Source organism: Vicia villosa, unplaced genomic scaffold, assembly GCF_029867415.1.
Source record: "Vicia villosa cultivar HV-30 ecotype Madison, WI unplaced genomic scaffold, Vvil1.0 ctg.000364F_1_1, whole genome shotgun sequence".
NCBI lineage: Eukaryota > Viridiplantae > Streptophyta > Magnoliopsida > Fabales > Fabaceae > Vicia > Vicia villosa.
Window position 1 is genome coordinate 798,802 of NW_026705165.1, and position 144,179 is coordinate 942,980.

Sequence of the window (144,179 nt, forward strand, 5' to 3'; positions counted from 1 at the left end):
TTCAGATTTCAAGATGTGTTTGAAATCATGAATGATGGTGTACCAACATTGGGAGCAAATGTAGATGATGAATAGAAGGTTGTGCACAAGGATAAAAGGAAGAAACGTGGAAAAACTATGTTCTTGATTACAATGTGGAAAGGAAGAAGAAACGACTAAAGGAGTGTGGGACAAGTTAAAGAACTTGTACAGTGGAGATGAAAGAGTGAAAAAAAGGTGAATTTGTAGACGTTGAGAAATTAATTTGAGATGAGTCAGATGAAGGAAGATGATTAGTCTCAGAATAATTTTCACGTGTGGTGCTGTTGACAAACCAGATGAAGGCAAGTGGTGAATCAATCAACGATTTGCAGAAGATTGAGAAAGTCTTGAAATCTCTGACTCCAAATTTTGATTACATTGTCGTGTCCATTGAAGAGTCTAAGAACCTAACTAAGATGAATTTGGAAGAACTTCAAGCTTCACTAGAGACTCGTGAGATGAGCCTGAAGAAGAGAAAGTCTTAAAGGGAAAAGGTGGTTGAATAGACATTGCAAGCATGATTCACTAAAAAAATCTGGGAAAGAAAAGGCGGAGCAGAGAAAGAACCTTTGCTAATGATGACAAGTAAAGCAAGAATTCAAAGAATCACCCTAATTCATCCAAGAAAGGCATTGGCAACAAGTATTCTGGGAATAAAGTTGATGTAAAGGAGATGTAGTGTTACAATTTTCAAGGATTTGTCTATTATGCTCAAGACAGTCAAAGAAATAAGGAAGCACGAGTAAAAGGTAGTGATGAAGCACAACATGCACATGCTTGAGACAGTGATTCTGATGATGTGCTACTCATGGCCAACACTCAGTCAAACATTGAGCAAACCAATATGTGATACCTAGATCCATGATGCAGTAACCACATGACTGGTAATAAAAACTGGTTCACCAAGTTAGATGAATCAATTAAGAAGGTGAAAATGTTTGCAGATGGCATGCACGTCACATTTGGTGGAAAAGGAAACATATATGTAGGGAGAAAGGATGTCAAAGGGCCAGCATCACTAATGTGTTGTATGTACCTTCGATGACGAGTAACTTGATAAGCATATGTCAATTACATACCAAAGGGTACTACTTGAAGCTTAAAAAGTATCAGATGAAGGTGTATGATGGTGATGAGAGGTTGATTATGAAGGCATCATTGGCAGACAACAAAACCTTCAAGGTAGAGATCAACACGATTGATCACAAGTATCTTGCTTCAATTGCAGAAAAAGATAAGAATTGGCTATGGCATGACAGGTATGCACATTTAAACTTTAGAAGTTTAGGAATTATCAACTAGAAGAAGATGGTTTGTGGCTTACCTCAGGTGAAGGAACCAAGTCAGGCGTGTGAGAAATGTTGCAAAGCAAATAAGGCTAGGAAAACATTCAAGCAAGACTTGCCTATGAGGTTGAAGAAAAATCTGGAGCTAATTCACTATGACGTGTGTGGACCTTTTGAAGTAAGGTTAAATGGAGGTAACTGCTATTTCCTAACTTTCATATATGAATTCACTGGATATATGTGGATTTATCTTATTGAGGAAAAGTGAGGCATGTTCAAGAAGTTTAAATTTCATGTCGAGAAACAAAGTGGATACAAGTTGAAGAAACTGAGAACTAATGGTGGCGGTGGATACACTTCTCGAGAATTTGCTAGATTTTGCAATGAGGAAGGTACAAAGCATGAGGTTATTGCACCCTATACACCTCAACACAATGAAGTAGTTGAACGAAAGAACAAAACTATAATGAACATAACAAGGAGCATGTTGAAAGCTAAAGGTATACCAAAGAGATTTTAGGGTGAAGCAGCTTAGGCAATAGTATATGTTCTAAACATATGTCCAATGAAGAAGATGGTCGAGAACCTTAAGAGAAAAAGTCTAGATGATCGAAGTCAGACCATGGTGCTCATAACTTATCATTCAACTGGAGTATACAAGTTATATTAACCGAACAATAATAAGCTAGTGATTAGTAGACATGTTTTAGTGGGCGAAAGAAAAATTAGGGAATTGGACTTAGGAGTTGGGTCGACATATAAAAGATATAGCCTCAGCTAGGCTCTAGAAAGAAGGCTAAAAAACCGAAGTCAATACCAATCAAAGTGAAGAACCTGAGCAAAATGTCAAAAGGTCGGTTAGAATGAGATTTGAAACAAAAAGGTTAGCTGGATATGAGAGATTTCCAGATCGAGAATTTGATGCAGATGGGGACATAATAGAAGAAGAAATGATGAATTAATAAAAGAAGCAATGATAATTTGGATCAAGCCATGAATGATTCGAATTGATGTGAAGCCATGAAAGAAGAACTCAGGTAAATCGAGAAGAACAAGACATGGTAACTTGTTGAAAGAGCTAGCAAGAAGCCAATTGATGTGAAGTGGGTTTACAATTTGAAACGAAGGCCAAACAGTGAAATTTCCAAGCTTAATGCAAGACTAGTGGCGAAAGATTTTCTACAAAAACCTACTATTGATTTCGACGAAGTCTAAGCACCTGTTGCAAGGTTGGAGACAATCAGGATTGTTGTGTCGAAAAAATTATACATAAGGTGGAAGATACATCAGTTGGATGTTAAATCATCATTTATGAAGGGACCTTTGGAAAAAGAAGTCTATGTTAGTCAACCACTAGGATTCAAAATCAAAGGGTAGGAGTCGAAGGTGTGCGGATTGAGGAAGGATCTCTATGGCTTGAAGAAGTCCCCAGGGGGTTTGAATAAGAGAATAAATAACCTCTTGATCAAAGCGAATTTCACAAAGTGTATATGAATGTCGAGTGTACGTCACTCGGTGATGCTGACAGGGTCATTCGAATAATTTTATGCTTATATGTAGATGATTTGTTGATTACATGTGCATATGAAGCTGAGATAAGAAAATTCAAGTTGAAGCTGATGCAAGAATATTAAATGTCCGACCTAGGAAACTTGTCATATTTTCTAGGGATGGATTTCAAAGACACAAGTGAAGAAGTGTTCTTGCACCAAAATAAATATGCCCAAGTGTTGAAGCGGTAAAGAGGCAAGCAACAAAAATTTTGGAAGTATTACTCTGGGAAAAATTATCGTCTCCACAGGGACTAGTGCATTGAACTGCCGTTCAATAGTTTCTGCAGTTATGAATTTGGATTGAATTTGTTAAAGATAAAAACGGAAAATAAAATATCAACACAAAAAGAATTCATTTTCAGAGAGAAGAGACTTATCAGGCATTGCATATAATCTACTTCTCACAAACTTAAAATTATCGATCAGTTATACTCAACCTACAATACTCATCAATATCATCAAGCATCGCTCACACCCTAAGTCATTTCTAACCCAAAGTAGAGAGAACTACTATATCATCTCGGCAACGATCTCTCAGCCAACCTCAACAACACAGCAGACAACCGTATTGCTCGCATCGACGATCTCTCAACCAACACAAACAACACAGAGGCATTAAGCTTCGATACCCACGACGAATATTAGCTCCAAAATCTATCTCTAGAGTCTATAACTAATAGATATCCATCCCTAATCAAGATTTGTGAGGTATATGTCTATAACAACCCAAATCCAAACATAAAGCAAAAAGATTAAGGAAGACATCAATAATGATTTGTAAAGTAAGCTTTATACAACACCATGATCAACAAATATACACGAGTTCAAAGTAAAATCATATATAAAACCCAACCAAAGATAAAATACACAAAGAGGAAGAGAAATGAACCAAAAATCTCCCGGTTTGTCAGCTCCGATCGATGATCAATCCACCCCGGATCATCCGTATGCAAGCTCCGAAGTTATTTTCTAAGCTAATCTAACTAAAAAATGTTTGGTGATAGAGTGAGAGCAAAAAAATACCCAAACCATAACCTAAAAAATGTGTTTTTGGCCCTTAAAACGTGTTTCTCTCAGCACCACTTCACCCGACGGCAAAACGGCTTCGCCCGGCGGAACACACCAAAAACAGCAAAAATTTATGCACTGTTTCGGCCATAACTTGAGAACCGTAACTCCGATTTGCGCCCGGTTCAAAGCATTGGAAAGCTTATTCAATGCTCTATCTAACTATGAATAAATATCAATGCTTGAATACCTACCAAAATGAGATGAAAATAATTAAACTCAATGATATTTACACGATAACGCAATATATACACTATAACGTAAACTATACCAAATATTGGCTAAAGTTGAGGTTTATTGATGTAAAAGAAATGAATTAAGCCGATGAGTGCTAATTATTCACACTCGAATTTACAACAATTTAGCACTCATCACCAAGACATCTTGAAGAGGTTTAAGATGAGCAACTATAATGCAACTGCAATGCCATTGGAAACTGGAGCAAAGTTGAATAAGGTTACAAATGATGAGTTTGTAAGTGCAACACTGTAAAAAAAATCATTGGATCCTTGAAGTGTCTTTACAACACGAGGCCATATATTTTTCAAAGTGTCAGATTTTTAAGCAGATTCATGGAGAAACCCCAAGAATGCCACCTCATTGTCGTGAAGAGGGTATTGAGATACATAAAGGGTACAATTGATCACAGTGTGCTGATGCCAAGACAAAATAAGACCAGTACAAATACAGAGGTATATGGATACATTGATTGAGATTTCAATAGAGATCAAGATGAGAAAAAGAGTAATGCATGCTACATATTCATGATCGAAGGCGCTCCAATCTCTTGGATCTCAAGGAAGCAAATCATTGTGGCTTTGTCATCATGTGAAGCTGTGTATATGGCTGTATTATATGCATCATGTCAAGCAATATGGATAGATATATTGCTCGAAGCGCTCAAGATCATGGAACTTAAGAAAATGAAGTTGTTTGTAGATAACAAGTCAGTTATCAACCTAGCCAATCATCCTATGTATCATGGTCGAAGTAAACACATAGAGAGGAGGTATCATTTTCTTAGTGATCAAGTGAATAAAGGAAAGCTTGAACTTGAGCAATTCAAGTCAGAATTGTAGCTAGTTGATTACTCGCCAAACCTTTGAAGAAAGTCAGGTTCGACGAGTTGAAGAAAATCATTGGGATAAGAAGTCTCAAAAACTTGAATTTGGTGGTATGTTAGAAATTGTAATTTGATGTTTCGTATGCAAGTTAGTATCCGACAAACATTATGTCTGACTGTGTTGAAATAGTGTGTTGAAGTAAGAGTCAGATGTATTCAATAGAGTCGAATACAGTATATATCTATTATGTCGAAACCAAAATATAAATTTTTATACTTTGGGCTTGGGTTATAATTTGACTTGGGTTGTTAGTTTGGGCCTGGACATTGATAGCTTATAAATAGGTATGACTTGTATATAGTTTCAAAAACAACTACACACTTAACAATAATAACAAATTTTCAAATGCTACTTTCTCTCTTTTCTCTCTTCTTCTTCTTCTTCTTCCATCTTTCTTGAAAACTCTTTTGTCCCAACACTCTCGTCTTATGAAAATCGACTTGTAGGGTGAGGATTACCCCCACTTATAAGCACAAGTTCATACCAAATATTGTCTGATGTGAGACTTTTAACTCAAGTCACTTTTATGTAAATGTATTTAAATATAAATCACTTTAAATTCAATTTATTTTTAATCGAGATCAATTCACTAACAACTAATTTTTGTCAAATTATAGCCAATCTCACTATAAATTTTTATTTATTTTTTCATTTTTTTTGTTTTCACATTTCTTCCATATTTACAATTATTGTTAGTTAAAGTTCATGTTAGTAATAAATATTCTCCAAACCTATGATTTGATATTCATACATCTGATTTATTTGAACAATCATACCTTTAAGATCAATGATTTGGGTAAGCTAAAATAATTTTTAGGCATAAAAGTGGCACACTTAAAGGGTGATTACCATGCCAAAGAAAGTATTGTCTTGACCTATTGGTAGATTCAGGCTTCATTGGATTCAAGCTAGTTTCCACTCTATTTGACCCTGCAATCAAGCTTCACCAAGATTCAAATACTCCATACTCGTACATTCCTTCTTACAGAAGACTTGTGGGCAAATTACTATACCTGAATGCAACAAGACCTGATATTACATTTTGTACACAACAATAGAGTCAATTTTTATCCATTCCTATTGTAACTCAATTTAATGCAGCATGCATATTTCTCAAGTATCCCAATACATGTTAAGATCAAGGCATATTTTTTCCTAGAGATTCAGCTATGCAACTTAATGGCTACTAACATGCAGATTTGGTAGAATGCATGGACACTCGAAGGTCAATATCAGGTCAATGTTTCTTCCTTAGTAAGTCACTTATTTCGTGAAAAACCAAGAAACAATTAACAATTTAAAGGCCATCCTCAAAAGTAGAGTACATAGGTCTTGCAACAGCCACCTGTGAATTGCAATGTTTCTTATATATACCTCATGAATGATTTACAAATGAGATGTACAAGGACACTTGTGATTTATTGTGATCATCAAAGTGCTTTACACATTGCAGCCAAACTTTTTTTCATGAGAGGACAAAATACTTGGAAATTGATTGCCTTATTATGAAAGAGAAACAAAGCAAAGGCATTATGAAACTTTTTCCTGTCAAGTCCAAGGACCAGCTGGCCGTTTTCTTCACAAAAGCCTTGCACCCTCAACCATTCAATATACTTCTATCCAAGTTGAAGATGGCAGGTATATATCATCCTTCAATTTGTGGGGGAATGTTAAATCATGCAAGCGACAAGGCTTTATAATGCAGCAATGATAAAAAGGAGGTGAAGGTTATGAAACTGAATTAGTTACAATTTACTAACTAACTTTAATTCAGTTTAAAGTTAGTTATAGAGATAGTTAAAATAGTTACTTGCTGAATAAACAATAATTACATGTAAGTGATACAGTGTAACTTGTGACTAAAGTTATATGTTGTGTATAATGTATATAAATAACTCTTGTATTAGCTTTAAACTAATAAATTTAAGTGTTAGAATATATTAAAATTTTTTTATAAAAAAAATATAAAATCTTTATTTTAAATTAGAATCAATTATTTTATAAAAAAAATTTAATTATACATATCAAAATTAATTTCATATATTAAAAATATACTTCAAATATTCTAAAAATTTAATTGGAATACACCGACAATATAAAATATTTTTACACTAACAATAAATCGTAATCGTCAAATTTTAAATCACGTTTGACTTTTATCTTAATTACATATAAAGTAATAAATATGAATGGTTATGATAGAATGATAGTATAAAATATTTTATAATGACAATTAATAATGCATAACGATTAATTTTATACTCTAAAACATGGCCAAACAAATGTTTAATCATAAATGGCATTACTAGAAGTTAGGTAGTATAAAATACACAGTTTAGGAATATGGTGCTTATGAAATCCAAAAGTTTGTATGCGATAAAATCAAAACTTGATTAAAAATAAACAGATATAAATATGCAGTAACCTAATTAGTTATAAAATGTCAAATAAATTTAAATAAAATATTGTTGACTTTTAATTTAGAGATTAAAAAAAAGTTTTTAGAAGAACATCGTGGTCATATCAAATTAATAGCGATAGGTGATTAATGGATTCAGTGAACTTGTCCTTAAAAAGTATGATATTATGTTCTTATGTGAGTATGTCTATCTCTACAAAAAAATTAATAGAGATGGATGGTGGCAATGTGGCATGACATTATTTAATAATTTCTATCTTTTTTTTTGTCAGTATTAATAACCGCGTGAGGGTGCGTGTGGTATGGTCGTAGTGTGGCCCTGTTGTTCTTAGGTTTTGTCATTATTACAGTTTTACCCTTTGACTTTTTTATAATGTCAACTAAATATCAAAACTTGTTTCCACTGACTCTACTCAGTAGGGGTGGACATGAATTTGTGATAATAAATAAGAGAATATTGTTAGATAAGAGATGTTACATGAATACCAAAAAAAAAAAAAAAACTCTTACTCCACCCTTAGGGTTTTTAGATACCACGTGTCTTTCTAAAAATATCTCTGTTTTTGGAGGTGTATCTCTCGGACGCATTTTTTTTATTTCAAAGTTGATTTGTTCTGTAGGTGCATTTACGAAATATTATGCACATCCGAAACAATTTGATGTTAAACTCGCGCCAAACTCCTCTCCTCCCTCGTTTTCATAGTTTTTCACATTCTCTACTCTCTCAAACTCTCTCAACCTAATAAATCAATCTTCCACCAAACATCATTGTTTTCTCTCGAGTTTGGCAAGGAACATCAATATCAACGATCAACATATTCCAACTTGTTCAAGGCTTAATACAATCGATAAAATTTCGAGTTTTCGAGTATTTCCCGTGATAGAGTTAGAATACAATTTTATGTATAGAAATCATTAGATAGTTTTAGAAACATAGTTTAGAAATAATGTAGGTATTTTTTATGTGTAAAATAGACGACCACGCCACCAAAAATAGGGTTTTCAATGATTGGAACAATAACAGACACCATTGTTACGTTTTTGGAGCTTCAGAACGTTTTGGAGGTGCATTTTCGGAAACATAATACGTTAAGATAGTTTCGTAGATGCAACTCCGAAAAGCTGTATCTACGAAAGCTTTCCACATTTGCATATACGGAGTTAAAATTGTTTTTTGTTTTGTTTTTCCTTTTGTTTTTATGAGTTAATTTTATCTAACTCGACTTTATTTGTAATACAATACAATGCATACATTATGGCTGACGAGACAGACCGACTTATATCTGGGAGGGTTGCCCAACATGCCTTTGTGTGACGTGCACATAGCTAGATAATCTCACAAGTAGCTGACACATCTATTCCAGCAGAGGGGACACTTGAGGCCACACCTTCCACTTCTGCTTCTTCATCCCGGAGGCGTCGCGATGATGGTGAGGGTACTTCAAACAGGCGCCCTCTACCCACAAACATCGTCGGGCTATTTCTGCTCCTCCTCCTGTGCCACCTCCAACGAAATTGAATGATGTATTATTTAATGTACTATATACCATTGAGTTTACATTACACTAGTTTTTTACTTATTTTTTTTGTATTATTCTATCGTTGAACAAAAAAATTGGAGTTTTGAAGTGAAACATAGTTGATTTAAAATATAATCGTGTAGATACATCTACAAAACATTATGTTTTTAAAAATTCCTGGAGGTATATCTACGAAAGATTTCTTGAACTAAATTAATTTGAATTTTCCCAACCTTCATTATTTTAAACTGTTTCCGTAAATGTAGCTCCAAAAAAATTAAATTTTGACAAAAAAATACTTTCTAATGTGTATCTCTAAAACCAAAAAGACATAAATATAATTACACTAAATATCTAAATTATCAAGGGGTGGATTGAAATATTCTTTATACATTTTACATATGGTGGTGGCATATTAGTAATCTTTTGGGGCTTGTAAAAGTGCTTTTGGGGCTTGTAATATATTAGTAATCTTTATCTCTTTTTTTGTCGGTATTAATAACCGCGTAAGGGTGTATGTGGGTATGAACGTATGGTCATAGCGTGGGCCCTATTGTTCTTAGGATTTTCCATTATTACGGTATTACCCTTTGACATTTTTACAATGTCAACCAAATAATTAAAACTTGTTTCCATTATGATAGGTCAGAATCAAAATAGTACGGTAGACAATAGCTGTAGTATAGTACTCCCATACTATAGTATTATGGGTTTTAAAAAAGATATCTTGATTTAAAGAGAGAGTTTTAAAAATTATAAATAATTGATAATAAAAATTTAATAATTATGAAAAAACATCAGAAAGGACCACAGCTTTCTATTCTTCCTTATTATCACGAGTTATTCAACATGTTGATCTTAGATTAATAATCAGATATTCATTAAGAAAGTACTTTCCTCAAAGTCTTAAATTCGAATTCTATTTGATACAAATTATTTATTAAAGAAAAACATGTTGATCTTAGATCAAATAATCATATATTCATTGATATCATAAATTTTAAATGGAAGATATTACAGATATAAAAATAATTAAAAAGAAATGTTTTTTTAATATTATTTATGTGACACATTTAAAATAGAATAACATATTTAAACATATAAAATGATAATTATCTTAATACTTCATTTTATTTTAAAAATATTATACACCCTTTGTCTCATAATAATCACCAAATTTAACAATTTTACACATTTTTTTAAAAAGTTAAATGAAAGAGAATGCAGATTTTATTCAATTTATATTATTAAATATTGATGTTTTTCTTTTATCATAAATATAAAATAGAGATATTAATATTTATAATATTAATTAAATTATATAATTTCCAGAAGACTAAAAGTGGTATTTTTTAAGAATATACTTGATATTAAGTAATTTTACAATTTTATTTTTAAAAAAACTATTTAAACCTTGAATAGTGCATAATCTTAATATTCACCTTCAATATGTGTTGGGTGGTTCCTATTCCACCTAGTTAAGATATTTTCCCCAAAAAAATTACTATAATATTACTAGTTACTTAGAAACTTTGCACACTATTTTAAAACCAATAAAATAAAAAACATGTAGACAAAACACAATTCAAACTTCATAAACAAACAAAATTCCTTAAAAATATAAAATTTCTCTAAGTAGACTTTTTGAAAACTTCCACTTTCTTTGTTTATATATTCTTGTCTTTTCCCATTCCTTGCATCTTATCATCTCTTTCTCTCTCTCTAAAAAGTCAGCGCCTTCTCTCTCTCTCTTTCTCTCTCCTCAAAAAACATCATTGTACAAAAACAGACACTTTCAGACCTTGTCTCTAACGGTTATGGACTCAGATTGGGATCTATATGCTGTTGTCAGAGGCTGCACCACCTCAACCTCCACCACCACCTCCACCACCGCCACCGCCGCCGCAACAACAACAACAACCAGTACTACTACTACTATACCTTCTTCATCTTATTTCTCTATTTACCCTGCTGAACAATCAGGCCAAGTTTTATCAATTTCAAACCCTTATGAACAATCAACAAGTTCTGTAGAATTGCATGAACTTTGTAAACCTTTCTTCATCAAATCACAACCTCTCTCTTCAAATTCATTCTCTTATTCATCACCATCACCAAAATCAACAGGTCAAACAAAACAACAGCTGCTTAATAATAATAAGCAGCCTCATCATAGCGGTTCTGCTACAACACCAAGATCTAAAAGAAGGTAAAGTTAGCTTTTTTTTTTTATTGTTCATTCCATATTGATTCTTAAAAATCATTTTTTTTATTGATGATTTGTGTGTGAATGCATGTTTTTGTTAAATTATAGAAAGATTCAGCATAAGAAGGTTTGTGAAGTACAAGCTGAGAATCTTTCATCTGACATATGGGCATGGAGGAAATATGGTCAAAAACCCATCAAAGGTTCACCATATCCAAGGTTAGTCTTTTTAAAGACTATTTGAAAGATTTTCCAAAAATCACTTATAATTAAGCTGTTTTTATAGCTTATTTTCATAAGCTTTCTTTTTTCGGTCTAGTAGTTTAGTGGTTGAAATTTCAGTGAATAAGTTGAATTTCACAGATTCAAACTTGCGCTATTGCATCTGATGTCTCTGCGCTATTGCATCTGATGTCTCTGTACAGCTTTTAACTGAGCTGATTTAACGAGAGACAGTTTTGTAAACCTGCTTTCTAGAATATGGCTTAACTAAACTTTGTTTTTTGTTTGTGAATTTACAGAGGATATTATAGATGTAGCAGTTCAAAAGGGTGTTTAGCTAGAAAACAAGTTGAGAGGAACAAATCAGACCCAACAATGTTCATAGTAACATACACTGGCGAACATAGTCATCCTGCTCCAACTCATAGGAATTCTCTAGCCGGTTCGACGCGACAGAAGCCTTCGTCACCGCAAACTGTCACGGCTGAAGACTCTTCTCAGCCTTTTACAAAACAAGCTTCTCCGTTGACATCGGAAGCTGAAGAGGAAGAGGCTACTCCTTCGAAGTCGGAAAGTAGAGAGGATTTGGAAGATTTGATGAATGATGATGAGGAAAATGAATTTGAGGTATCTGATATGGTTGTAACAGATGATTTCTTTGAAGGTTTAGATGAATTGACAGGATTTGCTGGAAAAACAGTAGCTTCATCTGGTGGTGGTGACTGTTTTGGTGACCCTTTTGCAGCTAGTATTGCACTTCCTGCTTGTGGTGGCCAATAATACTCCCTAGTCCCACCACCTATCATGCACGAACATCAGATATGACACTGACATGTTGATATTCGTAAAATTTCACGTGTCAGTATTGTATCAGATATCAACGTGTGTTGGTCACCAGACATATATTCAATTTAAGTTAGAATATAATTTCTTGGTTTTGTTTTTGTTTTTGGAGGTTAGAGGAATTGGTACATTTTGGAGGAATATTAACCAACAATGCTTTGTGAAGGGGAAGAAAAGTTCTACCCAAAAGTATAGTGATAATGTTAAATTTAGATTAGGCATGTATATCTTTATGTCATAGTGATTGTTAGCCATACTTTTGGTAATGTACAAACAATTCATTTTTCAACATCTTTTGTTTGTCAATGTAATCTTTTATAGTTAGTTGAATTAATAATGGATTATGAAATTAATTTACCTAACACTTTTGCTTTGACTTTTTCTTGTCCATCTAAGTTGTTTATGTTTGTTGAGTTTATAAAGTTGGTTGGAGAGCACTTTTATGTTGACTTTTGGTAGCAATGATTAATATTGTTTGACTATGAGATAGAAAAGTCCATAATTGTTGGGTAATATTCCAATTTCAATAGTATTATGCTTAGCACTAAGACTTTGATTCCATCTTGACACCGAGGCTTGGATTAAAGGAAGTGATAGGGTGAGAATAAGCTTGATGGAGTTAGACTTTTCATAGATAAAGTATGGATAGTGTAAAATATGTAAAGTCCAAGTTAACTTGAATCACTTATCTATGTTACTTATTTTAAGTATGAATTTGACTTTTTCTTTATATTACCTGATAACATATTGAAAGACTCATTTTAAAAGTTAATAGAATCACCTTTCAAGTTAATGAGATATTTTATATTCAATTTCAAGAATCTAGAAAAGTTAACATTTTTAAAAGCGATATTTTTTGTTGTTGTCTGTGTGTTTTAAATAATAGGAACGAAGATTTAATTGACGTCAATGCAATAATCATTCAAGAATATGCATAAACCGATACAAAATAAACGCATTTCTGCATATTTGATACGTCTTCAACGCGTCTCTCGCATGATTGCATACCTGATATAGATAAAAATGGATTTCTGCATATATGACATGGCTTAAACGTATTTCTCGCATGACCGTGCTTCTGATACAGGATCAATACATTTATGTGTATCTAATACAGACTAAACACATTCATGTGTACCTGGTGCACCCCCTTTCGGTCTAGCTAGTCCAAGGGCGTAGGCGGTGGAGTCTGGAGACGTCCACCTTGATTCGAGCTAAGCCTCATGGGTAGGCACGGGGATCTAACCCTTGGCCGAGGAATGATCCTCTATGATGCGGAATGCAATACAAAGATACGGTTGCATCTCTCCGGTCTCGTAGACTATGAGACCACCGTGGGACACACAAGTAACACACTCAATACAATGCGCAAATTAATACACTACTGCAACAAATTCCAAATAAAGCAAACAAATATATCGGCTAAGTATGGTAGCTGACGATCTTCAATCTGCCAAGCCATAAAACACGAAGACCATTGTTAGGAAAACGCTAAGAGCACATCATGTACCTCTTCGCAACAAGACACATATTCCCCCCAAAAGGTAAGCAAGTTGGGCTCTTGCATCCTAATTAGACAACCCTTCCCAGATGTCGAAGCTGAGACTTGCAACTCACCGGCGAACACCAACAAAGTAGAGTGCTATGCAAATCTTGCATTGCAGGGACGCCAAGCAATCTCCGACCTTACAACAACTTACTAACAACCAAAGTTGCAACATGACTGCAACAGTAAAATAAAGACAACCTTATAAAAATTGGAAGGATTGATTTGTGAGTATAGGGGAAAAGAGAGTGTTCAATGGTTATTTTTGAAGATATCAGCGAGTATTAATTCCCACTGTACTAGGCAAATGACCTCATGCCAATGACAATTTAAACTGTGATAAGCTAATGGAGACAGAGAGAGTTCATCGAGTTCATGGAAGCGGTTTACATTATGAGAACGAGGTTGGTGATATATTATGTGGAAAATGGAAAAAAAACTTAACCGACTATTTGAGTAAGTGCCATTTTTCGAGTGTTTTGACTTGTGTTGTTATTTTTGCTAACTTTCTGCAGAGAGGATTGCCCCGTGTCGGCTGCTGAGAAGAAGGCCTTGCTAGAAAAGAGAAGGACCAACCGGGGTGAAGCGTTGTCCACCAACCCGAATAGTGATTGTAGTAACTTTTGAGATCCAAACACAGATCAATTTCAGAAGGTATAAAAGAATCTTTCAGACAATAACCTACTGATGACATTGCTGGCCTGTGAGGATAACCAGCAGATAGACAGTGAGTGCATGGTATCCATAGATACATGACAACTCAAAATTCCAGGAAGACTATAACCAATGATATGTCTCTACCATATAAGTTTTAAACACAATCATCGGGCTATTATTATTCTATCATGCCTTGATTCGCCAATGGAGCCAATAACTAACCAATATTTTGCCAAAAGCTTTCAGCATTTTGCACTCATTCCCATAGTTCTAGTCAAACAGTTTGACATGTTACTTTTACAAGCTTTCCTACTGATCCATAAACCACAACCTCAAGTCTTACTACTCAACATTCGCTACTGTTACTTCAATTGCAAGCAAAACAATAAAAACAAATAAACTATCCTCGAAACCGCAATGCATTTCATAATGTGGATAGAGTACAGTAAAATCAAGGTATGATAAGAAGATACGCACAGTCGCCACACCTTTGACGAGAGGAGGGCTTACTGTTCCCAAATCCAGGGATCCTCAGATCATCAAAATCATCCACGCCATTCTCATTCTTCATGGTTTTCTCGGAATTACCGAATCCGCCGAGAAGATTGTCAAACGCGGTGGTCCCTCTGCTGTGGTGCAAGAGCCTGTCATAATCGTAAACAGGTTTATCGTAGACAGGTGAGTTGACGGAATGTGAAGCAGAACCGGAGCTGGAGCTGGAGCTGCGAGAGATGGAATCGGCATTTAAGAGATCGGAGAAGAGAGCGGAATCTTGATTGGGAGAGCGAGAGGATCGGGAAGTTTACTAACAAAATACATAAGGCCTCAAAAGCTTTTGAATGCATCACCTGTATATAAAGAAGGTAAATAACATAGAGGCACGAAGAGTTTGCTTCACAATACAGACTAAATCAAAACATATCAGAAAATAAACATGATGTTAACTTGTTGTTTGTTTGCAATAGCAGATCATTATGCATTGCACAATTTGTGACAAATTCGGGACGGCTTAGATCATTCATCAAGCACCAAAATTTAAAAAGAACAAATCAAAATCGGTTTTCAACATTTTGGTTTGAATCTAATGCTTCAAAATAACATTTCTTTTTGTTACATGGGATGACAAAAATAAGTCTCCATACGTATCAAGAAAATTTCATGAATTTGAGCGATGGAATATAAATCTATCTATCAATCTATTTGTCTGTCCTGCTCAAATCATGTTCACTTAAGTTCTTCGATTTATTCTGTCATTGAAGACGACGAAGAACATCAATGAAAAATGGAGGATTTTGTAGCTTTACTATATTGTCACTTTGTTGATTTTGTAACCATCTTCTGGACTGCTTCAGACGCCGCGGATACTGCTTTGTCGAAACCTAACTTTTGCAGCTCATTTACGAAACCATTAGCATCAGCTTCACTGATTTTGTAGGGACTGTGTTTAGCATCAGGAAATGAACCATTCGTCACATCTTCCTTATACTCGAGTAACGCTTTATTGATGACATCTCCGACACGAGCGTACTGTTTAGAAAACTTTGGAGTAACCTGCAAAAAATAGGGTCATCTCAACTTCAGCATTGAATCATTGCATCCTATAAAATTTGAAAGAAAAACAAGATTATCATATACCTTTGCATGGTGAGGGTGTTGTAACATACCAAGAAGATCATGGTAAACAAGCACCTGCATGATGAATAATAAAACTAAATTAGAAATATCCGCGTCGCTATAGTGCCTCAATAGCGATTTCCATCTAAAACCATAAAGCTTTGAATGGACCGACCCAACACAGATTAAAGTGAAAATGATTTTAAGTGAGACTATGCCAACTGACCTGTCCACTGCAATAGGGTCCAGCCCCGATTCCAATCGTCGGAATTTGAAGCGCTGCTGTTGTTGCGGCAGCGACCGGTGCAGGAACACATTCAAGAACAACAGCAAAACACCCTGCTTCTTGCAAAGCCAAGGCTGTCTCGACAACCTACACAGATTCATTCCGTTTAGGGAAACAATTTTGTTTACAAATACAAAAATAGTTGCGCATCATGCATGAGAGAATAGAGATATCAACCTTGACGGCACTAGCAACATTTCGTCCCTGAGGCCTAAATCCACCTAAAACACTAATGGCTTGTGGTGTAAGACCAACATGTCCGATTACAGCTATTCCGGCTTCAACAATAGATTTTGCTGCAACGATTCTTGAAGGTGAACCTCCTTCCAATTTTATGGCATCCATTCGCCCTTCTTTCAAAATCCGAACTGCCGTATCGACCGCCTGCTTATAATCAAAACAACAACACTTAAAAACCACTTCATATAGTTAGAAAGTTAAAACAATTAAACAAATATACACCTCCCAAGTTATTAATTCCAATCATTTTCTTTCCACATTTCAATTCCAACTAACAACAATCAAAGGATGTTCCATTTTAAGTCCCAAAGAAACAAAGCTTAACAAGAAGAACGCAGCCACGTAATCCAGAAATCTCATTCGTTGGATCAATATCAGATAATTAGATTCAGAATTTGTATTTTCACAAGTTTCCCAACAACCCAAAACTCAAGAAAGATGAAAAATCAAATCTTTTAACAAAAAGAAAAACAGAACATACCTGTTTAGAGCTACACTCATACGTTCCAAACGGCAAATCCCCAACAAGAAGAGGAGTTTTGGCACCACGAGAAACAGCCCTACAATGAACAAGCATTTCATCCAACGTAATAGGCAGAGTAGTATCATGGCCATGAACAACCATGGAAGCAGAATCTCCCACAAGACAAATATCAATGTTTGCCATATCGACGTGAACAGCAGAAGGGTAATCATAAGCAGTGACCATTGTAATGGGTTGTGAGTTTTTATGTTTCTGTCGCAGTTGTGAGAGTGTGACCCTTTGGGTTTGTGGGGTTGGGCCTGAATAGACGGTGTTTTCTGGAAGGTTGCTCATGCGACGGAGGTGGGTTAGGAGAGAAGATGATTGAGGGAGGGTGGTTGTTCGGAGGATTGATCGTAACCAAGACATGGTGGGAGGGTGGGATTGTGAAGAGAGAGTGAGAAGAGTGATTTGAAATTCAACAAGTTGATGGTTTGGTGATTCCTAGGAATTTTGTGATTCATGCGAATTTGGTTTTGGCTTCCTAGGAATTTTGTTTGTTTCGGTGGTTTTGTCATTGTTTTGGGATGTTTCAAACAATATTTGTATGTTATTTTATAGTAATAGATATTGTATTATACATTTTTCTATGTTTTCTCCACTCTCTATATGATTTTAACTAATAAAAGGGAGTTTATTAAAATTTATGTGTCAAAGAGAATGTTCTCAATATTATTTAATTTATATTTTACTTTTTTAATTTTTACATTTTCACTTTTTTTTTTAGTAATTGCTCTCTTCTCTTTTTCAAATAGTAAACAGATATATACTTATTTATTGTTTATATTTATTTATTAATTAAAGTGACATTTGTAGTAATTTTATGATCATTATTGATAAATTTAAACTTTACATTTTAAAATTATAATATTAAACTCTTATTTTTTGAATTGAAAAATTTATTCTACTATTTTTCACCCCATTAAAAAAATTTTCTGGATCCGCCACTGTGTGAGAGATTATTGGTGTAAGAAAAATAGATAATATGGTAAAGTGGCGTAGAAGAGATGAATAGAAACCACAAAATAATAAAGTTTTTGGGAGGAAAAGGTTATGTTATTGAATTGCATAAAGTTGAAAAATACTAGTACAAAATATATAGAGTCAAACAATAAACTTGTTTGTTGGGGTGAAGATAAAATTCAAAGCAAACCTACTCTAAATAATAGACATTATTAGGTGTGGTCTACTTTTACTATCTTGACAAACAAGAATCTAATCATAATACTAAGAATAACACGTAAAGTAAAATAACAACAACACGCAAAGTAATTGATGTGTTAGAAAAATATCACGCAAAGTAAATGATATGTTAGAAAAATATCAATTTATAACACTCCTCCTTGATATTTTTCTTGAATACTCCAAGCATTGATCTCAACTCTTCAAACTTTCTTTTAGAAAGAGCTTTGGTCATTGTATTTGCAATCTGATTTTCTAAATTGCAATGCTCCAAACTGATTTCTTTTGACATTTCAGCTTCTCTAGTAGCATGATATTTAACCTTGATGTGCTTGGTTCTTCTATGCTGGACTGGATTCTTAGCTATGACTATAGTAGATTTGTTATCCACCCATATGACAGTAGTTTTGTTTTGAAATCCTTCCACATCTGTTAAAATCTTCCTTAGCCAAATAGTTTGATTTGCTGCAACAGCAGCAGAAAAAATATCCTCCACTTCAGCTGATGATTGGAAAAAAAATTATTGTTTCTTTGAATTCCATGAGAACACAACACTACCAAATGAGAAAACATAACCATAGGTACTTTTTGCATCATCTACACTTCCATCCCAGTTACTATCTGCATATCCTAGGAGGTCTTCACTCTTATTTTTCAAAAAACACAAACCATAATTCAGCTGTACCTTTTATGTACCTCAAAACTCTCTTAGCTGCACCAAGATGAACTTAACTTGGAGAATGCATGAACCTGGAAAGTAAGCTAGCAACAAACATTATATCAGGCCTGGCCGCTGAAAGATACAACAAACTTCCAATTTTACTTCTATAAATAGAATCATCTGCACTATTATCACCATCATCCTTTAATAATTTTTCATTCACAACCAGAGATGTGAAAACAGACTTGCATTTATCCATATGAAACTTCTTTAATACCTCTAAAGCATATATTTTTTTTTGAGAAATGAGGATTCCAGCACTTGACTGAAAGATCTCCATTCCAAAAAAATATTTCATTTCATCCAAATCTATCATCTCAAATTCATTCTCCATATCTTGCTTGAATTGACTTAGAGAATTGAATTTATTCCCTATAACCAACAGATCATCGACATACAATGATACTATTTGTTAAAGTTCATTCTTTAACCTCTTCACATACAAAGTAGCCTCATTTTCACTTCTTTTAAAACCTTTTTGCAAAAGATAACCATCAATTTTGCTATACCATGCTCTTGGTGCTTGTTTTAAGCCATAGACGACTTTGTGAAGCTTGTAAACTTTATTTTCACTTCCTGCAACCATAAAACCTTCAGGCTGGTCGACATAAATGTCTTCATCAAGCAATTTCATTTAAAAAAGCTGGTTTAACATCAAAATGATAAATTTTCCATCCCAATTTTGCTGCTAAGGCAACCAACAACCTAATTGTATCATGTCTTGCAACAGGTGCAAAAGTGTCTGAAAAATCAACACCGTGTTGCAGAAAATAGCCTTTTACCACCAATCTGGCCTTAAGCTTATTTATAGAACCATCGGGATTGAGTTTGGTTCTATAAATCCACTTAACACCAATAATCTTTTGATTCTTTGGTTTGTCTACAAGCTTCCATGTTTGATTTTTCTCTATCATCTTCATCTCCTCCTACATGGAAGCTTTCCATCCCTCAATATTAGCAGCTTCAGCATACCGTGTAGGTTCTAATGAAGTTATATTGCACCTGACATAAAAATCATTCAAGATTCTAGTACCTCGAGTTGGAAAATCAGCATCACTATCATAATTTTCTCCTTCATCTTCTGAATTTTGAACATCCAGAAGTGTATATTCGGAAGCACATTTTTTTCATTTAACGTTGAATTGTTCTGTAGATATATCTACGGAATCGTTTAAACAATGTTAATAAAAGGTTCCGTAACCGCATCTACGGAACAATTCAACTTTTAATAAAAAAAAATTATTTCGTAGATACACCTCTAAAAACAGAGTATTTATGGAAAGACACATAACATAATCTCGTTTATTTATGATTTGCTTAGTAAATATGACAAATATTATGAAATATATGATATAATTTTTATAGAAAAATTTAAATTATCTTTTAAAAATATTTGTATTGTTTATTTGTGGCTACCATTAATTAGAACCTTAGATATTTAACCAAACACAAACATGGCAAGTTCAAGTTTGTAAGATTCTCTGAGCACTCAAACGTTTGTTCTCTTGTCTTGTCTACTTTCATGGCAATGGCTGCTATTGCTTCCATTACCTCAATCAACACAACTCACAATCACAATCACCACACTTCTTTAATCTTTGCACCAAAACAACATCAAAATAAAACCAGAATCCATAGATTTAGATGCAATGGAACAAACCAAAAGCAAGAGTCTCAACCACAGAACAATGCTTTTCTTAAGGTAGCATGGTATAGTTCTGAGCTTCTAGGCATTGCTGCTTCTGCTTTCCGTTCTTCACCTGATGAAGAAGAAGCTTCTCCTCAGAGACTTCTTGAAACTGTTGATCGTGTCTCTGTTGTGGATACAATCAAACAAGACTTTCAAAGATCTTACTTTGTCACAGGTTTGATCATGCCCATTTTCTTATCTTATGTGGGTTGATGCCAATTTTTTCCCTTTCATTTTGGTGTTTGTATTTGGACCTGTGCGGTACCCCGCTTTGCACGCCCTGAAAGACTGTCCTCATGATTAGCTGCAAATGTTTGTTTCCTATGTAATGACTGACACAATGAAGCTGATACAATTGCCATTTCCTAGTTAATATTTTGATTATAATCAGATGATTCCATTACTGATATATTCTTCTCAATCCTCAGGAGATCTCACATTGAATGCATATGAAGACGACTGTGAATTTGCGGATCCAGCAGGATCTTTCAAAGGACTTGAGCGTTTCAAAAGGAACTGCACTAATTTTGGATCCCTTTTGGAGAAGTCAAATATGAATCTTATGAAATGGGAAGATTTTGAGGTGAGGATAGCCTTTAACACTTCTCTACTGCTTTTTCAAATATAGTTTTGCAACGGTTTTAAAAATTGTAGTCGCGGTTAAATTCGCGACTAGAATAAATTGATGTACATCCAATTTAGAATAAATTGCAACTATGGTATTGTTGCAACTGTGTAAATAACCTTAACTGCTTAGTTTACAGAGTTCAAATCTCTGCTATACAACCGATTCTAGAAACTCATACATTTTTTTCCATGACAGGATAAAGGAATCGGTCACTGGCGATTCAGTTGTGTCTTGTCCTTTCCTTGGAGGCCTATTCTTTCCGGTAAATTTCTAGCCCTATCCATAATTTCAAGCCCTATCTATGCATACTATTAGTTGCATGTTCAAGTTAACATGAGTCAGATTCTTGATAGAATATGTAGCAATCACACAATGCTTATTTAGCAGAAACAAGAAAACAGCTTAAATTATATTCATGTATGCTTTGTAACCATTTTAATATATGTTGCAGCAACTGGATACACAGAATATTATTTTGATGCAGAATCAGGAAAAGTATGCAGGTGAGAAAATGTTCAATTGTGGTGACTAATGCACGGTTAATTAGTGTCATCGTTTTGGAAATCCGTCTAAATTCATGAAAAAATTTCAGGCATGTGGAGCATTGGAATGTTCCGAAAATGGCTTTGTTTAAGCAAATTTTAAGGCCTAGCAAGGGATTTGGCTTAAAAGATTATGTGACTAAGTGGTTGAAATTTGTCCAGGTGAATCGTTAAATTACAACGATTTTTGTAACAATGTCGAACATTACGTTATACACGGCTAACTATGTGATATTGGTGTGAACTAGTTTAAGAAGTGTGTAGCAGGAACATCTTGTATATATGTAATGTAGTATAACAGATTAGTTAGGTCTGCAATGTAGTTTTGTTAACAGAGAAAGAAATAATGTTTTTTCTTCTTGTATATATGTTATGAATAATTTTATAACCTGTTTTCATACACTTAAACATTCATATATGACACGAAAAGCTGCAGAGATGTTCACTAAGGAAGTCGTGTGTCTACATGGAGTTCCCCAATCTATAGTAAGTGACGGCGATCCAATATTTATGAGTTTGTTTTGGAAGGAACTATTTTGATTGCAGGGGACAACCGTTCAAATGAGTTCATATATCATCCAGATACGAATGGGCAGACTAAGGTAGTCAATCGGTGTTTGGAATCCTATCTACGACCCTTTCCAATACTCGAAAGAGTGGGTGTTGTATCATATAAACTGAACTTGCCATATTCTGCTGCTCGTGTGCATGCTGTTTTTCATATGTCCAAGCTGTTAGCTTCATGAGAAATTGAGGAAAGGGGACAAGTTGTCCAACAATGGTTAGTGAAATGGAAAGGTAGAGTAGCTGAAGATACTACGTGGGAAGATGAAGACTTGCTGAAAAGTCAACTTCCTTGAGTCAACCTTGAAGACAAGGCTGCAGTTGTAAGGGGTGACAATAATGGAAATAGTGAGTTGCATGACAATGAGAATGCTGAAGTCAGACCTAAATCAATGACAATGGCTTTTGAAATGAAGAATTGTTAATTTATTTTGGTCAAGTAGCCAAATGGCTGGAATTCATTCTTTAAAGATGAACAAGTTAAATGTCGTAGGTTCAAACCCGCACCCCTAAATCTAATGTCCCTGCAAAACAATTGTGCCTTTTGTCCCATGATTTCTCCCCTAAATGTTCTTGTAAGTATTTTAAAATAATGTAACAATACAAATATAAAGAGTATATTTTAAGAGTATTTATATTATTTGTCTTGAAAAATAGGAGTTTGTCAAACCTTTAAATGATATAGTTAAGGGCAATTTTAAATCCTTTGTCGAACAAGGCAAGCCAGACCTCCCTGTCAGGTCTAGCAAAATTTCAGGTCATTTCTTGCAAGACAAGGGAATCTTTCCACTGCATCTCCTAACTCTGGTAAATGATCCTAGATTTTAGATTCAGAAGCTACTAATCATATATAATGTACTCTTAAATGACATTTATAATTGAACTAAAACTTGATATAAATGGACAAAATTAAGAAAAAACAAACAACCGATATTTCATACAGAAAAATATGTTCACGAGTTTGTATCTAAAAGATAACATACAAGAACACATATTTTCTTTTATGTTTAATAGTACATATATAAAACAATACCATCCTTGATATAGTTCTCTTTTGCTCTTCATGTACGCCAATAACTCACATAATCACACACACTGTCACATTAATATATAGAGCAATCAACAAATTGCATACTTATTTTTCTTAAACACAAAACAATAACACTGGAATATATCCAAATATAATAAAGTAAAATAGTATGACCACAAGACAACTTCGTTCCTCTTCATAAAACTGTCTTTACCATCAACCTCATTTTTCTGCAGCATCTGAGTTGGGCTTCACCTAGTCAAATTAAAAAGAATGTAATGTATTCTTTCAATCTCCAACCATTCAACAGTCTTTATCATCAATGTCCTATATCCTCTTACGGTCTTACTGAGTTTTTAGAGTTTGAGTCAGCCTAGATACAAAAACAGTTATGTTAGTTCAATAATATTGAAGGGAAAAAATCATCTTCAACTAAAACATGGTAATATTTTAATATCTCTCCTTGCTGGTTTGCCCTCAACTGGCAGTTACTCACTAGGCAAACTCATAATTAATTGAACTTCCCTTGTCAAAAAGTTAGTTATACATGTGATGGTTTCTTGCAACTACAATGCATTACCCCTCCAACAGATTGACTTGATTACTGACATGGTAAAAGACGGTATTCAACACATCAAAGTTTCTTTATTCTAAAAAACAGAAAGAAAAGTTAAAAATACCTGTGCCAGAAACTCCTTTTGTATGGTAGAGTTGAGATCAATGTCCAATAGGACAACATCGGACATATCCTGAAACTTAACTCCTAACAACTTGTCTGCATTAACGGTACCTGGAGAGAAATTTTCCATCTTGTGGCAGTTGATTACAAACACTTGCTCCAAGGATGGAAAACACACTGTAAAATTCCCAGAATAAAAGCATTTGAGCTCTTGTAAATCTTTAAGATACAAAGCCTGGAGTTCCTCAAATATTATTTTTTCATCCTCTTCTGATGCGCCACCCTCATGAGACACTATCTCTTGTATTGACTCACAACAAATTATCTTCATCGTTTTGAGTCGAACCAAACTTTTGGCTGTTGAGGGCGTGAACAAATTTACCAATCCGTGGCAGCCAGAAACAAATAAACGCATCAAATTGGAGAAGTATATAGTGGATGCTGCTATGTTCCTTAATCGAAAGCATCTAGCTATTTCCAATGTTTCTAGATTCCTGATCAAGGGTTCAACCCAAGAGTGCTCTAACCCAATGGAAACAAGCTCTGTAAGTAACTCCAATGTTATTCCTTTCAGATGGGATAGGAGTTCTGTATAGACCACATCAGATCCTTGAAAGCAGAAAATCTCCTTGAAGGAACTAGACAACACCGCAAGCTTTTCTATATTGGGCACCTGTTGTAAGAATGCATATGGAAATATATCTGATTCAACATTAAAGCAGGCCAAATGAAGAACTTTTAATTTGGGCAAGCGGTTTCTTTGCGAAATAGTCTTCAATTCTTTCTTTCCCAGTGACAAACACTGCAGGTTGGGTGTGAGCTACAAAGAGAAACCAATAATCAAGCAAAGGAAGGTTACGGAAGTTATAGATCCCGCTCTTGTACAGATAATGAACCTTTCTAGATAAAAGATGCTTGATATATAATTATTGATAGATTAATTATTTCAACAAAATATGTGCAAACAAGTTAGCTTGATAGAAAAAAGTCTAAGATTTTAAAAAGAAAATGATGATCTAGGCTATTAAAATGGTGGAAGGTTGGAGTGGAGATGTTCCTGTGAAAAAGATATGATTATGAAAAATCGTTTTAGATGATAAAGGCCTTTTATAAAGATGTAAGCACCATTGCTAATGGTCTAGTTAGTATACTATTTGACTTTATGTATGTTAGAATTAGAATTTGGCCTAACTCAACCCTACAAAACCGCCTTGTAGGGTGAGGATTACCCCCACTTAGAAAGACATGTTCAGGCCATATATTGGCCGATATGGGACTCTTAACAATGTAGATATGCAAGACATACAAAAGTTAACCGTTAACTCTTAACGAACATAGAATCCAGCAAGAGAATGGCAATATAAGTCAAATTCTTGCAATTCTTTGTCCACTAATCCAGTGGAATAACAGGGGTCTCGACCCACAGCTCATGCCCAAAAGGACTAGAAATCTGAAGTGTGGCCTAATAAAGGTCAAATAATAGATATATTGGCTCAATAGCATATCTAAGATAAGCTTTGATGCCATCATTAGCCAGCCACTTTTTTTTTGTCAACTTTGTCTAGCCCACTGCCATTTGATTTATGAATTGAATTTTGAATTATTGACATTCATATATGATATATGGGCTTATATTTGTATAATTTGTTTTTATTTTAAAATGTCATTTTTATTGATCATTTATCTTACAATTCATAGTAAAATGTCATTTTTATTGATCATTTATCTTACAATTCATAGTAAAATGTCATGTTTATAAATGGGGGCAATCCACTGTTATCAAATTGCGGCGCCATGGCGGCTACACGGTGGTATTTGGACTTGCCGCAATGGTAAATATTGGCCGCTATTGCGGGTTTTTCGGCCATAATCATCAATTACAACCACGAAGCGGCCAGTATGGCGAGATTTTGGCTCTCCGCCATGGACTGTCATCGACAACGTTGGGGCAATCCTCACCCTACAAGCCGGTTTAAAGTCGGTTTTGCAGGGATGAGTTAGGTCCAACCTGTTAAGAGTCCCACATCGGACAATATATGGCCTGAACATGTCCTTATAAGTGGGGGCAATCCTCACCCTACAAGCCGGTTTTGTAGGGTTGAGTTAGGCCCAACCACATTTCTTTAACATGGCATCAAGAGCCTCGTTTAAGATCCGGTGGGCCACCTTCTAGGGTTTCCGCTATCGGGCCACCCGTCACGCTCCAGTTGTCTAGTCTTGGGAATGAGGGGGTGTGTTAAGAGTCCCACATCAGACAATATATGGCCTGAACATGTCCTTATAAGTGGGGGCAATCCTCACCCTACAAGCCGGTTTTGTAGAGTTGAGTTAGGCCCAGCCACATTTTCTTAACACAACCCACATATTCTGAGATGGTATCAGAGTCTATCCTAGATCACTTGTTGGGTCTCCTGCATTGTCCACGCTTCGGCCACATTGAGGCCCTAGCGTGAGGGAGTGTGTGTGCCTTCATTGCGGTCCGCCTCTAGTCACCTAAATTGCGACATTTAGCTTGCCTTCATTGCAACCTCCAACACAATTCTGTTGGGTTTAAAGGGGTGGATTTAGTCCCATATTGCTTAGCGATATGGCATGTGTTGTGTTTATAAGTGGGGACAAACCTCACCTTACAAGTCAGTTTTAAAGCCGGTTTTGTAGGGATGAGTTAGGTCCAACCCAAATTCTGAGATGGTATCAGAGCCTATCATAGATCACTTGTTGGGCTTCCAACATCGTCCACACTCTGGGCTCATTGAGACCCGAGCGTGAGGGGGTGTGTTGGAATTTCCGCCTTCATTTTGGTCAGCCCCAAGTCGTCTTAATTGTGGCATTTGGCTTGCCTTCATTGCAGCCTCCAACACCTTCATTTTGTTGGGTTTGAAGGGGTGAATTTAGTCCCACATTGCTTAAGATATGCCTGTGTTGTGTTGATAAGTGGGGGCAATCCTCACCTTACAAGCCGGTTTTGCATGGATGAGTTAGGCTCAATCCAAATTCTGAGAAATTTTATTCACAACTCAAAAAAATAGAAATTGGTTTTCAATTCGCAAATGGACACTTGATTTTATAAGTATGCTTATATGCACTACCTAGGTCATATATCTAATCAATGTGGGACTATCAACTGATGACATTACTATTCACATTATAATAACAGGGAAATTAAGTTCGGTTTGCAGGAACCATAAAGGACCCTGCAGCAAGGAGAGTTGTAAAGCAACGTTACCTTTTCAATATCGATTACTTCATCTTCAGAATGTGACTCTTGATGTGCGGATATCTTCAACATGTCAAAATGCAGTGAGCAGTAAAAACACTTGAGCTTTGGCAATTCTAGTAGTGTCAATGAGATCACACAAGGGAAAGAAAGCTCCAAATTTGTTCCTTTGGGATCTGCATTATTCTCTGCAACAATAACAATCAGCTCTTCACAATGTTTCACATGTAGTTCTTCAAGTTTCACAAGATCTTTGGCTACTGATGCTGGAAACAAACTTGTAAGGCATTTACACTCGTCAACATATACTATTTTTAGAAGTTCAATTGTTAGAATTCCACAAGGATCTTCATTCCAAACACTCTCCAGATTTGGCAACTGCTCTAAAGTCAATTTCTTCAGGGAAAAAGGGAGGGGGATCAGGACTGGTCCCTTAACTGTCATTTTTCTGTCTTCTATTGTACATTTCACATCAAATATTGTTTTCACAAAATTGCAATTTCGAACTGCCAACTTTTCTATTTTTGTTAAGAAAGGAAGTAAATTGAATGGTAGTACTTCGAATAAAAATTGGCACCCATTCACAATCAATTCCTCCAAATTGTTGAAGCACATGTGAGGGACTGGCAGTGAGCCATGCCATATATCCTGTAGTATTGGCTGATCTATGAGACTCACAATAGTTCCTTTTGGTGCATAGTCAGAAATCTGCACATGAAAAAGAGTAGAAAAATTAATTACTATTTACCAAGGTCAATAAGAATTGAGATGTAGAATTGTAATTTTATTTCATTTTTCTTGAATTTAAAGTTGTTCAAAAGGTTACATTTTAAATCTGACTTTTTATAAGGTTGTAATTATACCAAGTTTCGGGATTCGAATTTTTGTATTGATCATAACAAATTAACACATGCAGTTTAAAGATAACTTTGCTGTATTGAAATAGTTCAGAATTATTTTCATCACACCCTTAGCTTTGGTAACTCACTTATTAATATCTTAATTAGGACTTTCATTTCAAGTGATGAGAATGCTTGATTTTATTGCTTGAATTAAACCTACTCGGTTATTACAAAGAATAAGGGTACAAAACTTGAAGTTTGATTGACTGTTGTTTTAACTCATCAATATATTTGTTCAAAATACTATAATACAATAGCATTTTGATGAGATTTTTTCTTTTTCAACCAATAATGCAGAAAACTTCTTTAGGACAATCTTTAAGTGAATTTTTCTTCTCAAAATAATATAAACTAATACTGTTTGAATATGACAATCTTGATGATTATGGGACTTTGAATAAACAATTCTTCTTTTTTCTTAATAATATGTTTTCTATCAAGAGATGCTTAAGTTATGCATGTGCGACAGCCATATTGATTCACCAAACAACTACCTAATTGGAAGACAAGTCATCAGTCCTTGCCAATGGACTGACATACATAGGCATGACAACTCTTACCAACAACATTAGGATGTCCGTCATTTACATTGTACTAACATTTAGTATTAACATATTATTAAAAAAAAAATTATTAAGTAATTATTTTAAATAGTAAATGCTATTATAATTCCTTAATATTAAGTCCAAAACACTTTAACTAGAATTTATAAAATAAATAATCAATATGACATATAGTTAAAAAAAACTTGTTTGAAAAAATGTGTTTCGTTAAGAATTGTTACATTTTGGGGAATTATTTGTAAGGATGGGCATATGGGTAGTTATCTAAAATTTCTTACGATATTCAAGAGAACCTTTTATTCCCATCCATTTTCTCGTGAATTAAATCAAGGATAAGTGTATTTTATAAACGTAGGAACAAATGCACCCGAGTACTTGTAAATCGTAAGAATATACTTTGATCAACAAACAAAAACAAAAGGGTGTATATGTTATTGGTTATGTACATACCTTTTCCTCAAACCTCTTGAGTATTGTAGAATTCAGATCACCTTCCCATTGTGGTGTTTCTTCTCTTTTGAATGTTACTCCAGAAGACAGTATGGTTGAATCTATTTTGTTGACTGGACTGAAGGTTTTCATCAAGCTGCAGTGAATCAATGACACTTTCTCCAAGGATGGAAAGCATAATGCAAATTTTCCAGGGTAAAAACACCTTAACTTTTCTAAATCTTTTAGAAGCAAAGTGTGGAGGTGCTCAAATATTATTTTCCCATCTGCATGTGACTCAACCCCCTCTGTGGACACTATCTCTTGCATTGATTCACACAATTCTATCTTCATCTCTTTGAGTTGGCACAAGCTTTTGGCTGTTGAGGAAGTGAACAGATATAGCATTCCTTTACACATGTATATATCCAAATATGTAAGGTTGGACAAAGATACCATGTGTGGTACCAAGTTTACTAAACGATTACACGAAGTTATTTTTAATGTTTGGAGATTTTCAGGAATGGGGTGTAGCCAAGAGTGCTCTAAACCAATGGAGTTGAGATTACCCACATTAAATAACATTATTTCTTTTAGGTTTAAGAGAATTCTTGTGTAATCAGCATTAGGTCTTTCAGCACAGAACATCTCTTCGAGTGAACCCTGGTACAATTCAAGCTTTCGTATAGCAGGTAACATGCCAAGGAACCCATATAGAACACTATCTGACTCTTCTTGAAAGCGTTGCAGACAGTGAAGTTGCAATTTCCAAGACCCCCGATCCCACATAACAATGGCGCCTCCAATACCAAATGATAACATCTCCATATTGGGAATCTGGATAGCCCAAGTGGAAAAACTAATAAGGAAATTACAGACAAATACAACTTTCATTAAAGGTACTCTTCTGTAAAAATAAAGATTCGAAGTCTTCTAAAATATAGAATTAAATATTTGAAATTCCATAACCATATAAACTTGTTATCTCATAATTATTATAAGATTATATATATTTTTATTATTAGTTCACCACTGGACAACAAAGTATGAGTCAAAGCATAGAAGAATTGGATAATGATAACTGATGCGCTTAAGGAATTGAATTTATTGTTTCAATATCATCAATTAAATAAAAAAGAAAAATAAGAATAGATTCCATTGATAGATACATGATCCAGTTACAGGTTTGTCAATGTGATGCTGCTAGGTTAGGTATACTTTGTATTAATATCATTTAGGGCAAGTTAAACTGTTCCGGCCTTATTGACCAAGTTGTAAGAAGTACCTTTTCAATTGGAATAAGGGGTTGCTCCTGATGATCTTCTTGAAATTTGAGCACCGGCAAGTTACAATGATAAACACTCAAATCTTTTAGCACAGGCCAGTCTAGCTTATGTAAACCCGGATAAAAGTCTTTGAGCCCTGGCAAATCTGTTAGGTGTAATGTGGTCAAACGAGGGAACTCTATTGTTGCTCCTTCTGGAGGTATTTCATCCTTTGAAAATATTTCTACCAACTCTTTACAGTAATTTACAATAAGCACCTCGAGTCTAGTAAGATCTTTAGCCACCGATGCAGGAAACAAGTATTTGAGGGTATAACAACTGTCAACACGCATTTCTTGTAGCAAGTGAAGGCCAAAATTTCCTTCAGGATCTTTGTCCCATATATGCTCCAGGATTGGTAGACCATCTAATGACAACTTTTTCAAGCGGAATTTACTCAAAGCTTTTGTGACCCTTGTGTCATTTAAATTAAATATGACATTCACTGCACTGCAATCCCATACTTTTAACTCTTCCAAATTCTCAAAGCAAGGAAGTAAATGAGATGGAATTACATGTACTAGATTATTACATTGTGATACTACCAAGGATGTCAAATTGCGAAACATGTAGTCCTGCACTAAATCACTGCAATCCCATACTTGTTCTAATAATTCAGGATAATCAATAAGGTTCATCTGCTCCGTGTATTCGAAAGAAATCTGTAAAATCAAATAATAAAATAAAAAATGTAAGAAACATTACTAGAAAAATGAAGGCGTTGTGAATTAAAACTCAAATATTTGATTGGCTAAATTATTTATAAATAAAAAAATATGACTAGTGTTTTGAGTATGATTATATAGAAATGGAATTGATATTATTTTGATTAAAGAGTAAACATTTAAGATGAGAGGGTTTATTTAATGAATAAGTACCTTGTCTTTGAAAATTTTCTGTATAGTGATATTCAAGTCACCTTCCCAATACCGTTTCTCTTCTTCTTCTCCTTCAATGGCAAGTATATTTTGAAGCTTTGATGCTGTTGTCTGACCCACAGTGAATGTCTCCATCTTGGGGCATTCTCTCACAATCAATCTTTCCAATGATGGGAACTTAAATTCACAGTTCTTGTAGCTGCAGAAACTTGTAAGGTCCTTTAATCTCACCAGCTCTAAACAAACCAATTTTCTAAATACAACTTCAATCACTTTGTCTTCTTCATTTCCTTCATTGGTTACTATTTCTTTTACTTTACAACGGATTATCTTCATTGTTGCAAGTTGAACCATGCTTTTAGCTGTTGAGACTGCCATTAAATTCACTAAACCAATACAAGAGTTTACTTCCAAATATGTTAAGTGAGACAGAGATAGCGAGGAAGGGGCTAAGTTGACCAAACTGTTGCAGGCACCTAAGAGCAAATGCTCCAGTCGTTGTAGAAGTGGGTCTCGGTCAAGTCCTAGATCATTTATCTCTGATGACCACAAAGTCAATGTCTTGAGCTGTAATACAGTTCCCAGTCTTTCTTGTGATACAACGTTTCCACTTGGAACTAACCCTTCAAGCTTATAGTGAGAGAAAAGCAAGTTAAACCTTTCCAGATTGGGCATTCTGTCCAGAAACCAGTAGAGAAGTTCAATACTCCGTAACGAGCGTAAGCTAAGCTCTTTTATACGGTCCATTCGGTACTTCCAATTGTTGCTCTTTAACCAAAGTGATTCCTTTAAGCCAGTTTCCATGAACTCCAAGTTGGAGATTACCTAGAGAAAGATGAAATAAAGGTGCTAAATAGGAGGAAAAAATACTATTATACAGTTATATATATTTAAGCTTATTCCACAGCTAAGAAGGGATATAAATTACCAATCCTTTTTATATGTTTCTTTCTCTATAATTTTGATTAAAAAAACTGTAAATGAATAGTATTATCACATAGGTCCCGCATCATTTAGTGAGATATGCATGAACCTATTTAATTTAGTGAGATCTACATGAATTTCATTAAATGATAGTGTATATATTAAAAGGAGTATGTTATAATTTTATAAGGCGTGTTGCTAGCATCGTTTTTAAGTGGATGCATTCTCTTTGCTAAACTGTTAGTTTTTTTGTTGATATGCCATTTTATTTTTCTTAGTATTGGATTGAGCTTAACTCAACTTGACAAAATGGTTACATGTCTCCATTTATAAATAATATTTCAGGCCATATACAATTCAATTGAGACTCTCACCGCACCCAACTCATTCCCATGATTGCACATGATATGGGCACGTTGAAAGTGTTGGAAGCTGCAATGAAGGAAACCCAAATGTCGCAATTGGGCAGCTAGGGGTGAACCGCAATAAAGGAGAAATTTCTAATAGAATACACAAAAATTACGTGATCAAATCAAAGTACATGGTATCATTGTATTAAATATGGTAGGGGAGACTTTCATGCATGAAATTTTCCAAGTTTAAGTTTTGTGTGAGTGCGTTAAATTAGCTATCAACTCTTAAAGTTTTGTTAGTATGTCAGTTGGCAAAAAAAGTTTAGCAGAGTTGCACTTTGGGATAAAATTTATTTACTTTCCCTATTTATTTGCATGTTAATTATTTTGCAAGACTGGGTATTTTGTTTTCTCTTGAAGTCAATTTCAAATATGTAATTCTTATGAGTTGGAACAAAGAGATAGCAGTTAATGGTTCCTTACCTTTTCAGCTAAGAAAACTGCTTGTCTTTCTTCATTTGTGGTTTCTGTTGTGAACAAGTCCAGCTTCTCACAAAAGTCCACAGCCAACTGCTTCAATTTTGGACATTCTATATGTCCCCCCTCATAGAAACGCTTCACATTTGGCAGGCCATACAGTTTCATGAAGGTTACTTCAGGAAACATTAATCGTGCTTGTGGTCCATCTTGCCAAGCAACAATTTCCTCCATTCCATCACAAAGATTTACTGATATGCCTGCAAGCCTTTTTAGATCTTTGGCCACAGAAGCTGGTAAGAGATAGCTTAGTTTATTACAGCGTGTAGCCTCTATAACCCGCAGATTTTTGAAGCAAAGAATTCCTTCTGGATCTCTGTCCCATACTTGCTTTAGATTTGGGAGTTGGTCTACCAAAATAAGCTGCAGGTTTGTCACCTTCATAGATGCATCTATTTGTTGAAAATCTTTAATTTCAAAAATCACTTCCACCGACATGCAATCAATAACCTTCAAGCTGTCTAAACTCCCAAACCATCCAGTCATGTGACTTGGAAAAATCTTGTTAAGTTGTTTACACCCTTCAATTTGCACAGAAATGAGACTAGAAAAGGAATCAGCACCAACTTCAACTCGCCATATGTCTGTCAACTTATTTAGTTTGGTTAGGTGGATTTCCTCCAACTTAGGAAAGATGCATACCTGCATTTTTATACATAAAAGCCATAACGTAATCAACTCAAGTACTCGACAAAAAAAAAAATGCACAACTGTATACATAACATTGAGTCAACTATAAAACTTTACACCTTCACATACCTTGTCCACACTGTCTCCTTCAGTGATAAAAATATTCTCCATCATCCAACAATCACTTATAAAAAGGCCTTTCAATTTCTTAAAATTGCCAGCCACTGACATTGAACATAAGTATTTTAAGTTATAGCATTCTTTCACAGTTAATTTTATTAAGTTTTGAAAGCAGAAATTTGAAAGAGGCTGGTCTCTCCATATCTTTTCGCTTTTGATTGAGGATAATTTCAAACTCTCCAGATTTGGAATTTCAATCTGCAAGACCACACACAATCACTATATTTGCAACTGAAACAAATGATCACAAATTAACGACAACTAGAGGAATATTGTGCAATATTATACCAGTTCATCAAAGAGACAAAGGGGATCCACGACACTGCAATCATCTTCTGCAACACTAATTTCTATGGGATCCCTTTTTGTTGTTTGCTCTTCTACAGAGAGCATCTCAACACCGGTGTAAAAGCTAGTAAATGATGGTAATGATTGTAGTGTCAAAGAGCGTAGCTTATGAAACTCAATCTTATTACAATTTGCTTGCCCCTCTTTGACAACAATCTCCTCCAAAGAATCACATTCAGAAACATCGATTGTTTCTAGACAAGCTAAAAAACCAACCATGTAAAAGGAGAAGAGAAATTTCAACTGGGTACACATCTTGACCTTGATGCTTTTTAATTTGGCGAATGAGGACTCTGTAACTGGAGTATAACACAACATCTTTATGTTCTTCAGTCTGTAGAGGCATAGAGATTCCAAATTGAGAAAAACATTCTGAGGATGGAATAGCTCCATTGAGTTAACGATATATTCAATGCCATCGTTATTTATGATGGATAAATGCTTAAGATCTGGAAATCCATCCAAATTCAACTCGTAAAAAGCATTTTGAACACCATTTAGCTCTCCCAACAACAAATTTTCAACTCTTTTGAACAACAACTTTATCCCTTTTTGGGAGTGAATATCAGCACCATCTGTCAGCTGCAATGCCAAAGATCTTAACGCTTCATACTTATTTGGCATCCTGAAATCTCCAGCTGAAAGCATCTTGAAGTCTCCAATCACAATTTTGTAATCTGTTAATCTGTCAAAGAACAAATCCCTGGGCAAAACTGTAGTACTCGGGATGGTCAAGTCTACAACTCTCAATTGGTGCAAATGTTTTAACTGAGAAAGAAATGAAATTTGACTTTGGTTTGGCTCTCCATCTATCTTCATTTTGATCAAGCTCTTTCTTATATACAACTCTTCTAAACAAGTCAACCTTGATATGAAATTAGGTTGAACCACTTTCATTATGGAACAGTCGCTGATGTCAAACAACTGTAGCTTATCTAAGCGTTCTAACTCAGTTGGCAAGCTTTCAATTTGAGATCCGGAAAAGCTGAGAATTCTTAACTTTTTCAGCTCTCCTACAAAGGATAAGTTGTTAACTAGAACACACCGCTCCATACAAAGCATTCTGAGGTTTAATAGGCATTTAATTGAAGATGGTAAGCATGGTAAATGAAAACCCATCAATATTAATACCCTGAGTTTTTCCATTCCTTCAAAAAAATTCTCAGGTATTTTCAAAGAAGGATCATCACTGTCAATTTGGAAGAATTTAAGTTGAGGATAATGCATGACTTTAGGAAGCTCATCAATGATATCACAGTTGCGTATAGATATAGCGGTGCACCTTTCGAGTTGATCCTTGTCTGGCCAGTCGTCTAATTTGCTATTTCTTAAAGCAAATACATTTTGCTCCTTGTGTGCTATAGACAACGCAGCATCTTTCACCATATCATGCATTTTGAAATGATCATTGGAACTACCATCCAACATCAAACTCGAGTCTTTTAGCTTCTGGATTGATGCATATACTCTATCACGTGCTTCCCTTAGCGTATAGACCCCTTCGAGTATACCCAAACCAAAGCAATACTTCACCAAGTCCATAATTAATTGTTGATGACCCATTTGAGCACAAAGTAAGAAAATGGACCGCATCTCCTCGCTTTCTAGATGATCATAACTCATCCTTACTGAAATCTCCATAGACTTCTGCACTCCACTCAGCTCCTCTTTTTTAAGTTTTTCTAGTGTGGCTTCCCATACTGACTCACTCTTATTTCTTAATGCCTTTCCAACAGTAACAATTGCCATGGGTAACCCTGCACAATACTTCTTAACAATCTCTTGCTTAAATGTGGACATTTCATCAAGTGTTCCAGCCACCTTCTTAAACAACATTAGAGATTCCTTATCATCTAATTCTCTCACACAGAAAACTGACTTGACGTCCATTTTATCAGACAATACTTTTCTATCTCTCGAAGTTAGCAAAATTTTGCACCCCTTATAATAACCAGGAGGTTTTCCTTTTTTTACAGTTGTGAAGTTAGGACCCTTCATATCTTCAATTGTCATATTACTTGAATCATCATCCATATCATCATCAAATGGAATCCCTATCTTATTCAAGTCTATTCTGTCCCAAAGGTCATCCATGACGACAAGGGTGTTTTCCTTCTCTGTCTTTAACCTCCTCCTTAGACGATCTGCTCTGACACTCTCACCTTCCCCTTCCAAACTCAATCCTAACACGTACGCAATTTCTTCCTGGATTTTTCGAAGATTGGGATTGTCAGTTATTTCGACTATAACTACCACACTGAACAACTTCTTGTCTTGAGCTTTCTTTACAATTTCTTTGATTAATGTGCTCTTACCCACACCACCTGGCCCATGCACTCCAATCAATCTCACTGTAGAATCTTCGAGTTTTTCTATTATCTTTTCAATAGTTTGTCTTCTGGAACTAATTTCAACATAGCCAGCATTAAGCAATGCAGCATGCATAGATGTTGGCTTTTGGTGATATGAAACTCCATCAAACTTTGACTCATCTATTAATGACTTGGCATCCACTAACATCTTCTTTGCTTTTCTCCCTAGTCTATGCCTGTTCCTGAAGTAATGAAATAAACCACTGGAAAACCTTGTCTTCATGTGGCCTTCATCATTTTGAAACTCCTCTGTTTCAGTTCTAGTTTTATCCACTTTCTGAAGCCAAGCTGTAACATCACTTTCAGTTATTCCCAGATTATCCTCAGCTTCATCTACTGCATGTTCCAGCCTCTTTCTTTGAAGACTTAGCTTTTCATCAAGACTGCGTAGCTCATTAACATTTTCCTTGTAATAGAAGATGTAACCCACATGCCGAATAGTCAGGTCCAACACAACATCGACAGCCCTTTCTACAATTTTAGATGCACACTCCATACTTTCTTCTTGATTTTCTTGAACCAAGTATGACTACATCTCTTTATTCCCAACAAAGAGTGGAAATATATCAGCCAAGAAATAATTAAGAAAATTAGATGGAATTAGATTAATCAACAATCAAAAGTAGATTAGTAAATTCAAGCATTGACGTTTTTGAATTACAAAAACAAACTGATGAATAATAGGCTTATTAATAAGAATTGATTTGTACAAAGTATAATCAACTCAAAAGATAAAATGGAATCAATATTGACTAGAATATGGGAGACGACCAAACCAACTATCAACCCATCCAAAGTCTCGTAGAACGCGTTAAAAATTAATACCCAAACTCACCTTATGTTCATTATTATGTCTAAGCATGAACATAAAAGCACCTGTGTTAGAAGCTTGAATACGGGAATTTTCAGGATTTAGACAACATTTCCATTAATGGGCTTTTTTCTCGAATTGATATGCTCTCAATCAGAATAATATCTGTAAACTCCAAGCTGTCGTCTTCTTTTCGTTCAAGATTATAATTACATACAGCTTGTAACTGCCTTGAACAGAGAGACAACTGTAACTAACTGATGAGCTGACATATCCCAGTTAGAACCCACTCATCGTCAAACAACTCTAAAGGATCCAAAATTGGTGGCAGCCATGACTGAAGAGTATAATGCTCTCTTAAGAAAATAACACTTGGACTCTCACCTCTCTTCCATCAAATTACATGCATGAAGACATATTAGTCGGTGGGTGATGTCAAGAATAGGAAAGTGAAATTGCTAGGAGTAGCAACCATCCAGTGACTTTTGGTAAGAAAAATGACAAGAGCAAGGCTTGAAGACATAGGAGAAGCAATTGATCTTGAAGTTTCCGGACTAAATATCCAGGATTCTCAATTCCTATAAAACGATCTGATTTTGTGAAAAATGACTAGGAACTTGAGGAGGAGCATAAAATCTGTTAAGAAATGTGGTAGGTATGCAGCGGAAGCGTGGTGGTCCCAAACCCACAGGTTCTTGGATCGGAGCCAGACTTTAATACCATGTTAAGAAATGTGATAGGGCCTAACTCACCTTCACAAAACCCGCTTATAGGGTGAGGATTGTCCCCACTTATAAGGACATGTTCAGGCCATATATTGTCCGATGAGGGACTCTTAACAAAATCAATGAAGCTTATGTGCGTGCAAAACTAGCTCAACTTATAAGGGCCATACTAAATCATATAATTTGGAATAATCCTAACTCAACCCTACAAAGCTAACTTGTAAGGTGATATCACATCCAATGTGAGACTTCGACACCATAATTGTCGTGATGGAGCTTTTTAGTGATTTGATATGAGTATGAAGAGAACTCGGAAAATGGTGGTGAGCCAAGCTAAGCACCGATGCCGGAGAATGATTTGGACGGAAGCTACGGTTGAAGTTGCAACGCTGAAGGCGTTAAAAGAGGATTGGAGGCCATGCAAATGGTTTTAAGAAGCTCAGTGATGCAATGTAGAATTTCAGAACACACACGAGAGAGAATCTCCAACTGAATTTGATGTATAGTGATTTTTTATTCTACCAACAAGAGAACTCAAACCTCAGTATTTATAAGGTATACCAATTACATGCAATTTGTAAATTCCTTGAACAAAAAGAGACAGCTATAACTAACTGATAAACTGGCAATGCACTGAACTAGAGTTGGCTACAATACAATATTAAAAAGTTTAATTACTCTATACACTACCAAAGCTTGAAGCATATTCCCTTCCAAGGAAACCCTGCTTGACTCATCCTCCTCGTCATCACTTTCTACCACGTTATAAACCTTATTCATGAAATCTTCCTTTGATATTGACTCTTAGAAACACAACCCTAACCTCTTAAAACTTAAAAACTCAGTATATTAATAGGACTGTTGAGAAATTGTCAATACCTCCATCAAAAAGACAAGCTTCAAAACCATGATTCAATTCAAGAGAACGAAAATGACTACCGTAACATATGCAGGTTTAAATAAAGGCGAGGACAACTAAGTAACTAATTTACCTAACAAAACTTTCTGGCAACTAACTCATAAAATTAACGCAGATTAGTTAATATACAGCTTTGTTGGTGGTATTCTAGAGGTGGTATGTTATAAATTATAGTGTTACAGAATTCTGCAGAGGAAAACTGGTTTTTTGACACTTTTTGCACTATACTTCCACTGGTGGAAGATATGCTTTAAAACTGCACTGAACACTTTTTTCACTATACTTCCACTGGTGGAAGATATGCTTTGAATATGCTATTTTACTGAATTCACCACCAACTGATATATATTTCTTAGCATTACAAAGCCTTTATATAGGCTTGACTCAAAACTGACATAGAAGACAATAAGATGATAATTAAGATGAGGACTCTTTGGTTCTCTCAATCTTAATGATACAATTCTAACATAACTCTAAATAAAGACAGTAATTATATTATGATGGTTACAACTCTTTTGCACTTCTTTCATAATGCTTACTCATAGTGGTGGTTACAACACATTAATTTTAACACTCCCCCTTAATGTGTTGCTCTTTAACTCCCATTGCTTCTCTAAGTTGCTGAAATCTCCCTCTTGGTAGTGCTTTAGTAAAAATGTCTGCAAGCTGCTCTTCTGAATTGCAGAACACTAACTGCACATCACCATCTTCGATCACACTTCGAATGAAGTGGTGCTTTATATTAATATGTCTTGTTCGACTGTGGAAAACAGGATTCTTCGCCATGGCTATTGCTGATTTATTGTCACAGTGAAGCAGCAGACTTTCTTCTTGCTTTTCTCCGATATCTTCTTTGATTGCTTCATCAAAATTTTTCAGGTTCCACAACACAATAGTTGCATCTTGCATAAATATCACTCAAATCCTTTAATTTTATTGGAGTTGAGCTGGGAGATGATGAACTTGAACTTGGTGAACTTGGAGAGGATGAGGAACTTGGTGTACAAGGAGCCGGTTGCTCATTCTCAGCTGCTGAATTTTGTTGTTGTAATATGATTGCAGGGACTGTTTTCTCCTTCATTCTGTCTTCTTCCCAATTCCAAGAAGCATTCTCATCAAATACAACATCCCGGCTAATGATCACCTTGTTTGTCTTCAAGTTGTAAAGTCTATAGCCCTTCGACATGGAACTATAGCCAATAAAGACACATCTTTCACTTGTTTCTTCCAGCTTTGTCCTCTTTTGTTTAGGAATTTGAGCATAGCAAACACATCCAAAAATTTTAAGATGGTTCACCGACGGTGTTCTTCCACTCCAAGCTTCAAATGGAGTCTTTTTCCACACTGCCTTTGTTGGACACCTGTTCATCAAATACACAGCAGTGTTAACGGCCTCGGGCCAAAAGGTTTTAGGTAAACCTTTCTCAAGTAGCATAGATTTCGCCATCTCCATCACAGTTTGGTTCTTTCTTTCAGATACACCATTTTGCTGAGGAGTATAGCCAACAGTGAGTTGTCTTTCAACACCTTCATCTTCACAAAATTTGTGAAATTCATTTGAGGTGTACTCCTTCCCTCGATCACTTCTCAGCATTTTTATAAATCGGCCACTTTGTTTTTCAACTAATGCTTTAAACTTCTTAAAGATTACAAACGCTTCAGATTTTTGTCTCATGAAATATACCCAAGTCATGCGGGTAAAGTCGTCAATAAACAAGATAAAGTACCTGTTTTTGCCATGAGACAAAGTATTCATAGGACCACACACATCTGTGTGTACAAGTTCCAACACTTGTTTGGCTCTCCATGCACTTTCTTTTGGGAATGGTTGACGGTGGTGTTTGCCTAGGACACATCCTTCACACACACCAGATTTTTCTTCGATTCTTGGTAGCCCATACACCATCTTCTTTTGATAGAGTAACTTGAGACTTTCGTAATTCAAATGCCCAAGTCTCCTGTGCCATAAACACGAGTCATTCTCTTCTCTGGCCATCAAGCTTACATTTTTCTCATAGTTGAAAGATAGTGGAAAGCTCCTGTTGCTAGTCATCTTCACAACGGCAACACTTCTTCTTTCTGAGTCAAAAATTCTGCACTCTCTATTCTCAAAGTTTAGAGAATAGCCGTGCTCCAAAAGTTGTCCAATGCTAAGCAAATTTTCGTCTAATTCTGGCACATAAAGCGTGTCATGCATGACTTTGCTTCCTTGCTTTGTGGTGACTCCAATGCTTCCTTTCCCTTTCACTTCGACATGTTCTCCATTGCCCAATTTAACTTTTGAGGCAAATGAAGAATCAATGTTTATAAATGCTTCCTTCTGTCCGGTCATATGGTTGCTACAGCCGCTGTCCAAATACCAAACATTTTTACCTTCTTCATGCAATGCTTTTTGACAAGCAAAAAACAAATTTCCTTCATCAGATTCTCCTTCTGCGTACGAAGCATGTTGCTGATTTGCAAGACGACAATCCTTTTGAAGGTGCCCGAATCTCTTGCAATTGTGACATTGCGGTTTGCCTTTGTTCCAACACTCCTTCTCGTCATGAGTGCCGCTGTTACAAATTCTGCACCATTTGTTTGATGCTTCATTCCATCTTCCGCCATTTGTGCCTCTTCCAGATCTGCCACGTTGGTTTCGACCTCTGCCTCTTCCAAATCTGCCACCTCTAGAAGACTCACCTCTAGTTTGTATTTGGGGCTTATTTTCACCATTGTTGGACTGAATGTTGAGTTTAGATTGAAAGGCACTCTCAATTGATTTTTCAGAATGTCGTAACATCCTTTGCTCGTAGGATCTCAAAGACCCCATCAACCCTTGAACAGTTAAGGTTGATAGATCCTTGGTTTCTTCTATCACACCCACCATTGGGTCAAATCTTGCTGTCAAACTAATCAGAATTTTGTCAACAATTCTGCGATCATCTATCATATCACCATGTGACTTCATCTGATTCACCAACTCCGAGATTCTGTTGAAGTACTCATTCAGGCTCTCGTTCTCCTTCATCCTTTCATTTTCGTAATCTCTCTTAAGAGATTGAAGCTTCACCGTTCGCACCTTTGAGTCTCCTTCGAACTCTTGTTGTAGGATACTCCAGGCTTCTTTCGATGTTTTAGCTCTCATAATCCTTGGGAAAATGGATAGAGAGACTCCTCTTTGAATCATTCCGAGAACTCCAGCATCTGTGATCTTCTTCTTCTTCAACTCTTCAAGCCGTTGGCTTGATTCTTCAGCTTTTTCTTTTGATTTTTCAGCCTCCGTTGGTGCCGGTTCTTCATATCCGGTTTTGACGTACTCTAGAACATCCAAAGATGTGAATAGAGTCTCCATTTTAACTGCCCAAAAATCATAGTTCTCTCCTTCAAATAGAGGAACTTTGACATTGCTGTAAGTTGCGGAAGGGTTGTTTGTAAAAGCCATAACTTTTGTTGTTTTTGTTGGGGCTGCAAGGATCTGCAGCTCTGATACCACTCTGTTGGTGGTATTCTAGAGGTGGTATGTTATAAATTATAGTGTTACAGAATTCTGCAGAGGAAAACTGACTTTTTGACACTTTTTGCACTATACTTCCACTGGTGGAAGATATGCTTTAAAACTGCACTGAACACTTTTTTCACTATACTTCCACTGGTGGAAGATATGCTTTGAATATGCTATTTTACTGAATTCACCACCAACTGATATATATTTCTTAGCATTACAAAGCCTTTATATAGGCTTGACTCAAAACTGACATAGAAGACAATAAGATGATAATTAAGATGAGGACTCTTTGGTTCTCTCAATCTTAATGATACAATTCTAACATAACTCTAAATAAAGACAGTAATTATATTATGATGGTTACAACTCTTTTGCACTTCTTTCATAATGCTTACTCATAGTGGTGGTTACAACACATTAATTTTAACAAGCTTACATAAGTTCTAGCATGCAAGGTTGTCAGAATCGAATTTTTACATTGACTCGTTTTACCTAGGTAAAATCGAAACGTAAAATCATAGACTTTACCTCATATTAAAATTATATTAAATTTATATATATGACATATGTATACTTATATAATATTATAAATGCATTAATTATTTAAAAATTTTACTTAATTATAAAGTAAAAATATACTATATAATCATAATAAAGTGTAATCTTCACAAACTTGTATCAAACTACATAAATTTTCCACCAAATCATAAAATGTAACATCTAAAAGATTATAAAAAAATAACAGTTTCATAAGTTTTTTGAGTTCAAAAAAACAAATCTTTTCATCTTCATCTTCAACTTAATCAAAAGTTCAATGCTTCTACAACATCGTCTTGATTGGAGCATTCATATTCGACTTGATTAAATCTATCTCCAAATGTTAAAGATTCTTCAATATGATAACCAAGATATGAATGTGAATAAAATTAAAAATCCATAGAGAAAATTTTATGGCCCAAAAATATAAAATTTGATTTATAAATTTTGACTAAAAAGTAATATCAAGTCAAAGAGTAAAATCCAATGATTTTACATGATTTTACACGATTTCACTGATTTCAGGACGATTTAAATCACGTAAAGTCGTTACGGGATACGATTTTACCTAAAAAGGTTTTTACCTGCGATTTAACACGAAATGCTAACCTAGAAACGTGAAATCTATAGAGTTTAGGTTTTAAATCGAGATTTTAACAACCATGCTAGCATGGTTAGCATCTAAACTAGCTCATAGTCTATATAGAACGTACACATCAGATAAAAGGTGAAAGGCGAGTCCAATGTTCGGCGGTGACAAACGTGATTATACAACAACATCCAAGACTTATCCCACTAAGTGAGGTCGTCTACATAGATCAACTTCCGACATAATGTTTTATCCAGAACCATGCTTCTATCCAAATCGTTAATCTCGAGATCTTTGTTAATACATACTCTTATATTCTAGGTCTTTCTCTTCTTCTAGTTGTTTGATTTCTCTCCATCTGATCTACTCTCCTTACCGCAGAATCTACCGGTCTTCTCTCTACATTCTCTATTTCCACCATCTATTACCCTAACACTATCTCTAAAATTTTCAGAACCCTAAAAACGAAAGACTACACAGAGTCTACAAAATAACTAACTACAAAGCCAATGACAAAATTGAAATTCAAGGAAATAGATTTGTATATCAGAAAGCACGATACTACTTATCTCCAAAATTTGTTGCGAAAAACCGAAAATCAGTTCTAGGCCCTTTGATTTGAATAACACACGAATCATGTGCCATAGTCGCCGGAACCGGAATCACACGCGCCGCTGCAAGTTCTGCCGCTATCAAATGACATTGCCACCCGCCATGGTAACGTTTCCCGCCACGCGAACCCACCCACCAAATTCATATTAACTTCGTATTTGAAAAAATGAGTTTTTTTTTTGTAAGAAAAAAAAAAGAGTATTGCAAATGATAAATTGAAAAATAAAATATATTAAAATCAAGTTATTGAAAATAAAATATTTATTAAAAAAAACCTTTATTAACATTTTTTTAAACAATTTATTTACATTACTGTTTGTTCATTTCGTGATAAAACTAGTAAATCACCCGTGCTGCCGCACGGGTATATTTATTTGATATTATATATATAATTTGTTTTGATATTTATTATATTAAATAATAAATACAATTGTATAAAGAATAATGATATTATGCATTTGCATAGGTTATAATAATTTTGTATGGTGGTTTTATACTCAAATGCATATTAAATATTTATAAAAAAAAGTTGCGTGAATTTAACTAATCGTGTCCCGTTACAAATTTATATGTTATAATATAGATTTTATTTAAATAAACATTTAGATATTTTATTGACAGTGCCCCGTGAAAAAATAAAAAATTTGACATTTGAAAATAAGAATTTTGTGTCTCAAATAAAAACAATTGCTAAATAAAATATGTATTTTGCTTATGGTTTTCAGTGAGAAAATAGAAATATTGATATTTGAAAATAATTTTTTAATAATTATGAATAATTTTGACATTTGAAAATAATATTTTTAATAATTATGTTAATTCAATTTAGTAATTAATTTATGTTTAAAAAATAAAAAAGAAAAGAGAAAATTTAGAGAGAGAAAATTAAATGATGGTGGACTTCTTTTTTAATAGCTTGATAGTTGATTTGTTTAGATATTTAGAATATTGAATGATAAATATAATTATATAAAAAATTAGATATTCATGAATTTGTACAGGTTAAAATAATTTTGTATAGTTAATTTGTATTCAAATGCATATTGAAAGCAATTTTTATCAAAAACAAATTTGCGTGAATGTAACTAATCGTATCCCGTTACAAATTTATTTAATACGATATAGATTAGATTTAAATATACATGTAAATTTGAAATAAGTTATTTAATTATAAAATGAATAATAATAATAATAATAATAATAATTTAATTTGAATATTTGAAAATAAGAATTTCGTATCTAAAATAAAGACAATTATTAATTAAAATAAAATGGTTATTTTATTGATAGTGCCCCGTGAGAAAAATAGAAAATTTTGACATTTGAAAATAAGAATTTTGTGTCTCAAATAAGTATAATCTTAATTAAAATAAAATAGGTATTTTGTTCATAGTGATCCGTGGGAAAAATAAAAATTTTAACATGTAAAAATATTTTTTTTTAAAATTATGAATAATTTTGACATTTGGAAATAATTTTTTTAATAATTATATTAATTCAATTTATTAAAATTTTGAGAGAAAAAATTAAAATGAAAGTGAAAATATTGGAGAGAAAATTGTAAGAGAGAGAGAAAAGTAAATAGAAATGAAATGAAAAATAAATGTGGAGAGAGAAGTGAGATAGAATAAAAGTAATATTATAAGAGGATGAAATTTGAAGGAGAGAGAATGAATGGAAGATAGGTGGCAAAAGTGGGTTGAGTGTGGGGTGAATAAAATGAGTTGATTATGAAATGACAAAAATAACCTTTTAGCTTTGAAAATTATTTTAAAGAAAAGGGCATAATTGGTAGTGTGGTGGACTTTAATTTTAATTGCTTGATAGTAGATTAACTTTAAAAAATGACATTTTTAAATATTTAAATATAATGTTAAATAATATTTTTTTTCTAGTCCTATTTATTAGAGAAAATTTACTTTTTAAATGTGTATTTGTTAAAAGTATAATATGTGATCGTGCAAGTTCACGCACGAAGATGGTTAGAAGCTTTGTCTATGGTGTTTTTCATAGATATTTGAATTTTTTTTCTCGAATAGGTTGTTCGAATCTTTTGTGTCTTCGTCCATAACGTTGATTGTGTAATATGTGTATCGAATGAACAAACAACATATAGGTAAAAATGAAAATTAATTGCGCTCACAATCAACTATCTATTTCCAGGTGGTTTCTATATTTCAAGAAGTCTTAGATTCAAACTTTGGGTGTCTATAAATTCTTCAATGTTATGATAGAGAAATGACCTAATTATAACACAAAAATACACACATACAATAGTTACTTATCCCTCGTGAGTTACCTCTCAACATCAGAATAAATCTTAAAGCCTCTCACGACCCTTAATCACTAGAGATTATCTTGTATTTGTATTTTTAACAAGCACAAAACTCTTTAATGGTTGTGAATGCTTTTGTTAATGCATCTTGTATTCCTTGTCGAATTAGAATTAGATGGTTAAACTTTTTTTTTTTAATATATGTGGTATCCAACCAGTTAGATCGACTAATCTACATAGAAATTTTTTATCCCGTGTAGTCTTGAAAGTTTAGGATTTTTTTTATAACACTTATTTTTAGAAAAGACGACTAGACATACTTGCTAGGCATGGTTTCACCATAAAAAGATTTACTAAGTCAAATCATGTTTATGATAGCATTTCTAGTGATTTTTTAGATGACAAGTTAGGTATGCCAAGACTTAGAATTTTCTCCTCTTAAGGCTTTGTTTTGGCCCCCCATGCTTATATTTGCTCTCTTTCTTTTGAGTTAAGGTGAATTCTTATTCATTTTAGTAAAATATTTTTAAAATATAATATATTATTTAATAAATAATAAAATGATAAAAATAAATATTACTAGGTAATTGGTTAAATATATAATACTTAACTTTTTAATGTTTGGTAGAGAAATTGTCACATTGATTAACTTTTGCAATATTCTTATTTAGTTTTCACTTTTTGTATTTTGATTATTTTTAAAACTTCACGCTAAGGTTTTGAAATAATTTAAAGTGGTTATTTTTAGATTAAATAATATTTTCACCTTTTATAGTTTTTTTAAATTTTCTTTTAGCGAGGTATAATTATTTTTAACGTGTTTATTTATTATAAAATAAAATTTAATATACTTTTAAAATTGATTTTATTTAAAATTAATATTTTGTAAGTTTTGTGTTTTAATATATATATATATATATATATATATATATATATATATATATATATATATATATATATATATATATATATATATATATATATATATATATATATATATATATATATATACTTTTAATTAATTTTAAAAAACAATTTGGACCAAAGATTACTTTTTTACAAAATCAATTTATAAGAGAAAAAGTAAAAAAATAATGATAAGTGACGGATAACAAAAACTTGATATCATATGACAAAACATATCTTAAATCATGTTGATATCTTAAATCATGTTGATACTATGTTAAGAAAAAAAATGATTTGGTCTAACTCAATTCTATAGAAATTTTGAGTGAATTCATATGTTTAACCCAAGAATTATATGTGACATTCTTAAATAAAATATCAATTTTATAAACATTTTAAGCAAAGATAAGGGAAAACATGTTAGTAATTACCATGAGACAGATTGTGACAAACTAGGAATGAGGAATCAGCTCTTCACTAGTCTCCACTCCAGCACCAACTCCATCGTTTCGTTTTGAAGCTTCTGCTTTTCAAAATTATTTAATTATTAGACAAATGGTTTAATTTATTAATTATTAAAGTACTACAAGTTGAAGGAAACATAAAAACAAATGAGTCATTAAATAAAATAAATGGAACAAACCTCACTCTACTTTGAAATGGATGATCATAAGTAGTGATTTTGGTCGATTATTTTTGCTTGAAGAGGTGATGAGAAGTGTAATGAATTATGAGATCAAACTAAGATTTAGAGAGTAAATAAAGAGAAAGGAAAATAATAAGAAAATGTATGCATGGGGAACAAAAAGTGATCCTCAATCTGTCACTTTGAATTTTAAATTAAACGATTCCTTACCCTTCTTCTCAATCATAATCCTATTTCCATTGCTTTATTATTATTGATGATAGTAATGTCTATAATGTGATACACGTTATACCCATATACATACCTTTTACTTTTCACTAAAATAATACAAATTAAAATGAATTGTATAAAAAATTGTTTCACTCAAATTATTTACCATAGGGATAGATTAGAATCTAAATTTGAGATCGATTGATTTTGAAAATTGTTTATTCTCTCATCTTAGTGAAAAACTAAAACTACTTCTGAAATACGTAAATGTATTTTCAGACGCATGTAATTTGCACACAATTCATTCGTAAGCAAGTTCGACTCTAATTTTTGACAAAAATTGATATGGAATACAACTCTCTATAATTTACGGAAGTGGATTTTCGAAAAATACTGAACCAAAAACAAATGCAAAAACGAAACAGAGATAAATTAACATCAATTATTGTTATGAAATACATAAAAAACAAATCATTACATATATAATCGACAAAGTAAATCGAACAATACATTTCATCATCAAGTAGGACGTCTCAACATCTTTAGAATATCTTTAATAGATCTCGCAATCTTCGCATCCAGCTCGATCAGACATTTTGTTTTGTAACATTGAAATATACTCCACATAACAGTTAAATTTTCATCCGTCTTCAGCTCAAACTCGTTGAATTGTATCTTCTCATCTCTGTCAATTGAGGCTATACGATAATAGAGCTTCATAACTCTTCGATTGTTTAGGTACAAATTCTCTAGTATTAATTTTAAATCGACAAGACGTATGACCTTTGAGAACCTAAATTGAAGAGAAGATTTCTCGCCGTTGAAGTAAACAAAAGCGAGATATGCATATTGAGACTTCAAATTTCCTACCCGAAATTTCTTACGCATATTTGACTTCAAATTTGAACATGGGCACTTTTAGAATTATGAACTAATATGGGGGTGTCAGGTATAAGTCAGAGTGACATGTTAAATTCTCCTCCCCGACTGTTTGAATTTTATTAGAGGTGACAATGTTATAGTCTTGATAAAAGGAATTTCTTCTCCCACCCTATAGAGTGGGACACACCTATGAAAACTCCAAAATACCCCTAGATTTATTCATAGATACATCTTCGAATACACAAAATCTCATTTTTTTGTTAAAATTTAGTTCGAAGATGCAACTATGAAATTTTTTAGGTTAATTCAAAGATACATCTCCAAACATATACTTTAAGCCATTTCACAATATTTCCATTTAGATGATTTATCATTTAACAACTCAGTGATATTTTCAGAGATGTATCTCCGAAAATCTCCAGCACGAAATTGAAGATATAATCACCTTGCATGATCATCTCTCTCACACTTCAAACTTCCTCCATAACAAAAAAAAAAAACCTTACAAAAATTTTCATTTTCAACCAGCTTTTCAATTCCAAACTAGTATTCTTGAATTTTACCACATCAAATAGAGCAAAAGAAGCTGAATTTAAGGTAAAGTTCACTCATTTCATCCCTCGTTGTTTGCATTAATCTTGATTTTGCGGTGAAAAAACGTGCGTCAAGTCTAGATCTACATATCCAAACTCGCCTGCCATAATTTCGAATATGTATATCCAAAATTGTATGTTACTATTTTTAATCATTTTACTATTTTGGTTCTTAATAGATATGGTGCACCAGAATATGTTTCCTAAAGTTGATGTAAGTAATGATATAAAACCGAATGTAGTGAAGGATGATGTTAAACCGGGTGACATAAATCATGATGTTAAACTGCATTAAGTGAAAGATGGTATTAAACTGGTTCTTGTCAAGATATATGTTGGTCCACGTTTCAAAAATGAACAAATGTTTATTGCTTGTGAACATAAACTTCAATGGGTTCGCGTGATAGCCAAAAATTCGAGGTTTGACATTGTTATCAGAAGGTCCGATAATGGTTCCAATAGAAGACAACCATATTTAATCTTCCGATGCAAGAGAAGAGGCACATATGTTCCCTCGATTCGGAGTTGAAACGTGATAACACCGGAACAAGAAAATGTGATTGTCCGTTTAAATTACGCGGATATTGTAAGGTGGATGAAATATGGAAATCTAATGTGGTTTCTAAAATATTTAACCATGCCTTGAAAACATATCTAGTCGGTCATCCCATCGTATGTTGCCTTCAATTGGAGGAGAAGAAAATTATTTCTGACATGTTTTTAATTAGAGTGGCGCCGAAAAACATACTTGCAGATTTGAAACGGAAATAACCAGAAAGTGTTTCAAATATCAAGTAGGTATGAAATGCGCGTTATCGATGCAACTTGACGACAAGGGGACTAAGATCCGAAATGCAACAACTTTTGAAACTTTTGGATGAAAACCACTATGTTAAAAGGTACACAGTTTGTGATGATAACGTTATTGTTCATGACATATTCTGGACTCATCCCAAAGTGTTAAGTTGTTCAACACATTTTTCACTGTTCTCATTATCGATTCAACGTATAACACCAATAAGTATAGGCTTCCGCTTCTTAAAATTGTTGGTGTTACTTCTACATAGAAGACATTTTCAGTGGGATTTACATTTTTGGAATCCGAAAAAGAGGTCAAGATTACATTGTTGGTGTTACTCCTGATGCATTTTAGATTGTAAACGATACACTTTTTTTAATGTAATATCGTCAACGATGTAATCTTGATATGATTTAATACATAAGCAACTTATGACAACAATGATGGTGTAATTCTTGATTAAAATTTTTATATTTTATGGTTTAAATTGTATATGCTTGTATATTAAGTTTTTGGATATACATATCTGAATAGGCCTCGCGTATTTAAAAAAACCCAATCAAGTATGTTTTCGAATATACATCTCCGAAGTCACCCTTTTAGTAAAACAAAAGTTGAATTTTAACCGGAGATACATATCTGAAAAGTAACCTGATGACATGATAAGGTTTCTGAAGTCCAAAGTAATCCAATACTTGTATAAATAGGGTATCTCTCAATCTATTTTGCTACACAACATACCAAAACCAAAGAATGAATGCATATCCCCCGTTACATTTGCGTATTTCAATGGAGAGAACCCGCCACTTCAATTTAAAGTCACCGAGAAAACAGCCCTCGCAGATCTAATATCCAAACTGAATACTCTCCTGCACTTTTAAGAAAATTGCAGAGTTGTCATGCTCGAGTATCGTTCATCTTCATTTGACATTGAAGGAAAGATATATTTCTCCAACTTTAAACTAAAGACGGATTAAGATTTAAAGGTTATGTGGAGTGTTTTTCACCGTTAAAAATCAAAGGGTCCGATTGAAGTAGATGTGAGGATTCAAAGATTTGTCGAGGATATAATCATTATGTTGCAACGTCCCGTTCATAACAATATGTAATGTTGAATTTATTTTAATGGCTATTTATGTAATGTTTAGTATTTTAATTTAATGTCAAGTTGGTGTTGGTTTGATTTTCATTGTAGTCATAGTTTTTTATTTTTGTTTGTTAATTTAATTTCAAGACATTTTTGAAGATACATATCTGAAATATACCTTCGCAAATGCATCTCCCAAAATTAATTTAGGTAAAATTAAGAAATAATGCGTTCAGAAATATATCTTTAAAAATATAAGACATTTTTAACATTTCGCTAAAAACCTGAAAGAAAATACCAGAGTGCGAAAAGAAATTCCCTTTGATAAATTAAATATGAAGTGACTTAAAAGTTAACTTTACCTAGAAAAATTGCCACGTTTCTTTAGATTTATTTTTGAGAATTTCTTTATCCAACTCCCTATCTTCTGGTCACCCCTGGCGAAAATCCCAAAATGCTCCTTGTTTTGGAAATGTATTTCCGAAGTCACTTTTTTATGAGAAAAAAGGTGGTTTCGGAAATGCACTTCCGAAAACATGTTTTTTTTATGAAAAAAATTGATTTCGGAAATGTACATCGAAATATTGTTTTTTTCCAGAAAATAGGTGAATTCGGAAGTGCATATCCGAATTCACCCCCCTTAGAAGAATTCGGAAATGTACTTCCGAAATAAAGTATGATACAAAAGAAAAATAACAAACAACAACGATTTGATTTATTTAAATAAAGGATGAAGATTACATCGATCACATTACATAAAATTAAACTTACATATTGTTAAACACGGGTAGGTGAGGATGAGTTAACATTTTGATAACGTCAGCCCCCGATCTTTGAAGTTTTGCATTCAACTCGATCGGACCCTTCGAAGAAAATCGGTCGAAAATTATCCACAAAACTGCTAAATCTTTGTCGTTCTTGACCTTGAATGGGGTGAACTAAAACGTCTCCGTCATCGTTAAGCGATGGCGAGCGGTACTCAAGCTTGACAACCTTCCGATTTTCCAGATATTGCAATAGTGTGTTGAGCGACATTATCAATTCCGCGAACGGCGTGTCGCACGAAAAGCGGAATTGGAACGACATCGGGTAGCCACTGGTGAAGTAGACAAATGCTGGATGGGGGTAGGTTTCTGTCATTGGTGTTTTGTGGTGTGATGAGGATGAAAAAGATTGTGTTGTATTTATAGACTTATTGGAGTAATAATGGCCCAACAAACCTTATCTTACATTCAGTGGATGTTTCGGAAATGAACTTCCGAAATAAGTCCAAAAACATGTATATTTCGGAAATGAACTTCCGAATTATGCAGAAACAGAGGTGAAAAATCAAATTTTGTGCATTACATTATGTTTTGAGATAACAATAACAATTACATACAAAATAGGCACAACATAAACAATGACAACATTAAACATACTTATATTATATATGTATTGAATCGGTTTGATTTTACATGGTAAACGACAATACATACAAAAAATGACACGCACCGGTCATTACAAAAAAAAAAACGGTCCGGTTAAAACTAAAATTCGCCAAACCAATCGGTGGCGCTTAGATCTAAAATCAGTATGTTCTTCGACCGCTCTCTATTTTCCTCGCGCTCTTGCTTCATCATTTCTTCAAACTCCGTCATTCTTTCAACGAAAGGATCCGGCCAAGTCTCCGTCTCATTTGTATGATGTGTCGTCCACTGACAAGAAGTAGCCGGTATAGGACACCTCGTGTCTTCGTGTTTTAATACCCGGCTTGTTGGTACATACCTCCCACCCCTCTCGCAATTCAAAACGACAAAAGCTTTTCGTCTATTATTTCCATTGTTGGACCTTAAAATAACAATGCCAAATCCAAGTTTACTAGCTTCACTACGAACCCAATCAAACAATTGTTCACGACAAGCGAAGCTCCGATCATTTGTAAATTGTTCTCGTACATCCACCACATCGATCATGGATTTAACATCATTAATCGGATCGTTATTAACGTTGACATCTTCCGGAACTACTACGTCATCGACGACAATGTTGTCCGGATGCACCATACCTAACAAATGCAAAATTTAGCAAAAATGGTCAAACCTGTTTTTTTAATACTGGCAGGCATTATTACGGAAGTTCATTTCCGAAATTTGTTAGGTGACTTATTTCGGAAATGAACTTCCGAACTGACGGAGTTTTCATCACAGAAATCAGCAACAATGTAGTGAAATAGGGGATGAAATGAGAGATGTTTACCTCAAATTGTAGCTTTCTATGCTCCCTTTAACATGATCAACGGTTTGAAGCTTGATTTTGAGACGAAAAATGGATTGATATTGATGGAAGTTTTGGAGAGGGTTTGAGTTTGTTTTGGAGAAAAATGATGAAATAGTGAAGGAGGGAAAATGGTATATGAACACATTATTTCGGAAATGTACTTCCGAAATAATAGCTGACTGTTAAAAACAACGTATTTTTTGAAATTTCATCCATTTCGGAAATGCATCTCCGAAAACACCAATTTTTTTGGAGATTTCGGAGATGAACTTCCGAAGTCTGGAAAAATTTAGAAAAAAAATACTTCGGAGATACATCTCCGAAGCAGGGGCAAGTTGGAGTTTTCGCTGGGGGTCACTCCCATAGGGGGTCATTAAAGAAATTCTCTTATTTTTTTATCATCAATGCATACTTCGATAATTTCTTATTTTTTTATCATCAATGCATACTTCGATAATTTCTCTCTGTTATTGTTGCGCATGTATTTTTCAAATCAATGGCACGACTGCCCATTCACAAGTTCCAATTCCCTCATATGATTGATGTTTAGACAAGTCTTCATCTACTATATATCCAAGCCATTAATTCATTGTAATAGCACCAACCATATTATTAACACACGGTACTTCTAGCATGTATTTAAGCATGTATTTAACAGAAGTCTTCCTCTACTATATATTGACTCTGTTGCCCAAAAAGTTGATTATGTGACAAGAAAATGTTTTGAGTTTAAGCAAAGAACAAATTCAAACCTTTCTTGCATCTCCTAACTTAGGTAAATGATCCTAGATTTTAGATTCAGAAGTGAATGATCACATGATTTTTTCCTTCATTTTTTCTCTCCACTTGTCAAAATTCATCCGATTTCAATTTCCCTGCCAAATGGTCAAATAGTCATTGCAATATGCTTAAACTGATTCTTTAACATCAACACATCCTTAAATCACATCAATAGTTGAACTGAAATTTGAAGTAAATGAACAGAATTAAGGATAAGCTAACAAAATCAATATATCACACAAGAACACAGTATTTTTTATGTTTCACAGTACACATAACATCCATAATATCATATCGATATATGTCGTCTTTGTTCTTCATGTACCCCAATAACTCACATAATCACACACATTGTTACATTAATATATAGAGCAATCAACAAATTGCATACTTATTTTTCTTAAACACAGAACAGTAAACTTGAATATATCCAAATATAATAAAGTAAAATAGTATGACCACTAGACAACTTCGTTCCTCTTCACAAACTATCTTTAGCATCAACCTCATTTTCCTGTTCTTTTGCTGCAACATCTGAGTTGGACTTCACCTAGTCAAATTATAAAAAGAACATAAGTTTTACAAACTATAATAGCCACACAGTATTAATCATATTTCATTGTGTTGTCATGATATAATACTATTTGCTAAAAAAAAGCTATACATTACTAATGTGGATTATACACCCTCACCCTGTAACCCAAAATTTAATTGAACTTCCCTTGTCAAAAAGTTAGTTATATATGCAATGGTTTTGACTTGATTACTGACATGGTAAAAGATGGTTATTCAACACATAAAAGTTTAATCTTTTTAAAAAGAAAAAGAAAAGTTAAAAATACCTGTGCCAGAAACTCCTTCTGTATAGTAGAGTTGAGATCAATGTCCAATAGGACAGCATCTGACATCTCCTGAAACGTAACTCCTAACAACTTGTCTGCATTAACGGTACCTGGAGAGAAATTTTCCATCTTGTGGCAGTTGATTACAAACACTTGCTCCAAGGATGGAAAACACACCGTAAAATTCCCAGAATAAAAGCATTTGAGCTCTTGTAAATCTTTAAGATACAAAGCCTGGAGTTCCTCAAATATTATTGTTTCATCCTCTTCTGATGCATCACCCTCATTAGACACTATCTCTTGTATTGATTCACAACAAATTATCTCCATCGTTTTGAGTCGAACCAAACTTTTGGCTGTTGAGGGTGTGAACAAATTTACCAATCCGTGGCAGCCAGACACAAGTAAACGCATCAAATTGGAGAAGCATTTAGTGGATGCTGCTATGTTCCTTAAACGAAAGCATCTAATTATTTCCAATGTTTCTAGATTTTTGATCAAGGGTTCAACCCAAGAGTGCTCTAACCCAATGGAAACAAGCTCCGTAAGTAACTCCAATATTAATACTTTCGTATGGGATAGGAGTTCTGTATAGATCACATCAGGTCTTTGAAAGCAGAAAATCTCCTTGAAGGAACTACAAAACACTACAAGCTTCTCTATATTGGGCACCTGTTGTAAGAATGCATATGGAAATACTCCTGATTCAACATGAAAGCAGACCAAATAAAGAGCTTTTAATTTGTGCAAGCGGTTTCTTTGCGAAATAGTCTTCAATTCTTTCTCACCCAGTGTCAAACACAGCAGGTTGGGTGTAAGCTACAAAGAGAAACCAATAATCAAGCAAAGGAAGCTTATGGAAGTTATAGATCCCGCTCTTGTACAGATAATGAACCTTTCAAGATAAAAGATGCTCGATATATGATTATTGATAGATTAATTATTTCAACAAAAATATGTGCAAACAAGTTAGTTTGATAGAAAAAAGCCTAAAATTTTAAAAGTACAATGGCGTGCAAGAATACATCATTATTAATAGTCTAGTTAGTATGCTAATTGACTTTATGTGGATATGTAAAACATACAGAAGTTAATAGTTAACAATTAACAGGCATAGAACCATGCTTATATGCACTACCTAGGTCATATATCTAGTCAATGTGGAACTATCAACTGATGTCATTAACATTCACAAATTAATAACAAGGAAATTAAGTTCGGTTTGCAGGAACATAAAGGATCCTACAGCAAGGAGAGTTGTAAAGCAACGATACCTCTTCAATACCGATTACTTCATCTTCATAATGTGACTCTTGATATGTGGATGTCTTCAATGTGTTAAAATGCAGTGAGCAGTAAAAACAATTGAGCTTTGGCAATTCTAGTAGTGTCAATGAGATCAGACAAGGGAACGAAAGCTCCAAATTTGTTCCTTTGGGATCTGCATTATTCTCTGCAACAACAACAATCAGCTCTTCACAATGTTTCACATGCAGTTCTTCAAGTTTCACAAGATCTTTGGCTACTGATGCTGGAAACAAACTTGTAAGGCATTTACACTTGTCAACATATACTTCTTTTAGAAGTTCTATTGTTAGAATTCCACAAGGATCTTCATTCCAAACACTCTCCAGATTTGGCAACTGATCTAAAGTCAATTTCTTCAGGGAAAAAGGGAGGGGGATCAGGACTGGTCCCTTAACTGTCATTTTTCTGTCTTCTATTGTACATTTCACATCAAATATTGTTTTCACAAAACTGCAATTTCGAACTGCCAACTTTTCTATTTTTGTTAAGAAAGGAAGTAAATTGAATGGTAGTACTTCGAATAAAAATTGGCACCCGTCCACAATCAATTCCTTCAAATTGTTGAAGCACATGTGAGGGACTGGCACTGCGCCATGCCATATATCCTGTAGCATTGGATCTATGAGCCTCGCAAATGTTATTATTGGTGCATAGTTGGAAATCTGCGAATGCAAAAGAGTAGAAAAATGAATTACTATTTACTAAGGTCAATAAGAATTGAGATGTGGAATTGTAATTTTTTTTTCATCTTCCTAATTGTAATTGGATTTTTCTTGTCAAAATAATATAAATTAATACTGCTTGAATATGACAGACAACCTTGATGATTATGAGACTTTGAATAAACAATTATTCTTTTTTCTTAATAATATGTTTTTTATCAGGACAATGCACATATTGATTCACCAAACAACTACCTAACTGGAAGACAAGTCATCAGTCCTTGCCAATGGACTGACAAAGGCATGGCAACTCTTGCCAACAACATTAGGATGTCCGTCACTTACATTGTAACATATTATAAAAAAAATTATTAAGTAATTATTATAAATAATAAATGCTATTCCAATTCCTTAATATTAAGTCCAAAACACTTAAACCAGAATTTATAAAATAAATCTGACCAATAGATAAAAAAATTTGTTTGAAAAAATGTATTTGGTTAATAAAGGTTAGATTTCTGGAAATTATTTGTAAGGATGGGTATACGGGTAGTTATTTAAAATTTATTACCATCTTCATTAGAACCTTTTATTCCCATCCATTTTCTCGGAAATTAAATCATGGTAAGTGGCAGTTATTTTATTCATGGAAATACTTTATTTTTGGGAATTAATTTTTCTAATCTTGTAACAAATGTAGAAATTTATAAATGTAACCCCGCACATTCCCTGGGAATAAAATTTCTAGCCGTGAAACAAATGCACCCGAGTACTTGTAAATTGTAATAATATATTTTCATAAGCAAACAAAAACAAAAGAGTGTATATATATATATATATATGTTCGTGGTTATGTACATACCTTTTCCTCATACATCTTGAGTATTGTAGAATTCAGATCACCTTTCCATTGCGGTGTTTTTTCTTCTTCAAATGTTACTCCAGAAGACAATATGGCTGTACCTACTTCATTGACTGGACTGAAAGTTTTCATCGAGTTGCAGTAAATCAATGACACATTCTTCAAGGATGGAAAGCATAAGGCCAAATTTCCAGGGTAAAAGCACCTTAACTTTTCTAACTTTTTTAGAAGCAAAGTGTGGAGGTGCTCAAATATTATTTCCCCATCTGTATGTGACTCAACCCCCTCTGTGGACACTATCTCTTGCATTGATTCACACGACTTTATCTCCATCACTTTGAGTTGGCTCAAACTTTTGGCTGTTGAGGATGTGAACAGATATAGCATTCCTTTACATGAGTGTACTTCCAAATATGTAAGGTTGGACAAAGATACCATGTGGGGTACCAAGTTTACTAAACGATCACACCCAGATACTTTTAATGTTTGGAGATTTTCAGGAATGGGGTGTAGCCAAGAGTGCTCTAAACCAATGGAGTTGAGATTACCCAAATTCAATAGCCATATTTCATTTAGGTTTAAGAGAATTCTTGTGTAATCAGCATTAGGTCTTTCAGCACAGAACACCTCTTCCAGTGAACCCCTGTACAAACCAAGCTTTCCTATAGCAGGTAACATGCAAAGGAACCCATATAGAACACTATCTGACTCTTCTTGAAAGCATTGCAGATGTCGAAGTTGCAATTCACAAGAGCCTAGATTCCATATTACCGTGGTACCTCCAATATCAAATGATAACATCTCCATATTGGGGATCTGGATAGCCAATGTGGAAAAACAAATAAGGAAATTACAGACAAATACAACTTATATTTAAGCAAACTCTTCTGTAAAAATAAAGATTTGAAGTATTCTAAATATATAATTAAATATTTGAAATTCAATAACTATCTAAGACTTGTTATGTCATAATTATTAGGGAAATTATTTAGTACCCATGAGTTTTGATTGGGCACCGGTATCTTTAATGTAAATAAATTTTAAATTTTAATTTATTTTAGAGTATTAAAACATGACATTGAATATCATTGTTTCATTGGACGAAGGTACCGGTACCCAACTAAATTTAAGGATAACGGAGTGTTCATCTATTCTTATAAGATTTTATATATTTTAATTATTAGTCCATCACTGGACAACAAATATGAGTTAAAGCTTAGAAGAATTGAATAATGATGATTGATGAGCTTTTGGAATTAAATTTATTGTTTCAATATCATCAAGTAAATAAAAAAGAAAAATAAGAATAGAATCCATTGATAGATGATCCAGTTACAGGTTCCTCAATTTGATGCTGCTAGATTAGGTATACTTTGGTATTATTATCATCTAGGGCAAGTTAAACTGTTTTTAACGGCCTTATAGACCAAATTGTAAGAAGTACCTTTTCAATTGGAATAAGTGGCTGCTCCTCTGGTTGATCTTCTTGATATTTGAGCAACTGCAAGTTACAACCAAATACACTCAAATCTTTTAGCACCGGCCATTCTAGCTTATGTAAACCAGGATAAAAGTCTTTGAGCCCTGGCAAATCTGTTAGGCACAATGTGATCAGACGAGGAAACTCTACTGTTGCTCCTTCTGCGGGTATTTCACCGTTCGAAAATATTTCCACCAACTTTTTACAGTAACATACAATAAGCACCTCGAGTCTAGTAAGATCTTTAGCCACCAATGCATGAAACAAGTATTTGAGGGTATGACAACTGTTAACACGCATTTCTTGTAGCACTTGAAGGCCAAAATTTCTTTCAGGATATTTGTCCCATACATGCTCTAGGTTTGGTAGATGAGATAATGACAACTTTTTCAAGCGAAATTTTCTTAAAGTTTTTGTGACATTAATGTCATTTAAATTAAATATGACATTCACTGCACTGCAATTCCTTACTTCTAACTCTTCCAAATTCTCAAAGCAAGGCAATAAATGAGATGGAATTATGTGTACTAGATTATTGCATTCTGATACCTCCAAGGATGTCAAATTGCGAAACATGTACTTTTGTACCAAGTCACTGCAATGCCATACTTGTTCTAATAATTCTGGATAATTAATAAGGTTCAGCTTCTTTGTGTATTCGAAAGAAATCTGTAAAATTAAATGAATAAAGAAAAAAAATGTAAGAAACATTACCAGGAAAAAGAAGGTGATATGAATTAAAACTCAAATATTCAATCAGCTAAATTATTTATAAATAAATAATATGACTACAATGTTTAGAGTAAGATTATATATAAATGGAATTGATATTATTTTGTTTAAAGAGTAAACATTTAAGATGAGAGGATCTGGTATTTAATGAATAAGTACCTTGTCTTGGAAAATTTTCTGTATAGTGATATTCAAGTCACCTTCCCAATACCGTTTCCCTTCTTCTTCTCCTTCATTGACAAGTATACTTTGTAGCTTTGGTGCTGTTGTATGGCCCTCGGTGAATGTTTCCATCTTGGGGCATTCTCTCACAATCAATCTTTCCAATGATGGAAACTTAAATTCACAGTTCTTGTAGCTGCAGAAACTTGTAAGGTTCTTTAATCTCACCAGCTCTAAATAAACCAATTTGCTAAATACAACTTCAATCACTCCGTCTTCTTCATTTCCTTCATTGGTTACTATTTCCGGTACTTCACATTGGATTACCTTCATTGTTGCAAGTTGAACCATGCTTTTAGCTGTTGAGACTGCCATTAAGTTCATCAATCCATAACAAGAGTTTACTTCCAAATATGTTAAGTGAGACAAAGATAGCCAGGAAGATGCTAAATTGACCAGATTGTTGCAGTGACTTATGAGCAAATGCTCAAGTCTTTGTAGAAGTGGGTCTCGGTCAAGTCCTAGATCCTTTATCGCTGAATGCCACAAAGTCAATGTCTTGAGCTGTAATACAGTTCCCAATCTTTCTTGTGGTACAATGTTTCCACTTGGCACTAACCCTTCAAGCATAGAGCGAGAGAAAAGCAAGTTAAACCTTTCCAGATTAGGCATTCTGTCCAGAAACCAGTAGATAAGATCAATACTCCCCATTGAATGCAAGCTAAGTTCTTTTATACGGTCCATTCGGTACTTCCAATTGTTGCTCTGTAACCAATATGATTCCTTTGGGCCAGTTTCCATAAACTCTAAGTTGGAGATTACCTAGAGGAAGATGAAATAAAGGTGCTAAGTAGGAGGAAAAAAATACTGTTATACAGCTAAGAAGAGATAAATTACCAATCCTTTTTATATGTTTCTTTCCTGATTATTTTGATTAAAAATATAAAATCTCGAAAAAAGACTGTTAATGAATAGAATCTATCCATAGGTCTCACATGATTTAGTGAGATCTACGTGAATTTCATTAAATGATAGTGTACAATGTACATATAAAAAGAGTATGTTATAATTTTATATTGCGTGTTGATAGCATGTTTTTTAAGTGGTGAAATTCTCTTTATTACTCCCTCCGTTCCAAAATAATTGTCACATTTAAAAAAAAAAATTCCCAAAATACCTGTCACTTTAGATTACCAATGCAATTTTATATTTAATCTTCCAATTGTACCCTCTAATAAAGAGAATATCTTACCCCACTCCTTGAATCTCTCACCCACCATGCGAGTTGCCTAAAATGCCCCCTGCTTATGTAGATGTACCTCTAGAAACACCATTTTTTTGTTTAACGTTGTTTTGTTCTGTAGATGTACATACGGAAGCTTCCGTAACTGTATCTACGGAACCATTTGATGTTATATTCGCGCCAGACTCTTCCTCTCCCCCATTCTTCACTTTTCTCATTTCCAAAATCCCACACTCTCCAAAACTCAAATATAAAACTTCCACAAAACCTGTTTTCTTTCTCTCGAGTTCGGCCGATAACGTCAACATCAACTACCAACACATTCCAACAACTTTCAAACTCAATTTAATCGGTAAGTTTTCGACGTTTCGATTTATTTTAGAGTATTTGTAAAATAGAGTTAGAATTCAATTTTTAGGTGTAGAAATGATTGGATAGATTTAGAAATATAGTTTAGAGACAATGTAGGTACTGTTTGATGTGTAAAACGGACTATCAAGCCACCAAAATGGGGTTTTTAACCCTTTGCAACAGTGACCAGATGTCATTGTTGCGTTTTTGAGGTTTCAGAACCTTCCGTAGATGCATCTACGGAAGAATGGAATGTTGAGTCATTCCGTAGATGCAGCTACGGAAGAAACCCAATTTTTTGAAACGTAAGGTACTTCCGTAGATGCATCTACAAAAGAGCAAATATTTAATTTTTTTTTCTTTCTTTTCTTGTTATAACTACATAGTATCTAACTCGATTTTATTTGTATCACAATGCAGACATTATGGCCGACCATCCAGACCGCATTATTCATGGGAGGACTGCACAACATGCATTCGTGCGACGTGAAGGGATGCATGTAGTAGCACAGGTAACTGATGGAGCTGTTGTTCCAGCTGATGTACCTGCTACACCCGTTCCAGCTGGGTCTTCTCCATCCGTTCCAATGTTCAATTCTTCAAGCAACATGTCTAACCAAAGTGCTTTACATGTTGCATAAGAGGTTGCAACATACTCTTCTTCACATGAGTATAAAGCAACAACCCCTTGCTTCTTTGAACTCCAAGAAACTAGTGTTGACCCAAGCATGAACAGGTAGCCAGATGTGCTTTTCATGTCATCTTGATCACCACTCTAATCTGAGTCTAAGTAACCACATATCCTTGCTCTAATTCTGGTTGTTTGATGAGGCATTAGCACTTTATGATCTGATGTGCCTTTGATGTATGTATCTTAGGATTCTTTTTGCTGCAAGTAGATGACATAGTCTTGGTTTCTCCATGAATCTACTCACCCAATCCAACACTATGACAAATGTCAGATCTTGTGTTGCAGAGATATTTCAAAGATCCAATGATCTGCTTATACAATGTGTTATCAACCAGTGATGGCTGATGCAGCACAGACAGCTCAAGATCCTTCAGTCCAAGCTACCTATGGTCATGTGACTGGCTATGGTGACTCATTTGGAGGTTTTTGTGGTGGACGTGGATCATATAGGGGCAGAGGTGGTCGATCTGGTGGTAGATTCAAAGTTCAGTGCCAGGTTTGCTATAAGATAGGGCATGATGCTAGTATGTGCTATCACAGACATACAACAATGATGCCTAATGTGTTATCACAAGCTCAGGTGCCTCGTCCTCAGTACGAGAACTGGAATCAATGGACCCAAAGTGCTGCAACTGGTCCTATGCATGCTCAACCACAGTGGACTGCTCCCTCTCCTAATCAGTGGCTTGCCCCAGCTCTGAGAGGACCCCCACCAGGCTTTCTTGCAAGACCAGTCCAGCAACCACAGGCCTATTTTACTGGTCCAGGTACAAATGTTGTTGCTGCGCTGGTGCTCAGTTCTCTCAAGTCTGGTATCCTGACTCGGGAGCAACTCATCATGTCACCAACAATGCTAACTATCTGTCTGAGAGCATGACACTTCTTGGTACTGATCAGGTCTTGCTTGGCAATTGGCAAGGACTCCCTATAACCTCTATTGGCTCAACTACTTTTACTTCACCTCTGCACACACACACCACTCTTACACTTAATAACCTATTGCTTGTGCCAGCTATCACTAAAAATCTCATGTCTGTCAGCAAGTTTGCCAAGGGTAATTGTGTCTATTTTGAGTTTCAGGCTGGTAAGTGTTTTGTAAAAACACAGGCCAATGAAGTGCTGCTGCAGGGTTTGGTGAATAAAGATGGTATGTACTCCTTTGCTCCTTTCCAACACTTGCCTTCAATAAATCACATCACCAGTGGTCCTGTATCTACTTCAGCACTTGCCTGTGTGTCTACTTACAATCTATGGCACAAAGCTAGACTGGTAGCCAAGGGCTTCCATCAGCAACAGGGCTTTGATTTTACTGAGACATTGTCACCTGTTGTCAAGCCTGTAACAGTCAGAATAGTCCTCACCATAGCTATCTCCAAGAGGTGGCATATCACACAATTGGATGTGAACAATGTCTTTCTCAATGGCACACTTGAGGAGGAAGTATATATGCAGCATCCCCTTGGTTTTGAATCCACTAGTGATGCTTCCTTGGTATGCAGACTGAACAAGACTATCGATGGACTTAAACAGGCCCCTAGAGCCTGGTTTGAGAAACTGACTTCAGCCCTAAAGGGGTTTGGCTTTTCTTCTAGCAGAGATCCATCTCTTTTTACTCTTGTCACATCCTCATATATTATTATTATGCTAGTATATGTGGATGAATTTATTGTAACTGGTAATTCTGCCGTGCATATCCAAGAACTGGTCAATAAACTGCACTCTCAGTTTGCCCTCAAACAGCTAGGAGCTCTGGAGTATTTTCTGGGTATTGAAGTGTCTCATTTGAAGGATGGGTCTTTGTTTTTAGCTCAGACTAAGTATCTCAAAGATCTGCTGGTGAAATCTAATCGTAGTGAGGCTAATGGTGTACCTACCCCTATGGTTTCAAGTCTTAAGCTCACTAAACATGACACTGATGTGCTTCAGGACCCTACCTTCTATAGGTCTGTTGTTGGAGCACTTTAGTATGCTACTATTACCAGACCTGAGATCAGCTATGTAGTCAACAAAGCCTGCCAGTTTCTGTCTATTCCTCTTGAAAGCCACTGGACTGCTGTTAAAAGGATTCTCAGGTACCTTAAAGGGTCTCTTCACAATGGGCTACATCTCCAGGCAGCTAACACTCAAGTTCCTCTCTCTATTACAGCTTTTTCTGATGCTGACTGGGATGCGGATCTTGATGACAGAAAATCCACCTCAGGTTCCTGTATTTTTCTTGGGCCTAATCTTGTTTCCTGGTGGCCCAAGAAACAGACCCTGGTAGCAAGATCTGTGACAACCTTAGCACGGTATCCCTCTCATACAATCCTATTCTACATGCTATGACCAAGCATATGGAACTAGACATCTTTTTCTTAAGAGAAAAAGTGTTGAGAAAAAGCTTGGTTGTGAAACATATTCCTGGCTTTGACTAGTATGCAGATTTACTTACCAAGCCCCTCTCCACTCTCAAATTTGTTCAACTCAAAAGCAAGCTGCAGGTTCTTGATAAGACAACCCTAGGTCAGGGGTGACCTGGGTTTCTAGGGGAGCTATTAGGGTCTGTTTGGTTCAAATGAGGGGGAGGGGAGGGGAGGGATTTTAATGGAGGGAAGGGGAGGGGAGGGAAGGGGAGGGATTTTTATTAATTATATGTATGTTTGGTTCAAACGAGGGGAGGGGAGGGGAGGGGAGGGGAGGGATTTTGGTTAAAAATATGTTTGGTTCACGAGGGGAGGGGAGGGGTTTTATTAATAGTTTACATTTTTATCCCTATGATTTTATATAACTGATATGATATTCAAAGGTGAAAATTTCATAAATAATTTTTTGGAAATAATATTTGTAATATCGAGTGATTAAAAATTTATAACTTACCACATAACGTTAAAAAAATTAAATACACTTGATACGTATTATAACTTTCGGCGCAAAATTATCTATCTGTTGATAACAACTTTTGAATACATAAAATAACTTATCGCTATATATATATATATATATATATATATATATATATATATATATATATATATATATATATATATATATATATATATATATATATATATATATATATAATAGAATATATAATAAAATTAGAAAAACAATAAATATAAATAAACATAAAAATAAAAATTATAATAAAAAATTAAAAATTGTAGTGATTATAATTTATATTAAATAAAAATAATAATTTAAATGTAAAAAATAATTATAATAAATTGATATAAGCAATAGAGAAAAAAAAAGAAGCAGACGAAATAAAATAATAATTTTGAAATAATAAAATAAAATTGAGGGTATTTTAGTAAATATATTAATTTATTAAATATTAACAGTCACATTCCCTCCCCTTCCCTCCGAATCCCCCCGATTCGGGGGAACGCAAAAAGTGTGATTTGGAGGGATTTTGCTCCCCTCCCCTCCCCTCCTCTCCCCTCCTAAAAATTGAACCAAACACATTTTATTATAAATATTCCCTCCCCTCCGCTCCCCTCCCCTCCATTTACCTCGAACCAAACACACCCTTAGAGTATACACATATTATAGAGATGGTTGTATTGTAACAACACTGTGCTGAGTCAGCACAGTGAGGCTTGAGGTATATAACTCAGCTTGATTCATTGTTGTAACCAATTCAGAATTCTGTTATGAAAATAGATCCACTTTCTCTCTCTTCCTTTATACTCTATGGCAATAATTGGCAATAATTAACTAATTATTATAAATAATCCTGTTGAGATTGCACATTTATTTGTAATAGTTATTCTCTTAATTAGCATAATTAGTTGTAAATGTACATATGACAGTTTAGGAAATAATCGTGTATTTATATGAGAAATCAGAATGAAAAGAAACACAATTTTGACCAAACATTTTTCTTAGTTAATAGACTAAACATTTTTTGCGAAGTTATTTTTTTAAGAATGAGCATTTTTTTTCTCTTAATGTTTATTTCAATAATGTAATTCTTATGAGTTGGAACAGATAGCAGTTAATGGTTCCTTACCTTTTCAGCTAACAAAACTGCTTGTCTTTCTTCATTTGTGGTTTCTGTTGTAAACACGTCCAGCTTTTCACAAAGGTCCACAGACAACTGCTTCAAGTTTGGACATTCTATATGTCCACCCTTATAGAAACGCTTCACATTTGGCAGGCCAAACAGTTTCATGAAGGTTACTTCAGGAAATACTAATCGAGCTTGTGGTCCATCAGGCCAAGCAACAATTTCCTCCATTCCTTTACAAATATTTACTAAAATGCCTTCAAGCCTTTTTAGATCTTTGGCCACAGAAGCTGGTAAGAGATAGCTTAGTTTATCACAGTCTGTAGCCTCTATAATCCGCAGATTTTTGAAGCTAAGAATTCCTTCTGGATCTCTGTCCCATACATGCTTTAGGTTTGGGAGTTGGTCTACCAAAATAAGCTGCAGGTATGTCATCTTCATAGGTGCATCTATTTGTTGAAAATTTTTTATTTCAAAAATCACTTCCACTGACATGCAATCAATAACCTTCAAGCTGTCTAAACTCTCAAACCATCCTGTCACGTGACTTGGAAAAATCTTGTTAAGTTTTTCACATCCTTCAATATGCACAGATATGAGACTAGAAAAGGAATCGGCACCAACTTCAACTTGACATATGTCTGTCAATTTATTTAGTTTGATTAGGTACATTTCCTCCAACTTAGGAAAGATGCAGACCTGCATTTTGATACATAAAAGCCATAACGTAATCAATTCAAGTACTCGACAAAAAAATGCACAACTGTATACATAAATTGAGTCAACTACAAAACTTTACACCTTAACATACCTTGTCCACACTGTCTCCTTCAGTGATAAAAATCTTCTCCATCATTAAACAATCACTTATAAAAAGGCCTTTCAATTTCTTAAAATTGCTAGCCACTGACATTGAACATAAGTACTTTAAGTTATAGCATTCTTTCACAGTTAATTTTATTAAGTTTTGAAAGCAGAAATTTGACAGAGGCTTGTCTCTCCATATCTTTTCGCTTTTGATTGAGGATAATTTCAAACTCTCCAGATTTCGAATTTCAATCTGCAAGAGCACACACAATTATTATATTTGCAACAACTGAAACAAATGATCACAAATTAACTACAACTAGAGGAATATTATGCAATATCATACCAATTCGCCAAAGAGACAAAGGGGATCCACAACACTGCGATCATCTTCTGCAACAGTAATCTCTAGGTGACCCCTTTTTGTTGTTTGCTCTTCTACAGAGGACGTCTCAACACCGGTGTAAAAACTAGTAAATGATGGTAACGATTGTAGTGTCAAAGAGCGTAGCTTATGAAGCTCAATCTTATTAAAATTTTCTTGCCCTTCCTTAAAAACAATCTCCTTCACATTATCACATTCAGAAACATCAATTGTTTCTAGACAAACAAAAAAATTAACCATGTAAGAGGAGAAGAGAAACTTCAACCGGGTACACATCTTGACCTTGATGATTTTTAACTTAGCGAATGAGACGTCGGTAATTGGAGTATAACACAACCTCTTTATGTTCTCCAGTCTGTAGAGGCATAAAGATTCCAAATTGAGAAAAACATTCTGAGGATGAAATAGCTTCATTGAGTTAACGATATATTTAATACTATCGTTATTTATGATGGATAAATGTTTAAGATCCGGAAATCCATCCAAATTCAACTCATAAAAAGCATTTTGAACACCATTTAGCTCTCCCAACAACAAATTTTCAACTCTTTTGAACAACAATTTTATCCCTTTTTGGGAGTGAATATCAGCGCCGTCTGTCAGCTGCAATGCCAATGATCTTAACGCTACATACTTATTTGGCATCCTGAAATCTCCAGGTGAAAGCATCTTGAAGTCTCCAATCACAATTTTGAAATCAGTTAATCTGTCAAAGAACAAGTCCCTGGGCAAAACTGTAATACTCGGGATGCGTAAGTCTATAACTCTCAATTGATGCAAATGTTTTAACTGAGAAAGGAATGAAATTTGACTTTGGTTTGGCTCTCCATCTACCTTCATTTTGATCAAGCTCTTTCTTATATATAACTCTTCTAAACAAGTCAACCTTGAAATGAAATTAGGCTGAGCCACCTTCGTAATGGAACATTCGCTGATGTCAAATAACTGTAGCTTATCTAAGCGTTCTAACTCAGTTGGCAAGCTTTCAATTTGAGATCCAGAAAAGCTGAGAATTCTTAACTTTTTTAGCTCTCCTAAAAGTGATAAGTTGTCAACTAGAACACACCGCTCCAAACAAAGCATTCTGAGGTTTAATAGGCATTTAATTGAAGACGGTAAGCATGGTAAATGAAAACCCGTCAATACTAATACCCTGAGTTTTTCCATTCCTTCAAAAAAATTCTCAGGTATTACCAAAGAAGGATCATTACTGTCAATTTGGAGGAATTTAAGGTGAGGACAATGCATGACTTTAGGAAGCTCGTCAATGATATCACAGTTGCGTATAGAGATAGCAGTGCACATTTCCAGTTCATCCTTGTCTGGCCAGTCATCTAATTTGCTATTTCTCAAAGCAAATACATTTTGCTCCTTGTGTGCTATAGACAAAGCAGCATCTTTAACCATGTCATGCATTTTGAAATGATCATTGGAACTACCATCCAACACCAAACTCAAGTCTTTTAGCTTTTGGATTGATGTATATACTCTATCACGTGCTCCCCTTAGCGTATGGACCCCTTCGAGTATACCCAAACCAAAGCAATACTTCACTAAGTCCATAATTAGTTCTTGATGACCCATTTGAGCACAGAGTAAAAAAATGGACCGAATCTCCTCGCTTTCTAGATGATCATAACCCATCCTTATAGAAATCTCCATAGATTTCGGCACTCCACTCAGCTCCTCTTTTTTAAGTTTTTCTAGTGTGGCTCCCCATACTGACTCACTCTTATTTCTTAATGCCCTTCCAACAGCAACAATTGCCATGGGTAACCCTGCACAATACTTAACAATCTCTTGCTTAAATGTGGACATTTCATCAAGTGTTCCAGCCACCTTCTTAAACAACATTAGAGATTCCTCATCATCTAATTCCTTCACACAGAAAACTGACTTGACGTCCATTTTATCAGACAATACTTTTCTATCTCTCGAAGTTAGCAAGAGTTTGCACCCCTTATAATCACCAGGAGATTTTCCATTTTTTACATTTGTGATGTTAGGACCCTTCATATCTTCATTTGTCATATTACTTGAATCATCGTCCATATCATCATCAAATGGAATCCCTATCTTATTCAAATCTATTCTGTCCCAAAGGTCATCCATGACGACAAGGGTGTTTTCCCTCTCTTGCTTTAACCTCCTCCTTAGACGATCTGCTCTTACACTCTCACCTTCCACTTCCAAACTCAAATCTAACAAGTACGCAATTTCTTCCTGGATTTTTCGAAGGTCGGGATTGTCCGTTATTTCTACTATAACTACCACATCGAACAACTTCTTGACTTGAGCTTTCTTAGCAATTTCTTTGATTAATGTGCTCTTACCGACACCACCTGGCCCATGCACTCCAATCATTCTCACTGTAGAATCTTCGAGTTCTTTTATTATACTATCAATCATATCTTCTCTGGAATCAATTTCTACATAGTCAGCATTCCGCAATGCAGCATGCATAGATGTTGGCTTTTGCTGATAGGAAACTCCATCAAACTTTGACTCATCTATTAATGACTTGACAACCTCTAACATCTTCTTTGCTTTTCTCCCTAGTCTATGCCTGTTCCTGAAGTATTGAAATAAACCACTGGAAAACCCTGTCTTCTTGTGGCCTTTATCATTTTGAAACTCCTCTGTTTCAGTTCTAGTTTCATCCACTTTCCGAAGCCAGTCTGTAACATCACTTTCAGTTATTCCCAGATTATCCTTAGCTTTTTCTACTGCACGTACCAGCCTCTTTCTTTGAAGACTTAGCTTTTCATCAAAACTGCATAGCTCCTCAACATTTTTCTCGTAACAGAAGATGTAACTCACATGCCGAATAGTCAGGTCCAACACAACATCAACAGCCCTTTCTACAATTTTAGATGCACACTCCATACTTTCTTCTTGATTATCTTGAACCAAGTATGACTACATCTCTTTATTCCCAACAAAGAGTGGAAATATATCAGTCAAAAAGTAATTAAGAAAATTCCATGGAATTAGATTAATCAACAATCAAAATTCAAAAGTGGATTAGTAAATTCAAACATTGATGTTTTTTGAATTACAAATACAAATTAACCTTTTTATGTTAAAGAACAAATTGTGACTAATTCATACTCACGACGACTGCATTACTGCAATCAGTGTCGTGACACGTCTACTGACCGAAATCGCGAAAGCCTATACACGACTGTAGCGCGGCTGCAACCGTTTTTTTTAAAACCTCTACATAGAACCCTAAACACGAAACACTACACAGACTCTCCAAAATAACTAACTACAAAGCCAGTGACAAAATTGAAATTCAAGGAAATAGAATTCTATATCAGAAAACATGAAAGTACTTATCTCCAAAATTTGGTGAGAAAAACCAAAAATCATTTCTAAGCCCTCGGATTCAATCCCTTCACCGTAGAATTTCGCATTGACGAATCATATGCACCAGAGGAGTAGCATGATAGTTTTCCACAACTCTGTGCCACGGTTGCCGGGACTGGAATCACACGCGCCGCTGCAAGTTCCGCCGCTATCAAATGGCATTGCCACTCGCCATTTTAACGTTTCCCGCCGGGCGAATTCACCCAACAAGTTCGTTTTTATTTTGTATTCAAACAAATGAGTATTTAACCTTCTTATAGTTGAAGTTCTGATCTAAACTCAAATAATAATCTCAAATAAGTTGATCCAAATAGGCTTTAGATTCAAAAGTGCTTAGTTCTTACGCATTAACTGTTTTTCAAAACTATGAGTATGTTTTAATGCGATGGAATGTTTATTCGCTGTGTATAGCAGGATTATCCATGAATATAATTAGCCTTAAATAGTTGTATTGTGTATAGTATGTCAGTTCTAATTATGATAGTTTTTAATGGCAAGTAAAAGTTATAATAGTGTTATTTTATTAGTTTGTTTTCATTTTCCTTATTTCTCATGAGTTGTTTGTGTCACATTCGCATCACATATGGGAGGAGTTCCAAGCAAAGGTAGAACTTTCCTAATGGATTTGTTACTAGGAAAACTATATTGATTATCTAAACATAGTCAAGTTGTTGTTTCTATATACAAAGAATGCCTAAGGTTTTTTAACTAATTACTTTTTATCACAAACTTTGGATCAATTTATAAGATTGCAGTTTATTTATAATTTGAATGTTCTCCATGTGGAGGCAGTATCTATGCTTTTGATTGCAGAAACCATTATTGTTTCTATAAGCTATCATGTGGAGGCAATATCTATGGGTCACCTATGATTGATGATATTAGTTATATAACCTGCTGATCTTGGTATATTATATTATCCTTTAGACTCTAACTTTAAGTTGTTAAGAACTTAGCTAATTAAAGTTTTGTATTTTGCTTTGTTGTTTGTCTTTGTTATATTCCATAATGGATAATAGAGCTGGAATTTTTTTTAGAATATGCCGTACAAAAGCTCAATGAGAAGGTGAATAGGAGTATTTGGTGGGAACACATGCCACGGCATATCACATACCATTGTTCTTTTATGTCCATAATGTGGCACATGCAGTGAGTTTTGCAGAGACATATGCATGTTTAGTATTGTAAATAATTTTAGAATGCACACTAATGGTTTTAAGCTCATGAAAGAATTTACTTGGTTATATCACTAAGGGTGATATTTTTATGTCATGTAGAGAAGACTAATGATTTCAAGGGCTCTCCATATAAGTGAAAGCTTATATATCATGAATTTGTAGGTTTGATAATGTGAAGAATGAGGGTAATAAAGATTTTTCTACCAATAGTTTAATTAATTGCTCCTGAAAATTTCTGGTTTTTTAAGTTATTTAAGGGGGGTTTAAAACCCCCGCAATCTATCTATTTTTAATTAGTATTGATTTTAATTGACGTGGCGTTACACGTGGCATGTCACGTAAGCCTCCGTTAGTGAAATTTAACGGGAGGGACTAAAAATAGGGACGGAAAATATTGCGAGGACCATTCTTTGAAGAAAAATTTTGCAGGGACTAAAATTGAAAGTTGCCATATTTATAGGGACTAAAAACTTATTTAACCCAAAATAAAATAATTCAGAAAACTTTATTTATAATACTTTTAAAGAGAAACTCTAACCCATCGCTTGCGTCTCTTTTGCACGCGTTATCAAAATTACTCCTTGTAGATATATCTTCGGAATTTTTTATTTTTTTTCAAAGTTCATTTGTTCTGTAGGTACATTTACGGAAGACTTTCAGCGATATATTTACGGAAACATTTGATCTTATATTTGCGTCAGACTCTTCTCTTCCCTCATTCTTCAATTTTCTTCTTCTTCACACTCTCAAACAACTCTTTCAACCTCAAAAATCAAAATCCACAAAAGTTGTTTTTTTTCTCTCGAGTTCGGCGGTAAATGTGTGCATCAACGATCAACACACTCTAACAACTTCAAAACTCAATTTAATCGCTAAGTTTTCAAGTTTTCGAGTTATTTTAGAATATTTCCAATAATAGAGTTTGAATACACTTTTAGGTGAAGTAATCATTAGTTAGTTTTAGAAACATAGTTTATAGACAATGTAGGTAATTTTTTATGTATAAAACGGATGATCAAGCCACAAAAATGGGATTTTTTAATGGCTGGAATAGTGACAGACGTCATTATTGCATCCTTGAAGTTGCAGAACATTATGTTGGTGCATCTGCAGAACAAATTAAACGTTAGGTAGTTCCATAGATGCGCCTACGGAACAAACCCGGTTTTTTAAAATTTTAGGTAGTTATGTAGGTGTATCTACGGAAGTCTTTCGTATTTGCACCTACGGAGTTATAGTTGATTTTCTTTCCTTTTCTTTTTTATAAATTAATTGTATCTAATCCGACGACTTTATTTGTAACACAATACATACATTATGGCCGACCATCCAAACCGCAATATATCTGGGAGGACTGCACAACATGCCTTTGTGTGATGTGCACAGATGCAGGTACTGTCACAGGTGACGGATGGATCAGTCATTCCAGCAGATGCACTTGATACCCCGTTATAGCATAGGTACCTGGTATATCCATTCCAACAGAGGGGTCTTCCACATCTACTACTTCATCCCAGAGGCCTCGGGATGATGGTGAGGGTTCCTCAGAGACGCCTTCTGTTGCAGACGTCACTGGAACACTTCTTCTACTCCTATGCCACCTACGGCCGATGGTGGATCTCCCGTGCCACCTCCTGACGGTGTTGATTCGTTGCACAATGAGGTTGATGCGGATGAGGCGCCTGTGGCCTACCCAGGGGGTCCTTCAGATTTATCCTTGTTGATAGCTATGCAGATCATACAGCCAGATATGTCTGGGACGGAGAGGTAAAATTTCTTAGACTTATTACTTATTACTTTTTTATACTCGGTGAAAATTAATTATTTCTAACTTTGTTTGTTATTAACATTTTTCTTTGGAAAATTTCAAGATAGACATCCTCAAAAGTGCCTTCATCCCCCTCGGAGGGAACCAGGTGTCGGATCCTTACAGACGTTATCTTGACCGCATGACTGTCGAGGACGTCCGATACAAGTGCTATGCTGATCACAGTGAGACGGTTGTGTGGGATGATGTTGCCTTATATTCTGGATGGTTGGCTGCCAGTTCGACCATCATTATTCATTATCTTCTGGAGCACGTCATGCGGTAGTTAAGGTATTGTTAGACGATACCTCGTCACCCTTCTGTCTCCGCTCCTATTGCCATGACCTGTCGGCAGAGAGATGAGGTCTTTGCAGACTTTGAGCATCACATAGTTCCTAACAAAGCTCGGGAGACCAGATCAGAGAGAAACTGAAGTTGCGCCGACGAGTACATCACTTGGTACTTCATGGTGTCACACCCATACATGATCCACACTGCAGCGGGATCACCAGCAGACGAACCCATGAGGAGATCTTGCAGACTCATCAGTCTCAGTTAAACCACATTGGCGATATTCTTCCTTATTATCGTGAGATACTTAACATGGCGCAGGCAGGCATTACTGATGATTTTTTCGCTGAGCGGTTTGATCACAAGCTTATACTGGATGGTAACATGGGGGTACCAGAGGGGGTATTTTTTTACCATTGACATCGTGCTAAGACAAGTGGAACACTTGAAGGTAGAGGTAGAGTAGCCAGCAGACAACGTCATGGACGCAGAGGCGCCAGAGGTAAGGAGAGACTGAGGATATTGTCTGGCACACATAATAATGATGCCTATGATTTTATTGACGTTTGTATTTTGATTACATTCATGTAATTTATTTTGATTATGTATATGACACTATTTGGATAATTTATATGATGTATTATTTTGGAGTAGTATAATCCATTGCCTTTAAATTGCACTACTTTGATGTATTATAATTTGATGTTCCATTTATATACAAAAAATTGGAGTTTTGGAGTGAAATGTAGTTGATTTAAAATATAACAGAAAGTTCCATAGGTACATCTATGGAATATTATATTTTTAACATTTTCCGTAGATACGTCAACGGAAGTTTTACTAAACTGAATTAATTTGAATTTTCCCAACGTTCACTATGAATTTGAAGGATTTAGTTATTTGATTGAGTAAATAAATAAATAGAAATTATAAATAATATATTATAACTAAATTCTAAAATTGAAAAAATGAAAAAACAAAATTTTAATATTTATTTAAAAAATTGATATATTAGAAATCTATAATATAAAAAAAATTAATGGTTGTGGAAAAGTCTACAATACCCTTATTTGATTTTTTTTCCACCACATTAAAATTGTCTTTATTTGGTCTTTGCACAATAAAGTTCTTAATTTTATTATTAAAATAATACAACCCTCATATTTTATCAAACTTATCAAATCTCTCTTCATTCTCTATTTGTTTTTTCTCTTTCATCACTTTCTCACTTTTTTCTTCCACAAAAAAAATATATTATTGATCTATATATTTTTATATACGAAAAATGATATATATGATCCAAATATTTTTTATTCAAAAATGGTTTACAGGAAAATTTATTCAAAAAATCTATTGTTGATCTAAATATTTTTTTTATACGAAAATTTAATATTGATCCAAATACTTTTGTAAATGATACATAAACAAAAATAATATTTGTATACAAAAAAATTTATTATTTAAGAAAAATGGTATTTATGATCCAAATATTTTTTATTTAAAAATTGTATACGAAAACAAATCTACTAATGATCTAAATATTTTTATATACGAAATTTTCTATCGATTCAAATATTTTTGTAAATGATACCTAAACAAAAATAAAGTTTTTATACGAGAAAAAATCTATTATAGATTTATATATTTTATATAAAAAATGTTATTTATGATCCAAATATTTTTTATTCAAAAATGGCACCAAAAATAATAAAATGGCACCAAATATTTTTTATATACGAAAAATTTTTGATCAAAAAGTGGTATACGGGAAAAAATCTATTATTAATTTAAATATTTTTATATACTAAAATTTAATATTGATCCAGATATTTTTGTAAATGATACCTAAACAAAAATAATATTTGTATACGAAAAAAATCTATTATTTACGAAAAATGGTATTTATGATCCAAATATTTTTTATTCAAAAATGGTATACTAGAAAAATTCTACTGTTAATCTAAATATTTTTATATACGAAATTTACTATTGATCCAAATATTTTTGTAAATGATACATAAACAAAAATGAAGTTTGTATACGGGAAAAAATCTATTATTGATCTAAAGATTTTTATATATGAGAAATGATATTTATGATCAAATATTTTTTATCAAAAAATGGTATACGGGAAAAAATCTATTATTGATCTAAAAATATTTATATACAAATATTTTTGTAAGTGATACTTAAACAAAAATAATATTTATATACGGAAAAAAATTTATTATTTACGAAAAATGGTATTTATGATCCAAATATTTTTTATTCAAAAATGGTATACGGGAAAAAATCTACTATTGATCTAAATATTTTTATATACAAAACTTACTATTGATCCAAATATTTTTGTAAATGATACCTAAAAAAAATTGAAGTCTATATATAAAAAAAATCTTTTATTGATCTAAATATTTTTATACGCGGAAAGGTATTTATGATTAAAAAGTGGTATACGGGAAAAAATCTATTATTGATCTAAATATTTTTATATACGAAATAATGAATTATTTATGTAAATATTTTTTCTTTTTTAACATTTTATTTAAAATAGATAATGTATCCAAACGTACGTAACAGAATAAAACCCGTGCGTATGCACGAGTTTGTTACTAGTTATAACCAAAAAAGACAATTTTAAGAAATTTTATATAGGTTTAATTATATTTTTGGTCCCCTATTTTACCTATTTTTAATTTATAAAATCGATCCTCTATTTTAAATTTAAACAATTTTGATCCCTCTATTTTAGATTTAAATAGTTTTGGTTTCTCATATTTTTGCACTTAAAATTAATGTTTTTTCATTTTTTAAATGATAAATTATTTATAAATATGACAAATTATTGTATATAAGTCTATTATTGAACTTTGTAGATAAAAATATAAGTTAAAAAAGCAAAAAAAAAATCTCTTCGATTTTATATGAAAAATATGAGAGGGAGGTTAAAATTGTTTTAAATTTAAAATAGAGAATCAAAACTGTTTGAATTTAAAATAGGTGGACTAATTTCGTGAATCGGACAAAATTGGAGACTAAAACTATATATATATATATATATATATATATATATATATATATATATATATATATATATATATATATATATATATATATATATATATATATATATATATAAATATCTATATAGATTATGTGTGCTTATATATTAATAGTTCGTCTTTGAAGACATGCAATAACTTCGCACCAAACCTTTGTAACATTTTAAAGTGGATATTTTTAGCCTAAATTTCACTTTTAGCCTCTTAATAATTTATTTTAGATTTTATTCTGACCTTAAAAATTTCTTTCTTTTTTATTTTAGTCGCTTAAATTTTAAATGTTGAAACTTTGATTAATTATGTTAATTTTGAGAAGAATAATAATAAATTTATATATGTATTCATCTAATCACTAAAGATCAATCAAAGAATCTTAGTGCAAAAGGTAGTTGAATGATTAATTTCAATATAAAATTATTAAATATAACTTTTTATTTTAATTCACTTTTAATTAAAATTAATTTTATCTATTTTTATAAAAAAATTGATAATTTATAATATTATTATTTATTTATAATTAATATATAAATATCAACAAATATTATAATTAAATTATATATCGGTTACATTCTATCAATTTTATATAATCAACTCTCATAAATTAAATACTTTAAGATGGTAACTAAAATTACACTAAATGTGATTTGACAATCAATCTATTGTAAAAACAAATGGCTTATTAATGGATAGAGTGGCACCTAATCTTAATTTATCCTTAAATTTTGATCAAAACTCTAATAACTCTTTGATCTAAATAAATTTGATATTTTAAGGATCAAATGAATATGAGATTAATGAGTCTTAAGATTGGATCTTGGCTACCCCTTGTGCAAATCATGACATGTATAAAACAAAAGTGTTAGCAGATTAAAATTTAAATATTTATTTCATAGTTAAACATAAGCAACAGATAAAGGTAAAATATTTTATTAATTACCATGACACAGCTTGAGATAAACTAAGAATGAGGAATCAGCTCTTCACTATTCTCCACCACCAACTCCATCGTTTTGAAGCTTCTGCTTTACAAAATTATTTAATTATTCGACAAATGGTTTAATTTTTTTAATAATTAAAACACTAAGTTGAAGGAAACATAAAAACAAGGACAATGAGTTATTAAATAAAATAAAATAGATATATAAGTTTTGAAAGAACAAACCTCAGTCTACTTTGAAATGAATGATATCAAACTAAGATTTTTGAAGGAAATTTAGAAGGAAAGTAATAATAAAATATATGCATGAGAAGGAAATAAATAGGAAAGTATACTGAGAAAGTGGGGAACAAAAAGTGATCCTCTCCCTGTCACTTTAAATTTTAGATGAATGATTCGTCACCTTTTTTCTCAATATCATAATCTTATCTTCATTGCTTTATAATTATTGAGATTATAAGGTCTACAATGTGATACATGTTATATCCATATGCCTTTTACTTTCCACGCAAATAATATAAACTAAAATGTTTTATGAAAAATTGTAATGTAGCTTAAATTGTTTTATCATCCAATAAATTAGATACAAGTAGTTCAATTTCAAATATATAGGTACAACACTTATAAATTTCATATTCCTCTACTAATGTGAATAATGTGAAAATAAGAGCTTTTTTTTTTGAAAATAGTATTTTAGGAGGCATGCGAAAAATTCTTTATTTTTTGGCCTAATTTGAAAATTTTATTAGTAGTTTTGGCTTTGGGAGTAGAGAGTAGGGATGACAGATAGATCCAAATCTGCAAGGCTCATCTGCACCCGATTTCGAGTTAACGGGTGAAAACTCGAGTTAATTGGGTTCAGGTGTCACCCGATATTTTGGGTACGGGTTTGGATAGTGTGAAATTCGCATCCGAAACCCGAAATCACACCTGCTTTTATATATATATATATATATATATATATATATATATATATATATATATATATATATATATATATATATTGTGGAAAGTTGTTGGAAAATTGTAGGAAAAATATACTTTATGTATTTTACTGCAGGTTCGAGTTTTGGTGAAAAAAACCCGAATCCAACGGATGTGGGCGTGACTGTTATTTTGTCACCTGAATAACCTTTGGGTTCGGGTGGTGATTTCGGATGCGGGTTTGGGTAGTGTGAAACACACACCCAATCTGACCTGTTGTCATCCCTAGTAGAGAGTTCTTTACTCTAAGAGTGTGTTTGATTTGTTAAAAAATGAGGTACATGACAAAACTATGAATTCTTATCCCTTACTAAGCTTGTGTTTGGCTTCCAACAAAAATTGCGGTGTTACCGCACGTTACTCAAAAGCTACAACTAGTAGCTTCTTAAAATTGCGGTGTAGACGTGCGGCAGCGGTATACTACCGCTTTACCAAACACACACTAAATCATAGGACAACTTTTTGTCCCAAATACAAATTATCAAAAAAAAATCAAAAAATCATTTTTTTTACACTCTTTCTCATTATTTAATATTTTATATAATATAAATATTATAATAAAATTTATATTACTTTTATTCGGTTCATCGACATATCAAACAAAGTAGAGATAAAATCTCTATTTATTATTTTTCTTCTCTTCTCATAATTTTTTAAATCAACAAAAATATTATATACAAAATTATATTATTTTGTGTACTGCATAAACATATTAAACAAAGTAGAGTAAACAAATTATTTCTTCTTCTTTTTTTCTTCTTTATTATATAATATTTTGATTCATAAATATTATATTTTATATATCAATAAATAATATTATAGTAAAAATTATATTTTTTGTCTGGTGCATAGACATATTAAGCAAAGTTGAGAAAAAAGTTGTCCAGTACATTAACCATCAAACACGTTACAATACAAATATTTATCTTGTACTGTTCTGTCCAGTACTTCATATTTTTAAAATCAAACGCACCCTAAAGAATATTTTCATGATGGTGGTTTTTTTGGACCAAGTTTTAATTTTTACTATTTTTTGGGCAGATTTTTTCCGTTCTGTTCAATATTTGTTATCTATACTATATATCTTCTATATTATAATATATATATATATATATATATATATATATATATATATATATATATATAAGGGTAAGACATGAATTTGGCAGACCCGAATATCGCGGCTCTATTTGTGGCTATCAATTAGACGAATTTTCTCGTTTTTTAGCAGAACCAGTGAATCTCCATATTGAAAAAGCTGAATGTCGTTCTCCAACCTCGAGGAGGTACTGATCCAAGTCCCGCTCTCCGTCTTTGCGACGACGAGGCAACCGTTCATGCTCTCTCCGACAAAAACACTGTGGGGATGAGTCCTGAAGCCCCTCTCCTCAGTCAAAGAGTTGTCTTCCTCGATTTAAACGACGTATCCCAGAAATTCCCTAGAAGCGGGAACGCACTCCCCCGGGGAAGGAGCAACTCTCCCTAGCAAAAAAGAAGAAAACCAAAGCGGTCAACAAACATAGGAGTCGACCAAGGAGCCCACCTCATTGCAACAGGAGCCCTAAGGTCGAGTATTCCTCATACGGCTCACCGATTAGAAGTGACGAGGACGATCTTAGTTGTCAGTTGTCTCGCACCATCATGAATGTTGAACTCGCTAGAGGGATGGATAAACCATTCACTCTAAGTATCTATGATGGCACGACTGACCCAAACGGCCATATTGAAGGCATGGAAGCCATGCTCAACTACCGCATCGCTCCCAGGTCCATCAAATGTTGAATTTTCCCCACAACTCTGAGGAAGGGCGCGATGGCGTGGTACAAGAGTTTGGCTCCAAACTTGATCCACTTTTGGAGAGAACTGGAGGAGCTATTCTCCGGGCACTTCACTGCCTCCCGATGACACCCCAAGTCCGAGGCATCCCTAGAAGCTATCATCGAGGGAGATAATGAGCCCCTCCAGGCATACCTCGATCGGTTGAACTAGGCGGCCATCCAAGTCCCCACGACCGACGAGATGAAAATGTATCTGCTCGATCAGAGACTACTCCCAGGCTGCGATTTCAAGAAGGCCATCATGATTGAAAAGCCCCACTGGATGGACGCCCTCCTCTTCAAGGCCCAGAATTACATCCAATATGAAGAAAAGGAGGCCGCCAACAATGCCTGTGGGTCGAGGAGCCAAGACAATCGGGGACCTCGAAATACGACGACCCTGCTCCTTCTCGACAAGGTGGAGAAATAATGAGAAACGACAAAACTTGTGATCCTCGCAAACAAAGAGGACCCTCTGCCCACTTTAGCGAGTACGCACCACTCATCGCTCCCCGTGAGCGTATCCTCACAGAGTTCCAGAATACTAAATTAAAGGAAGGTTGGGTCTGCTTCCCCAAACCCAACCCCGCTAAACCTGGGGTCGAAAAGACCAAATACTGCTGGTTTCATAGAAGTCACGACCATGTCACTGAGGACTTCATCCACCTCAAAGATACGATCGAGACTTTGATCAGGGAAGGCCGTCTAAATTCGTACAAGAAGGAAGTAGCTCCTCAACGAGAAGTCCACGAAGTAAAGAAAGTCGAGGAGAACAACTCTCCAAATGCTGGCCCGATCCAGGTCTCCCTCTGCGTCTCCCGACCAGGGGACTTCCAAGTCACCGACAAGCTGTCAGCATTTAGCCCTTGGGAGAAATTTCCAGAGGGGTGGTCATCACAGGCGATATTCTTGGCCAGCTGACTATATGGTCAGTCAAAAGGAAATTTAATTAGCTCATCGACGCCAGCTCGAACCAAAACCCAACTCTTAGAAAGTTTAAGGGGAAATCTGAGCCCATAACTTCCTACCTCGAGGAGCTGCCCGGTGGATCTCCCAACTCCATCATCCTTTTGCTAGTTCGAGCAAAGATGGCAAACTTCGATGTTTATTGTATCTTAGTCGACCAGGGCAGCTCCATCGACATCATGTACTCTCAGTTGTTCAAGACCCTCCAACTCGATGAATCCCACCTGACACCGTACATGGGGTCTGATCTTTAGGGTTTCAAAAGTACCACCAACAGGCCTTAGGGATATGTCGAACTTCTTATCACGTTCGAGGAGAAGGAAACAACTAGGCAAGTCAAGATTCGCTCCCTCGCCATAGATTGCCTATCTTTGTACAACTGCATTTCTGGACACGCAAACTCTTGCCGAATGACCATTGTGCCTTCCACGGTCCATCTCAAGATGAAGTATTGCACCAAGAGAGGTCGTGTCATCACGGTGTAGGGCGACATCGAAGCTGCGAGAAAGTGCTTCGACACAGCTATGAAGGGGCATCACTCAATATTTATTGCCTCCGAGATTGACAAGCAGTCCCGACCGGTACTCCAAGAAGAATAGAAACCACTTTCTCACGTCGGATCAGTCGATCTTAACACACGGCTCACGAAGGACGAGCGAAAGGAGGAGAAGAAACAGGGAGAAGAAACACGACTGTCTGCTGAGGAGAATAAGCCTTTCCACCTTGTGCGCCCCATTCTAGACGGGGACTTCAAAATCATTCTCCTGGTAGACAGCCTGGACAAAGGTGTGAATATCAAAGCAGACCTCCCCGACTTGGCGAGGAAGCAACTCAAAGCCTGCTTGATACAAAATGCTGACTTGTTCGCGTGGATTGTGATTATACTAAACAACTTTATATTGTTTGTCAAAATCATAATAGAAGAACAAAAAATTTTCAATGGACAACCATTAGAGAATGGACTTGGCGTATGCGAGGATGAAAGTGTTGAACCAATATAAATCCTGGTGCAATCTTCTTTATCCCCATCTTTTTAATTTTCTATATAGTTACATTTAGGTTTATCTCCTTCTTGGAATCACATTTGGTTATGTTTATTGCATTAATAAAGATTTCATCAATAAGTGTAGTTTTTGTTAGATTGAGACTTCAAATCGTTCTTTTTGTTGATTAATTCTTGAAATAATATTTATATAATTATTTTTATATTTAAATTATTCGTTTACGCAACTCATGCAAAACGATTGTAATTCAATAAATCAATTGATTACCTATGATTACTTATTTCATCTATTTTCAAATTTGTATACTGATCAAGTGTTGTGTATATTCCCTCCAAAAACATATATTTTGTATGCATATTTTTTTCTGCACAAAACTTTTCAAAACTATGATTATTAAAAACTAATCAGTCAAATTTTTAAGGAGGTCTATTCAACCCCCTTTCAAGACAGCTGTACTATCATATTCTCGCCCAACAGGTGTTCCTTCCAAGTAGCTAGCTTGGACAACACTATATTTTCTATGATATGGAGATGATGAGTTTTATGCTTGCCTTTGAATATATGAACTCCAAGATAGTCAAATGGTGTCTGTCGCACAGTGAATCCAAACATCTATGTAATGTGCCTCAACTTAGATCCAAAAGTACCTTCACCATGAGGCTTACATTTAGTTGGAATGATATATTGACCAAAATTCTGACTATATTCTTGAAGGATAAGATTAATGAGTTACACATTTTTTATGCCAACTTTCCAAAATATCATTAGTTCATATGCAAAAAAGTGTAGTTAGGAAAAATTATCTTACCAATTAATACACAAATTAACTTACCCTGACTAATCAACAGCATGCTAAGTGCCTTTTCATCAATTTATTAAAGCAAGGGAGATAGAGGATCACCTTGCCTCACTCTTCTAGAGCAAGAAAAAATGCGTCTTTTCCAATTATCATGATTGATAGTTTGGCTAAATGTATAATGGTAAGTATCCAATCATAAAAACTTATGATCAAAACCAAATTGAACAATAACTTTAATAAGATATTGTCAATCTAAACTATCAAAGGATTTTATAATTAATGTCTATCTTCAGAGACATACTACCTCCAAAAGATTTATTGTCCAGTATATTAATGGCTTATAAAGTAATCCCAATGCATTCATAAATAAGACTATCCCTAATGAAGTCACATTGGTGTTTTGAAACAATTTTAGGAGATAAGGTGGTCAAATAGTCTGCAATGATCTTAATGATAATTTTGAAATGAAAATTTATAAGTGAAAGAGGTTTTTACTGCCCTATAGAATCAACTTCGTATTAATTAGGTATCAAAGTCACATTGATTAAATTGAGACTAGAATGATCTAGCCTTGTTTAAAGAATTGATTCACTAAATTGATCACACCAGTCCCTACTATATCCCAATAGGCTTGGAAAAACATTCCTCAAAGCCATTAGGGCCTGGAGAAGAATTATCATCCATATTATGAAATGCATTCTTAATTTACTTTGGTTGAGTAATTCTAGTAAGATATTTGTTATCCGCATGAGTTATAAGTTGTGGGATAGTTCTCTTTATCATATAAGTATAACTACAATTGTTTTATGAGCTAAATTTTTCTTGTAGAAGTTAATAACATGATTATTTAATTCAATGCCCTCCTCTAAAAAACATTGTCACGTCCCGCAAAAACAGAGTTATGGAGAGTATCTGGCATGTTAAGGTCTATTTGCACACACATAAAATGCCCCAAAGTTCATTTTTCTTGTAAACTCATCAGTTGATAAAGGAGTGTCAATATTAGAAGCAATTGCAAATAAAGTAGTTGGTTTCCAGTCCTCTAATGGAAAACCATGCATCCTCAACCACACTCAAGCATGTGCAATCTTCAAAAAAATTTAAGTCTAAAATCTGCTGTCCGCGCAGACAAACACAGAAGTGAGGGCTTAACATCCCATGTCCATACACTTCAAATTTCGGCGAGATCCTCCTTTGATTCAAGTGAAAAAAGTCAAAAATAGTCATGTCCAAAAGGAGTTAAATTCCAATTTATAATTGGACTTCATAATTTCATGAGTTTGCCACGTAATTGTGGCGCCTTCAGTGCCATATCACCTTTACCAGTAATCAATCTTGCATGTAAATTATTCCTGCATTGTTCGAGTCTTGCTTTGTGCATCTACCATTGTTTGAGGCAAAGTGTAACAATCAAATAAAATGTGCATCTAAAATCACATAATTAAGTTGTTATAAGGGTTTGAAACATACAACAATAATGATACATTTACATCAACACATAAGTCTTGCACACATTACAAGGTATGCTCAAACTATACAAATGCAATATTAGAGTATCATAATAAAATACAACGAAAATACATCAAAACACGCTAAAATATAGTTTTCATGCAAACCTCCCCAAGTCATATTGACTTTACCTTTAGTTGCTGAACGATCACCTTTATTTATTATAATGAAATGGATGAGAATAAATTATCTCAGTGGAATTCTCCTATCTTAGGAATCTTCTTAGCCATAGCGATTAAATGAATTAGCTATGACTCTGGTAGTATTAATCCTTACGGGATTTCATACATCCATGGGTACCAAAGATCATATCAGTATTATGTGAGGATACTTTTTTCGTCTATAGCTCTTACAATACTAGCAATTGAGGCCTATGGTTACACTTACGGAAAAGCCTATAAGTAGTTATCATTTATGCACATTTTCAACTAGTAGGATACCCGTGCGTTCGCACGGGTACTGGTTTGGGCTGGACCGAATATACCAGATAAATATCAGATTTAATTTTAAATTGAGAAGTATTACATTTAAAATATAAAAACACACACACGCGCGCGCGCGCGCACACACACACATATATATATATATATATATATATATATATATATATATATATATATTCTAAATTAGAAAAATAAAATAATTTTACCAGAATAATTTATTATTTTTAAAATAAAGACATATTTTTAAAATACAATCAAAACTGTATGAATTTTTCAAGTTTTTTAAAAAAGAAAGACATTCATAATATATATTACAATTATTCATAGATTATCTATTGTATTTTAAATAAAATATAACATCAAAATAAAATATTATTGTGAGTAACCCGTGTGTTTGCACGACACTGATTTGTTATCCGTGCGTTCACACGGTACTGATGTGTTACCTGTACATTTATACGGTACTGATATGTTACTCGTACGTTCGCACATAAATTGGTGTGTTACCCATGCGTCCGGACGAGTTCTGACGTGGACCGCAGATATGTCACCAATTTGTTATGAGAATTCAAAGTTGTCATCCCAATATTTGAGGTACACTTTTTATTCTAAAATAAGAAGCATTCAATGTTTGTCGTACGCAACCTCAATTTCAAATTTTTATCCAAAAAAAAATGACACAACCATGATTAGTTAAACCTTGAGTGATTAATGCACATGTGTTGTGTTTTAAAGTTGAAATATGAACTTACTTATAACATCCTGCTAACCACAATTGCATTCAAAGTCATACACGATTCTTGTTAGACCTATTACACTTATGACACACCTCATAATACCAACCAAAATTGTTTGGATTGAATATTTTGGGCATGCTTAATGTGATGCATAAAGTTTTGCGAGCATGTTCAATATTTAATCAAAATTAAATGCCTACATAAATGTTATTGGAAAAAAGAAAACAAAATTTCTATTGTTAAGAAAAACAATTAAACACATAATTTATAAAAAAACCATTGTGAAAAATAGAAAGAAAAAAAAAGGTATTTTTTAAGAATTGATAGAATTGTAATGAGACACCTGTGCGTTCGTACGGTACTTATATGTTATTTGCAGATGTTTCTAAAATTGTAAAAATAAATATAAATAATATAAAAAGTACATTTTTCCGTATTTGAATTCAGACATTATTAAAAGAAAAAATTATCAATGAGACAAAAAGTATACTATTTTCTAGATGCAATTGATCTAATTGTAAATTGAGCAATGTACAGTTTTTCTATAATTAAAAGTACAATAATATATAGACCATGATTAAAAAATTATCTAAAAATATTTTTATTTCAATCTATATTTTATTTTAGTGTGGTGAGAGTCTTTTCATCTTTCTTCATGGTAAAAATTTATCCAGTACTTTTACCACGGCATAACCTCACCTACATTTTTTCACAAAAGCTAACAACTTACAGTGATGCATGAACATACTTTAAGTTCACAACAACCAGACAACATCCAAGAAACTAATCCATTGCTTAATTGTGTTTTCATACCTCACCGAAAGCACCTTTACCAATTAGTGTTAGTTGCTTAAAGTCATCAATTCCAATTTTACGTCTTTGAAGCCGCATGTACTCAGTTTCTTTGCGCTCCAAATTCCTCATCACCACTTCATGCTCTTCCACTGGTAATTGAGATTCATGCACTATCCTTTGAAGCGCTCTACGTTAAATTCAACATGTATCATTATTATATTAAATCTTAATTAAGTGCACACAAATGAGACAAAAAGAGAGGGTGAGATAGCAATTACCTCTAAATAATTCCTCCAATTTCCAGATGATAAAAGGTTTTTCAATAAAACAGAATAAGTATGAATCTACACAAAAAAAACGTAGATAGTCCAAACCGAGCTTATGAGTCCAAATATACATTCAAACCGGACCTGCACCAGTAAAAAATTTGAATCCGTATCAGTTCGAAAACCGAAATGAGTCAAAGAAAATACTCGAGAAAACAGCATAAAATGAGCATGTGTTTCGAGAATAGAGAGAAAGGACGATTGCAGAAAGGCCTATTAACAAATATCAAACCCTAATTTTTCTGCATATATAAGCATTCAAGGCATAGTTCTCAAAAAACAGACATTGTTCACCATCTGCAAACTCCATCACTCTCACAACTTCAAGCTCTTCTAACTCTCCAAAATTCACAGCGAAAAAAAATAAAAAATTAAAAGCTTCATATCAGATTCAATCTTCTTAAAATGACATAAAGTAAGAAACTCCATCACAAAACAAACCCTTCAAACTCAGCAAGTTCTTCTAATTTTGCTTCCCTAAATACACCACCAAAAACAAAAACAACAATAATAACAAATAAACAAACATTCAATTTTTATAAAAATGAATCACAAATAAACAATTTTTCAAAATTCAGTATCACCATAGCCTATTGTTTCGATGAATGCTTTGATTGTTCTTTCACTTAAGTTACGGAATTGAAATCGAAACTCACCATGGTAGAATACAAAAAGGGATACCAGTGCTTTCTCCAAAGTCTTGATTTCGTGTTTCTTCTTTTAGGCTAAATAAGATTTTTGAAACCCTAATTTCGTGCATCGTTACATAGTCTGAAATCAGAGTTTCATCTCAATGATAGAGAAAGAGAATAACAAATAGAGGGAAGAGAGATAGAAAGAGGAAGAAGGTTTATGGAGAAGATTGAGGAAGAGGAAGATGGAGAATATTGAGGAAGAGGAAGAACAACTCCACCTTATGTAGAGAGAAAGAGAAAAAGAGAAAAAATGAAAAAGAAAGAGAAACGTGACAAAGAAAAAATGAGAGAGAAAGAGAAACGTGAAAAAGAGAAAAAGTGAGAGAGAAAGAGAAACTGGAAAAGTAGTACATTTGGTTAGTTATAAAGGAAATGCAAATTCAAAATGGTAGAAAACGTGAACAAAAAAGTAACAGTGTTTCAAATCCAAATAATCATTTGGATAGTTAAGATATGGGTGGAAAATGACATGTTTTCAATAAAAAGTGGGTATGTGGCATAAAAGAAGGAAGGGTAATGTTGGCTTTTCCAGAATATTTAATGTTCTTATATGGTAGATATTCCGTTAATCTACCACCAGCCTACAAGAAAACCAACGCTTCTCACATTATTTCCATCTTATTCACACAATCACAACTAATTGGTGTATTAGTTGAATAACTTAATATTACAACACGCTAATTACAGCTCATGTTTTTTTAAGAATTTAGTTCTTCACTAGGCTTATACTTATTACGACTTCTCTTGCATATATGATAAATTCCAAGTTTCATTAGGAATTATTCTTTCTAAGGTTAGTATTACGCTCTAAATTAATTTCTCATAAATCAATTTCATCGTACCAAACACAGGATGGATTATCATATTATTTCGATTCATCGTAACACAATATTATTTTACTTCCGCAGCAAGCAGACACCTCAACAAAATGAAATTATAAATATTATTTTTTGTTTTCTTTTCCTCTCATCCAAATCCACTATTTTGGAGAAGGAAAAAAGGAATTCGGGAACTATTTTACTTCCGTCTTATTTCCTTCTGAAAAAAAAGAACCAAACACGTATAGCTAAAAAAATTTCATCCCCTCACTCCATATAATGCAAACCAAACAAACCCTAACAAAAACAACGAACCCTTTTCTCGTCTTTCTCTGCGCATTCTCCACTCCCCTTCACTCCACACCAGTAGCTACCTCATTTCTTCACATTTTTGGCGACAATCACTCTTCCATTTTCAGCCAAGGTATGAAAAACCTAATCACTATCACGAAATTGAATGATGAAATCAACAAACATTGCTTGAATCTTGTATTTATGTGTTACGTGTTTTATATTCGTTCAGGATGAAGATGTCGTTGATTCGGCCTCTGATAACGAGGCGAGGATTCAGTTCGAGTTCTGAGAAAATGGTTGCCTCCGTTCTGTTTGAGAGATTGCCTGTGGTCATTCCCAAAATTGACCCTGTTGTTTATGCATTTCAAGAATTCTCGTAAGTCTTTGCCGCCACTACTTTCATTCGTATTCATTTTATTGCAAGCTGAATGTTGAATTTGGACTTTATTCTTTATGAATTTGTACTGATTTTGCAAACTAGTTGCAGGAAGAAGCATCTTAATACTATTAGAACCTATCATTATTTGTTAGTTGTTATACATGTTGACATTTTGCCAAGCGATCTGGCACTAAATGCCCTAATTTACACCTATCATACTAGCTTCTTCCCTAATTATAATTATAATCCCTTTTGGTTATTTTCACACCAACAACAAAAAACAGCGACTAATCTCATTATGTATGGTTGGCTATAGGCATTAAACAACGTTGTAATGTCATATCATATAGCATATCTCTATCAAACTCATTAATCTATAGGTTGGTCTTAATAGTTTTTCGTATAGTTTCTTTAGGTCTTTCTCTGCCTTTAGTGATTTGACTACCCTTCATTTGATTTTCATTTACTTTCCTTACAACAAAATTTATAAGTTTGACTACCCCTCACCAATAATTAGAAATACTTGCCTTTTGCTAAACTTGCATTTCATATACTCTGTCTTGCTTCTATTTAGACAAAAGTCATACGCTTATAAGGTTTGTCTCCAAATCTCTAACCTCCCATTTAATTTCTCATTCCACTCTCCAAGTAGGACTTTATTATAAAAAAACATGAATGCTATTTTCACATATGTTAAGAACAGTAGGTAGTGAATTTAGTATGTTCAATTTGTACATGGATGTTCCTAAAATTCCTTTTTGTGTTTAGATGTGTCTAACTCTCACTTTTTCATCTCTCAAGCTAAATTAGTATTACTAATAAGGACATAAGGCACATATTTGAACTAAATAATTAAAGAAATATGCCTAATAATTTATAATGAGACTTATATCTAGGGACTTATAAGAGAAAAAGAAGGAATCTGTTCATCTGGTTTTCAGTTTTATGCATTCAGTGATAGTTAGTTTTTGCAATTTATATAAAGAAAAGGTAAATTATGATTTGAAATATCAACATTTTTTTTCTCATGAGGTTAATGTCTAAAACATAAGGTTTTGTTGTTAATGTGACTGAGTTCAAAACTGTGCTATGGTTTGTTTAATAAACTTGAAGTTGCTATTGTCTTCTGTTTTTTGTTGTATTTATTACTGATATTGTGTCTGTTATTGTTATATAATTACATTTTTATGGGGTTTCAATGGCTAGGTTTCGATGGCGACAACAATATCAACGCAGATATCCCGATGAATTTCTAGACAGATCCGATGCAAGGTATGAGTAATTAAGAGTAGGTTTAAAAGTAAACAATTTGGTTTTTTAAAATTGGTTCAATCAAAAGAGAGATATCTTGAGATCCATCTGGTTAGGTTATGTTACAAATGGCAAAATACATCTTTCTTTTCATCTATTATCGTGAAAATTGTGCTACTTTCAGGGGGAAAGGTGACTATCAAATTGACTATGTTCCAGCACCACGAATCACTGAAGCAGACAAAAACAATGATCTAAGGTGTGTACCAAATTAGCAGACTGTTCATTATGTGATTTTCCATAAGAAAATGTTTTCTTTCAATTTCTGGAATATATGAAGTAGAATGAATGGTATATAAGAGATGTCTCATAACCAATATTTATGATTTCTCTAATCAATTATTTATTTGGTTCTTATCGTTTTCTCCTCTTCTGGGAGTGAGCAAATCTCCTTTTGTTTGGTGCGGTGCTTAGTATAGATATTCTTAATCAAAGGTTATTTAGTTTGTTTTTTACTCACTTACCTTCTTTATTGGTTTTTGATCGAGTTTAACTTTGAACTATTGATAGTTATATAATGCCGATGCAAGCTTGTCATCAGACATTTTAGTTGTATTCTTAGTGCGCCTTCAGACTTTAATCAAATATTAAGTTATATTGGTCGTGCACCTTCAGTCTTTAATTTGTAATGCTATGCAATTACTGTTAGTTAAATTTTGATTTCTTTGAATTAAGTATAATCTTATTAAGCCTTGAGATTGATTCTTGCAAACTATTTGTGATTTAGCGAGTAGCGAATGCATTAAATGATGAGGGTGATGACCTAGAACATTATAATGCTTCTTTTTATTTTAATACAATTTGACTTGAAGCAATACCTACATACTCCATGATGAGTAACAAGGTCCCGAACAGCATTTTGAAAGACAATCAAAGGACCCAAAGGCAGTTTATTTGGGGAGATACTAATGGTAGAAAACACATGCATACCAGGCAGTTTATTTGGGGAGATACTGATGGCAGAAAACACATGCATACCGTGCGATGGAAAGAGATTGCTACTGTTAAGGAAGAAGGGGGTCTTGGCTTGATGGACCTCATAAGCATGAACGAAGCTTGTGTTTCTAAGCTGTGCTGGTTTTTAGGTACGGGGACAAGGCACTGTGGAGTGATGTGCTGAGAGGTAAGTATGGTAGGAGCAACACCGCTGTTGGAAAGTTGGAAGCCAAAGCTCAATATTCGTCCTTGTGGAAAAACATGACTCAAGTTAAGGATCTCATTGACAGAATGGGATGTTGGGCTATTGGAAGTGGGAGGAGTGTTGATGCTTGGACGGATAGATGGGTGACTCCAGGGTTGTGTTAAAGGACCATCTGTTAGAACTTAGAAACATATTCTAATCAGGATGAGCCTACTGTTGCTGACCTGAATGATGAGGATGGTAGCTGGAATTGGAGTTTGCTTAACAATAGGTTTGATAACGTCATTCTGCAGAAGATTGCAGCAGTTCCGCCTCCCTCTGATAATGAGGAGAACGGCTATTGCTTTTGGAGAGGAACTATAAACGGGGAGAGTTCAAAATATCGTCTGCGTACACGGTTCTGACCAATACTGCAAGCACTGGTAGCAGTACTGACTGGAAAAGGATTTGGCATCTGCAGGTTCCAGAACGAATCCGTATGTTCATTTGGCTAGTCAAACACGAAGGAATTAAAACCAAAGAGATGTTGGCTAGAAGACAGTTGAGCGGTCCTTACTGCACTGAATGCACTAATACGGTTGAAACGATCACTCATGTGTTGAGAGATTGTACCTCTGCTAGGCAGGTTTGGGTAAATTTGGTTGATCAGGTTCAGTTGCAAAAGTTCTACACGTTAAGCTTCAAAGACTGGTTGGAATTCAACATAAACAACAACATAGGCAGGCACTGGACTGGTAATTGGCAGGTGCTTTAGGCTACAGCATGTCACGTTATTTGGCATTGGAGGAATAAGAGAATGTATGATGCTGAATACTTTATGCCACGAAATCTAGCCCCAGATATTCAAAACAGAGTGCAGATGTACGAGACTAGCGAAAGTCTGAATCACAAACTAGAAATGAAAAGGAACACTGTGCAGCATATTAACTGGAGGCCAGCTGATCAGGATTCGGTTAAACTGATGGTGCGGTGAACTCGAATAGCTTGGTAGAATGTGAGGGAGTTGTCAGAAATAGTACTGCTCAGTGGATTGTGGGGTACTCCAAGAACATAGGGATATGTAATGTAAGGATGGCTGAATGCTGGGGATTATGGGAAGGTGTCAAACTGATCCTGAGTAAAGGGTATCAAAGGGTGGAAATTCAAACGGACTCGAAGGACATCAAAGCGGCGATTCTGCAGGATACTTACAGTGCCGGTGTTGGTTTTGTATTGATCCGGCAAATTCGTAAGGAACTGAGTCTGATCAAGGATGTTCGAGTGGTTCGCGTATACTGGGAGGCCAATCAATATGCTCTGATAGGCTTGCTAAGCTTGGAGCGACTAATAGTGGAGGAATTAGAATTTTTGATAGATGCTCTCCAGCTATTCAGGATGTTTATTTTGCCGATTGTCTGGGCAAATCCTCTAAGAGGATTGTCCCTGTATAGCTTCTCCTGGGCTTAGGCCCATCTTTTACCCAAAAATAAAATAATAATGACATTACCTTATGTGAGGGAAGGGTAGGCCAATCCTCGTTTCCCGGTCTCATAGATAATAGAGTCAAAGCTAGTATAATTTTGAGTGAGAGACATGAAAACTTAACGAGGTCATTTGCTTAATGATTACAATTTTTTCTTTAAAGAACTGAAGTTTTTTTCAGACATAATTGCTGTGTCGTGGTTGAATAGTCTCTTACTTCTTGTCTCTTTAGGTCACTACAAAGAGCTCTTGACAAAAGACTCTACCTTCTTCTCTACGGAAATGCTTATGGGGCTCCAAGCGGAAAGCCTGTGTGGCATTTTCCAGAGAAAGTTTATGAATCAGAGGAAACCATGCGTAAGGTGAATATTCTTAATTTGCTTTAGTGTAACAAAATTTGAATTAATTGCTATTGTTCTTTGATATATTTAGTACAAAATGTTGTCAAATGGTATCTATATTGGTGCTGTAACACTGCTGCGATGTGGAATTTGTAAAAAGAAAACGTTATTTTCCGCAATCCACAATTGATAACACTGATATCTTGATTTCCCTCGTAACTTATTCTTTAAAAATTCAGTGTGCGGAATCTGCATTGAAATCAGTCCTAGGAGATCTTTCCAATACATATTTTGTCGGAAATGCTCCAATGGCCCATATGGTTGTTCAGCCTAAAGAAGAGCAGTCAGGATCCACACCTTTTAAGGTATATTTATAGGAAATTTTGCAGCGATATCTTTCAATATGTTATTTTTTTTGTTGAAATTCATATTCATTATACTTTGCTTATTCTTTCTGTTGCTTAAATCTTCTGTCAGAAATTTTTCTTCAAGTCACAAGTAATTGCAAAAAACAAATTCGACATTGGAAAATGCGAGGAATATGTTTGGGTGACGAAGGATGAATTGATGGAGTATTTTCCTGAGCAAGCTGAGTTTTTTAACAAAATGATCATTAGCTGATGACAGTGGAGACAGTTGTTTGATTAAATTTTTACCAGTTAGTTCATTGAAAGAAGATGAATGTAACAGTTTCTGGGATCAACAAAAGATTTTGAATTAAAATTAGATTTCATATATCAGTTTGAGGCCATTGATTAGAAACTTATTTGTACTTGTCATCTGTATTTTCTTGTAGTTTGTGCTGTAATAATAAGTTGCCATGGTGATTATGATGTTGAGAATTTGTTGGCCAATGGATAACTTATTAGTTCAACAACTAGTCTTGTTCTGGGGTCCAAAATACCACTTTTCTCGCCAATAATCTGCCCTATTCTTTGGTCTTCAAAGTGCATTTATATGTTGATATGATACCTATTCTTCGGTTGTCAATGGTTGATTTTCTCATCATACAATATAATAAAACAAGATGAGTTTTTTTGGCAAATTTGCCAAGTGTCATCTTCTTAGAAGACTCACCACTTTAAAATTTGTTATTAATAGTAATCTTACTATAATTAATTTTAATTATTTTATTATTATTTAATTAATTATTTCACTAATTTCTAACCACAATTTTTTAATTATTTTATTAAAACTTCAGTTTGTATTGGGTCACTTTGATAATCAATTTTATCTTAGCCTTTTGTAACAACCAATGCTATGTCGCTTCATATTCTCTCGAAAGATCCATAGTTGCTCCGGAAAAATAAAGACAACAAATTCATTTGCTTTCTCAATGCAAACCCTTCCATTCTATTTTCTCTCCTCCCAATCTAATTTTTTCCCTAATCTCTTCTCATCAATGTTACTTCTTCTCCCAATTTAAATACAATGGAACAAACAAGAGGACTCATGAAGTCGGATCAGAATCATCCCCTTCTTAACCCTAACCCCTAAATAGCAAAACACTAATTTCACAAAACTATTGTGCTCGTCTTCTTCGTCAGCTACTTTTTCTCACTGGTTTGTTTTCAAACTCCAATTTCTATCTCAATTTTTCTTAATTGAGTCTATGAACCATGAATCTCATCCATTTAATTTCAAATTGTATAATTTATTTATCGATTTAATTCCCAAAGCTTTATAATCCAAAACATGAAAATGCATGTATTCATTTCAATTTGGATTTTAGATTTCACGTCATGATTTTTATAGAGTAAAATGCAGCGTTTTTGTTTAATCAGTAGATTTTTACATTAGATTCAATCATTAATCTTTTCTACTTAATTGAATTTGATTTTTCACTGCAGAGTGAAACAATTGAAGGGGGAAATCGGTGGTGATGACAGGTAACACTCAAGATTCGTCGCCTCAGTCTTTCTAGGAAGGCTACATAGAGTTTTCTCATGATTGGTTTTTATTGAGTTCTTAATTGCAGATGGTGGAGAGGCTTAAATCCATGGGCGCCTACAATATGCGTGGATTTTGATTTTGGAAGGTGCATGACAAAATTCAGATGAATTGTATCAAATTAAATGTACAGATGATCATTTCTATTGTATTTGTTTCTTTTGTTATATACAATTCATTGAACTTATGTTTGTATTAATTGATTATGTAAAAGTTCTATATATAAGCATTTTGTATAGTTTTGATGTTGCTGGATGAGGACTTGAGTGCAAATATTTTAGTTTTTGGATATCTGGTGTTTTATAAAGAGAGTAATTTTATTTTAATAATAATCACTATTTTGATTTATTTATATTTATTTACTGGTCTTCCGTTTTGACAACCGCGGCTATGATGTTTCCGGCGGTCTTCCGTTTTGATTTATTATTTGTGAATTTAAAGGGGGGCAAGATTCAAGCTTCGGTGAGGAAAGCCCTGTTGTCTCGATTTCAATCTAAAATATGTGATGGAACTGTGTATAACTTGAAATCCTTTGGTGTCGCCGCTAACTTCAAAACTTATAGGACTACAAAACATAAATTCAAGTTGAATTTGCAGAGTGGTAAAGTTGTTACAAAGGTTGAAACTGATACAATAACGGTCTCTCCTTATAGACCGGTGTCTTTTCCAAAAATTGTTGGGAAAATTGATATGGACTATTTGATCGGTAAAACCACTTTTTAAAAATAGATTATATTATTATTCTGTGCTTTATCATCTTATACGACTGTATGTTTTTTATATTGTTCTTCTTAATCAATTGAGATAGATGTTGTGACAATCATAAAGTTTAGGCCAGGCAATATGAAAGGAACCGTGTTACTACTAAGTTTAAAGTGATTGATTTTGGATTTAGTTTAAGTTTCTTCAAGTCACATTGCCTGGCCTAAACTTTACGATGTGCAGGATTTGGATTTATTATTAATGTTACATTGCATTGTCTTGAATTAATGGTGAAAATGTCATTTATTGACATTGCAACTATCAATGGTTTTTGTTGAGGTTTATATTTTGAGTTATAATATATTGATTTGCAACTGTCATATTTTATTGCTACTGTATTATGACTGAGTAGAAAAATTCTTCAAAATGTCCTATTAGCTGTAAAGAAGGTTTGATGGATGTCAAGTCTGCACTAAAATGTATGAAAATTTAAATTGTGAAAATCAGAATTCTTTAATATGAATTCGTTTAACTGATGTTATGTTTGCTTAGGTTGGAAGATGATGCAATAAACATTTGAAAATGGAAAAGGTTACATTTTTTGAAGATACCTGAAGAATATTTATGATACAATGACACTTATATCAAATTAGTGATTAGTGATTAGGATGATGTATTTATATTTATCACGTCATTATAATGTAATTGAAATATCAAACTCATTTTGAGTAATATCAATAAAACAGTTTTTTTTTTGTTTAAGATTCATATGTTCACTTTCAACTTACACATTTTGAACTGCAACCTACTGGTATGCTGACAGATCGATTGAACTGATATAATTTTGGAAAAATTGTCTTCCTGATCAGCAAGATCGTCAAGGCCTGCTCGGAAGTTGGATCTTTGTGGAGTGAAAGGGGGGGGGGGTGTACCTGCAAGGTACTCCAATGCCAAAGTAAGAAGACGAGCAAAGGAGTGCAAGTACGAGCTAAAGGTGAGAATAGATTGAATACCTGACCCTCTAGTGAAAGAGGGTATTTATAGCCCCCAGCGCTGGGCCATGATCTCGCTACTGGGCTGGATTTCCAGGCCCAACTAGGAGACTGTCAGGTTTCCTGGGCGGAAATATCGGAGGTGCGTGAGTGCCCTCTGTCCTGGTTAACCGCTTCGAAGTTTAAGGGAGACGCGGTCTTTTAGGGACCACGTGGACTCCGCATTATTCGGGGGGTTGGATATGAAGGAGCCCTACGAGGAGCAGGGTCCTCGGCGAGAGGATGCTCGCGGGGAGCACTTGAGCCGGGCGCCAGGCAGCTCGCGGGGAGCATTATGCCGGGAAAAGAGTAGACGAGCAGTCTTTGCTCTTCCTGGGCCATGGGATAGTTTGGACCCCCAAGGTTAAGTGGGCCGAAAGTAGATTGGGTCGAATCTTGGCCCAGTCCAGAATAGGAGCCCCCCCAAGTCGAAGTTCCGAGGAAGGAGCTTCGAATTTGCCAATGCTCGGCCCATGTGCTGTTGGTCCTCATCTACTGATGGTGCTCAGGTGGAGCCGTTCGTGGGGGAAGATGAGAGACCGCGTCGAGTTCTTCCCTCATAGCCTCATCGTTGAGTTCTTCTTCGAGAGGTGACTCAGTCCGACAAGAAGGTTCTCGGATTTTAACGGGGATCACGGCTTCGGTGCCATAGGTTAATCTAAATGGGGTTTCGCCTGTGCTCGAATGCGGCGTCGTCCTATATGCCCAGAGTACGCTGTGCAGCTCCTCGACCCAAGCCTTCTTAGCTTCACTGAGTCTTCGTTTTAGTCCTCGGAGGATGACTCGGTTAGCGGCCCCGGCTTGCCCGTTCATCTGGGGGTGTTCCACCGAAGTGAAATGCTGCTTGGTGCCGAGCTTGGACACGAACTCTTGGAATTTTCTATCGGTGAATTGGGTGCCGTTGTCGGTTATTATTGCCCGTGGCACCCCGAATCTGGCGAGTACGTTTCGTTTATAAAAATGAAGCACGTTTTGGGCTGTGATCTTGGTGAGCGCTTCGGCCTCGATCCATTTAGTGAAGTAGTCCACGGCGACGACCAGGTATTTGTTTTGGTATAATCCTTTTGGGAATGGTACGAGGAGGTCCATTCCCCAAATGGAGAATGGCCAGAGTGATGATAGGGATTTAAGTTCGTGTGGGGGAGCTAAGTGCATGTCGGCGTGGCGCTGACATTTATCGCATTTCTGGACATGTTCTTTGGCGTCTTGCTGCATGGTCGGCCAATAGTATCCGGCTCTGAGAGCTTTTCTTGCTAGTGATTGACCACCAAGGTGTTGGCCGTTGATCCCCTCGTGAAGCTCCTGCAGTATCTCGAGTGCTTGGGAAGCGTCGACACATTTGAGAAGAGGGATGGAGAACCCTCGCCGGTATAGCTTGTCTTCGACGATGACGTACGAGCAGGCTCGTCTTTTGACTGCGGAGGCCTCCTTCGCGTCTGTTGGTAGCTCGTCCTTTGTGAGGAAGTTATACACCGGGGTCATCCAGCAATGGTCGTCGCCAATGGCGAGCACTGGTATGTGGGGCGCACTCTTGTCTACACTTGGTCTTGAAAGGATCTCTTGGATCACTGACTTGTTCCCGCCTTTCTTCCTCGTGCTCGCGAGTTTGGACAGGACGTTGGCCCGAAAATTATGCTCTCGAGGTATGTGCTCGACTTCCACTTTTGCAAAGTTTTTCATTTTATCTTTGACTAGTGCGAGGTACTCGACGAGCACATCGTTTTTGGCCTGGTAGTCGCCGTTAACTTGGGAAGCGACGAGTTGGGAGTCGGTGTAGATCTTTACCTCCCGGGCGCCTACGTCCTCAGCTAGTCGCAGGCCCGCTAGGAAAGCTTCATACTCGGCTTGGTTGTTCGACGTGGTGAAGTACAAGATCAGGGATACTTCAATGATGAGCCATTCGTCATTTTCCAAGATGACGCCGGCTCCGCTTCCCGAGCTGCTGGAGGCGCCATCTACGTAGATGGTCCACTTATTCTGGACAGGAGGAGGGGAGGAGGTGATCGAGGTCATCTCGGCCACGAAATTGGCCAGTGCCTGAGCTTTCAGTGCTTTTCTGCTTTCGTATTGGACGTCGAACTCAGATAGCTCAAGGGACCACTTCAGCATTCTCCCGGCCATATCTGGTCGGCCAAGAAGTTGTTTGATTGGTTGATCGGTTCGAACGACGATGGTACGAGCGAGGAAGTAGTACCTCAGTCTTCGAGCGGCTATTATCAGTGCCAGCGCGACTTTTTCGATTTGCTGGTATCGCACCTCGGGTCCTTGTAGGGCTTTGCTGGTGAAGTATACGGGCTTCTGCCCGTCTTCAGCTTCTCGGATTAATGCCGCGCTATCTGCTTCGTTAGAGACGGTTAGATAGAGATATAGGATCTCGTCGTTTCCCAGTCGGGACAGGACAGGTGGCTCCGAGAGGACTTGCTTGAGGTGAGATAGTGCTTGTTCGCACTCCTCGGACCATTCGAAGGTTGCTTCCTTGCGCAACAGTTTAAAGAATGGGAGAGCGTTCTGGGCGGATTTCGCGACGAAGCGGGACAGCGCTGTGAGCATCCCGTTTAAGACTTGGATGGATTTCTTATTGTTAGGTGTGGGGAGTTCCGAGAATGCTCGGCATTTTTCCGGGTTGGCTTCTATTCCTCTTTCGGTCAAGTAGAAACCGAGGAACTTTCCTGTCCGGACGCCGAAGGTGCATTTCTCTGGGGTGAAATGCATCTTGCAGGACCTGGCCTGCTTGAATACTCGTTCGAGATGCGTGGTGTGGTCGGTGTCCTCTCGGGATTTGACGATCATGTCGTCCATGTATACCTCGAGGGTGTCACCGATTTCTCCTCGGAATACCTTGTTCATCATCCGCTGGTAAGTGGCTCCGGCGTTCTTGAGTCCGAAGGGCATTACATTGTAGTAATAGTTGCCCGACTCGGTCATGAATGCCGTGCACTGCTTGTCGCATCTCGCCATGGGGATTTGGTTGTAACCTGAATAAGCATCCATAAAAGACAACAATTTATAACCGACCGAGTTGTCGACCAGCCTGTCAATGTTAGGCACAAGGTAAGCATCTTTGAGACAAGCCCGGTTAACATCAGTATAATCAACGCACATTCTCCATTTTCCATTAGATTTTTTAACTAGTACAACGTTTGAGAGCCAAGTTGAATACTTGGCCTCGGAAATAAAATTTGCCTCTAGGAGGTCTTTTACAGCTTTCTCGGCAGCCTCCGCTTTCTCGGGAGACTGCCGACGCCTACGTTGAACTACTGCCTTCGCGGATGGATCGATGGAGAGATGGTGGCAGGCGACCTCAGGGTCGAGTCCGGGCATTTCAGCTGCGATCCAAGCGAACAAGTCGGCGTTGGCTCAAATGCAAGCCATGAGTTGTTTCCTCGGCAGATCTGGGATGTCTTTGCCGATCTTCACCGCCTTGTCAGGGTTGTCGCCCAGCGGGACGAGCTCAAAGTCGCCGTCCGGGATTGGTCGGACGGGGTGGGTTGTCCTCGATTGTGGTTCTTCGTCGTTATTCAGTTCTTCTTTCGTAAAACGGGCGTCGAGGTCAACTGAGCTGATGTTGGTCGGTTGCTGAAGGTCTTCTTGAGCTGGCTTATCTTCGGCTCTTGGCTTCTTGTTGGAGCTGGAAGGAGGGGCGATCAACTGTAATCCTTTCATCGATGCGCCGAATATCCTTCTGGCCGCTTCGATGTCGGCGTTGATGGTGGGCACTCGTCCCCTTTTTGTATAGAACTTTATCTTGAGGTGCACGGTTGAGGGGACGGCCGTAAGTTCGGCTAGAGTGGGTCGTCCGATGATGCAGTTGTAGAGGGTCTTACAGTCGATCACCAGGAATCGTGTTTTAACTTGCCTGGAAGCTTCTCCTTCCCCGAAAGTGACGATCAGTTCGACGTAACCCCAGGGTTTGGTGGTAGTCCCGTTGAAGCCCTGGAGGTCGGAACCTACGTATGGAGTAAGATGGGAGTCGTCCAGCTTGAGGGTCTGAAAAAGATGGGAGTACATGATGTCGACCGAGCTTCCCTCGTCGATGAGGATCCGACGGACATCAAAATTAGCCATCCTTGCTCGAACGAGCAAGGGGGTCGTGGCATTTCGGGCTCCGCCGGGGAGCTCTTCGAGATAGAAGGTGATTGGGTCTAATTTTCCTCTGAACTTCTGGAGGGTCGGGCCGAGATCTGAATTGGCGCTGATCAGCTCGTCAAACTTTCTTTTTACTGAGATGATCGTGAGAGAACCTGGATCCCCGCCGTTGGAGATGACCATTGCGGTCGGGAATCCTTCCCATGTGCTAACAACGGAGGTCACTCCAATTGAAGATATGAAGTCCTCTGGTCGGGTGAAGGACAGAGCAACCTGCAATGATCGGCTATCTGGTGAATTGTCGTTGTCAGAGTTCCTTGGCCCTTCTCTCCGGGAAGATTCTCCCTTCTTCGTGTATTTAGACAGGCGGCCTTCCTTAATCAGAGTCTCGATGGCATCTTTGAGGTATATGCATTCGTCGGTCAGATGCCCGTGACTTTTGTGATACTTGCAGTATTTGGATTTGTCAGTCCCTGGCATGGTCGGATTTGGCCTCGGGGGCTTAACGTTGGAGTTTTTGAACTCGGTGCTCTTGCATTCGGATAGAATACGCTCGCGTGAGACGTTCAGGGGGGTGTAGTCATTGAAACGACCAGATGGTCCCCTGTGTTCCTTCGTGTCGCGGGGCCTGTCATCTTTTCTTTTTCGTGGCCCCGACGCGAAAGAGAGCAGTCTTGGCTCGAGCTGCGGGCAGTGTCGTTGCCTCTTGAGGCTTTCTTCACAGCTGCTTTGCCTTCTTCGAAAGCAATGTAAGCTTGGGCTTTGAGGAGGAGGGCGTCCATGGTGCGCATCTTCTCAATTTTGATGGCCTTCTTGAAGTCGCTCTCTGGGAGGAGTCCTCGTTCGAGGAGGTATCTTTTCATATGGTCGGTTGTCTGCACCTGGACGGCCTCTTTGTTGAACCTGTCGAGATATTCCCAAAGAGGCTCGTCGGTACCCTAGATGACAGCTTCGAGGGTCGCTTCGGATTTCGGTTGTCGGCGAGAGGCCGCGAAGTGGTTGGAGAAGAGCTTATTGAGTTCTGCCCAGGAGTGGATGGAGTTAGGAGGAAGATTCCTGTACCAGGTCATCGCTCCCTTTCTGAGTGTGGTCGGAAAGATCCGACATTTGATGGATCCTTGGACCACGTGATAGTCCATGACGGCTTCGATGCTCCTAATATGATCGTCAGGGTCTGTGGTCCCGTCGTAAAGGTCCAGGGTTGGGGGTTTCTCCACTCCCCGGGGCAGGCGGGCTCGCCGGATTTCCTCTGACAGAGAGCTGCGGAAGTCTTCCTCGTCGCTTGGTCCGGGGGAGGTTGAGTGCCTTCCACGGTTGCTGTGTTTTCGCCGAGGTTTTGTTTGTGGTTTTCTAGAAGCTTTGCGATTGTCCTCAGGAGGGGAACGCTCGCGGGCTTTCACCACAGTCTTAGTGGGCCCTGATAATCTTGTTCGGGGGAGGGGCTTCCCGTCTCTGCCTCCTCAGGTTTCTGGTTCCTCCTGCTCTTCAGCCGAGGGGAGCGGGAGTAGGACCTTTGACGACGGTACCTTTTGGGCGGAGAGCGCGAAAAAGATGGTGAACATCGGCGATACCTCCTTGGTGGGGAGCGTGAGGACGAGGAGTAACGCGATCGATAGTGCCTCCGCGGGGGAGATCGTGATCGTCGCTTCCTTTCTAGCCTGTCAATCCGCTCACTTTGTTGCTGGATGAGGCGGTTGGTCTTTTTGAGGGCCGCAAGTAAGTTGATAGCTGTAGGGTTGGCATCCTCGGGGATGTCGACTTGCTCTTGGTCGTCCTCGTATCGGGTTCCTCTCCTCTGGGAGGTATGAGTGAAGGAGGAGGCGGGTTGCCCGTCCCTGGAGTCAGCTTCGTTGTTCTGGATTTGAGACATCTCGTTCCTATTGTTTTGAGCTTGCTCGTTTCCGTTGTTTCGAGCTTGCTCGTTCCTGTTGTTTTGGATTTGAGCTTGCTCGTTCCTGGGAGGTTAGGAGATTTCGTGCCTTGTTCTCCCCTGCCCGTCAGCTGTGGGCTGTTGTCCTTCTCGCCGGTGTCGATTCTGCCCGTCGGCTGTGGCAGCGTGAATGAGGGGATCGAGATATAAAGGATCAGGAGTTTGGTTGGTGTTGTTGTTGCCGGCCATGATGATCGCAGGATGAATTAGCTTTGATCTTTGTTTGTTAAAGACGGGGAAGCTTGTTTCCCACAGACGGCGCTACTGATCGTACCTGATCAGAAGGATCGTCAAGGCCTGCTCGGAAGTTGGATCTTTGTGGAGTGAAAGGGGGGGGGGGGTACCTGCAAGGTACTCCAGTGCCAAAGTAAGAAGACGAGCAAAGGAGTGCAAGTACGAGCTAAAGGTTAGAATAGATTGAATACCCGACCCTCTAGTGAAAGAGGGTATTTATAGCCCCAGCGCTGAGCCATGATCTCGCTACTGGGCTGGATTTCCAGGCCCAACAAGGAGACTGCCAGGTTTCCTGGGCGAAAATATCGGAGGTGCGTGAGTGCCCTCTCTCCTGGTTAACCATTCTGAAGTTTAAGGGAGACGCGGTCTTTTAGGGACCACGTGGACTCCGTATTATTCGGGGGGTTAGATATGAAGGAGCCCTACGAGGAGTAGGGTCCTCGGTGAGAGGATGCTCGCGGGGAGCACTTGAGCCGGGCGCCAGGCAGCTCGCGGGGAGCATTATGCCGGGCAAAGAGTAGACGAGTAGTCTTTGCTCTTCCTGGACCATGAGATAGTTTGGATCCCCAAGGTTAAGTGGGCCGAAAGTAGATTGGGCCGAATCTTAACCTAGTCCAAAACACATACTTTTTTAGTTTTATAGTTTTTTCCCACTCACTCTAGGACCCCACCATGTTTATAGGTAAAAAATATAATTGATACCATTTCAAAAGACACTATGGATGTCAATTATATATCTCACAATTTTTTAATTTAACTTGGTAAATAGTTGATGAAAATCATTGTATAGGAAAAAAAGTGGAAGGAAATACTGAAACCGTGGTTATATTATACTATTGCTATGCATTATTAATTTAAACTTTTTATTTTTATAACAATAATTAATTGATACATAACTATAAATTAAACATAAAAAATTTTTATAAATTTTTTTTCTATAATTGAAATAATTTTTTTATAACAATAATATATTTTTTAAAGATATAAAGTGTATAAATTTTTTGTAACATTCGAAATTTTACTCCGTGCAACGCACGGATATGCGCACTAGTATACTTTAAACTTGTTTGATAGTCACAATCAGATCTAAACTGGTTACAAATCAATTTTAATTTTAAACTGGTTTTCATGTGGGTTGGTTGCAAATCCATGACACCCAAATGAACATAAATCGAGTAGATATTGCAGCAAATTAGAAGCAATAATGTGTTTATTGATGTTAATAATCGTTGGTGATTGGATAAATTTCAAAAGTTGCTTGCAAAATTATTATCAATATTAAATATTTCTACATCTGAAAAGAAAAGTTGGTTCCAATAAAGATTAATTAAAACATCTCAAAAAATATATTTATTATACAATTAGTTTGCAATATTGGTTAAAATATATTTCAACTATTTTAATTATTTCTCCTTCTCAATCTCTCTCCATTCTTTTATATTTTATATTTATCAATATAATTTTTTATGTAAATATTTATTTCATATTTAATAATTTTATTTGGACAAACAAATGAAGTTAAAACAACCATAGTGTTCTTTTGAACAAACAAACAACAATACTTAGGGTGATTGTTTCAAACAAACAAACATCTTTAACTTAGTAATAGCCGAGTGATATTTGAATAACACATGCAATAATTTCATGATTCCCGTCACTTATTTTTCTAATGTGCAATGCACTTTAGTTATCACAACACAATAAAAATGTCTTAATGTAATTTATTTGCAAATATTCAAAAATATATAAGCCCGTCTAGCTCAGTTGGTAGAGCGCAAGGCTCTTAACCTTGTGGTCGTGGGGCTCGCCAATTGATATTTAGATGAGACATGCAATAATTTCATGATTTCTATAACTTGTTGTTTTTCTTTCACAAAATGACAATTAGTTTCTAAATGCTTGATTCTTTTATAACAAGTTGGATTGGCTACAATGTGCAATTGATATTAGTGAGTTGCTTAGGAGGAAACACTGCCATGAGATGGATTTCCTTATATCTAAACATCCTACCCAACCAACATTAGAATAACCATTTAATTGAATGACTGAGTTTCTATGAAACATAATGCCTCGACATGTTTTGAGGTATTTCAAAACCGTGCTAGCTGCATTGAAGCGTGCTATAGTAGTATATGATAGTAATTAATTGAGTTATTGTGTAATGACTAAGCTCTATCGAAAAGGCTGTTATACTGGAAAAATAATACTACACCAAAACTTAGAAGGTTTTTGAAGTGGTATGAACTTGAAATACGACAAAGATAAACTCGAAATTGGTTGATAACTATATATTGGCCTTATCTATTCTTTAGAAAGATGCATGGAGACCTAGGAGAGAAAAAGCACATGCAGACGAGGATGTCTCATCCTCCGGAGAAGAGATCGTTCATTACCGTTACTATCGAAGTAATATAAATAGGGGTCTTAACATTAGATTTATGTGGTTTCAATATTGTACCAAACTCGATCATTCAAAGTATCTAAATGTTGTTGAGAAAGAGTTTCTGAGAAATGTACTTATGAAAACACCATCTTTTATTTCAACGTTAATTCATTTACATTTAAGTCATTTTTGTTTCAATTTAAGTTTCAGTCGAAGTTACCTTTTTCTTACAAGTCGAAGTTACCTTATCTTGATTGCATTTCATTTTCAAGTCTTTTTTGCATTAATTTCTTTGCACTACTGCTAAATTGATCTTCAACATTGAAGAACTTACTAATAGGAAAACCTAAAAACAAACTATACACTTATGTCATATGATCAATCTAGTCGATTCTATAAGCCATCAAAGTATCAATTCTGAAAGACTAGCAGTTGTTTACCAAAATTCAAGGTAAACTGTAACACCCCAATTCTACCCCGCAATTAAAAGCGAAAATCAGAGTGCATTCAAAAAAAATATTCATCAAGCGATGGGATGCCACATTTCGACTTAACCAAACAAACATACTTATATTGCATTTAATAAAGATACATAGCATTCGAAAACAAAACTTTATCCAACAACTTCCAATTTCAACTTATATACATATTTTCAATTCAACTTAAAACAAATGTCATCATTGAATACAACAATTAAATAACAACGACTAATCCCCCCGGTTTCTACGTATGAGAGCAATAAACACCAACTCGACTTGCCATAAAGCAACATAAAAACTTCATAAAGTCACTTCGAACATCCACAACTAATCTTGAATACCTGCCCATTTCCCATGGTAGGGGAAATATCAACAAAGGGGTGAGATATCTTACAATATAAAGGAATGCATGATAAATAATATAGGATATATATATATATATATATATATATATATATATATATATATATATATATATATATATATATATATATATATATATATATATATATATATATATATATATATATATATATATATATATATATATATATCATACATAATTTCACCACTTCTCATCATAACATCTTACAACAACTTTCATCACAAAACAACTTATTAGTATAATATAACTTTCAAAACGGCAACAATGTCATTAGTCAATTAGCACAACATATTCAAATTTACAAGTATGATATCAAATACGTCACAACAACCATCTCATCATCACGTCACAACAAACCAAGCACAATTCAAATGCAATTCAAATGCGACTCAAATTTATGAACATGCATGTGGTACCATTGGAGTAAACTCCCGTCTCAAATAGTTTACCATTGGGCCGTCTCAAACATTTGCCACAAGGACCGTCTCAAACATTTGCCACAAGGGCCATCTCAAACATTTGTCACAAGGGCCGTCTCAAACAATGCAATGGATGCGACTCAATGATGCACATCCACAAACACAACTTAAACCACTTAATCAACTTAAATGACATAATCAACTTGAACGATATAATCAACTGAAGCAACATAAGCAACACAAACAACTTAAGCAACACGTCATGCATCATCTCAAACAAACCAACTCAATGCCAAGGTTCTATGGCAATGAACTTATCATTACTATCTTAGTAATTCATTACGTCTCAACTACGTCTTTAGATCATATCATTATACAACATTAATTCACTTCCCAATACATCACAATACAACTTATCAACATTGACCATTGGGTCTACGACAACAACGACAAATTCATCATGTTACAGCAACAACAACAATTCAACATATTACAACAGCAACAAATCCATCATATTACAATAACAACAACAAATCCATCATGTTACAACAACAACAAATTCATCATGTTACAACAAACATCTCTTTACACAATTCAAGTGATGATATAACATGATTAGTTCAACTTCTTAATTAAAAGCATACTCATTTATTATTTCATCACCATACATAATTATCTCATCATAAGGAAAGTACATATCACCAGCTCAATAGCATTGTATCTTCATAAGAAAAACATACATCAAGTTATACTACAACATGGTTATGTCAGTTCATAGCAAAGAGCATACTTCATATGTTAACACAACATAGTTCATCACTTAATACCAATAAACGTAATAGGAGACTATATCCTATGAATAATTTTATTGCATCATGGTATAGTTCATTGCGTTATCTTTCCAACGCTTCGAACGGTGCATCAATCGGAATCCGGAAACTCAAGTTATGGCCTTTACAAAAAATTTGTCAAAAATTGGATGCTGCTCAGGTCGACGCAAACATTTCTCAGGTCGACGCATATATGAGTTTATCCCCTTCGGGTTTGCTCAGGTCGACCCATGAGTCGAATCATGCTGGTCTTCAGGTCAACGCAAACTTTCTTCAAGTCGACTCATGCTGCGTAAAAACCCAAAAATCACCATTTTCCTTCCCCAATCTCCTCATACAACAACCACTAACCCTCATACAATTTATACATCAATTAACATCAATTTAGCACACATATATGGTTCCTAAACATGTTCCTAACCATGGGTTCACATACAAACATCATCCAACATACTTAGAATCACAATTTCATAGAAATCTAGTATGAACCCTAACAACTTCAAATTCAATTTTCACACAATCATGGATAACAACATACAATCAAAACCCCATCATATAAACCTCTATCAATTCCACCAAATGCTCCACAACTCATTCATCAACAACATCAAGATTGCAATTCTCACACAAACATGGATATTCAATTATGAAGTCTAATCTCTACCATACCCATCATCATGCCAACCCTTATAGAGTAAGAACCCCACCCTTACCTTAGCAAAAGCTTCACCTTCTTCAATGGAGTCCTTCCTCTTCATGCCATAACTTTCCTCTTTTTTCCCTTCTTTCTCCAAAATAAGTTATGAGACTAAATCTCTAAAATCCTAACCTTACTATCTCACTAATGGGCTTAACCCATAACCCATCCATTGTGTTATATTTCTTCCAATTAGGCCCAATTCATAATATTCCTCTAATTACTCAATTAAGCCAAATAACACATATAAATAAATAATCACATAACATAACGAATATTATTTCCAATAATATTCCACAACTACAATCGATCCATAACGCAAATAATACCAACTCACAGTTGTATTTCTCCGACTAATCTGACCATAACTTAACTGCTCAAATCAACATATTAATCCAATCACGCCTTTAGAATAATACCGATAAATTCCGACTTCGACTAATTCCAACGAATAAATTATTGATTAATTTTATTAAATAATTAATTAAATTCGGGGCGTTACATAAACAATTTGGCACGTCCAGCGGGATCCTTTGTGTTTAGTTTTGGTTTGTTTTAAGACCTTGTTTTTTTTAGTTCTGCATATAACTTCCTCTCAAACTTTTTTGCATGAGATTGGGAAGTGGTAAGGTAGCCAGAAATAATGAACCAATACCAAAAAGGAAGTACGTTAGAATGATGGTTAGTCCACCAAATAGCGATGTAGAACAACCTCCCCATTCGACAAGTGAAAACACGACCACATCGACTGTGACTGAAGCAATTCCCTCCATAATTAGTACAACGACCATACCGTCGAATGCTCAAAGTGGACCAATACTGTCCCCCGTTCGAACGCAAGGACAACCAGTAACCCTGAGGCTAGTGGGGATTAGTAATTTTAGGCCTTTTGCGCCGGAATTTATAATGCCAATGAATGGTGAACATCCATATGGCATGCCAGCTTTCATAATGGCAACTTTAAATAATAGTACGTTAACATTTGCTGATCCAATGGCGACTAGGAGCCATTACAAGGGTTGGAATCGACTGTTAACAATTTGGGTCGAAACACCCAACCACAGGGGTGGGATTTTCTGACCAGTTGCCAACTGTTATAACCAATTTTGCGGCAGTTTTAAGACATCAAATGGACGAAAGCAACCATGATATGGTTCATATGCTTACCTAACACATGGGTACAATATTCAATCCTTTGATCCAAAATACAACCCAAACTAATCAACAATTGGTAGAGCAGATGACGCAAATTACAAACTTCTTTGGTGCTCCTCAAGCGCAAACTCGCCAACTCGCCAACTCGTCGAGAATAAATGCTAGAAACCCAATGAGTGGTCTTAGAGGAGGACCCGTCAATTACCCAAGCCCAACAGATCGTACTCAATATGGTCGAAGTCAACCAGGGCCAACAGGGCGAACCCCGTAGGGTCGAACAACAAATACCCAAGGAGAGAAAAGCCCCGGGAGTTGTTATGGTCAATCAAAACCAAGATGCCGACGAAGTTATTCAACATGTTCGACAAGATGAAGTTGCAAGGGATAACAACTTGGCATCCATGATCGAAAGGATTATGGCATGAAATGAGGTAAACATAGGCCTTCGCAGGCGAAATTATACTTTCCCCTTGTTTAAAAAGTACTTTTCGCCCGATGTAAAAAGTAGTTTCTGCACTAGTGCCAGGGGATGAAAAGTCCCAAAGTTCACAAAATTCTTTAGTGATACCAGCGAATCCACCGTCGAACACATAGTCAAATATATAACTTAGGCCGAAGACACTGCGAACAATGAGAACTTGAGAATAAGATATTTTCCTAGTAGTACAAATGTTGCATCGACACACCATCGAATATATTGCTTTATTAATGAAATTTGGTCTTAGAATGACAGGGAACTATAAGATAACGAAATTAACGAAAAGGAAAGACCAATAAATAGAATTTTAAATAAGAATCAAAATTAAAAAAAATGAAAATAAGAAATAAAAATAAATTTAAACTTTATTTTTATAATTAAATTAAATATTAAAGTTTAATCTTTTAATATCAAACCTTTAAAATCTTTTTACCACACCACATCACATGTCACGCATCAATGCATTGAACGGGAAGGAATAAATAGAAAAAACTTAAATAAAGCAAATTTGACCTCTTTTAAAATAGATGACTAAAATATTAAAAAAAATAAACTAAAATGCTTTTAAGCCATATTTTTAGAGATTAATTACTATGCACTATTAATGCCAAATTCTATATACATCACAACTATTCATAAATATTATTTTATAATTAATTAAATTAAAAATTAAATTTCAATAAATATCTAACGGTGTAAAACTGTTTTACACTGTGAGTACATACCAATTAAATTCATCTTTTTATCTCTCCAAATAGAATTATGTATTTACTTTAAGAAATAAAAAACATTTTAATCCACCAAATCTACTATTTATTTTAGGTCTATATTTCTAAGTAAAAAGTTCAATTTATTTAAAGAAATAAAGAAAAAAAATCAGAGAAATATTAATCCAGTCAAGATTCTTTCTATATGTCAAGATACTGTGGGTGACAAGCTTCATACCAACGACACATGCTCCGTCACTATAAAGTCCATGTCTTCCTTCTTATTCTTACTCAACTAAGTTACGTCCATTTTCGCTGAAGAATCCGTAGGTATTTCAAAATGTCGCACTTGGTGAACAAAGTCAAGAACTTCGTATCTGACAAATTCCACGGCGTGGCCAAGCCTGAAGCGAGTGTCGCCAACGTCGAATTTAAGCGCGTCACCATGAGCAGCGTAGAGTATTTGGCCAAAGTCTCCGTTCATAATCCATACTCACATTCTCTTCCCATCTGTGAGGTCAATTACTCATTCAAAAGCGACACTAGGTAGTTCTATACTGCTACGCAATTCATTACATTTCTAGGGTTTTCTTCTATATATGTTTTTGACCTAATGTTTTTTGTGTTGGTTGGTGAAAGGGAGATAGTATCAGGGAGAATACCAGATCCAGGGTCATTGAAGGCAAAGGATACAACAATGGTGGATGTGCATGTGAAGGTGCCGTATAATATATTGATGAGCTTGGCAAAGGACATTGGAGCTGATTGGGATATTGACTATCAGTTGGATGTAGGTCTTGTTATTGATCTTCCTGTTGTTGGTAATTTCACCATTCCTCTTTCTCGTAAGGGAGAGGTTAAGCTTCCAAAACCTTTCTAACATGTGCGATAGTTTCTACTTGCTAAGTGGACATGTATTTCCCTTATTTGTGTGTAGGGTCTAGGATATGCCATACCTAATAAGTCATTGATTATTATATGTATTAGATCTAAATAAGTACTTGAGTTGAGATTGAACAAAATCAGTTTTATTCGATAATAATTAAACGTGTAAAAGTTAATTTTAATCAATTATGAGTGTTTCAAATATAGAATGAAAATATTATGGATATTTAAGGAATATGATTATTAAGGAGCATGATTACATGTGTCACTCACCAAGTAAATAGATAAATTCACGTGTACACAAGATAATTTTAAAACTGAAAATTATCTCTTAATTGAATTTTTGTTTTACATATGAAATTCTTTTAAACAAAGGTTTGAATGGGTAGTTTATTTGCATTAAATTACTTAAATATAAAAACATAATTGAGTTTAAGAGATTGAAATTTAAAGTAAACGTTTAAAAGTGTGAAATGCGAATTAACGTGTAAGGTTTTCTTTTCCTCGTTGAAATTGAGGGCCAAAGCTCAAACAGAAAAAAAAAATAGATAATACATTTTACAGAATAAGACTTTAAATCATCTACAAGCATTATCTACCAGCATTTTGTTTAATTAATTAGGATAAATTTTGTAAGAACTGATCACACAATCTTCGACCAAAACTTTTATCGAGTTTATCTTCTAACCACATATTTCATTCCTAAATTGATGATATTCAACTTAGGTGTAAAAATAACATTTCTTTCGTGAATTTTACAACTCTATTCTTCCAGAATTACGTTGATATATCATTTAAAAATGACTTTTTTCACAAGAGAATTTGATTATAACATCTAATAAATGAGAAAAAGAGAGAAGTGTCAAAACACTTTTCTATAAATAATTTTAACTAGATTTACACTAGGGATAGATACGTATTTAACCGGTACATTCCATAGTCATACTTCCAAGGCACCGCCTTCTAATTGTAACTGATATTCCATTCCTCCTAGTAGTATCTAAATCCTTCCAGCCGCTATACAATACGTCACGTGTCAGAAGAGATAAGCAAGACGACGACATATATCAAACACATGTATCAAGAGGAGCAACCTCTTATAATGACAAGCTTCACACAAAGGACAAAGTCTCCATCACTATAAAATCCATGTCTTCCTTCTTATTCATACTCAACTAAGTCACGTGTGTTTACTACATTATTTGAAAATGTCTCAGTTAATTAATAAAGCCAAGGACTTCGTCTCTGATAAAATCAGCGATGTAGCCAAGCCTGAAGCAAGTCTCAGCGACGTCGACTTCACGCGCGTGACCATGAACAATGTGGAGTACTTGGCCAAAGTCGCTGTTCGTAATCCATATTCACATCCACTCCCTATTTGCGAGATCAACTACTCATTCAAAAGCGCCACTAGGTAGTACTAGTAGTAATACTCAGTTCATTCCTTTCATAGTTTCTTGTTTTATGTATGTTTTTGAGGTAATGTTTTTGTGTTTGGTGGTGAAAGGGAGATAGCATCAGGGAGAATACCAGATCCAGGGTCGTTGAAAGCGAAGGATACAACAATGGTGGATGTGCCTGTAAAGGTGCCGTATAGTATATTGATGAGTTTGGCGAAGGATATTGGAGCTGATTGGGATATTGACTATCAGTTAGATCTGGGTCTTGTTATTGACCTTCCTGTTGTTGGTAACTTCACCATTCCTCTTTCTCGTAAGGGAGAGGTTAAGCTTCCAAAACCTTTCTAGAATGTAAAGTGGTAGTAGTTGTTGTGGAGAATATAGTAAGAAAATAAATAACTTTGTACTTTGTACCGAGTTGTGTTTCATTTTATGTGAATAAATAAATACTTTTGTACTTTGCATCTACTTCAATCAACTATGTAGCCACTATTATATTAAAAAAAGGCCAGACCCTTTTAAAAGTTAAAAGACACTGCAAAAAGGATAATTTTGTCTTTTCATAAACCTTGATTTATTTCACCTTCCACAATATTTTTCACCTTGCCACATCTATTACCCAATAGATTTTTCAACACTTTTACCTATTTTTTGTTTTGTCAGCAACCCAAAGTTAGAGTACTTTGACAAACTTCCTTTTGATATCTCTCTCTCTCTCTCTCTCTCTCTCTCTCTCTCTCTCTCACGAATCTCACTCTCTAAGCTGAACTCTCTCTCGCGAAGCTCACTCTCTAAGCAGCACTCTCTCTCTCTCTCTCTAAAAAACCCTTTTGAATCCGTTTTCTGTACAAATCCTTCAAACCCTTGAACCACCGCCTGTTTACAGCCACCACACATCCGCCGACGCCATTTCTCTTTCTGGTGGCCATTAAAATATGAAGCACCAGTCACTCCACCGCGCGGCGCGGGACCAAACGACAACCACCACTTTCAGATTCTACGCGATTATGCTTCTAATCCTCTTTGTTTTGATTTTCAATTTTAGGGTTTGTCATAAAAAAACATGTCTTATTGCTTATTTCTGACCACCGTGAATCTCTGTGAATCGTATCCCTTGCAAGCTATAAGGTATGTTTCTATCATGGTGGTATGTTTCTATCATGGTTTGTAACGACTTGATTTCGTTTTTACATTTTGCATCGTTTTTTGTTCATTTTTGTTGTTTCTTTGTGTGATGCAGAGTATTTGAAAGAAGAAAACGCTCAGATCTTGCAACAACAAACAAATTACATGAGTTTCGATTTTTCAATCTCTTCTTATTGTTGATTTTAGGGTATGTCATCACATACCTTACTGATTTTTCAATTTTTTATTTTTTATTTTTATTTTTCTATTTTATTATTTAATTGTTCTTCCATTTTTGTAGCTGTCTTTGGCTCTACTGTGAAATTTCTCCATCTTTGGCTCTACAAATTTAGTTTGTGAAAATATTATAGATGTAGGGTTGAAAATTGATATAAAGAAAAAGCAAATTAAAAGATAACTCATTCATGTTTTTTAACTTCATAGATTGCAATCACTGGTGTTTGGAACAAACTTCATAGATTGCAATCACTGGTGTTTGGAACAAACTTCATAGATAAAGCAGACTGGAAGCCCTTACTTTCGGTAAAGCCTTTCCATCATTGGTATTTATTTGTGTTAAATATATTAACCACTTTTGTAGGTTCCTGTTAAAAGTGATAAGTCCAATACATTTAAGGTTGTTAGTGTAATTGCTATATATTATTAACATGGCACTCATGCATTTGAATTTGACATTTGACAACAGATAATACAACCAATAATATGTCATTGACAATTCAATCACCCTGTTCAGATCAATTTCCTTTGGTGCAGCAATCTCCATATGGGGCCGAGAAAGCACAACTGCATTTTTTCTGGCTGTTGTTTATATTCATTTTAATTTAAATGTACTTCAGTCTGATAGTTTATTTGGATATTAATGCAGGCTCAAGTGTTGAACATAGATATATTTGAAGCTATATATACTATCATGCTCTAAAAACTTCATCTAACATAGTACATCCACTGAACAGGAAGTGATTTTGGACATGGCTTCACAACAAACTTTTTGATTTTTTCCTTACCTTTTCTTTTCCAGGTCAACAGAATGATGCAAACTCTCTAACATTTTCTCAATATGATGCAATTGTTGCCGAACCTGAACAAGAACCAAAATCATATGGAAACTCACCACTTCCCTTAGCTGCAGATAGAACAAGAAGAAAAGATCCTTTAGATGGCTTCATTGTGTACACTAATGGATGAAATATAAGTGACCACCATTATTGGGTTGTAAGTAACTTCATTCAACCTTTACTCCTTTTGTTCTTTTTTAGTTTCATGTTTTGTAGTATGAACATAGTTAGATTTTGTTAAAGTGATTTTGGTTTTCTTCACTCAAACTTGAACTTTTTTATACTTGGTCTTATGTTGAACAAACTTGAACTCTTTGAAACTTCAATTAAGTTCTTTCTCCATTCATTTGTTCACAAATCTTGAAATATCTAAGTCCTTCTAATTTACTTTAGCATAGTTAATCTTAACCTTTTTGGACCCTCACTAACACACCTCAATCTGAATATTTATATATCATACTTCAACTATTGCATATATCGACATGTTTGTGCCAACCATCTATAAGTTTTGATTTTCAATACTCCTACCTCATTCTGTTAACAAACTAAAAAATGTTATATTTGCAGTTCTTTTTGGCACTGAGTTGAATTTACATGAGCTGAACTTAAGAATATTTGCAGTTCTTTTTGCCACATTTAGTAAATCATTTCACATCTTTTCAAAGTATTTTTATATATTTAAATGATTATGGAGACCAGAATTTTAATTCAAATTCAAATTTTTTGACTCAGAATATTTTTTATATGTTACTTTATTGACTGTGTTTTGAGTTTGTTTTATTGGTTTGTGTTGAAGGGGATTTGAAGAAAATGTTGTCAGGACCAATTGGATTACATAATCAAGATCGAAAGTTGTTTTACAAAGACAAATAAAGAGATTCAAAGGATTTTCTTGACATAGTTGGTGTAAAGGACAAATCAAAAGTTATTTCTTGTGATGCAATGTTTCCAATTAAGTTAAGCTCGATGTGACTATTGACAATATATTTACCACTTGAAGAACATCTTGCAGAATGTAGTTTGTTGCTGTTAGTTAAATCCTTTCCCTTTATCAAAGTACACAAATATTTGGAAAAGTAAGCTGAAGATAGTTTAACTATATTAAAAATAATATATGCAGTTGGTTTACACTATAAACTATATTAAAAATGTATTTGGTTTAATGTATTTAAAAACTGCAGTTGAGATACTTTCGTTTCATGCCGTATGTTGTTTTAATTTTAACTAAAAAAAATACAAGAATCCTAATTGAATACTTAGCTAAAGTAAAGCAACTGCTGCAACATCACAATGAAAAAAATGATAAGTATAAATATATGAATTCGTTTAAATGGAGTGATTTTAATATCACTAACAATACATCACAATGAAACAAACTCAACATTCAAAGTGGCGAACCATATGCACTCAAGTGATGTTCTATGAAAAGCAGTTTTAGCTTACTTTACCTGCAACAGTCCCTATAACATTAAATTCATGTCATTGTCAAGAAGACAAGCTGGAATGGTACAATTGCCATATTGTCCATCTTTCATGTTTTAAGCATAGAAAAAGTACTCCCTCCATCTCATAATAAGTGTCTCATTTGTATTTATTCTTTGTCTCAAAATAAATGTCTTTTTACAATATCAATGCAATATTTATTATTTTTTTCCACTACTTTACCCCTATATATTAACTTTCACGTTTTTCAACAACTCCACTACCTACAATAAATAAGGGTACTTTAGTAAATGATATTACTTTTATCATTAAAATCAACACATCTAATCATTTTCTTAAGAACCGTGAAAAGCTCAAATAAGACACTTATTATAAGACGGAGAGAGTATATTGGAGTGTAATAGAGTACAAAAATCAATCACTTTTAATAGTTAAAAAAGTGGTTCCCCAGGTCAACTATACTACATAGGTTTGCTAAACCCACCAGACCTGTTAAAAATGCGGTTCCCTAGGTTAAAAAATTAGTCACTTTCAATTGGAGATGGAGAAGGTAGAAGCTATCTATGCACACAACTTTCAATTGTATACCCGTGTCCGCACGGGTATGTTACTAGTTTGTTTTATAATTGTGTTTTCATCTCGTCATAAAAATATAAAAAAAGCCAGTTCAATATATATTAAACCTAATATAATGATTTCATTTCATACATATGCTAAGAGTATTTTTATACATACACCCAAATTTTTGATTTTTTTTAATTAACTATAATTTTCAAATTAAATATTCAAATAACTAATATTTTCAAATAATTACTCAAATAATTAGATTTAAAGTGTGTTCTAATAATCATCTCATATGATTATTGTGTACATTTTTTAAGGGCACAGGTGATGAGCCATGACGCTTATGTAGTTGAAAATGCCACTCCATATAACGCTTATATGTAACTAGTAACAAACTCGTGCATTCGCACGGGTTCTGGTACGAGACGTGCATTTGTTTCAGATGTATATTTTTTAAAAGAAAAATATTTGGTTATCCGTGAAAAAATAATAATTAAATGTATAATTAATAAAAAATATTTTGATCAGTAATTTCATGTCTCGTTAATAAACAATATTTTGATCATTATTATGTTTTGTTACCTTGAGAAACTACTTGAAGAGTTGATTGCGAATCACACAGAGTTTGATTTGTACCAAATGTTTGTAGTAAACCACTCTCATGTATGCCACCTCCATGCATACATATGCCAAAGCAGTTGATGCCATTTCTTAACGACTTTCATATTCATGGGCACATGACCTGAAAAACGTTTCAAGGTATTTTACAATTAAAGGCATGCTAAACAATAGTTCCAACTCCAACCAAACTTCATACGTATACATTTATACTAAAAGTTGTAAAGACATACAAATGAAATAACGGTGAGAAGTACAGAACAGAAAAAACAATTGTTTTAGGCAAACAATTCAAAAAATATTGAATAACATTTTACTACACATAAATTTATCCCACCTCGTGAGGTTTCTCCGTCCATTTTACTTCACCACAAAGCTTTTCATATTTATGTACCCGGTGAACATGTAACATGATACTGAAAGTGAAAATAGGGTATCTCAGTAAGCATAACTAATATTACACAAGTAGTAAAAAGGAGTTGGTACGCGCATACGCACCACACTCGTCGCTGGAAATCCGTAACAAAACATAAATTTAAAATGTCAAACAAAAATCATTTCGAATCGGACTACTGCCACACTTGTCGCCGAAAATAATAATAGAGTAGAAACGAAGTTCAATTAATCAACTTTGCTATATTTGTAGTAGAGAAAAAACCAGGTAGAGAGAAGAATAGACACCAAAAGAATGTAAATGAGATACTCAATTCTCCTGTTAAAAAAGAAGCTAAAGTAAATAGAACCAGACTAAATAAAACCAGAAGCAGAGTAAATGAAACATTAGATTATAGAGGATCACCCGGTAGATAACATAAAAAGAAAAGCGGCACCGATATACCAACATCTTCAACACCTGAAAATAACCAGAAAACAAAAACAAAACTTCATTTGGCAAATCTAAACAAAAAAGCTAAGAAAGTGATTGGTTTGGAACTTTCATCGAACACTTTGCAGGCAACCTGTTTAAACCCGGATATGCCACAATACTAAAACAAACCATTACCAAACAAAATCTCCAAACAGTTTAAAACAATTAGACCCATATCTAGAATATAAAAAGTTCATTTTTTCTTACCTAACTGTCGCGAATCTCCCCCTTATCACTTAAGCCAACGCCATTAAACCTAAAACAACAAAAAATAAACCAAAATCATCAAATCAACCAAAAAAACCCTAACCACAAAATTAAAATCCTAACTTTATGAGAAAATCAAACAAAAACAAAAGATAGGTAAAGATGTAAAGATACATAAATATCTCCAAACCCCAAACAAAAAACCGTGACGATGGTATTCCTTCGATGATAGCCGAAAACAACTTTGAGGAATCGAAGAAGATGGAGAAGGAAGAAGAGGAGAAAGAAGCAATAAGTGGAAGAGGAAAGGAAAGAAATAGAGTAAGACATAGGCAGAAGAGAAAGAAGACGTAGGCTGGAGAGAGAGAGAGAGAGAGAGAGAGAGAGAGAGAAATACGACGAGAGAGAGAGAGAGAGAGAAAGATATTATGTTGTTGAATGTTTGAATTAAAGTAAAAGAAAAAGGAGACGTGGCAGAATAAAAGATCAGCAAGAGTATTTGAATAAAAAAGCAAAATAAATGGGATGTTATAAGGGCATCCACGTGGATGAATTGTTAACCAACAGGGTAAATTTGGTATTTTCAGAACACTAGATTTTCTTATATGATAGATGTGTGTGCATAAGAATCTTATAAGATGAATCTTATGTTTTTTTTTACCCATGTTACATTTTATGGGTGCGTATTCAATATCCATACTGATTTTTTTAAAATATAACTATAAAATAATTTAAAAAATTATATTATTTTAACAAAAAATATTAAAATTAAAAAGTAATTTCTTTTAAAAGTTAATACTTACGCAACATAAATAAATTATATTAAAAATATCAATAAATTATGAAATAATAAATAAATTATATTTAAAACATATCAATAAATTATGAAATAATGACTGAATATTAATATTTTTCTGTTCAATATCATTAAAAAGAGCGGTTTTTAGTTCAAGTTTCATCCAGAAAAAATACTAGCAACTTTAAGAATACCAGCTTTATGAAATAGATCTCATTCATTTTCACTAATATCTCACATTTTTGTCGTTGCTTTATTATAAATCTTTCTCCGAGAGAAGACGGATATTTGCATGAACAAAAACAAAATTCTCAGCCTTTCTTGACCTATTTTTTTCAATGAATGAATACATACATAAGTGAGTTTGAGTGTGAAAGAAGTTTCAATACATAAATTAGTTTTTATTTCACTTTTTCTTTAATTTATAAATAGAATAAATAATTTAAGGATAAATAGCTTTTTCGCCCCCTACCATATAGGCGATATTTGAAAAATCCCCTGTAAAAAAAAAGTTGCATGAATTACCCTAACATTTAAAGGTTCTCTCATTTTTTACCTTCATCACATCCAGTCAGCAAAAAAACTGACGTGACGGGTATTTATTTTATTTTTTATTTTTTTTCAAATGATGGGGATGGTCCATGTGGCTTATTATTTTATTTATTTGTTAATTTTAATGCCACTTAGGCATATCATTTTATATTATATTTTTGGTTGATATGTGAAAACATGCACTCATCCACTGGACTAATAGCATACTTATTTTATTCTAGCGAATTTAAGGATTATTATAGTATAAATTACTGTAATTTAATTTGATTAAACTTTAATATTTAATAGACTTAATATTAATTCCTATAATTTAATTTGATTAAACTTTATTATTTAATAAATTTTATTATTGTAGCTTAATATTTATTAAACTAAATATTTAATAAACTTAATATTTAATTACTGTAATTTAATTTAATTAAACTTTATTATTTAATAAACTTTATTAGTGTCACTTAATATTTATTAAACTAAATATTTAATAAACTTAATATTTAATTATTATAATTTAATTTGATTAAAATTTATTATTTAATAAAATTAAAAATTAAAATAATTTAAATTAAAATTTAATAAACTTAAATATTTAAAAAAGTAACTTAAATTTACTGAACATAATATTTAAATAACTCAAATATAGTTATATTTGATTATGTAAATGAAAATAATAATATATTAGAGTTTATAATATTAATATTTCAGTATTAATTTTATTAACTATATACTATAAAAATAATTAATACGTTAATTATAGTTAAATAATTTGATTAATAATATATTAATACGTTAATTATTAACTATAAATATTAATACGTTAATTTCAAATTAACTAATTTCAAATTAACTATAAAGATTAATACGTTAATTATAGATAAATAATTTTTATAGTATATATTAATACGTTAATTATTAAATATAAATATTAGTAGTTTTAAATTAGTTAATAATATTAATACTGAAATATTATTAACTATAATTAATACATACTATAAGAATATTAATAATATTAACTAATTTAAAATTATTAACTATATACTATACTATAACAATAATTAAATGTATTTATGTAACAAATTGAAACATCTTGTGTAGTGAAAATGATGTTGAAAATTCATTGTTGTAAGTATCAGATATGCCTAAGAGGGGGGTGAATTAGGTTTTCAAAAATAATTGGTTTTATGACAATGCTTTTACTAACTTTTTGGTTAAGTGTTTGAAGGTTTTGGATGGTTCTTATCTTTTTCTTGGTAATGGTGATGAAAGCGGTAAAGTACGGAAAGGTAAAGAACACAACGATATATACTGGTTCCCCTCACAATCCGAGAGTACTCTAGTCCCCTTTCAAACATGAAAGAGATTTCACTATAGTTAGAATGATTGTACAAGCCTATGCTTACTATCTAACCTATAGGGTGATCAGAGGTTCTTAACACCTTTAAGATCAAGCAACACTAATGTGAATGAAGAACAATCCTCTTCAAACACACCACTTACTTCCAACAATCCTGGATAGTAAGGAAAAAATATTCTTTTGAATTTATACAAGAGTTTTAGATGAAGTATGGAGAGCAATATCAATATTGGATTGATCTTCTTCTTCAAGTAAACAATTCTCAAAATGAATATAAGTGTTCACAATGTATGCATGAAACTTAGAATGATTTCTCAATGAAAAATGTGTATAAAAAGTTTCACTAGAAAATTCTGATTTGATGAACATTTGAAGATATTGAAAGATGAAGAATTTTATGTTTATGAATTGTTAATGAAGAAGGTGATTAATGAATATGAAAGATGTAGTATATATAGAGTGTTAAACACCCTTTTGAAAGGTCATTTTTCCATGAAGCAATGCAATGATTAAGTGAAGAAAACATAATTTCGTATGAGTGAAAACATGCAATGGAAAAACACACTTGTTCAGTAGGAACCGGTTCCTGCCTGGGACAACCCGGTTCCTGCTGAACGTTAAAGCAGAAATTTGAAATTTTGAACATGGGAACCGGTTCCCACCTAGGGACAACCCGATTCCTAGTAGTAAAACACATAAATGAAAATATGCTGCAAACTAGAACCCGGTTCCCACATAGGGAGGAACCGGTTCCTGAAACCTTTGCTTAGGTTTTTACTTTTGAAAAAAGGTTTTAAATGAAATTTAAAGTATGAAACTTTGTAGTATGTTTATGAAATGCATGGAAATATATTTGGGAACAATTATATATCAAAGTGAGTATTGTTTATACCTTTGACGCTTTAGCTCGATTTAAATCTTCACAATTTCTTCAAGACTTGAAATGATGTATATTTGCTTAAGACTTGATATTCTTTTTGCACATCCTTTATGAAAGTTGATATCCACATTGTCTTCATCAAAACCAAGTATGATTGAGAAGCTTGCAATTACAATTGTGAAGGGAGTGGGTTCAATTCCCACCTCCCATAAATTTTTTAAGTCATAATATATTTTCTCATATTAACTCACAATTAATAAAAAATGCTATGCCAATGTGGCATTAAAATTAACAAATAAAATGATAAGTCACATGACTGGATGTGATGAAGGTAAAAATATACTTGCCATGTCAGTTTTTTTTACTGTCTGGATGCGATGAAGGTAAAAAAATGAGAGAATCTTCAAATGTTAGGGAAATCCATACAATTTTTCTTTTTACAGGGGTTTTTCAAATATCGCCTATATGGTAGGGGGCGAAAAAGCTATTTATTTAATAATTAACTCATAATTTAAGTATTACCAAGTAAAAAAATCTCAAATTATATCATCCTAAAAATATTTAACAAGTTGGATAGTCGTATTAAATATGTACTGATTAGTGTACCATTTAAAAAAATTGACACAACTTTAGTGCGTACAGAATAAGTATCGCATACGTACCAATACCGGATACATACATGGTATCAGTACTCTATCTGTAAATGCCGACATTTTCTGTAAGGGCTAAACAAACAAAGAAGAGTAAGGGCTAACCCTAAATATCTTAAATAAATCAGTTTTAAAAGATTGTGGGTTCAACTTTTCCTGCAGACCGTAGAAATCGTAAGTTATGAAATTCATTATAAAAAAAGGGGTTAGAGGGTGGTTCCTTATTATGGTTTCTCAAGTAGCACAGCACACTGTAAGGGAAGGAGGATGGACAAGGGTGACAGGAAGCCATGGCAGAAGGTATCAGACAGCAAAGTGGGATGCGGCAGGAGGAGAGAGAGGTAGAAGAAAACCGGAGGAGGGTGAGTTCAGATCTTCAACAACTTTTTTCATCACAAAGTTTGGCAATAACTGGAAAGCGAAGGACTTGTTCTTCGAATTCAAGGAGTTGGGTGAGATAGATGAAGTGGTGATTCCACCAAAAAGAAATAGGCATGGGAGAAGATATGGCTCTACGCGCTTTATCAACGTTGAGGATAGGGGTGTGCATGGATCAAAAACCAAACCAAATTGAACCATATATATGGTTTGGTTTGGATCTTAAAACCGTTTTCATAAAACCGGTTTATTTTTTAAAAACCGGTTTACATGTGGATCGGTTCGGTTTTAAACCGGTTTCTCACAAAAAAAAATCAATTTTTAAAACAAATAGTTTTAAACCGGTTTCTCTCAAAACCAATTCAATATTTAAAATTAATTTTATTTACTTTAAATTAATATAACTTTTTAAACTAATTTGTCACTTAAATTATTTTATTTATTTTAATTAAGTTACCATAACTTAAGCTAGTTTAAGTGGCAGTGGATAATATAAATTATTTGGAGATTTTTTTTATGTAGCAGTAGTTATCAATTACCTTATGATTAATTGTTTAAAAACAAAATTATGAGACGTGAATAGTTTGCATAATGTATTACAGGTTTTGATTTTCAACTTAGTATTATATAGGTGAGGAGAGTTAGAATTGGTCTTCCGTGAAAAACATACTGCAAACACGTTTCATTTTAATTTAATAAATAATTGTTTAAAATTAAATTTTTAATTCAGAATTTATTAATGTGTTATTAGAGAAACTTAAATTTTATCATCATAAGTATGTGGTTAACCATGAAAAGAGACAAACTGACAGTGTAAAATAATTTTACACTTGTCAACAATGGGTATCGATCCCATCACCATTTGGTTGAAAGTAGTAGGCCTTACCACTAGGCCATTTGTTTCCCTTCTTTAATTGGTTGCATCAAAATGGATATATTACATAACTACTGTATTAATAACTAAGTCATTCGTTTATGTTTATAACTAAATATTTTAATATACTGTATTAATAACTAAATGTTTAATAAAAATTGAATGTTAAAAAAAAATGAATGCTAACAATAACATTTTTTAATAAAAACTGAATGTTAAGTATTCGTTTATGTTAAAAACGTTAAATACTATATTTATATTTAATAAAAAACTTTAATTCTTTTATATTTTTTAAACATTATTTATTTACAAAGTTTATGCTAACATTATTTATTTATTTACAATATAAAAAACGTTAATTTGGTTTATGCTAACATTATTTATTTATTTAAAAAACATTATTTATTTACAATATATTATTCAGTTTATGCTAATATTATTCAGTTTAATAAAAAACGTTAATTCGTTTATGCTAACATTATTTATTTATTTACAATATAAAAAACTGAATGTTTCTCATGTAGTATTATAAATATATTATTTAGTTCATTATTATAAATATATTACTTTATTATAATTATTCTAAATTATTTTCAGTTTATTTATAACTTTTGGTTTTAATATATTAAACGTAAAAGTATTATATCTAAATATTTTAGTTTATTATATTTTCGTTTAATTAATAAACTGAAATTATATTTCAATCATTTTCAATTTATTATTTTCAGTACTTAAATACTAAATATTAAAATATGATTTGTTAAATAACGTTTAAATATAATATATTTGAAAATTATATTTATTTATATAAAGAATACTTTCAGTTTAATATATGGTTGAATAATACTTATGGAAAATTAATTATGAAATAAAATATATCTTTGTATGATATACATATTGATGCAGTTAGTTTACTGAAAACTTAAATAGCTCAGTTGGCAAAGGTGATGTTGAATGTTGTGAGGGGTAGGTCTTGGGTTCAAACCTTACATGAGACAAATTATTTTTAATAAAAAAAATAAATAAATAATAATAATAAAATAATAATAATAAATAAATAAAATAATTTAAAATAAAAAAATTAAATTCCACGTCAGCATATTAGCATTCCACGTCATATTAAAATAAATAAATAATTAAAAAAACAGTGCCACATCATCAATTTTGTTGACCAAATCCAGCAAGGGGGCAAAACAGGGGAATCTACAAATGGCAGGAATAAAGGGTTATTACGTGGAATTAAAAACAATTTAAAATAAAAAAATTAAATTCCACGTCAGCATATTAGCATTCCACGTCATATTAAAATAAATAAATAATTAAAACAGTGCCACATCATCAATTTTGTTGACCAAATCCAGCAAGGGGGCAAAACAGGGGAATCTACAAATGGCAGGGATGGAATCTATGTTTTTTTTTTTACAGGGTTGTTTTTGAGAATCGCCCCATATGGCAGGGGGGCAAAATAGGGTTTAACCCTAAATTTAATACATAACAAAATTTGGGTATCCAATAACTAAACCACATTATTATTGTGGGTACCGGTTTATATTTGGATAACAAAATGGATATCCGATTTTATATTTTAACATTTGGATTGGGTTTTAAAAAGTGGATCAATTTGGATACTAATTTGGTTATGAATAACCGGTTTTTTTGCACACCCCTAATTGAGGATGTGAAACTATTGACTATCAAGTTGGATAGTTTAGTTCTTGAAGGGAGGAAACTCTATGCAAACTTGCCAAGGTTTCATAGAGCCAAAAAGGAAGATGTTGGTTTGAATCGCAAGGGAGGTGTGGTTTCAGAGGCGATAGTCTTAGGGGAGAAGGGAGGATGGAAGCAAGATCAAGGCGATGTATTTTTCGGCAGCACAAATGCAAGCTTCTCTTTAAAGAATCGTACGTTTGCGGACGTTTTATAGAACAAAGGTGATAATATGAGATTTTGTGAAGTTGAGAATGCATAAAATATTTTACATATTTCCTTTGATGAAGAAGAGAGATATCATTATAAGAAGGCTTATACGGCTACCATCAAGAATCCAGGGGGGTGTTGATCTAAAGCACTTGTTTTTGGAAGAAGGACTATTTTCCATTAGAGTAACTCCCTTGGGCCCAAATTTATGCCTGTTGGAAGATTTGGTTTCTAGAGAAACTGAGTTATTCATAGAGGAGCGGAGGGCTTGGTGGGAACAATGGTTTAGTAACATCAAACCACGGGAACCTTTGGATATAGATAAAGATAGAATTTGTTGGTTGAGGATTTCATGCATCCCGTGCCATGTGTGGGGAGAAAAATGCTTCAAATCTCTAGTAGAAATTAGAGGAAGCTATATAAAGTGAGATGAAGAGACGACAACGAGATTAAGAATGGACGAGGCTAGAATTTGCATAAAACCTGGAAGGAATGAGAGAATAGATGGAACAGTGAAAATGTTGGTAAATGGGGTTTCCTTCTACGTTAGCATGAAAGAAGATCCATCCATGTTAAAGGAGCATGGATGGAGGTTTATGGTTGAATCAGAAACAATTCCTCTAGCATCTACGGAGGATTTCGATTCTGAAGAGGCGGAGGAGAACCAGAACTTGCTGGAGAATGCATGGAGGTTTGATTAGTCAGCTCTGGAAGGGAAGTGTGGAGAAAACATGGACATCGAGAATGAAAATTGTTGTGTTAGACAAGAAGTTACTCGAGAAAATGAGGTTTCTTTATCAAAAAGCAAAAAGGTGGTATTTTACTTACATGTAAAGGATGCAGTGTCGCTTCACGAGGCAGAAGTTGGAAAGACGTTTTTGGAGTTTAATAAAGGTGAGGATATCACAGATGTTAGCAGAGTAGGGGATTCAACGGAAGGAGATAATCTTTTGGATAATAACCACGTGTCTAGTGGGACCGACATTGAAGCTTCTAGTTTATTGGGGAAATTGGGTCGGGGGAGAATCAGTATTATCAGTCAGGCCCAATGTTTTTTTGATAAGGCCTGTCAAAACATTCGACCAAAAAAGCCAAATAAGAAAAAGAAGAAATTTGTTTGCAATTTGGGGAAAAGGTTAACATCTCCCCATCATTCTATGCGTGATTAGCTCCAAGAGGAGGCAACAAAGCGAAGAAAGGACGTGAACAGCAGGAAATGACGATTTCTTCAAACGACACTGTAACACGGTGGGAGAACTGACTTTTTAGAAATGTGTGGATAGCAAGAGTCGCCACCGACTTTTTATTTTATCCGATAAGAAAGGCTAAAAGAACAGAAAAAGACCTTTTAAAAGATTTTGAGTTCGGGGGGTAAGTTATACAAAGGGAAGGTACAAGCACCCTTTGTATCCATGGTTATCCATGGGCTCTTAATTGCTTAGCTCACTTTGTTTTCAAAAATGTTTGGAAAAGTGTCGTGTGTAAATAGGAAAAAGACAAGGACTTTAGCTTGTAAATAAGCGTAGCCTCATTTTGAATAGATTTGAAAATAAGTGGGAAAAGAGAGTTGATTTTGAATTTGAAAAGAGTAAGCAATTAGGAGCACCTACCCTAAGTTAAAAAAATTGGTCTTTTAGCTTTTCAGTTTGAAAGGGCTATTCATACGATGAAGAGGGTAGGAAGTCCTTTCATTGAATATTGAAGGGTCATAGAGAATTATCGTTCGCCATAAAACTGTCCCTACCATGTAGAGGTAGGTGGTCTTTAGGGAAGGATATAATAGTCATTAATATTTTTAGGCATCATGCGAGGATACCTTAGCAATTGGGACAATCATCATGTTTTACCGAGGCAGCATCGAGGGACTAGATCTCATAATTATTTCAATGATTAAGACAACCTTTACTTTAGGTATCCTCGGAATCGAGGGACTTGACTATTTTGAAATTCACATAAAGGCAACAGGCAACAAGGCAACAAGAAGGGTTACCCTAAAGGTGTGTGTGTGCCACAATTAAGTGATTCAGTTCAGATATTTTATCTTGTAAAATTAGTGATTCTATGTTCAATTCAGGGTTGCACTCCCTAGGATTACTAACCACAACAGTTATAATAAACAGTTAAAAATCCTACGCTATTACAATAAACACCTGTTAATGCGGGAAAATAAAGGCAGAAAAATAAACCTAATTACTATTACAATAAACCCTGAAGGGTAACGGAAAATAAAAGGCAGAAAGAAAGGTAGAAAATTTTTTGTACATGACTTTGGGGCAGATACAATAAAATAGATCAAAAATTAAAATTGTTACAACCTCGGAGCAGATACAAATATTTTGAATAATTTGGCAAATAATAGAAAGGCAAGGCCAAAGGGCAAACCCCGAACGAGGCAAAGTTAACCGTGGTTAATAGAAAGGAAACAAGTTAAAAACCTAAACCTTAAGGGTTTGTAAAAAACCTAATGGTATTAAATTAATTATTACAGTTAAAAACCTAATGAAAAAAACTAAGGGAAAACCTAAGGGGAAGGCCTAAGCCTACAATTTTTCACATTACTGATAGTCACATGGTTTTGATTAAAAAGGCTAAAATTATTTTTTAATTACTAATCTAGAATTAAAACCTAATTTTAATTATTTAACCTAAAAATTAGTATAGTAATTAATTAACCTAAACCTAATTAATTAAATTAATTCTAATTATATTAATCCTAATTAACTAATCGTTATTAAAAAATAAAAGTTTGATTTTATAAAAGAATTTCTTATTTTTAAGAAAAAAAAAAGGAAAGAGAATCACTTTTAAAAAGAGTTTTTAAAAAGAAAGAAAGGAATAAAAAAAACAATTGAAATACATAAAAAATAAAAAATAAAAAATAAAAATAAAAATCTGGTGTTTGGATCTGGTCCTTGGGGGTGCATCATGGGAAAGTGGCCAACAAAGTGTTTGGCCAAAACAGGGTTAATGGTTAATTAAAAAATGGAGTGAAAAACAAGTGTCAGGAATGAGAGATAAGATTTACACCCGCTCCTCTTTGGCCAAAGGAAGTACCGGCAAAAATATGATAATAATAAGAATAACAATAACAATAAAAATAATAATAGTAATAATAATAACCTGATTTGGCCAAATACCAAAAGGTTTTTGGCCAAATACAAATAACCTTGATTTGGCCAAATACCAAAAGGTTTTTGGCCAAACACGAATAACCTTGATTTGGCCAAAAGCCAAAAGACTTTTGGCCAAAAAAAACACTTGGGATACCCCTTGAGGTCAGGACAAACCAAAGCGTCGCACTAACGGTGGCCACCAGTTCAACCATAACGATACATGTCGTACAGCTTCTCTGGTCTCATGCCACATACTTAAGGTACACTAGATCCGGGTGTAGGACCTTTCACACAGCAGAATTCCCAAAACAGCCTTGAAAATTAAAACAAGCAAAACAAACAATAGAAAACAATTAAAGTGAATCCTAAACTTTTAAGGTAACCCCTCTTTTATCGAATTATATTCCCCAGCAGAGTCGCCAGTTCTGTAATACGGTGAACTGACTTTTATATCGAAATGTCGCGGTTAAGCATGAGTCGCCACCGACTTTTATTTTATCCAATTGAAAAGGCTAAAAGAACAGGAAAGACCTTTTGAAGGATTTTGAGTTCGGGGGGTAAGTTATACAAAGGGAAGGTGTAAGGCACCCTTTGCATCCATGGTTATCCATGGGCTCTTAATTGCTTAGCTCACTTTTGAATTGTTTGAAATAATTTTCGAAGAAGAACTTTAGCTTGTAAATAAGCGTAGTCTTTTTGAATCTGATTTTTGAAAAGAGGTGTGAAAAGTAATTTGAATTAGAGCAAGCAATTAATAGCAACTACCCTAAGTTAGAAAAGTTGTTCTTTTAGTCTTTCGAGTGAAAGGATCTATCCATACCATAAGAGGGCAGGAAGTCTTTCAATTGGATGTTAAAGGGTCGTCGAAACATCCTTTGCCATAAGACTGTCCCATGCCATAGAAGGGCAGGTAGTCTAAGGTAAGGATCAGAATAAGCATTATTCGTAGGCAACCAGAGGATACCTCAGCCTTTTCCGTAGGCAACTTCCGAGGGTCGAGGTCATATTTGTGTATCGAAGGCAGCATCATTTAGGGTCGCATGACCTTTATTTATCGAGGCAGCATGGCTGAGGTATCCTCGTATTCGAGGGACATGGCTTATTCTGCAAAAAAACACAAAGGCAACAGGCAACAAGGCAACAGAGAGGTTACCCCAAAAGAGTGGGTGTGTGCAACAATCATGTGGTTCAATTCAGTTATTTATCTTGTAATTAGTGACTCTAATCCAGTTTAAATTTGCACTCCCTAAATTACTAACCACGCAGTATATAAAGCAATAAAGGGGAGGGGAAAGCGAAACCAGCGGATCCCCAACAGGGTTTGGCACAAGTAATAATAAAAGCCATAAAATAAAATAGGGTTTAGGGTTACCAACGACGTAGCTTTGGCATTTGACAAACCCTGAAAAGGAAAAAGAAGAGACAGAAAACAGAGAGTGAGTGCATTATCGGTTCGAAGGCGAACTTTATTAACCATAAAAGTAAAGATAATGAAATTAATAAATAAAATAATAATAAAAGACACTTAGCTTCGAATTTGATCTGATACGGTTGGCGGAAAGCCTCGGGAGTAACCCTGAAAAAGGCAAGGCAAGGCAGAGATAGTGAAGGCAAGGCAAGGCAGAGATAGTGAAGGCAAGACAAACCCCTGAAAATTGGAAAAGAAAGAATAAACAAAAGAAGGGGTGAGTGCATTATCGGTTCGGAGACAAACAAAGCTAGCCCTAAAAAAATAAAAAAAAAAGTAAAAATACAAGAAAAGGGTAAAGACACTTAGCTTCGATTGACGAAGGTTGATGGTCGGGGGTTGCCTGAAGCATTGACTCTGAACATATGGGAATTAGCAGGAAGATAATAGGAAGTGAGTGTATGGACAGTTCATTGGCATTTAAGAATAAATCCTAATTTAATAACAAGAGGCTAGATGAATATTTAAGTAAATATAGAATCAGGACTTAGCTTTTAATTGGCATGGCGCGTAGTCGGAAGAAACCCTGTTGCTAACCCTGAAAAATGCACAAAGAAATATTTTTTAGTGTAGGGAGTGATCTTCGTAAACCCTGATTAGGGTACGAATTAACCAAGTTTAATAGAATAAACAAAATCGAATTAATTAATTAATTATTGGTTTTCTACCTAATTAATTAAATCGGAAAAAATAAGATTTTGTTTTAACCAATTAATAGAATATTTATAATTAATTAAATGGTTTAATCAATTTAAACTAATTTAAAATCTTTAAACCAAATTAAATTAAATAAATCTTTTAGTTATTTTTTATGTTTGTAGTAGAAAAAGAATTAATAAATAAAGAAAAAGGTTTTGAAAGAATAACAATAAATAAATGAATAAAAACTATATTATAAAAAAAATTAGAAACACTCAGCTTTTATCCAGTGTGGTGAGGTCTCTGATGGTGCATGATGGACAAGCATCTCTTGGAGCGTCAGATTTGGGTATTGGAGAGATCTATCGACTGACGCGTGAGGGTGCACAATGATCTTGAATAGATCCCCCACGCTGGATTGATACAGCCAGCATAGCAAAAGTGATAGAAAAATAAACTGCAGCGAACAGGGGTCGAGCCCCGGACCTTGTATACAATCTCTTGGCACGCTCAATCTCCACCAAGCTAGATGCCTCTCGGCAGCAGCCAAGGAGTCATCTTCTTCATGGCCTTTTTCTGCAAAACGTGGATGCTTATACCCACGGTTTTCATGAGTAGCTAAAAACCTGCAACCATCAAACTCGCCATATATTCCAGATAAATTCCAATTGAACACCTAAATCGAGTAGAAATTACCTCCTGAACATGATGAGGCTATTAATTTTGGCTAATTTTGTCCCTATTTACGGTTCCCAAATCAAAGGTCATAAACCCTAATAATGGCGAATCACTCTAATCGCAACAAGAATCAAATTAAACACAAAGACACGATCTAAACATTAACCTGAACATAAACACATAACCAGAATTCGTTTATGATGCATAAAAGACCGTAATCGAAAAATTATAAAAATTGCAAACCGTGAGGATTGAATGAGTCAATCCGGAAAGCTCTAACCGTTGATATTGATCCGGCTGGCTTCAGAAAACGCCCAAGAATCTTGTTTGATGCTTGGAACGATTTGACTCGGCTTGGAATTCAGTATGCAAATTGCTTTTTCTTCACGTTTTTTCCCTTGTTTTTCACAGAGTTCTGCCACCAAAAAAATCCTCTGTCAATTCGTCCTCTGTTACGGTTATATATTGGAGCCCATTAGGTTAACTATTTTTGGTCCAAATCCTTGCAATTATGGAGATTGAAATATGATTGAAAGAGATTTTAACATTTTATCAAAATTTTCTGATTTTGTATCCAATTATCCCAATCAGCTCCAATCATCTTCTTTGGCCTTTTAAAATAAATATTTGATTAAATGAATCAAATCATGCGTCTCCCTCCCTCTTTAATTGACATTTACTTGATTTATTTATTTTTTATTTAATTTGTATTTAAACAAATAAAATCCAAAACAAAACAAAATAAATAATGTAGCTATTGCAAGGTGGGTTTAGAGGTCATGGGCCTGGATCAATTTAAGTTTAATGGACTTCATTTCTATTTGCACGCTTAAAAAGAATCTGGAGGACAATTTTTGGGGTATGACAGGTGTCCTCTTCAATTATTTTCGCATTTGAAGATTTTTGTCTTTAAAAATGAGGGGGCAAATTTTGGGGTATGACAGACACAATTTCCACCGGTCAGTATTTCACTTGCAACTCTATTTCTGAATCTGATATTCATCTCTGCAATAATAGATTGTCTTGTAAATCTGATGTGGGGAAGAAGGTGTGGAGCTCTATAGTTGAATTAGGGGTGGTGAGTGGTAAGGAAGATTTTATGAATGAGAAGCTGATAGAAGATATGGAATTGAGAGATAAGGAGGGCATGAAGAGCAAGAAGGTGAATTAATATTTGTTATCATGAATTTATATTCATATAACATAAGGGGTGGGGGAATTCCTTCCAAAAGGAAGATAGTTAGTTATCTGATCCAATCTAATAAAGTAGAGGTGTGCTTCATTCAAGAGACAAAAATTTCCAGCTTTAATGATTCTTTAGCGTGTGACTTTTGGGGAAGTAGAGATGTAGAGTGGACTGCTAGCAATTCTGTTGGTGTTGCAGGAGGCATGGTAATTATGTGCAGGAGAGGGTCTTTGTCCTTAAACTACAGCTTCATTGGCAAAGGTTATGTTGGTATCAATATAAATTGGGAGGGATTGGCTTATAATTTGGTGAATGTTTATGCTCCGTGTAGTATGAAGGAAAGAAGGTTGTTATGGAATGCCTTGGTGGAAAAGAAGAGATTGAGAGGTAAAGAGGAGTGGTGTGTTGGGGGAGATTTCAACGAGGTTGTTAGTAGAGAAGAAAGGAAAGGTGAAGGAGGTTCCCGTTTCACAAAAGGTATGGAGGAGTTCCGTAATTTTATAGAGCATATGGATTTGGTAGACATCCTGTGTGTAGGAGGAAAGTTCACTTGGTTCAAAGACAACGGCAAGGCAATGAGTAAAATAGACATGTTCTTACTTTTGAGGAAGATGATAGAAGATTGGAAGGTGATAGATCAAAGAATTGAAAGAAGGGATATTTCAGATAATGTGCCTATTCGGTTGAACAGGGGGAATTTTGATTGGGGGCCTAAACCCTTTAGGTTTAATAATGTGTGGTTTAAACATGGAGGGTTTAAGGCTTTCATAGAGGAAGAGTGGGATAAATTGAGGTTTAATGGAAGGGGTGATTTCATCTTGTATGAGAAGCTAAAAACTTTAAGGCCGAGGCTCTGGTGTTGGAATCGTGATATCTTTGGTTGGTTTGATCTAAAGGTGGAGGAGGAGGTGGACAAATTAAACGATTTAGACAAGTTAATTGAGGAAAACATAGAAGGAAATGTTGAGAACTTGGTTCAAGCTAGAAGAGAAGCTTCTAGGAGATTTGAAATGGTTTGAATGTGAAAGAAAGCATGCTCCGTTTGAAATCAAGAAACTTATGGTTGAAAGAGGGCGATAGAAATTCTAAGTTTTTTCACAATGCTATCAAGGGAAGACAAAGACGTAACATCATTACATCATTGGAAGGAAAGGAAGGTAGAGTGGAAGGTGTAGAGAATATTAAGGAAGAGGTCAAAAACTACTTTCTCAACTTTTTCAAGGAAGTAGATCATGATAGACCGTTACCGGAGGGCCTAGCTTTTAGTTGTTTGAATGAGAATGATGTGGCTTGGTTGGAGAGACCGTTTCCGAAAGAGGAAGTGAAAGAAGTTGTGTGGTCTTGTGACGGTAATAAAAGTCCTGGACCGGATGGTTTCTCTTTGGAGTTTTTCAAATCTTTTTGGGAGATACTCAAAGGGGATGTTTTTAATTTTATGAAGGATTTTCATGAGAAGGCTAGGTTAACAAAAACTTGTACACCGTCTTTCATTCCTCTTATACCTAAAGTGAAAAATCCTCAATCTTTGTATGAATACCGCCCTATATGCCTTGTGGGTAGTTTGTACAAGATTTTGGTAAAGTGCTTGGTGGCAAGATTGAAAGGGGTGATTGGGAAGTTAGTCTCGAGCAATCAAACGGCTTTTATCTCGGGGAGAAACATAGCGGATGGAGTTTTAGTAGTGAATGAGGTTTTGGACTTAGCTAAAAGATGTAAATGAAGTTACGTGGTGTTGAAAGTTGATTTCGAGAAGGCGTATGATAGTGTTAGTTGGAACTTTGTGAGAAATATCTTAAGGAGGATGGGCTTCAGGGCACGGTGGATGAGTTGGATGGAAGGTTGTATTTTCACTAATTCTTTATCCATTCTCATCAATGGTAGCAAAACAAAGGATTTTAAAATGGAGAAAGGTTTTAGGCAAGGTGACCTGTTGTCACCATTCTTGTTCGTTTTAGTCATGGAAGCTCTTACGACTTTAATGAGGAAAAACAAAGAAATTGAAAATTTTCGTGATTTCAAGATTAGTGATGAAAAGAAGGTGGATATGCTTCAATTCACGGACGATACTATTATTTTAGCCGAAGGTGACATAGCAAATTTGTGGAGTTTAAAAGCAATGCTTAGAGGGTTCGAATTGATGTCGGGATTAAGGATTAATTTTCACAAGAGCAATCTTTACGGGATTAACGTAGGTGATTGGTTTATGGAAGCCGCTTCCTCTTTTCTCTCTTGTAAAGTGGGATGTTTGTCGTTCAAGTTCCTAGGGGTTAGGATCGGTGATAACCCAAGGAAGTTATCAATGTGGAAAGACTTATTGTTGCTGTTGCAGAAGAGATTGGCAGTATGGAGAGGCTTTCATCTTAGCATAGCGGGTATAGTGGCTTTGATAAATTCGGTCCTTAGTGTGATTCCTATCTATTCACTGTCTTTTTATAAGGCTCCGAAAAAGGTGTTATATGAAATTAAATCAATTTCAAAGTAAGTTTCTGTGGAGTGGGAGTGATGTCAACCAGTTGATAAATTGGATTAGATGGGATACAGTGTGTAAATCACATGATGAAGGAGGGTTGGGAATTAAGAATGTGGAGATTATGAATGCGGCCTTGATTAGTAAATGGAAATGGAGGATTCTAACAGAAAATGAAGCGGTTTGGCGAGAGATTCTTGAATCTAGATATGGAAATTTAAAATGGAAGGTTTTAATTGGGGATAATTCCGTAACGGAGTAGAGTGATTCTATTTGGTGGAGAGATATCATTCTATCGGACAATTACGAGAACTTACTTGAAAATCATTTTTCGGGTGCTGTAGAGTGTAAAGTGGGGAATGAGGCTGATATACCCTTCTGGTATGCGGGGTGGACGGGAGAGCAGTTGCTCATGGAAGCATTTCCAGAGCTGTTCCAATTTGCTAACAATCATAAGGTGACTGTTCTTAATGCAGTTTTTTTTTGTAGATGGCATTTGGAGGTGGGACGCGGAGGCGATATTCGCGAAGGGCTGTGACTGGAGCGCACTGCTCCATGCTGGTAGCGAGGGGACTGCTGAGTTGCAGCAAGAATTACTCCAAATTCTGCAGCAGCACTGCCCCAACGAACCGGGGAAGACAGTTTCAAATGGAGGCCTAAGGACGGTGTTTTTTCGGTGAAATCTTGCTATGGGCGTTTCAAAGAAAAACTGTCGGGGCCAGCGGTAAACCAAGTGACGGTAAAGGCTTTAACACAACTTTGGAAGATTAAAGTTCCTTCGAAAATTTTGTTTTTTGGTTGGCGGTTTATCCATAATAGAATAGCTACTAAAGATAACTTGATCAAGAGGGGAATTTTGGTGGAGGGAAATGATTCTTTGTGTGTTCTTTGTCTTTCGGAAGAAGAAACTCTTATGCACTTGTTTTGGAGTTGTGAGGTGACTTTGAGTATTTGGCGGAGGGTGTATGTGTGGTTTGGAGCCTTCACAGAGATAACTTTAGAGGAGTTCGTGAATTTCTTCCACCATTGCGATAGGTTGGCTAGCAAGACAAAGAAGACTATCAGAGCGGTGATTTGACTAGCAACTTTGTGGTGTTTATGGCTAAAGAGGAATGCGGTTATTTTTAAAAATGAGACTTTTAGCTTCATAGATTGTATGTCGGAGATAGTGTTATCCTCTTGGAGTTGGCTTTGTTCTTTTTATAAACGGGTGGATTCATGTAATTTTTATTCTTGGAATATCCTAATGCTCTCTTGTTTTGACTAGTAGGAACTTTCCGTATTGTTTTTTCGGGCGGAGTATCCCTTATACTCCCTTTAATTCCATTGCTTATTAAAAAAAAAAAAATTCAATATAAATTTCATATTCGAACCTTTTGTTCTCTATAATAACAAAAATTTCACTTTTAAGTTTATTGAATAACCTATATATAAAGTGATTATTAACAAATTTATGAGGTGGGGGTTATAGTCATGGTAAAATATTAGATTCAAAAAACTAACTAAAGAAATGGTCAAACTTTTCTTAATAAGAAAAAGAGCATGGCCAAGTTTATAATCTAATGTTTGGACAAAATACAATTATTCTATAAATTATTTTCATTAAATATCAAAACTTATCTACTGTATAGACAAAGCTAAAAGTCAAGCAGTCCATTTATTGATGAAATAACTAACATCTAGAATTCTAGATAGAGTCAACATAAACCAGCTTTGAAATCTTAACACACAAAGCACACCCATTCATTACCGTGTCTCCAAATTCTCTTTTCGAATTTATTATTTATAGTCAATTATTTCCATCAAAACGTGTCCTTACATTAATAATAATATACTACTAAGCCCAAAAAATTATTTTACTATAAATATAAACATACTCAAAGTACAACACACAACAATGGCAGAAACCGATCAAGCACGACCATTAGCTCCAGTTAGAGTCCACCCAAGAAGCGATGATGAAGAAAAAGCTCTCAGAAAAACGAACCGTAGAAGAAAACTCAAGTTATGTGGTTGTGTAACATCAATTTTACTACTACTTATAGTCATAGTAATTGTCATCTTAGTATTCACGGTTTTTAAGGTTAAAGATCCTAACGTAACAACAAATGAGATCCATCTCACAAACTTTGGTGTCAACCTAGTTCAACTTCCAACACCTCAAGTTAAGCTCAACATGACCATGGTAGTGAACATGTCTATTAGGAATTCTAATAGAGCGTCCTTTAAGCTTGGGAATAGCACGACATCGGTGTATTATCGCGGTATATCGGTTGCGGACGCGGTGATACCGCCGGGACTTGTGATCAAGGCGCGGAAGACGTCGGGGTTGAATGTTACGGTGGATGTTATGGCTGATCGCCTCGCTTCTAGTCCGAATTTGGTGGGAGATGTGGTTCAGGGAGAGATGATTATGAATACTTATTCGGTGATTCCGGGGAGGGTGAAGATTTTGTTTATTAAGAAACATGTTGAGGTGAAGATGAATTGTACTATGACGATTGATATTTCAAAGAGAGGAATTAAGGACTTGAATTGTAAACATAAGGTGAAACTTTAGAGATGGAGTTTGAATGTTTTTGTTTTTGTATTTTTTGGGACCTATGCTAGAATTCTTTATTTTTATTATTTAGAATTTTTTAAAAGAGATTTATTGCCATAGCTAAGTCTATAGATTTATGTGTATGAAATAAATAACGATAGCAGCAGAGTTTTGTAGGTTATTTTTTGTCATACTTTAACACTCTAATTATATGTTTTTAATTTGACATAATATATGTATATTTAGTTGATTGTTGTTTTTAATATAGGTTATGTGATTTTTTTTTAATTCTCAAAAGCATTTATTTATCATTGCAAGAAGACAACTTGTGTGTTAGTAATTAAATGGAATAATATGCACAACTTCGTGTTCATAAATACTGTAATCATGAAAAGAACGCGAACAAATGATATTCTGGATTGACCATATCTTTATGTTCATAAGCTTGATATGTTTTTTTTTTGTTGAACTAATGATGTCTTATGTTTGTTGAATGCCGGACTTAAACAAATTAAACTTAAGAGGTTTGTATTAAATTTTTGACAGAATCATCATTCAAACCTATGGATTTTATGTGCAATAGACATCCTCTATGTTGAGTTTGTTGGAACGATAAATAACTTTTTTATAGAAGTAAATCAAACTAAATTCTTCTTTTGCAGTTGTATATGCAAGTATTTTTCATGTGATTCGACAATTATGAATGAACTTACAAATATTCAATGGGTCAATCCTGGATCTTTGTGCATGATAGATGACTTTAATGCAGTTATTGATTCCCATTAGAAATTTGATAGATGCATTCCAAACAAAACTTTTACCGGTGAGTTTCTTAGTTTGTTTTATAGGGTCTGCTCTCAAGAGGTGAGAGGCTCAATATGTAAGTGTTGTGCTTAGGGTATGAATGATCTGTCCTTTCTCCCGTTAGGGGAGAAGTATTTATAGAGGCCTTTGGACCTAGGGTTTCCTTGGGAAGGATCACCGTCCACGCAGTCAATGGTGGACCATTTAACTTTTATTTCGTAGGGAGACATGGATCAGCTACTGACTTTGACTTCTCTCAAACCAGGAAATATTTTTTCTCACACTTTCCATTACTGGGTAAGTGAAAGGTACTTGGGGCGAGGTGATACCTCTTAGAGGGCGACATATAGTTGTCGTCCTTCCTAAAGGATGCAAAGCTCCCACCGTTGTTCGATCCTTTATAAATATAACATTACACTACTCTTCTCCATTTTGACAAATGTATGTTTGATTCGGCCAATCTATTCAAATTTCTAATGGTGTGGACTCTGGATGATAATTACAATCAGTCGATCATTGATAATTGTAATACTAGTATGGTTGGCTTTACTATGTTTATTTTATCTACTAAGCTGGGATCTCTTAAACCTATTCTTAAGAAAGAGACTTTTGGAAATATTCATCTTAAAGTCACTCAAGCTATTGATGAAGTTAACCAGATACAAGGTTTCATTAATATGGCAGGTTAACATGACGATGTTGGATTGAAGGAAAAAAATGTCCAACTTTTTTTAGGACTAATTTTGGAGGAAGAAGATAAGGAATTAGTGGTTTAAATATGGAGATAAGAATACAAAGTTTTTTTTTTATAACATAGTTAAATTGAAATATGTTAGTAAAAAAACAGTAGACTGAGGCATGACAATATTTTTTGGAGATGGGAATTGCTTTAGATAATCATGTTATTAACTTCTACAAAAATTTGTTGAATCCCAAAAACAGTTGTAGTTATAGTGATGTGGTGGTGAGAACCTTCCCACAACTTATAATGTAACGCCCGGAAATTTATTTATCCGCTTAATTTAGACGTTTGTGATGTTTATTGAATTTTTGCATTTTAAGCGATTTAGTCGGTATTAGTTCGGGATAGCGGATCGACATTTATTCAGAAATTTTAATATTTTTAGTATTAAAAATATTAATAAGCTAATATGTAGTGTTTTGGGAATTTTCTGACTAATTGAGATTAGACCGTAAATATTAGTTATTGAGTATTAACCGGTATATTAAATAATTGAATATTTTGTTTTAATAGAATAATAGTGGAATATTATTAGAAGTAGTAATTTAACTTATTTATTTTATGTTAAGGAGAATATTGGGCTTATTTTATTTAAATGAAGAATAGAATTGTGATGTTATTTATTAAGCCCAATGTTATATAAAAAAAAAAAAAGGTTTTTAGTGAAGAAAGGGGTTTAAGTTAGTGTAGAGAAACCAGAAAAAAGAAATAGAGTCATTTGGGAGAAAGAAAGAAAACTAGGGTTTTAGAGGGAAGAAGGAGGCCAAAGAGGGATTCTATTCAAGAGCTATTTTCTCCAAATTTCTCCAAAAATCCATTAGAGCTGCACTCAATCTAAGGTAAGGGTGGGGTTTCTCTTCCTATAATGGGTTTATGAGAAATTATATGTGGGGATTGGGTATTTAGGTTACTACATTACTGTATGTTGAATTGTCCTTTGTGCTGGAATTGTTATGAACGTAATGTTGTGCTAATGACCGGCGCGAGACGAGATGGGAATGGGGGTGCCGCTCATTAACCCCTTGTTTATGCTTTCAGCGTTGTGAGTGTGCTTTTGTTTTGTTCACTTATGCGCCTGTTTCATCATGTAGCAGTGGTGTATATTGGAAAATAGTATTAGCAGCACTACCATATTTTCTTTTAAAGGATTTGATAATACATAGTGTAGTTGCAGTAGCAAATTAGAGGACTAAGTAGATAGCAAGAAGAATATTAACTTAATAGTAATTAAATAGAAACAGACAGTAGCAGTGACACTACTATTCCTTATAAATTGAAATGAATCATGGTTATATAAATTGAAACATAATGAAAACAGTAGAATATGAAATTAGTGAACCAATAGAAATTATAGGACGAATATATTTCAAATTGTCCCGTTTGATCGAAATAGCCAAATTAAGCGGTATAATTAGTTGTCCGGAATTTGATGAAAATTTACGTGGTAGCTAAGTTTAATTAGTACATTAACGCGGTGGTGTTCTTTTGTCGAAATTGTGATATTAATCGGTCGATTAAATTAATGGTTGAATTAATTTTTAATAAGCCTATTTAATTAGAATAAATTAAACTTAGATTAACTATTCGGTTTAGCGGTAAATTACGGTATCTTGTGAATTTGACCGTGAATGTGATTGTTGTGAATATCTTTGTGATTCTTTTGCTAATGGTATTCGTTCGTTGATTTGATGAATTTCCGGAATTGTTCCGTTGTTTACGTGATGTTGTCGTAAAATGTGTGAGTGTTATTACTTGAGTTAATAATGATAATTTTGATATGGGCGTGTGCCTTGTGATGAATATTTTGTGAAGTAAATGATGATGATGTTGTGTGATGTTCGGTTCATCGAGTCACATACATTTGCATATACTCTGTGACGGCCTGAAAACTATGGCAAACATGACGGCCTGAAAACTATGGCAAACATGATGGCCTGAAAACTATGGCAAACATGACGGGCCAAATGGCAATTGGTGACGGGAGCTGAAGCTCCGATTGGTACCACATGCATATACATGAGTCATGTCCCATGTGTCTTATGTGATTTATACATTGTGACGTTTTGTGACTATATTGTGATTGTAATTTTGTGACTTGTTATATGACAGAAGTATTTGAATTGTGAATTAATGACTTGGTGAATAATATGAGAATATCAATACTTGTGAATGCGATTAACCGAATATGTCTAATTTCTAATATATAATTTATCATGCGCTCAATTATATGAATTGATATCTCACCCTTTCTTTGTTTCGCCGTTGCCTTTATATTGGTAACGTGCAGGTGATTCACATTGAGAGGAGGTTAGCCGAGTTGGTTTTGAGTCGTTGTCGCTCTGATACGTAGCACTCGGGGGGGGGGGACGAACGAGTTGATTTACTTGCTTTTGGATTTTTATGTTTTGGCATACACTTGAGTTAATTGTTTGAGATTGTCGCTTTAAAGTGCTTTAATTGTTGAATTAAGATGCTATGAAATCTTGAACTAATTGTTGAGTTTCCGTTGCACTTCTATGGAAGTTAATTCATGTTAAAGACTATTATTTGATGTTTTCAGTCCTTCCGTAT

The 144,179-nt window shown here is 34.7% G+C and overlaps 9 protein-coding genes and 3 long non-coding RNA genes across 13 annotated transcripts; 8 read left to right on the forward strand and 4 right to left on the reverse strand.

Moving 5' to 3' along the window:
- The first annotated feature begins 10,707 nt into the window (after positions 1–10,707).
- On the forward strand, positions 10,708–12,932 carry LOC131627454 (WRKY transcription factor 22-like). The gene is made up of 3 exons (XM_058898308.1): positions 10,708–11,200; positions 11,306–11,416; positions 11,719–12,932. Exons 1-3 carry the CDS (start codon positions 10,809–10,811, stop codon positions 12,197–12,199), a joined length of 984 nt encoding a protein of 327 aa, XP_058754291.1. The 5' UTR covers positions 10,708–10,808; the 3' UTR covers positions 12,200–12,932.
- A 1,172-nt stretch (positions 12,933–14,104) lies between these two features.
- On the reverse strand, positions 14,105–17,662 carry LOC131627455 (3-methyl-2-oxobutanoate hydroxymethyltransferase 1, mitochondrial-like). Of its 2 annotated transcripts, XM_058898310.1 has the most exons (6): positions 17,087–17,662; positions 16,543–16,749; positions 16,306–16,452; positions 16,101–16,154; positions 15,770–16,016; positions 14,105–15,181 (listed from the first exon to the last, which is right to left on the reverse strand). In XM_058898310.1, the coding sequence occupies exons 1-5, from the start codon at positions 17,495–17,497 to the stop codon at positions 15,777–15,779; spliced, it is 1,059 nt and encodes a 352-aa protein (XP_058754293.1). In that variant the 5' UTR covers positions 17,498–17,662; the 3' UTR covers positions 14,105–15,181; positions 15,770–15,776. The 2 variants fall into 2 exon arrangements, with proteins under 2 accessions (XP_058754293.1, XP_058754292.1); XM_058898309.1 differs by lacking the exon at positions 14,105–15,181 and having other exon boundaries at positions 15,317–16,016.
- A 2,824-nt stretch (positions 17,663–20,486) lies between these two features.
- LOC131627483 (uncharacterized) lies at positions 20,487–23,073 on the forward strand. Its single transcript, XM_058898338.1, has 6 exons — positions 20,487–20,896; positions 21,150–21,304; positions 21,545–21,611; positions 21,801–21,852; positions 21,942–22,053; positions 22,438–23,073. The coding sequence occupies exons 1-6, from the start codon at positions 20,554–20,556 to the stop codon at positions 22,495–22,497; spliced, it is 789 nt and encodes a 262-aa protein (XP_058754321.1). The 5' UTR covers positions 20,487–20,553; the 3' UTR covers positions 22,498–23,073.
- Positions 23,074–23,219: 146 nt separating this feature from the next.
- LOC131627482 (uncharacterized) lies at positions 23,220–48,497 on the reverse strand. Its single transcript, XM_058898337.1, has 11 exons — positions 48,327–48,497; positions 48,115–48,206; positions 34,391–37,359; positions 34,052–34,300; positions 33,239–33,934; positions 31,479–32,303; positions 30,561–31,262; positions 29,297–30,112; positions 27,391–28,089; positions 24,166–24,984; positions 23,220–23,858 (listed from the first exon to the last, which is right to left on the reverse strand). Exons 3-11 carry the CDS (start codon positions 37,316–37,318, stop codon positions 23,823–23,825), a joined length of 7,770 nt encoding a protein of 2,589 aa, XP_058754320.1. The 5' UTR covers positions 37,319–37,359; positions 48,115–48,206; positions 48,327–48,497; the 3' UTR covers positions 23,220–23,822.
- A 6,861-nt stretch (positions 48,498–55,358) lies between these two features.
- LOC131627481 (uncharacterized) lies at positions 55,359–79,470 on the reverse strand. The gene is made up of 11 exons (XM_058898336.1): positions 79,325–79,470; positions 79,100–79,181; positions 68,414–71,379; positions 68,072–68,320; positions 67,264–67,959; positions 60,985–61,809; positions 60,058–60,762; positions 58,614–59,429; positions 57,056–57,751; positions 55,782–56,600; positions 55,359–55,489 (listed from the first exon to the last, which is right to left on the reverse strand). Exons 3-11 carry the CDS (start codon positions 71,336–71,338, stop codon positions 55,421–55,423), a joined length of 7,800 nt encoding a protein of 2,599 aa, XP_058754319.1. The 5' UTR covers positions 71,339–71,379; positions 79,100–79,181; positions 79,325–79,470; the 3' UTR covers positions 55,359–55,420.
- Positions 79,471–86,084: 6,614 nt separating this feature from the next.
- Positions 86,085–89,481, reverse strand: LOC131627486 (uncharacterized). The gene is made up of 3 exons (XR_009291482.1): positions 89,136–89,481; positions 88,432–88,563; positions 86,085–88,340 (listed from the first exon to the last, which is right to left on the reverse strand). It is a non-coding gene; the product is annotated as an uncharacterized LOC131627486 (long non-coding RNA).
- A 693-nt stretch (positions 89,482–90,174) lies between these two features.
- Positions 90,175–95,796, forward strand: LOC131627485 (uncharacterized). Its single transcript, XM_058898339.1, has 7 exons — positions 90,175–90,416; positions 90,516–90,662; positions 91,872–91,937; positions 92,101–92,175; positions 94,811–94,940; positions 95,159–95,284; positions 95,397–95,796. The coding sequence occupies exons 2-7, from the start codon at positions 90,517–90,519 to the stop codon at positions 95,538–95,540; spliced, it is 687 nt and encodes a 228-aa protein (XP_058754322.1). The 5' UTR covers positions 90,175–90,416; position 90,516; the 3' UTR covers positions 95,541–95,796.
- A 16,794-nt stretch (positions 95,797–112,590) lies between these two features.
- On the forward strand, positions 112,591–113,496 carry LOC131627456 (desiccation protectant protein Lea14 homolog). The gene is made up of 2 exons (XM_058898311.1): positions 112,591–112,931; positions 113,025–113,496. The coding sequence occupies exons 1-2, from the start codon at positions 112,726–112,728 to the stop codon at positions 113,263–113,265; spliced, it is 447 nt and encodes a 148-aa protein (XP_058754294.1). The 5' UTR covers positions 112,591–112,725; the 3' UTR covers positions 113,266–113,496.
- Positions 113,497–114,433: 937 nt separating this feature from the next.
- On the forward strand, positions 114,434–115,134 carry LOC131627487 (desiccation protectant protein Lea14 homolog). The gene is made up of 2 exons (XM_058898340.1): positions 114,434–114,684; positions 114,778–115,134. The coding sequence occupies exons 1-2, from the start codon at positions 114,479–114,481 to the stop codon at positions 115,016–115,018; spliced, it is 447 nt and encodes a 148-aa protein (XP_058754323.1). The 5' UTR covers positions 114,434–114,478; the 3' UTR covers positions 115,019–115,134.
- Positions 115,135–116,013: 879 nt separating this feature from the next.
- Positions 116,014–117,947, forward strand: LOC131627488 (uncharacterized). Its single transcript, XR_009291483.1, has 2 exons — positions 116,014–117,028; positions 117,668–117,947. It is a non-coding gene; the product is annotated as an uncharacterized LOC131627488 (long non-coding RNA).
- A 21,423-nt stretch (positions 117,948–139,370) lies between these two features.
- Positions 139,371–140,257, forward strand: LOC131627457 (uncharacterized). Its single transcript, XM_058898312.1, has one exon. The coding sequence runs from the start codon at positions 139,418–139,420 to the stop codon at positions 140,078–140,080; it is 663 nt and encodes a 220-aa protein (XP_058754295.1). The 5' UTR covers positions 139,371–139,417; the 3' UTR covers positions 140,081–140,257.
- A 2,073-nt stretch (positions 140,258–142,330) lies between these two features.
- Positions 142,331–144,151, forward strand: LOC131627458 (uncharacterized). The gene is made up of 2 exons (XR_009291479.1): positions 142,331–142,447; positions 143,896–144,151. It is a non-coding gene; the product is annotated as an uncharacterized LOC131627458 (long non-coding RNA).
- The last annotated feature ends 28 nt before the right edge of the window (positions 144,152–144,179 follow it).

What these genes read in the sequence shown, in the direction of transcription:
- LOC131627454 (XM_058898308.1), top strand. Translation starts at nt 10,809, where the DNA reads ATGGACTCAGATTGGGATCTATATGCTGTTGTCAGAGGCTGCACCACC. An exon ending in ACACCAAGATCTAAAAGAAG is followed by an intron (nt 11,201 to 11,305) that starts GTAAAGTTAGCT and finishes GTTAAATTATAG; the next exon opens with AAAGATTCAGCATAAGAAGG. An exon ending in AAAGGTTCACCATATCCAAG is followed by an intron (nt 11,417 to 11,718) that starts GTTAGTCTTTTT and finishes GTGAATTTACAG; the next exon opens with AGGATATTATAGATGTAGCA.
- LOC131627455 (XM_058898310.1), bottom strand. Translation starts at nt 17,497, where the DNA reads ATGTCTTGGTTACGATCAATCCTCCGAACAACCACCCTCCCTCAATCA. An exon ending in ATGAGTGTAGCTCTAAACAG is followed by an intron (nt 16,750 to 17,086) that starts GTATGTTCTGTT and finishes GATTATAAGCAG; the next exon opens with GCGGTCGATACGGCAGTTCG. An exon ending in GACCCTATTGCAGTGGACAG is followed by an intron (nt 16,155 to 16,305) that starts GTCAGTTGGCAT and finishes TTCATCATGCAG; the next exon opens with GTGCTTGTTTACCATGATCT.
- LOC131627483 (XM_058898338.1), top strand. Translation starts at nt 20,554, where the DNA reads ATGGCAATGGCTGCTATTGCTTCCATTACCTCAATCAACACAACTCAC. An exon ending in TGAAATGGGAAGATTTTGAG is followed by an intron (nt 21,305 to 21,544) that starts GTGAGGATAGCC and finishes TTTCCATGACAG; the next exon opens with GATAAAGGAATCGGTCACTG. An exon ending in GAATCAGGAAAAGTATGCAG is followed by an intron (nt 21,853 to 21,941) that starts GTGAGAAAATGT and finishes AAAAAATTTCAG; the next exon opens with GCATGTGGAGCATTGGAATG.
- LOC131627482 (XM_058898337.1), bottom strand. Translation starts at nt 37,318, where the DNA reads ATGGAGTGTGCATCTAAAATTGTAGAAAGGGCTGTCGATGTTGTGTTG. An exon ending in AGAAAATTTTCAAAGACAAG is followed by an intron (nt 31,263 to 31,478) that starts GTACTTATTCAT and finishes TTGATTTTACAG; the next exon opens with ATTTCTTTCGAATACACGGA. An exon ending in CCCTTATTCCAATTGAAAAG is followed by an intron (nt 30,113 to 30,560) that starts GTACTTCTTACA and finishes TGGGCTATCCAG; the next exon opens with ATTCCCAATATGGAGATGTT.
- LOC131627481 (XM_058898336.1), bottom strand. Translation starts at nt 71,338, where the DNA reads ATGGAGTGTGCATCTAAAATTGTAGAAAGGGCTGTTGATGTTGTGTTG. An exon ending in AAGTAATCGGTATTGAAGAG is followed by an intron (nt 56,601 to 57,055) that starts GTATCGTTGCTT and finishes TTCTCTTTGTAG; the next exon opens with CTTACACCCAACCTGCTGTG. An exon ending in AGAAGGAGTTTCTGGCACAG is followed by an intron (nt 55,490 to 55,781) that starts GTATTTTTAACT and finishes TAATTTGACTAG; the next exon opens with GTGAAGTCCAACTCAGATGT.
- LOC131627485 (XM_058898339.1), top strand. Translation starts at nt 90,517, where the DNA reads ATGAAGATGTCGTTGATTCGGCCTCTGATAACGAGGCGAGGATTCAGT. An exon ending in CTAGACAGATCCGATGCAAG is followed by an intron (nt 91,938 to 92,100) that starts GTATGAGTAATT and finishes TGCTACTTTCAG; the next exon opens with GGGGAAAGGTGACTATCAAA. An exon ending in CAGGATCCACACCTTTTAAG is followed by an intron (nt 95,285 to 95,396) that starts GTATATTTATAG and finishes ATCTTCTGTCAG; the next exon opens with AAATTTTTCTTCAAGTCACA.
- LOC131627456 (XM_058898311.1), top strand. Translation starts at nt 112,726, where the DNA reads ATGTCGCACTTGGTGAACAAAGTCAAGAACTTCGTATCTGACAAATTC. An exon ending in TCATTCAAAAGCGACACTAG is followed by an intron (nt 112,932 to 113,024) that starts GTAGTTCTATAC and finishes GGTTGGTGAAAG; the next exon opens with GGAGATAGTATCAGGGAGAA.
- LOC131627487 (XM_058898340.1), top strand. Translation starts at nt 114,479, where the DNA reads ATGTCTCAGTTAATTAATAAAGCCAAGGACTTCGTCTCTGATAAAATC. An exon ending in TCATTCAAAAGCGCCACTAG is followed by an intron (nt 114,685 to 114,777) that starts GTAGTACTAGTA and finishes TGGTGGTGAAAG; the next exon opens with GGAGATAGCATCAGGGAGAA.
- LOC131627457 (XM_058898312.1), top strand. Translation starts at nt 139,418, where the DNA reads ATGGCAGAAACCGATCAAGCACGACCATTAGCTCCAGTTAGAGTCCAC.